This window comes from Prunus avium, chromosome 3 (genome assembly GCF_965620075.1).
Source record: "Prunus avium chromosome 3, drPruAviu1.hap1.1, whole genome shotgun sequence".
NCBI classification, from domain to species: Eukaryota; Viridiplantae; Streptophyta; class Magnoliopsida; order Rosales; family Rosaceae; genus Prunus; species Prunus avium.
The window spans coordinates 34,532,975-34,671,763 of NC_142286.1; the positions used below are offsets into that span (position 1 = coordinate 34,532,975).

At 39.4% G+C, this 138,789-nt stretch overlaps 18 protein-coding genes, 1 long non-coding RNA gene and 1 pseudogene across 27 annotated transcripts; 16 read left to right on the top strand and 4 right to left on the bottom strand.

Annotated features, from left to right (window-relative positions):
* Positions 1-21,191: 21,191 nt before the first annotated feature.
* LOC110754452 (geranylgeranyl transferase type-2 subunit beta 1-like) lies at positions 21,192-24,522 on the top strand. Its single transcript, XM_021955520.2, has 11 exons — positions 21,192-21,313; positions 21,429-21,473; positions 21,701-21,754; positions 21,833-21,983; positions 22,104-22,220; positions 22,453-22,519; positions 22,666-22,814; positions 23,315-23,451; positions 23,542-23,640; positions 23,788-23,863; positions 24,079-24,522. The coding sequence occupies exons 3-11, from the start codon at positions 21,701-21,703 to the stop codon at positions 24,171-24,173; spliced, it is 945 nt and encodes a 314-aa protein (XP_021811212.2). The 5' UTR covers positions 21,192-21,313; positions 21,429-21,473; the 3' UTR covers positions 24,174-24,522.
* A 3,554-nt stretch (positions 24,523-28,076) lies between these two features.
* Positions 28,077-30,724, top strand: XTH9 (xyloglucan endotransglucosylase/hydrolase 9). Its single transcript, XM_021955513.2, has 4 exons — positions 28,077-28,352; positions 28,560-28,660; positions 29,193-29,386; positions 30,091-30,724. The coding sequence occupies exons 1-4, from the start codon at positions 28,178-28,180 to the stop codon at positions 30,509-30,511; spliced, it is 891 nt and encodes a 296-aa protein (XP_021811205.2). The 5' UTR covers positions 28,077-28,177; the 3' UTR covers positions 30,512-30,724.
* A 2,509-nt stretch (positions 30,725-33,233) lies between these two features.
* On the top strand, positions 33,234-35,104 carry LOC110754433 (putative dehydration-responsive element-binding protein 2H). The gene is made up of 2 exons (XM_021955490.2): positions 33,234-33,439; positions 34,300-35,104. The coding sequence occupies exon 2, from the start codon at positions 34,340-34,342 to the stop codon at positions 34,928-34,930; it is 591 nt and encodes a 196-aa protein (XP_021811182.1). The 5' UTR covers positions 33,234-33,439; positions 34,300-34,339; the 3' UTR covers positions 34,931-35,104.
* A 105-nt stretch (positions 35,105-35,209) lies between these two features.
* LOC110754481 (pre-mRNA-processing-splicing factor 8A pseudogene) lies at positions 35,210-42,879 on the top strand (annotated as a pseudogene). Of its 3 annotated transcripts, none has more exons than XR_015834455.1 (2): positions 36,246-36,384; positions 36,476-42,879. The product of XR_015834455.1 is annotated as a pre-mRNA-processing-splicing factor 8A pseudogene, transcript variant X2 (transcript). The 3 variants fall into 3 exon arrangements; XR_015834456.1 differs by lacking the exon at positions 36,246-36,384 and having other exon boundaries at positions 36,497-36,630; positions 36,854-42,879; XR_015834454.1 differs by having other exon boundaries at positions 35,210-42,879.
* Positions 42,880-44,956: 2,077 nt separating this feature from the next.
* LOC110754472 (uncharacterized) lies at positions 44,957-45,659 on the top strand. Its single transcript, XM_021955540.2, has one exon. The coding sequence runs from the start codon at positions 45,078-45,080 to the stop codon at positions 45,435-45,437; it is 360 nt and encodes a 119-aa protein (XP_021811232.1). The 5' UTR covers positions 44,957-45,077; the 3' UTR covers positions 45,438-45,659.
* A 2,030-nt stretch (positions 45,660-47,689) lies between these two features.
* Positions 47,690-48,790, top strand: FLA21 (FASCICLIN-like arabinogalactan protein 21 precursor). The gene has a single exon (XM_021955524.2). The coding sequence runs from the start codon at positions 47,690-47,692 to the stop codon at positions 48,749-48,751; it is 1,062 nt and encodes a 353-aa protein (XP_021811216.1). The 3' UTR covers positions 48,752-48,790.
* LOC110754459 (uncharacterized) lies at positions 48,589-51,623 on the bottom strand. 3 transcript variants are annotated; one of them, XR_015834531.1, is made up of 3 exons: positions 50,793-51,623; positions 48,856-48,959; positions 48,589-48,734 (listed from the first exon to the last, which is right to left on the bottom strand). XR_015834531.1 is itself a non-coding variant. In XM_021955526.2 (2 exons), exon 1 carries the CDS (start codon positions 51,489-51,491, stop codon positions 50,799-50,801), a length of 693 nt encoding a protein of 230 aa, XP_021811218.1. In that variant the 5' UTR covers positions 51,492-51,623; the 3' UTR covers positions 48,634-48,959; positions 50,793-50,798. The 3 variants fall into 3 exon arrangements, 2 of the variants coding, with proteins under 2 accessions (XP_021811218.1, XP_021811217.1); XM_021955526.2 differs by having other exon boundaries at positions 48,634-48,959; XM_021955525.2 differs by having other exon boundaries at positions 48,634-48,985.
* A 79-nt stretch (positions 51,624-51,702) lies between these two features.
* On the top strand, positions 51,703-54,411 carry MEF22 (mitochondrial editing factor 22). The gene has a single exon (XM_021955523.2). The coding sequence runs from the start codon at positions 51,720-51,722 to the stop codon at positions 53,940-53,942; it is 2,223 nt and encodes a 740-aa protein (XP_021811215.1). The 5' UTR covers positions 51,703-51,719; the 3' UTR covers positions 53,943-54,411.
* Positions 54,412-59,050: 4,639 nt separating this feature from the next.
* LOC110754486 (F-box/LRR-repeat protein At3g26922-like) lies at positions 59,051-62,110 on the top strand. The gene is made up of 3 exons (XM_021955559.2): positions 59,051-60,066; positions 61,321-61,494; positions 61,599-62,110. The coding sequence occupies exons 1-3, from the start codon at positions 59,146-59,148 to the stop codon at positions 61,896-61,898; spliced, it is 1,395 nt and encodes a 464-aa protein (XP_021811251.2). The 5' UTR covers positions 59,051-59,145; the 3' UTR covers positions 61,899-62,110.
* Positions 62,111-62,463: 353 nt separating this feature from the next.
* Positions 62,464-65,201, top strand: LOC110754484 (F-box/LRR-repeat protein At4g14103-like). Its single transcript, XM_021955557.2, has 3 exons — positions 62,464-63,501; positions 64,183-64,356; positions 64,472-65,201. Exons 1-3 carry the CDS (start codon positions 62,545-62,547, stop codon positions 64,799-64,801), a joined length of 1,461 nt encoding a protein of 486 aa, XP_021811249.2. The 5' UTR covers positions 62,464-62,544; the 3' UTR covers positions 64,802-65,201.
* A 151-nt stretch (positions 65,202-65,352) lies between these two features.
* LOC110754485 (F-box/LRR-repeat protein At4g14103-like) lies at positions 65,353-68,724 on the top strand. The gene is made up of 3 exons (XM_021955558.2): positions 65,353-66,597; positions 67,977-68,153; positions 68,264-68,724. The coding sequence occupies exons 1-3, from the start codon at positions 65,677-65,679 to the stop codon at positions 68,567-68,569; spliced, it is 1,404 nt and encodes a 467-aa protein (XP_021811250.2). The 5' UTR covers positions 65,353-65,676; the 3' UTR covers positions 68,570-68,724.
* A 5,275-nt stretch (positions 68,725-73,999) lies between these two features.
* LOC148296010 (uncharacterized) lies at positions 74,000-74,422 on the top strand. The gene has a single exon (XM_088250671.1). The coding sequence runs from the start codon at positions 74,000-74,002 to the stop codon at positions 74,420-74,422; it is 423 nt and encodes a 140-aa protein (XP_088106797.1).
* Positions 74,423-91,112: 16,690 nt separating this feature from the next.
* On the top strand, positions 91,113-92,859 carry LOC148296011 (putative F-box/FBD/LRR-repeat protein At4g03220). The gene is made up of 3 exons (XM_088250672.1): positions 91,113-91,968; positions 92,334-92,416; positions 92,542-92,859. Exons 1-3 carry the CDS (start codon positions 91,113-91,115, stop codon positions 92,857-92,859), a joined length of 1,257 nt encoding a protein of 418 aa, XP_088106798.1.
* A 1,084-nt stretch (positions 92,860-93,943) lies between these two features.
* Positions 93,944-96,810, top strand: LOC148296012 (putative F-box/FBD/LRR-repeat protein At4g03220). Its single transcript, XM_088250673.1, has 5 exons — positions 93,944-94,222; positions 94,338-94,709; positions 95,375-95,656; positions 96,089-96,271; positions 96,499-96,810. The coding sequence occupies exons 1-5, from the start codon at positions 93,944-93,946 to the stop codon at positions 96,808-96,810; spliced, it is 1,428 nt and encodes a 475-aa protein (XP_088106799.1).
* A 12,073-nt stretch (positions 96,811-108,883) lies between these two features.
* Positions 108,884-110,787, top strand: LOC110754469 (putative F-box/FBD/LRR-repeat protein At4g03220). The gene is made up of 3 exons (XM_021955537.1): positions 108,884-109,858; positions 110,124-110,309; positions 110,473-110,787. The coding sequence occupies exons 1-3, from the start codon at positions 108,884-108,886 to the stop codon at positions 110,785-110,787; spliced, it is 1,476 nt and encodes a 491-aa protein (XP_021811229.1).
* A 538-nt stretch (positions 110,788-111,325) lies between these two features.
* LOC110754470 (Protein with RNI-like/FBD-like domain) lies at positions 111,326-113,293 on the top strand. Its single transcript, XM_021955538.2, has 3 exons — positions 111,326-112,411; positions 112,675-112,857; positions 112,991-113,293. Exons 1-3 carry the CDS (start codon positions 111,326-111,328, stop codon positions 113,291-113,293), a joined length of 1,572 nt encoding a protein of 523 aa, XP_021811230.2.
* Positions 113,294-115,343: 2,050 nt separating this feature from the next.
* On the bottom strand, positions 115,344-115,983 carry LOC110754473 (calcium-binding protein PBP1). Its single transcript, XM_021955541.2, has one exon. It carries the CDS (start codon positions 115,909-115,911, stop codon positions 115,540-115,542), a length of 372 nt encoding a protein of 123 aa, XP_021811233.1. The 5' UTR covers positions 115,912-115,983; the 3' UTR covers positions 115,344-115,539.
* A 905-nt stretch (positions 115,984-116,888) lies between these two features.
* LOC110754437 (G-type lectin S-receptor-like serine/threonine-protein kinase At4g03230) lies at positions 116,889-120,748 on the bottom strand. Of its 4 annotated transcripts, none has more exons than XM_088250881.1 (8): positions 120,490-120,748; positions 120,283-120,372; positions 118,932-119,034; positions 118,708-118,840; positions 118,363-118,573; positions 117,912-118,149; positions 117,663-117,813; positions 116,889-117,584 (listed from the first exon to the last, which is right to left on the bottom strand). In XM_088250881.1, exons 4-8 carry the CDS (start codon positions 118,816-118,818, stop codon positions 117,273-117,275), a joined length of 1,023 nt encoding a protein of 340 aa, XP_088107007.1. In that variant the 5' UTR covers positions 118,819-118,840; positions 118,932-119,034; positions 120,283-120,372; positions 120,490-120,748; the 3' UTR covers positions 116,889-117,272. The 4 variants fall into 4 exon arrangements, with proteins under 4 accessions (XP_088107007.1, XP_088107005.1, XP_088107006.1 ...); XM_088250879.1 differs by lacking the exon at positions 120,490-120,748 and adding an exon at positions 119,131-120,174 and having other exon boundaries at positions 120,283-120,483; XM_088250880.1 differs by lacking the exon at positions 120,490-120,748 and having other exon boundaries at positions 120,283-120,483.
* Positions 120,749-128,858: 8,110 nt separating this feature from the next.
* On the bottom strand, positions 128,859-132,468 carry LOC110758118 (G-type lectin S-receptor-like serine/threonine-protein kinase At4g27290). Its single transcript, XM_088250877.1, has 7 exons — positions 130,941-132,468; positions 130,714-130,831; positions 130,441-130,606; positions 130,077-130,287; positions 129,641-129,878; positions 129,390-129,540; positions 128,859-129,282 (listed from the first exon to the last, which is right to left on the bottom strand). Exons 1-7 carry the CDS (start codon positions 132,250-132,252, stop codon positions 128,974-128,976), a joined length of 2,505 nt encoding a protein of 834 aa, XP_088107003.1. The 5' UTR covers positions 132,253-132,468; the 3' UTR covers positions 128,859-128,973.
* An 800-nt stretch (positions 132,469-133,268) lies between these two features.
* LOC110756031 (uncharacterized) lies at positions 133,269-133,968 on the top strand. The gene is made up of 3 exons (XR_002526596.2): positions 133,269-133,450; positions 133,574-133,645; positions 133,843-133,968. It is a non-coding gene; the product is annotated as an uncharacterized LOC110756031 (long non-coding RNA).
* Positions 133,969-138,789: the final 4,821 nt, after the last annotated feature.

Here is a 138,789-nt window from a genome sequence, read left to right on the forward strand (position 1 = left end):
TGTATGGAAGGAGAGTACTGGACTGTGAGGATGGGAGCATCACTCGGGCACCCAAAATCGGATTCAAGAAAAAGTAGATTATATCGAAAGTGCTTCCCCAATTACGATTATCTAAGTATAATGAGCATGATTTCATGAAATTGTTACTCTCGGGATGCACAAAACACTATCAACCATGATCAACCAGCCTTTAATTGAACCAACATAACCCAACCTATTCATCATGTTGTTGTAAGTAGCGGGAATATAATTTGGTGGTGCCTTGTTGTGAGTTGTTTTCGGGTGAAGTCGTAGACTTACGAAGCAATGGTCTATCATGGACGAAGGGTGAGAGCATAGCATAAGAAATGGAAATTGGGGAGAAGGAGGGCTGTGCTTGGTGGCAATTGCCACGTCAACAGAGGCTCGCCAAGAGAGGCATACTGCCTTGCATCGTACGTAATCTGATATGGAGAGCCGTTGCAGAATTGATTGCATGATATCCTCTGGGATTTGTTCGGACCACCTGCTGATGTTGTTGTTTTGTTTTCCGAAATCAAGTTTTTGTGTCGCGTAATTTCTCACCCTTCTAGCAAAGATGGCGACCATGTGGCGAAGAAAATCGAGGGTGATCAAGAGCAAAATTCTTGATAGGCGAAAGTATGGAAATATAATTCGAAGCGTTATAACAACCACGGTACCCCATTTGTCCCCATCCTCCCTGCGTTCTCCTCCTCCGCCTCCTCCACATCCATCAGCACTCGCATGGACCACCCATAAGAAAAGTTCAAGCCAAAATGACTACCTCTCGGTTTTCGATACTTAGGTCCCAAGACATCGTTTTGGAACCACAACCCGTAGGGTTAATCAGCATCCGCTATTGTGTCCCTTTGGTATAGTCCACACTCTCTTTCTCCATGATCCATCATCTCGCAAAGGTAGCATGTAATAGGAAGCTTTTCATATATGAGTTGTACTCATTTTACAGTTCCAACAGCATCCGGCAGTCGTACTGCTAGCCAGCGACGTAGAGGTCTGCCAATATCCAGAATCACCCAAATTCGGAGATAGCTCCCAAAATATTCATCTCGCCGACTTTGGTTGGTTACTACATAAGTACCTAGCGCTTCACCAATCAATTTACCCATAGCATGAGTCATGAAAACTAAAGGTAGACTAACTTGAACCCAAAATTCATGCCATCATAACGATATCGACATAAGATCAAGTAGTCCATCCATCGTTGCCAACACCAGTAAGGAATGGTTGAAAGTCCAATGGCCATCACCCAAAATGGTATCGCGCGTCGACTTGTTGTAAAATGAGGAGATGAACTTTTCATCCTCAAGTTCAACAATATGCATTTATGCCTTCGACAATCTGCACTTGTGCCTTCAATGAAAAGAAAAGAAGTATCCAAATTTTAGTATACAAAAACCCAATACTTCAAAAAATGCAAATTACAACGATTGGGCCATTAACCAAAAAAGAAAACTTGTAATTGGGCAAACATTGAAATAATGATAGACATTATGAATTGAAGGACGACCCAAATTCATTTATAGGCTTAAAATCATTTCAGTCGCTGCAATCCCAAAGTCAAATAGTGGCTTTGGTGCTTTGCTTGAAAATTTCCTCTCTAACTATATATAACATTAAGACATAGCAACATGGTGTGAGGAATGTGAATGTGTGATAGCTAAACAAGAATAGAGAAATAGAGAGAATTCACATATTCATTCGTAGACCCAGAGATTTATTGAGAGATGGCAATGGAAAGAGCTGCACATTCTTGCACTTATTTAGAATGTGATGATCTTCATTAGGAGACCCAGGAATTTGTTGAGATGATGAAGATACAAGATGAACTTTCTTGGGGTTCATGCAGAAAGGTATTCGAAGGCCATGAAAGAATGTCATCATCATCTTGCTGATGATGAAGAAGTTGATTTCCACCATTAATTCCCGGAAGCCAACAATCCAAGTGCCCTCTTGTAGAGCATGCACAAACAACTTCACTTTCTACATTGCATCTTCGGTATCAAGAAGCGGGTTCCTAACTTTGATGGTCGTAACACCCAGAAAGTAAATTTCCCGAAGCTCCGCCAGCCATTGATGACAATCATATTTGTGAAGTAGACAATCCAAGTGGCCCCTTGCAGAGCATACACAAACACTTTCTGTTTCAAGATTGCATCTTGGGTATTATCAAGAACTGGGTTCCTACCATCAATATGTTTCAACTCCCAAAACTAAATTCCTAGAAGCTCCGCGAGCCATTGGTGACAATGATTCTGAAGCCAACAATCCAAGTGGACTATTGCAGAGCATACACAAACATTTCATCTTGGATATGAAGAACTGGGTTCCTAACTTTAATGCCCATGACATCAATCTGTTTTAACTCCCAAGAAGTAAATTCTTAGAAACTCTGCGAGCCATTGGTGACAATCCAAGTAGCGTCTTGCAAGGCATGCACAAACAGTTTCAGCTTCAAGATTGCATCTTGCATATCAAGAACTCTAATGCCCCTAACATCAATTTGTTTCCAACATTATTGATTATCAACATCATAGAAGTTGGTTTATTTGTGACGTAGCAACTAGGCTTGAACTAAAAGAACATGGTCATGTTGGTCATGTAAATGCGAAGCAGATGTCGATGATGATTTTGGCAGTTGTGGCCTTCCTGTTATTGAGCTTTTACAATATGTTTTTCTGTGAATAGTGGATGACAAGTAGCGACACAGCAAAATCAACAACAACCAAAACCAGAACAAGACCCTGATGGTAATAATGGACGTTTCTTAAGAATGTTGATGTTGGCTCACCTAGAGATGTGGAAGGATTGAAGGAAATAGACGGTCAAAAGAGTTGCAGTCATTTTAACTGGGCTCTTCCGCTCAAGCTGAAACTATAGGCGCTCGAGTGGCAGATGTACTTCTCGCCCAGACCCAGGTGCTCGAGTGCCAACTCAAGCAGCAGAACTCAGACTCGAGTGAACACCTATGCTTGAGCTGGATGCGCGAATCCAGTGCATATCTGGACATATTTTCTCCTAGTTTTGGGGTGGTTTTAAGTTTTCTATTCCTTGTATAATTGTACTAAAGCCCTATGACACCCATGCTTGAGCTGGATGTGCGAATCCAGTGCATATCCCTGACGAATCTGGACATATTTTCTCCTAGTTTTGGGGTGGTTTTAAGTTTTCTATTCCTTGTATAATTGTACTAAAGCCCTATGACACATAAATAGGCACTTTAGAGTTAGGTTATGACAATGTAAGAAAGCTAAGGCATCAAATTAGGTTTGGGCCAAGGGTGAGATAAAAGAGAGCTAGGGTTTGTGAGAGAGCAAATAGGGTTCTTCATTGTAACCAAATGGGTTTTTTCGTACTAGTGAATTTCTTGAGGATCACTAAGAGAACGTAGGCAAAACGCTAAACCTCAATACATTTTTGTTTTTTTTGTGTGCTTGTTTACTTTCGGTTTGTGTGTGCTTTATCTTTTTGTGGCTTGTGTGTGATAGTTGCGTAGTCCATCAATGACAAGGTCTTGGAGTGTTTTCACACAACAAGTGGTACCAGAGTTGCAGTTGAGGCAGGTATTAGTTTAAGCCCAAGTGCTCTTACAACTTTAAAAGCGTTAGTATGTTGACAACGACAGGCAACAAAGAGGAAGAAAGCTTCGGTACGAAATCACCATATGTGTTGAGTACAAAGATGGAGTTGAAGCAGTTCATCGGCAAGGAGAACTTCACGCTTTGGCAAAGAATGATGAAACATGTCCTTAAGCAATAAGGTCTCAGCAAAGTCTTTGCAGGCAAGGAAAAGAAGTCGATAACCATGATGGATGCGGATTGGGAGGGGCTTGACGAGCTTGCTTAAGGATCCATTGAACAACATCTAACTAACGAGGTGTTGTGTAATGCAACGGAAGACGCCGTGAAGCAGACATGGGAGAAACTCGAAGAGATGTTTGTCGCCAAATCGTTGTCCAACAAGCTCTTCTTGAAGGAGGAGCTTCAGTCTCTAAAGATGAAAAAAGGCGCAAGCGTGATGGAGCACTTGAGCACCTTTAATAGGTGTATTGCTGACTTGCTGAGGATGGATAAGGTTTATAAGTAGGAAGACGAGGTTGTGATGTTATTGACATCCCTGCCACTGTCTTATAAACACTTTCGCACGACCCTTATGTTTGGGAAGGGAACCTTGAAGTATGAAAAGGTCATGCAAGATATCATGACGTGTTACAAAATGGTTCAACGTTCCAGAGGTGTCTCTCAAGGTGAAGGTCTTATAGTATAGTCCACAGAGAGAGGTCGATCGAGCAAGCGCGAAGGCAAGAAGAGCAATAGAGGAAGATCAAAATCCAAGGCAAAAGACGGTTGTTTTGAATGGGGGTCAAAGGATCATTGGAAGAAGAATTCTCCTACATGGAGAGAGAGGAGAAATAAAGGGAAGAAGTTGGAGTCGTGGAGGATAACGATGATGAGCTTTTATTTACTGATATCATTGTTAATACTTATGCACTTGCTATCTCTTCCAAGGTTTCATCTTCTGATTGGATTTTGGATTTTGGATTTTGGATACTCATATCATATGCGTTCAAACAAATCTTGGTTTGACATGTATGAGGTGGACTACATTGCCGAAGTTATGATGGGGGACGACTTGGTTTGTAGAGTTGAAGGAATGGGTACAATCAAGGTGAAGATGCATGACAGCGTGGTTAGGACATTGGGTATGGTTAGGTGCATACCAAAGTTGAAGAAGAATCTCATCTCCCTCAATACTTTTGACAAGAATGATTATTCCTATAGTGGGAATGTCATAATCTCAAAGGGTTCACTTGTGGTTATGAAGTGAGAAATTCAACCTAACTGCATGTATCGACTATGTGGTACAACGGTGAATGATGTAGCAGCTATATCTACCAAGATTAGAGGATGATACTCAGCTTTGGCATTTGAGACTAGGGCATATGTGTCACATCCCGGATCGGCTCTGCCATAGCACGATATTGTCCGCTTTGGGCCCCCCCTCTCTGGCCCTCATGGTTTTGTTTCTGGGAGCTCACTACCAACTTCCCAGTGGGTCACTGTTGTGTAGATTTCAGCTGCACCAAAATGGATTAAGCTGCATCCTCAACTTGTGATACTCGCAAGTGCACGAACCGTTGGTAGTATAGCATATGTAAGTGCGAGGTCGATTCCACAGGGATTGGTGATTGAATGATCCAATTTAGTTTCCCTACACAAAATAGAAACAAAAAAGAAGGGAAATAAATAAAACAAGGAAGAAAGAAATAAGTAACTCAAGCAAATAAGTTCCCAAGTTCAATTTAGATTAATGGATTGATTCTAGCTAAAGTATGATTAAGCCATGGTGTGTGGTCATAACCTTGTGTTCCTAATTCCCTAATTTGATCATTTGTTGTCTAACCTAAAATTAAGCATTAGGAACCCATTAAGCATAGAAGAACATTTTAAACAACCAAGTATGTATCTAATCCCTGTTGTCGAATGTCCATACATACTCTTCCTATTCATAGTTCAATTCGAATTAAAGCATGGTGTATACTCTTAATTCAAACCAAGATAGCTAACATGCAAGCCTAAATGGTGATCAATCATTCAAACTAGCATATTAACTTATAAGCATAATGAATAAGAACAAAAACCATAATTGAAACTTGGAAACTAATTCAACTTGAAAACTTAAGAAAAGAATTTACATTACAAGAAAAATAAATTACAACTAAGAAAACATTAAAGAAAGCTAGAATTGAGAACTAGAAAGCAAAACTAAGAGAATTTGAGGGAGAGAAGGGAAGGGAGCTCTAGAGAAGTGTTTGAGAGCTCCCCCCCTTGGGGTGTGTTTACAAGCTTGGGAAACCTCACTATATATAGGCCTAAGGAAGCTGAAAATCTGAATTAAGTATGGCTAATGCATACAACACTTGTTTTATAAAATCTGAAATGGTTGATGCACTTCACTAATGCATACAACACTTCCATTATAAAATCTGAAATGGTTGATGCACTTCACTAATAAATCCCACCAGCAGCCCTAGCTCATCTTCATGTCACCATGACCAAGCTTCCAACCAGAAATAATAGCTCATCCTGAGGTCAGCATGACCAGCAACTTCAAGGGCTTACGAATTGGGCTTCCCTTAAGCAAATTAAGAATTTAAGCACTCAAACTTGAAGTTCAGAATGTCTTCTTTCCAGCCATATATCATTTGGGTCAATCCAAGGTCGGAGGAGGAAGTTAAGGCCAAAACAAATTGCTAACTCATTTTGCGCGCTGATAAAATCCATCCTGAGCATGGCTCTGTGTTTGCTAGGTAACAGACTCCATATTTATTCAATGGGGCTGAATTTTGGATATGTTATATTACACACCCATTGGAACACCTTTCATGAAGAATGTGGCCTCATCCGAGCTATGTAGGTTGCTGAAACAAAGCTTGCAATATGACCTACGAAACTGAGCTGGCAGGGGACTGTAGCCAAAATTGAGTTTGTCTTTAAGCTCTTCATCCATTCATCCAAATTAGGCCCTAACATGCATGGATTGCATCATTTACTATCCAAAGCCCTCATTATTACCTAAAGCTCAATGAACTGAAAGATAAACACAAAAAGGATTAAAAGCACAAGTTTAACTCAAAAACATAACCAAATCATAAGCTAGAAGGGTACAAAATGATATGTAAATATGCACCGATCAAATACCCCCAAACCTAGATTTTGCTAGTCCTCGAGCAAAACAAAAGGAAAACAAAGATAAAAACAAACAAGAAGTTAACTAGACCACTTTCGTAGGTAACTCGATTGCATTGAGCATATGCAACAAGGCTTTAAACCTCTAGGCATCCCTAGTAGGAGGAGTTGTGTCTCCTGAGGGTTTAACAGATACGATACCCACAAACGTTTTACTGACTTTGTAAAACAAGGTAATTAGAAAACTTAAAAGATTGTTAGTCCTTAAGCAAAATTAAAAACAAAATTAAAAAATAATAATAATTACATTAACAAAAACAAAACAAAACAAAACAAAAAAAATTACAAAAATAAAAAGAACTCAAAACAATCTTTCCGAACATTTTCTGAAGAGAAATGACTCATGCACATGACTCAAAAGTTTTAACAATAAAAGCTCAATTTTAAACATTATTCACAAAGCGGCAAAGTTCAAAACATAATATGCTCAAAGTGTGGTAGTGTGATAGCCAAATGCAACAAATTCCCCAATCTTAGTTTTCACACAATTTCAAAAATCATACAAAGCACAAGTTCAACTTCAAATCTCACCAAAGTTGTCCTCTCACAAATGAATCACTCGGAAGAGGGCTATAATGCAACACTCAGTTATAAACATGAGATTAGAGTTAAACCATAAAGACTTAACTCGAAATAGAAAGATGAAGAACTTGCATTAATATGATCTCAAGAAGGATGCCAAACACTTAAAAGTAGAAAAATGAATGCAATTCAACCACATGACATTTAAGATCAATTTAGGTCTTTAACATAGGTTGTAATGGGGCCAAGGGTGTAAGGTGAGTAAGAAATGAAAGGTATGGATAAAACAAAGTCCAAGGAACTTAAAATATAAGAGCATAAAACAATTGTTTACAAGACTTCGAATCATCACAATGAGAATTTATTTTTCTTTTACATGATCAAAACTCCTTATACCTTCATTTACATTGATTCACTCATTTCCTGAACAACCACCAATTTATTTTGAAGGCCCAAAAATGAAACCCAAAAATGAAATTTCATTCAACCACCACTTAATCACAACTTTTCTCTTTTCTTTCACCAATTGTGTGATATATATATATATTTTTTTCTTTCGAAATGTAACACCCATTCCCTATGAGTTCCTTAGAAAGGTAAATATTTGTTTTTCGGGCTAAGGCGAGGAAATATAATTGGTAAATGAAAGAAAAGGTTTACATGTAGGCTCAATATGGTTAACAATGGAAAATCATGCTTAAGCATGCATAAGGTTAGCTTGAAAGGCACAAACGATCCAAAGAAGGCCTTAATATCACTTCTTAAATGTCGTGAAGTCAAATTGCATAAGAATAAATGACTTTTAAGTGTTCAACCAAATCAATGAATAATGAGATCAAACAACAACTTAGATGACAAGAAATTAAGAGTATGTGTATAACACTCATGAATTGAAGTACAAGGCTCAAAAGCTCACTTTATATGGTTGGTTATATAAGTCTAATTTATGCTTCATACAATTCTTTAGATCATGCAAATCCTTTAATTGGAAAATTATGAAACAAATGGCAAGTGTAAAGAAGGTTTCAAGCATATCATGCTAGAACAATGCCAATTTTTTTTTAATTATTTATTTATATGAAATCCAATTTTCATTTAAGTCATGCAAACATTTATCACAATCTCATCAAATGTGTTCGGAAAGTGACTAAACAAAACAAGATTCAAAACAAGAAAGAAATTTAAATTTTTTTTTTTTTAAATTTTAAGAAAAACCAAGTTTACTTGCTAAACTCCAATACCCCCAAACCTAGAAATGAGCATTGTCCTCAATGTTTAAAAATTAGCCACAAACAATGTCATAACAAGAAATGAAAGGTACTAAAGTAAATATAAATCACAAAACACACTTGAATTAAAATACACAAATAAAATAAAATAAAATAAATAAAAATAAAAATTACAAAACAAACAAACAAACAAATAAATAAATAACGAAACAGTAAAACACTCAAAACAGTAAGCCCTAAACAGACAGTCTTACGCAAACTAAAACCCAAACGTTTGAAAGCCCAACCCCAAAGAAAGTTAACTCACTTTGAAACCAAAACAATGGTGAAAACCCGACCCACAATGAAATCCAAAGCCCACACGTTTTAAAGCCCAACCCCAAAGAAAGTTAACTCACTTTGAAACCTAACAACGGTGAAAACCTAACCCACAATGAAATCTGAAGCCCACACGTTTGTTATTATTATTATTATTATTATTTTTTTTTTTATTAAATAAAATGAAACTTGAATTGGGAGCGCAAAGGCGGGATTTCTGAAAAGAAAGTGTGTGGTCCCTGATGCCTTGGTTCCTGGGAAGTCACGGGTGAAAGGGGTGAGGGACGTGTCGCCGCGCAGAAGCAGCTGTCACATCCCCCAAGCCAGAATTATTGGCTTCTTGGGTGAAGCGGGACGACTTTTTCACTAGAAGGTGGTGAAAGGTGAAAATGCAATTAAGGGGGGTTGGGAAACGGGTGCGGCGACATATAGAGATAAGCCGTAAGGGCCGCACAGAACTCAGAACCGCAGCGGCTAGGGTTTAGCAGACTAAGTCTATAAAAGGTAAAAAGAAAGGGTAAAAAAAAACGCAAACTCAGAAACACACAAAAGAGAAAAGAAAGAAAGAAGAAAAGAGAGTGAGAAATCAAATGGCCTCTAACTACCCATTTTCGTTGGATCTCAACCTCGCTCCACCGACTCAGACACGAGGCCAAGCAGCGGCACCAGTATGGATGCCCTACTTTGCTTCCGCACGGGGGCCTGTGACAGTAACTGACTCAATACTCCTGGACAACGATGTTGCCATTGGAGTGGCTAGAAATTTAGTGACTCCTAAAGATATACGTGTGCTGGGAACAAGGGATGACAACCGGGTCGTGAGCGATGCCCTGGCACTGAGCGTGCAGAGTACGGCAACAGTCGCAAGTTTGGGTCATCGCCTACTTGCGAAGTCCCATGAGGTAGAGGTGCTAAAGGGTCAGTTGGCGGCGGAGCGAAGTATGGTTGAGGAGTGTCAGACTGCTATAAAAAGCTTGAAAAGGGAGAGGTCAAGGATAGTGGAGGTGAATCGACACCAGCTAGAAGTATTGCGGGACGAGAATAAAAACCTATCAAAAATGGTAGAGTTGTACTCTCGCGACATGAGAAAACAGCTGGAGGACTTAGACCGACCGGGTAAACGCAAACAAGCAGATCGCGAGAGTAGTTACACTCAAGCTAAGATTGCGATCTTTGGGAGCTCAAGTGATGAGCCCCAAGAAGCTGTGTGTGAAGCCCTGGAAGAGGACAGCCAGAGGGCCAAACTCAAAGCTCCAATGGTCGAGACACCAAGCACCGAGAAGAAATGATTTCCTACTGTATTATTGTTGTTTTTATTTTATTTTGTTGTTTTTGTATTTTCGTTATTTTGTTTCGGAAATAAAAGAGTAAGGTTGCAGAAAGAAAAAGAAAAAGAAAAAGAAAACAAAGACGACAAACGGAAAAGAAAACACATTTCCCTAACTAAAATAAGATAAAGATGATAGCCGAAAGGGAAAAGCAAAAACACAAAGCTCTAGAAAATGAAAGTAACGGGCAAAAACATTAAACACCAGAAAACACGGAAAAAAGAAAAGAAAAGTAAAAGTAAAGGTGCTCCCCCTTGAAGCGATTAGGTCGAGCATGCCCGGGAAATCCGAAATGGTGTTGGCTCTCTCTCATCATCGTATGTCTATTTAAACCACACCCCTGCAAGCGGATGATACCCAGCATTTCTTCCTGCAAACTCAAGGAAAAACATCAAAAAATTCAGAAGCAAAACAAATGGCATCCTCATGCACTCACCTTGATGATCTCAACCTTGAGCTCTCACTTGCACCACCGAATGCCCAGACAAGGGCTCCTCCAAACACTGTCTTTCCAAACTCTTCATATCATCACGGCACGGCCTCAAACTTTGCTGAGGCAATACCGAACTTTTCTGAGGCACTGTCGAACAGAGCAGTGCTGCTAGGAGGCATGATTAGCAGCAAGCTCACTCCGACAGATCATCTGCATGTGGCACAGAGGTCTGATAAGGCAGCGGTAGAGGAGTCCCACAATTTAACTGTGCTCCACGCGGTCTCCGCTACCAATTTGGGCATGCGATTACTGGCGAGGACAAGGGAGTGTGCCGCGATGAGCGAGGAAATAGCTTCCTTGAAGGCTATGGTGGCGGACTTGCAGAAGCGGCTCTACTGTGCCAATCAGCACGTGGAAGCACTGCAGAGAAGAAATGAGGACCATGTGGAGCTGCTGCAGATTCTACAAGTGCGAGAAAATAGAGGCAAGCCATGATGATGATGGAGATGAAGAAGATGATGAAGATGTTGTTTTTTTATTTTTATTGTTTTTTTTATTATTGTTTTTTTGTTTTTTGTTTTTTTTTGTTTTTTTTATGCAATGTTTGAAATAAAATAAAAAAAAGTTTTAACACTCAGAAATAAACTAACTAACCATGCCACATAAATAAATAAATAAACTAACATAACAAAACAAAAACAGAAACAAAACAAAAACAAAGACTCAACAGAAAAGAAAACAAAGAAAATAAAGAAAACTTAATTTAAAAACATACGAATATACAAGCAACTCACGGATGACCAGTTAAGGGCCTCAGAAAACACAGCCAGGGGATCCGGGAAGGTTGGAGGGGTCACAATGGTCCCGCTTAAAACCCAAACTCCTTAGACACCGAAGGTGTCGCCTATAGAACTCCTAGACACTGTATTGACGGAAGTGCTCACTGGAGTTACCATAAGTCAGCTCATATGAAAAATCTTTTTAAAATTTTTAAGATAAGAAACAAAAACAAATTAAGATAAAATGGAACAACAAACCATAAACGAAAATGAACTAAGTACTCTAAACAAATTCAAACAAACAACATAAATTGTTGTACTAAAAGAAACAAACCAATAAACTAAAGAAAAACACAAACAGCACTTTCTATCACCCGTTTACCACCATTTGGACAGATTCGTTTCTCTGTTTTTCAGCTTCGACCTGTGTTCAGTTTTTAGGCTATAACTTTCCAACCGTAAGTCCAAATTTCACGTTCTTTATATGGTTGGATTCAGCACAGAAAAACAAAGAACTCAACGCGTACCAAAAGGTAAAAACAATGACGGAAATAAACATAATTCAAAGAAGAGAAAGGATTGAAATGCTCCCCCTTGAAGCGATTAGGTCGAATGTGATGCACTTGGAGGTCGCGACTTCTCCCATTGCTCCACACTTCCCATTCTTATGATTGAGGTTGCCATCTCTCTCCATTTTTATTAAGCTATCATAAATTGCTAAAACAAACACACAAACTTGAAATGGAATTAAAAGGATTAGGAAATAAAAACTAAAATGAAAAGGAAAATCAACACACATCCAATTCCATGCTTCAAAGCAACAAGCACCAATGGGTTGTGTAAGCTGGGACTTAAACCCAGTTCTCTTGCTTGTTGGGCAATTGTCCTTTTCTGTTGGACTACAAACACAACTTGTCCATTAACGTCATTAACTTTAAAACTTGAAATTGTCTAGAAAAACATGAAAATGAAAAATAAAAATAAAACAAGTAGGGAAAAGAAATAGAACCAAACTATGTTGCCAATCCCCGGCAACGGCGCCAAAAACTTGTTGTGTAGATTTCAGCTGCACCAAAATGGATTAAGCTGCATCCTCAACTTGTGATACTCGCAAGTGCACGAACCGTTGGTAGTATAGCATATGTAAGTGCGAGGTCGATTCCACAGGGATTGGTGATTGAATGATCCAATTTAGTTTCCCTACACAAAATAGAAACAAAAAAGAAGGGAAATAAATAAAACAAGGAAGAAAGAAATAAGTAACTCAAGCAAATAAGTTCCCAAGTTCAATTTAGATTAATGGATTGATTCTAGCTAAAGTATGATTAAGCCATGGTGTGTGGTCATAACCTTGTGTTCCTAATTCCCTAATTTGATCATTTGTTGTCTAACCTAAAATTAAGCATTAGGAACCCATTAAGCATAGAAGAACATTTTAAACAACCAAGTATGTATCTAATCCCTGTTGTCGAATGTCCATACATACTCTTCCTATTCATAGTTCAATTCGAATTAAAGCATGGTGTATACTCTTAATTCAAACCAAGATAGCTAACATGCAAGCCTAAATGGTGATCAATCATTCAAACTAGCATATTAACTTATAAGCATAATGAATAAGAACAAAAACCATAATTGAAACTTGGAAACTAATTCAACTTGAAAACTTAAGAAAAGAATTTACATTACAAGAAAAATAAATTACAACTAAGAAAACATTAAAGAAAGCTAGAATTGAGAACTAGAAAGCAAAACTAAGAGAATTTGAGGGAGAGAAGGGAAGGGAGCTCTAGAGAAGTGTTTGAGAGCTCCCCCCCTTGGGGTGTGTTTACAAGCTTGGGAAACCTCACTATATATAGGCCTAAGGAAGCTGAAAATCTGAATTAAGTATGGCTAATGCATACAACACTTGTTTTATAAAATCTGAAATGGTTGATGCACTTCACTAATGCATACAACACTTCCATTATAAAATCTGAAATGGTTGATGCACTTCACTAATAAATCCCACCAGCAGCCCTAGCTCATCTTCATGTCACCATGACCAAGCTTCCAACCAGAAATAATAGCTCATCCTGAGGTCAGCATGACCAGCAACTTCAAGGGCTTACGAATTGGGCTTCCCTTAAGCAAATTAAGAATTTAAGCACTCAAACTTGAAGTTCAGAATGTCTTCTTTCCAGCCATATATCATTTGGGTCAATCCAAGGTCGGAGGAGGAAGTTAAGGCCAAAACAAATTGCTAACTCATTTTGCGCGCTGATAAAATCCATCCTGAGCATGGCTCTGTGTTTGCTAGGTAACAGACTCCATATTTATTCAATGGGGCTGAATTTTGGATATGTTATATTACACACCCATTGGAACACCTTTCATGAAGAATGTGGCCTCATCCGAGCTATGTAGGTTGCTGAAACAAAGCTTGCAATATGACCTACGAAACTGAGCTGGCAGGGGACTGTAGCCAAAATTGAGTTTGTCTTTAAGCTCTTCATCCATTCATCCAAATTAGGCCCTAACATGCATGGATTGCATCATTTACTATCCAAAGCCCTCATTATTACCTAAAGCTCAATGAACTGAAAGATAAACACAAAAAGGATTAAAAGCACAAGTTTAACTCAAAAACATAACCAAATCATAAGCTAGAAGGGTACAAAATGATATGTAAATATGCACCGATCAGTCACCCATCCTGGGATTGCTCTAGCCCCCAACTCGCTTAACTTCGGAGTTCCCACGACTCCGAAGCCAGTGAGCTCCCAAAAGGCCTCGTGCTATATGGATGCGGGTGTGTACATATAAGACACATCACCCACTCTCCGTTGGTCGATGTGGGATCTCACAATATGAGTGGGTAAGCAATGCAAGAGTTGCACAAATGGAAGTTTTTAAATGGAGTGCATAGTTGTAAACTTATGTTAAGCAAATATTGCACCATGGGGAAGCAGTCGAAAATGACATTTAAAGAAAAAGAGAATAGGAGCACAAGAGTGCTTGATTATATTTACTCGGATGTGTGGAGGCCCGTAGCGGTCAAATCAATTGGTGGAGCTCGTTACTACGTCACATTCTTGGATGATTTTTCTAGGAAGGTTTGGGTCTATTTCATGAAGAAGAAATCCGAGGTCTTCACCAAATTCAAGGAGTGGAAGGCGGAAGTAGAGAACCTTACGAGAAGGAAGATCAAGATCCTAAAAAGTGACAATAAAGGAGAATATAAAGATAGCAAATTTCTGAAGTTTTGCAAGAGCGAGGGTGTCAAGAGGCATTTTACAATGAAGAAGACGCCCCAATGAAATGGAGCCGCCAAGAGGATGAATAAAACTCTCATAGAGCGTGGATGCAGTGCCTATGGTCTCATACAGAGTGATAAGAGAACCAAGTTGAAACCAAAGTCTCTTGAGTGCATATTCCTCGGCTTTGAGAACGATTAGAAAGATTTCAAGTTATGGGATCTAGTGAACAAGAAGAAAATACTTAGTAGACACGTTGTGTTTGATGAGAATGACATGCCTATGATCAAAGTCAAGCAACCGGAGGCGAAGAAGGATGTTATTGGAACAAAGAGAACCATTACAATTCACCACGTATGGTGTTCGGGGATACTCCAAGTACGCAGCCAATTGAAGGCGTTCATGAAGTAATGGAGTCCGATAGTGAGGTGGAGGAATTTGGGCAACAATAACAAACTCAAGGTGGAGCCGACATCTATAGCTAGGTCCAGGCCCAAGAGAACCATCAAATCTCGTCAATGGTTCGGATAGGAGATGGACGCAGTTCATTATGCTCTAAACATGAGTGAAGGGGATCCAACCACTTTCCAAAAAGTAGTTGAGAGTTCGGAGCATGAATTTTTTATGGGTGCTATGATTGATGAGATGGAATCTCTACACTGGAACTCAGTTTGGGAGTTGGTTCCTAAACCCAAAAACCGGAATGTGATCGGCTGCAAATGGGTGTTTAGGAAGAAGGAATGGATACATGAGAAAGAGCCAACTAGATTCAAAGCTCATCTAGTGGCCAATGACTACTTACACAAGGAATGAGTTGATTATGATTAGATCTTCTCTCTGGTGGTGAAGCATACTTCTATACAATTATTGCTCTCCATAATGGCACAATTAGACATGGAGGTGGAACAAAAGGATGTGAAGACGTCGTTCCTCCATGGAGACTTAAAGGAAGACATCTATATGAGTCAACCTCAAGGATTCGTTGAAGCGAGTAAAGGAAATCTGGTTTGTAGGTTGAAGAAGTCTTTGTATGGGCTCAAGTAATATCTAAGACAGTGGTACAAGCGCTTTGACGCTTATATGTTGCGGATTGGGTATAGAAGATGCGAATCAGATTGTTGTGTGTACTCTCATGTGTTCAAGGATGGGAAGATCATCATGTTGCTACTCTATGTGGATGATATGTTAATCGTGTGTTAAGAGATGTCAAAGGTCCGAGAGTTGAAGATTCTACTTGGGAAGGAGTTTGACATGAAAGATCTTGGTCCCGCACAAAAGATCCTAGGAATGGGAATAAGGAGAGACCGAGATGTGGGCAAACTGTGGCTGTCACAAGGCAAGTATATATCTAAGGTCCTTGAGAGATTCAACATATTGGATTGCAAGCCCGTGTCTTCTCCTTTGACAGAGCACTTTAGACTAAGTGCCCAAGAAAGTCCTTTTAGTAACAAAGAGAAGGATGAAATGAATAAGGTTCCATATGCAAGCGCAGTAGAGTGTCTCATGTACGCAATGGTTTGCAAACGCCTTGGCTTAGCTCATGTTGTGAGTGTAGTTTCAAGATACATGGCAAATCCGGGCAAACAACATTGGAATGCAGTGAAGTGAATTTTTTGGTATTTGAAGGGCACCAAGAAGCTTGAGATTTTGTTTGAAAGACAACAAAGAAAGGCATGTGTGTCGGGTTATGTGGATTCAGATTATGTGGGAGACATATACAAGAGGATATTCACCACGGGGTATGTTTTCACTTGTGGTGGAGGACCGATTAGTTGGAGAGCGATGCTTGATCGGTTCATAATTGTATATTATTTCTTACCCTTCTAGCTTATGATTTGGTTATGTTTTTGAGTTAAACTTGTGCTTTTAATCCTTTTTGTGTTTATCTTTCAGTTAATTGAGCTTTAGGTAACAATGATGGCTTTGGAGAACATAATTCATGCAATTCAAGCATGTTAAGGCCTAATTTGGATGAATTGATGAAGAGTTTAAAGACAAATTCATTATGGCTACAGCCCCCTGCCAGTCCAGTTCCGTAGGTCATATTGCAAGCTTTGTTTCAGCAACCTACATAGCTCGGATGAGGCCACATTCTTCATGAAAGTTGCTCCAATTGGTGTGTACTATAACATATCCAAAATTCAGCCCCATTGGATAAATCTGGAGTCCGTTACCTAGCAAACACAGAACCATGCTCAGGATGGATCTTATCAGCGCGGAAAATGAGTTAGCAATTTGTTTCGGCCTTAACTTCTTCCTCCGACCTTGGATTGGCCCAAATAACATATGGCTGGAAAGAAGACATTCTGAACTTCAATTTAGAGTGCTTAAAGTCCTAATTTGATTAAGAGAAGCCCAAGTTGTAAGCCCTTGAAGTTGCTGGTCATGCTGACCTCAGCATGTGCTGGTTGGATGCTTGGTCATGGTGAGCTAGGTATGAGCTATCATTTCTGGTTGGAAGCTTGGTCATGGTGATATGAAGATGAGCTAGGGCTGCTGGTGGGATTTAGTGGTGAAGTGCATCAACCAATTCAAGATTTTCTAATACAAGTGCATCACCCATTTCAGATTTTCTAATACAAGTGCATCAACCATTTCAGATTTTATAATTCAAGTGTTGTATGCATTAGTCTTATTGAATTCTGATTTTCACTTCCCCTAGGCCTATAAATAGGGAAGTTCTCTAAGCTTGTAAGAACACCCCAAGGGGGGGAGCTCTCAAGCACTTCTCTAGAGCTCCCTTCCCTTCTCTCCCTCAAATTCTCTTAGTTTCCCTTTGTAGTTCTCAATTGTTGTAATGAGATCATTCTACTAAATTTTCTTTCTTCTAAATTCTCAAACACTTCTCCCATCCTTCATCAAATTCTCTAAACTACTCAAACACTTTCTCCTCCCTTCTCCAAATTTCCCAAACACATTTCCCTTCTCTTCCAAACATCTCCATGTCTCAAACACTTCACAAACACCTTTCTTTCCGTTCCAAAGTTCTCAAACATTCTCCAATTTTCCAAACACTTTCTCTTCCAAAATCCACAAAGTTCCCAAACACCACTTTCCTTACTCTTCCAATATTCTCTTCTTCAAGTCTCCATGTTCTTCAAACACTTCTCCACATTCCTTCATCAAATTCTCCAAATTTCTCAAACACATCTCTCTTCTCTTCTTCTAATCCTCAAAGCTCTCAAACACTTTCTTCTCCCTTCTCTTCTTCTAAATTCTCCAAACACTTCTCTATTCTCCTTCAAAGTTCTCCATGCTCTCAAACATGTCCCAAACACTTTCTCTTCCAAATTCCCAATGTTCTCAAACCTTCTCTTCCAAAATCCTCCAAGTTTCCAAACACTTTCTTCATCAAATTCTCCAAACACTTTCTCAAACAATTCTCTACTTCTACTTTCTTCTCCAAAAAGCCTCCATGTCCTTAACCACTTTTCCCAAACACTTCTCCTTTCTTCCTCAAATGCTCTCTTTAATGTTCTCCAAGTTGTAATTTATTTTTCTTAATGTACATTCTTTCTTCTTGTTTTGTTTCTTTTGTTTTCATTTATGTTTTGTAGGAAAACTGAGTTGGATCATTCAATCACCAATCCCTGTGGAATCGACCTCGCACTTACATATGCTAAACTACCAACGGCTCGTGCACTTGCGAGTATCACAAGTTGAGGATGCAACTGAATCCACTTTGGTGCAGCTGTATCTACGCAACAATGCTACAATCACTTACTGACTTGTCTACTACCGAAGCGGAGTATATAGCGCTAACAGAGACTTCTAAGGAAGCGTTATGGTTGACAAGATTGGCTAAAGAGTTCGGGATAGCTCAAGACTTGGTGGTGATACAAAGTGACAGTCAAAGTGCTATATGCTTAGTCAAGAATCAAGTGTTTCACGGAAGGTATAAGCATATTGATGTACGGTACCACCGGATAAGGGATTGGGTGAACAATGGGGACATTGCAATGGAGAAGGTTCATACGGATAAGAATGTTTCAGATTGCTTGACCAAGCCAATCACAGCTGAGAAGTTCAGATATTGTTTGAGCTTGATCAATCTTGTTACATGCTAAAGATTGAGGTGGAGCTCTTGGGAGTTACTAGGACGATTTCTAAGAGGTTTGAAGAGGTTCTAGAGGTCAATGATTTTCACAAGGTATTTAGGCTCGCTAAGGTGGAGATTGTTGATTTTGGCTTACCTAAAGATGTTGAAAGAGTGAAGGAAACAGACAGTCAAAAGGGATGTAGTGGTTTTGACTGGGCTCTGCCGCTCAAGCGGCAATGTGGTACTTCTGGCCCAGACCTAGGCGCTCGAGCACCTACTCGAGTGGCAGAACTCAGAGATGTTGAATGTGATCGATGCATTGATGAATAAACTTTTAAGACTTCAATTCTTTTTGCATTTATGCATGCACCCCAATCTTACAATGTATTGACTGATCTCTAGATTTTCGGTAAGTGGCTCTTTTAGTTATATCAATGCTAACTATCCAAGAAATTAATTAAAGATATTGGTATGTGCATTGGGCAATCCGAGCAAGGGTTGCTGCTGCTGCTTTTACAAATTGCTATGTAAATGGAGAAGATTACTTATATATATTTTCAGCTATTATCAATCAAATTACTTATATATATTTGCAAGAAGATTCCTCATCATAAATATTATGAGTGCTACCACACATCATGCATGAGACTGAGTTAGATTAAAATACGTACTGCCCAAGTACCCAAATCATTGCGTAGTCGAAAACTAGAGATTGTGCTGGTTCTCTAAGCATTCAAGTGTTGGACTTGTAATCTTTGGATTCAGTAGAAAATAGGTGTGAACTAAGAAGACTACCCCTGAGACTCATTGATATCCATGCATTATCAATATATTCTTCAAATGTGTGTGCCTAGTTTGTCGTTGCACCACTTTGCACAAATCAGCCCACTGAGTAGATATATGCAACTCAAAATTACAAATAAGTTGCAATTGATTCTTGCTAAATTACTGAAAACTCCTAAGGAGTTTGTCGATCAAATAGTTAAGAGTATTTACTCATGCACGTTCTAAGTTCGATTCCCTCATTCCCGAATATCGCTTGTATAAAAAAAAAAAACAATAATAATAATAACAATAAAACTAATAATTGAATATATATACACACTCGTGCGTTGTGTGTATGGGTATGATTTTCTAACCTTTCAACAAACAGATGTAAAAAACTCAAGTTGATCCAAAGTACCATAAACATCACAGACATCACTGGGTTTTGTCAACCCTCTCCTGAGATCACCGACTGTCTTGAGTTTCAAAGACCATTCCGGCAGACCCAAAAAAGCTCTCCATCAGTCTGTGTCTCTAGTGAAGCTCAACTTTTTTGCTAAGCCCGTATGCACCCACCACCGCCTAAATAGCATCACTATTAATGAAGCAAATTAAGTACACACACACGTAAGGTTCATCAACTTATAAGTTGGTACTGAATGAGAACCAGCTATATAACTTATAAGTAGTGGGTATAGATTAAAAATACATGCCACTTTAAAATTCTTGGAAAATAGGCCCATCTTATTTCTGGGTTGTAAATTAATTGTCAAAATCATTAATTTTTAGCTTATTTTTCAAGGAATATGCAATAAATAAATAAATAAATTTTGACACCAAAAAAGAAGAAGCTAAATTTGAGAAACATCAAAGCAAAGCAATCATATTTTATTTAATTTGTTTGGTTGAGGTATTTGTCTTCCTTTCTTTTTATTCTTTCATTTTTTGGCCACTAATTTTTTTTTATTAAATAAATTGAGGATATAAACTTTTTTCGAAGCTAATGTCCTCCTACTGTCAAAATCCTCCACATTGCATTTTTTAACAGGAAATTGGATGTAACAAGTAATTTTTACGGGCATGTTCTTAGGGGGACCGGGGGGGGGGGGGGGGGGGGTACTCTATCAGTGGCAAAGTTCATGCTCCTGTGTGCGATTGAGCAGGTAAAGCTACCTAGTTAGACCGACGACTGAGCCCGCATGTGTAGAGAAACTCACCTAAGTCCCGATGACATAACTCGGTTTTTCTACTAGTTGTTTATCCTCATATCAATAATATATTATCGCTATTCCCTATAATAATAATAAATAAAAAAAAAGGAAATTGGATGAAATGATAAAGGATTTTGACGATGGGGCCATTAACTAAAAAAATGTTTGTATTCTTAAATTTTTGTTGTTGAAAAACATGGTGTAAATTGAAAATATGGTACAAATTTAGAGGGTAAATTACTAGTTTAACAAAAGAAGTTTGTATCCTCCATTTCTAATTTTCTTTTTACCAAACATATTACGTTTGTTGCACAGAATTTTAGAACCGCGTAATCAAACATGATTTATCATATTTGATGAATGTTTCAAACAAGTCAAACAATCTAATAAGAAACATGAACTCTTTTTATGGTAAAAAGGAAATAGGAACTCGGATCAGATAGAATAGAGATGGAAAAATAAAAACATAAAACTACCAAAAAGCTGGACAAAATAATGAAGACTGCAGAAAGCCCATTAGCCCACCCCAAAACCCCAGCCTTAGCTACGCCATTAGCCCACCTCCGCCAGCGTTGCACGAAGAAAACAGCACAGCTCCTGTCGTCCCTCCCTAATTTTCTCCCTTCTTCTTCTTCTTCAGTCGAGTGGAGGGAACGTCGTCGCTGAGTCATTCAATATCGCCGTCGGTAAGTCATCTTTCTTTTCCCTCGAATTTTCATTCGATTTGTTTGTTTTCTGATTGGGTTGTGATCGATATGAGTTGTAGTTTCTCTTATCTTAATGGAATGATTTTTGTCTCAGATTGTGAACCAGCAAAAGAAAATCTTGAGAACCAGGTGAAGTGCGGTAATTTTCCTTTTGCTATGCTCACACTTCACATTGTGTATAAAACTTGTCATAACTATAATAGCAGATGCTGATACACAGTTCCAGATTAATGATTTCATTTGATATACTTGTCATCTGTGCTTGAGATAGTTTTGAATTTATTGGTTAGTCTTCTTTTTGAGAGCCACAAACACCTATCTTGCACACATTGCAATAGCTATGCCTAATTTTGGAAATTTTCACAGATGGGGGAGCTGGCAAGTCAGAAACATGTTCAGTTCATTGTATCAGTCGAAAAGGTCTGACTTTAATTCGAATACATTTGTTATGCTTTTGCTTTATACCTAATAGTAATAAGATGGTGATACTGTGCTCAGAAGAAGGATTCTTTTGAGTCAGTGGTGATGGAGCATATAAGAATGAATGGGGCATACTGGGGTTTGACTGCTCTTGATCTTCTTGGGAAGCTGCACGCCGTGGATGTCGAGGAGGTTGTTTCCTGGGTTCTCCAGTGCCAACATGACTCAGGTTTGTACTTTGCGAAAATTCTTAGCCAGCCCAACAACACTAAACTGTATTTTGATCTTCATTGTTTGTATGGTGATTTTGAATCGTAGAGAGAATGATGATACAGCTTTGTTTATGCAGGTGGGTTTGGTGGTAACATTGGGCATGACCCACATGTACTACATACCTTAAGTGCTGTGCAGGTTTTGGCCTTGTTCGACAAGCTTGATGTTCTGGATATTGAAAAGGTTGCAAGTTGTATCCTTTAGCATATCTTTTTGTAAATTGAAATAAATCTTTACCACTTACATATATATTTTTTCCATTGGTTAATGGCATTCAAAATAATTGTTATGCCTTGTGTTGAGAGGCTGCTTATAGCTTCCTAAAATGAGATGTAAACAGAGACAGTCACCTACAAAATTAGACAACTAAATGTGTAAAGAAGATTGAATTTAAGCAAATTTGTGCAACTTAATATAAAACTCAGATGTGGCTGGGCTGCAGAATGAAGATGGATCATTTTCAGGGGACATGTGGGGTGAAATTGATACACGGTAGTCTTTTTTAATTTCCTCTACTTTTGGAATTTTATGATTTGTTGAAGTTGCCATCTCTTTATGTAGAACAACCAAGTAACAAATTCTTTGCTGTTTCTTTTAAAAGAAATTAACAAAACAAAAACACTTTCTTTTGATTTTAGGTTTTCTTATATTGCTATCTCTTGTCTCTCATTACTACATCGTTTGGATAAAATCAATGTGGAGAAGGCCGTGAACTACATTTTAAGTTGTAAGAATCATGATGGCGGATTTGGATGCACACCTGGTGCAGAGTCTCATGCAGGTCAAAGTAAGTTATTTACCCTATAGTGTCTCTAGGATGTTTACTTTTTGATTAGTGCTTCATAAATCAGTTTTGTTATACGTCCATTTTTAAACTTTTTCCCCCTGTATTTTGCTTGTTAAACAAACTCTGTATAGGTTTTGTTCAGGGAATCATGTTTACTTCAGATTCAGTTGTATTTTGATGGAAACTCAATAGATCATCGAAGCTGTTTCCTTTTTGTCCATTCAACGGATGTTAGCAGTTACTCTTGCATTTTACAATCACATAGTTTAAGTTTTTTTAAGCTAAGGCTGTCATTATTTTTATCTTTTTCACTTAAGTTTTTAGCTAAGGTCATGTGACACATCTCTTTTTACATCATTCCAACTGCCAAATCTAGTGAAGTATCCTTAATCTTGCTTAATCCACATGCCTGATCCAGAAATGGCATAATTCAGTTGTATTATCTGTATGTCAAAATTAGTCTAAAAACTACAGCTTTGCTCTGCACATTGTGACTGCAGTTTTCTGTTGTGTGGGTGCTCTTGCCATCACGGGGTCACTACATCATATTGACAGGGACCTTCTTGGATGGTGGCTATGTGAGCGGCAAGATAACAAAACTGGAGGTCTTAATGGTCGACCAGAGAAACTTCCTGATGTAGGGTTTTTTTTTCTTTGAAATTGAAACTGAATTTGTTTCTGTTAACATTCTTGGACTCTTCCTTATGGCATTATTTATTCATTTCAGGTCTGCTACTCATGGTGGGCTCTTTCTAGTTTGATCATGATTGACAGAGTTCATTGGATCAATAAAGACAAGCTTATCAAGTTCATTTTAGACTGCCAGGTTACATTTACCTAATGAGCTATTTGTACATTTGGATTATCCTTTAGGAGTGGACATTCTCCCTGTTTTCGTATTTCCTGAGTGAAATTCCAATCATGTAACTATGGATTTATCTGAGATGCTTTGGCTAATTATTGAAAATTGCAGGATATTGAAAATGGAGGAATTTCTGACAGACCAGATGATGCTGTTGATGTTTACCACACTTACTTTGGTGTAGCTGGTATAATTGCTTTGCCTCTGCTTTGTTTGTTTTCCAAATTTCTTCACATAATAACTTGGCATGTTGAAACCTTTTCTTCACAAGGGTAGCTAGTACCTGCTTTTGAACCGCATATAATGCGAAAATGTTTATATAAGATGATTTGTGTTCTTCGTGTAATTTTCTCTCTACAGTACTCATCACATTACATCTAAAGTTGATGTTTATTGATGCAGGACTCTCCCTTCTCGAATATCCAGGGTTGAAAGCCATAGATCCAGCGTACGCTTTGCCAGTTGATGTTGTAAATAGGATTATTTTAGACAGATAAAGGCCTTGTTTGCAACACTCTGATTTGCTTGAGCTTGCTGCAATTTGACACTTTTGTGGTTCTCTAATAGGTCACAACTCTCAACACCTTACTGCTATGTAGAATATACGTTTTTCACTTTGGATGATCCCTTTGACATTCCAGTGGTAGTTGGATGAAATGAGTAATTAAGTTCACAGCTGTAGCCTGTAGCAGGCCCCACCCCACTCCATGAATGATGGATCTCATTTATGAAGTGTGTTTCGGAGTATGGGAATTGAACTCTGTCTGGACTTAGAAAATTGTGGTCCCTGTTCTTCAACATTCGATGTCATTCTATTCCAACTTCCAAGTCCAAGTTATCATCTCATTTCCTTTTCTATTTGGTTTCTTTGTAGAAAATAGGTAGATTTGATGACTGAACTTTGATACATATCATAATACATTTTCGTCTAATCTAATTGAAACTTGGTAACATTTGCATACATACAAATATGCCATCAAATCAATCAAGGGAAGAAGCCCTACTATCTTTATTAGCATATTTCAGATTGTTCGTCACCTCCGATATTCGGATATTTGATTTGGAACGGCTAATGAAACCCACATTTTATCAATGGTTGGAAATCATCTATGCACATTTGATCTATGGTCATACCTTATCTAGTCACCGAGAAATTCACCACAAAATGACCCGAATCACATAAAACAGGTATCACATCGCATCTCAGTCACGAAATGGTAAATGACAAGAGCCAAAGTGTCTTTAATTGCATCCAGGTTGTGTTGCCACAAGCAATTTGCAAACAATATGATAATGTGTGTGAGAGAGAGAGAGAGAGAGAGCGCGCGAGCTAACGTTTGTTTGCATGTGACCTTGTGTGACAAGATTCAAGATTTGAGCATCAAATTCTTCAACGTGCATTACACATATTACATATATATATATATATTATAAAGTGTACTATCACGTGTGAGTTTGAGGGATCGATTTGGCTCTTCCTTTTGGCTCTCTTCATTTCATTGGAGATTTCGAATGGAAACAGCCGTCCCCTCCACCCAATCCCATCCCTGCCGACCTCTGTATTTCAAACACAATTCACGTGCCCACTTTGCCTCCTCCCTCATTCCTGTGGAAGCTAGACTAAGAGAAGCCTCATATTCTAACCAATCAACAAGACACACGTCACCATTCCTCAAACATTAGCTTTACGTGTACGGATGTGATTGGCCAGAACTTTAGGCCAAGTGGGGGTTGGATTGGGATTTAACATAATAAAATAGGCCAAGTAGGGGTTGGATTGGGATTGAATACAATAAAATAGGGTATTTGTTGGAAGAATAAAAAAAAGAGTGAGAGTTTTGAGAGAGAGTGTGTGGCATTAAAAGGCGTCATGATCGAAAAGACATGTTCATGCCAACATGCGTGCACTCTACCTCCCTCTGTTCTTGCTTAATCTGACACGTGATTTTAAATATTTCACTGTTTCATTTTATTTTATTTTATTCATTTTCTATGTTAAGAAATTTGAATTCCCAGCAGGAGTGAATCATGAATTCCCATTTAAATTGAGTGCAACCAAAATTAGAGTTTGATGTGAATCAATGTGGAGCTTTGGTGAGGTTGCAAGTGAAATTGTACACGTACAACTGTTTTCCCAATAATGGTCATGTTGCCTCATAAGCCTATAGATATGATGGATTCTATAGGCCTGGAAGCCCTCTGTTTGCAAGAAACCATCAATGCAATTACACTTGCTCACCTACTATATTTTTGCATAATTCATTTACTCAAAAATAAAGAAGAATACATTGCCATCGCTTATTATCGATTTTTTAGAATTTATGAGAAATTTATAGAGTATATCGAAAATTCGACTGCCTATAGCTGAAGCAGCTACTTTCAAAGTAACAAAAGAGAGAAAAGCAACAACTGGAATGGGAAAGTAAGAATCGGAAAGTGGATTACTCACTTTCTTCTCTCATTCAAAACCGTGCATAAGCTTTCATCTCGCACGAATCCTAAGTGATAAAAGAAACAAGAGCTAATCTTTTTTTTTATTTATAATTATGACCTTCCTCGCATATGTATAAGACTGAATCCATTCAATTACTAATCGTTAACTTTTTGAGGAATCCATAAGTAATTCTTATCACATATATAACATCTTCGTCACTCATGTAAATCGAACCTAACACCTTCTTTAATCATGTCAAGACAAATCTCACTACACCAAATGCAATAATTTCTTAAAGAAATCATGATATTTTTCAACTCATTATTATTGCCAAAAAAGGACAAAATTCTTAACCATTTTCTTTTATTTTTTGGTTGGTGAATTCTTTGCTCCCGGTCCCATCCAATTGAACGCTGCGGGCCAGCGGCCCTGCCAAGTAATTCAACGGCCGTGTACTACAATGTCTAGAAAATATCTCATGCCATGTGGATCTATGCCATTGGATGATCATAAGCTTTTTCTTTTTCTTTTTTTTTTAATTATCAGAAGCTTTTCCAAAGGCTGTGGACCAATATCCTAAAGCATAATTGCAATAATTTGTTTTTATATAATATATTATATGATGAACAAATACACTGTTACATTGTAAAAGGTTGATTTTATTTTGTATACCAGATACAGTAATAAATAAACCGAACAAAAAACAAAATACTAAATTTAATTTAATATATACATCAATGGTGGACAGCTTCTCTTGCCTCAACCAATCCATAACAGGGATTAAAAAAAACAAAATTATATTCCACATCAATGTATTTAAATGAGTCAACTACTACCTTTTTAATCAAATCCGACATTTCTCTTCCATGATGTCGAATATAAATGCCGCCAATGTTTCAAGGTAGGGAATGCAAAGGCAGCCAATTTAAGGACAATCCAATTGCATTTTGGTTTACAAATCCTATAATTAACCATTTTTATTGGAGTATCAGCTCCTAAAGTTGCTTAGTACTTAAAACCATAACGCGATATGTTTGTATTGGTATGATTTGAATTCTCCATTCGGATGGAAGAATTTCAAATCGATGGATTTAGATGACAGGTAAACTTGTTCGTTTAGATTAGTACAATTCATGTATGTCAAGCTCTGCACAATAAAAAAGTAGAAAATAAATGAATTTCAACTTATTCCTTACTAGTTATTTCAACTACCTCTAGTCTAATGCGGGTCTTATATTTGTAGCAAATTTAGACTTATTCTCAAATACGAATCATTTCTTTTAAATCCCTCCACTTAAACGGGGCTTAACTTTATATTGAATTCGAATCATGTCATATCTTGCATCAAATTATCACCCATGATCTCATTTTTTAATATCCGTACACAATAATGTTCTGACTAAAATAAAAAATAATAATTATAAAAATTCTCCCAAAATATGGCCCTCATCCCAAGAACCCAGAAAACAAAGGTTTTTATTGCCATTATAGCAATGCATAGTGCGATTGCACTGAGCTGGCACTGTCATTACTCAAAGCAAAACAAAAAACAAAGATAAAGTGAGGAAAAAAAAAAAAAAAACCTGCTCCATTCCCCTGCTTTTCCTCCAATACCACCAAGAGATGCTTCATTGACAGCTGGCCTCGTCAGTGAACCAGCTGGACTTTCCTACGTGTCGTGGCCTCATTGGCGGTGGATCTGTACCCCGCTTTAGGGCATGGACATGTCGTACCGAAGGGTAGTAGTGCCCCTCCACAGCCTCACAGCTTTGGCCAGCTAATCAGTGGGAGGGCCTCACAGAGAGCAGAGTAACGGCTACATTTTTAATCTCTGGGGTTGTATTTATCGAAATTTGAAATCATACGTGGCTGGTGATATGGTGACTGGAATTGAGTGACGTGGACAGTGAAATTGGTGAAGGGGCTTGTGAGAGAAGCCAATTCAAACAGGCTATAAAAGGCAGTGTTTTTCGTGTTTCTCTCCAGACTCGGGACTGAGCATTTCAGAGTTGAAGAAGAAAGCTTCATTCTCTCTCTCTCTCTCTCTCTCTAATATCTTCTTTTTCCATGGCAATTCCAGCTTTTAAAATTATGTCTCTGTTTCTGAGTGTGTTTGTGGGTTTTGCATCGGTGGGTCTGGTTAGCTCAGCTAAGTTTGATGAGCTTTTCCAGCCAACCTGGGCTTTCGATCATTTCACCCATGAAGGAGAGCTTCTTCACATGAAACTTGACAACTTTTCTGGTACATATACCATTTTCTTTAGAAAATCAATCGCTACCTCTAACGGTTTCTTTAGAGTTTTTGAAGCAGAGCATCAAGCTCTGTTTTTTACCCAAAAAAAGCTCTGTTATTTTGGTTCATTATGCAAAACAAAAATTGTTGTTTTCTTGAATAATGCTTGCTCTTCCTGTTGCTTGGACTAATGTGATGGTGGGTTTGAAATTTCAGGAGCTGGGTTTCAATCCAAGAACAAGTATTTGTTTGGCAAAGTGAGCCTTCAGATTAAGCTTGTAGAGGGTGACTCTGCTGGAACAGTTACTGCTTTCTATGTGAGTAAACACTACTACCAGTGTGTTTTTCAGAACAAAAAGCAAATCTTTTTTGCTTTATTCCATTAATTTCTGATATTCTGCTTTGAAAAATATTAATTTTTGTAAGTTGAAAACAGCTCAGCTTGTTGTGGTGCCAATTGGGTCCCCTATTTATTTAGACTTGGCTTTATTTGACCCATCATTGTGCTACTACTGATACTACCAGTAGCTCTTACCTACTCTCTTTACTCTCGTGAAGTTTCTATTTTTGTTAATCCTGATTTGATTACTAATTTGTTCTAATCTTATTACTAATTGTTTTCTCATTGCTTAATCCATTTGATAATCAAATCCATAATAGAAAATCTTGTGACTTTGAATTGGCTTTTATGGAACCAACTAACATGTATCAGACTCTGACACTGAAATTCAATTCTCCTTTACTCATTCATTCATATGCACTGACAGATATTAATATCATATCATATGGGTGATCTGAGTTTTAACTAATTCTTCAATCTGTTTTCCTTTTCTTCATTTGTTTGTGTAGATGTCATCGGACGGCCCATCTCACAATGAGTTTGACTTTGAGTTCCTGGGCAACACCACCGGCGAACCTTACTCAGTGCAGACCAACATCTATGTGAATGGTGTCGGCAACAGGGAGCAAAGATTGAACCTTTGGTTCGACCCCACCACGGAGTTTCACTCCTACTCTATATTCTGGAACCAGCGCCAAGTAGTGTAAGCACTTAACCTTCTCTCGTCTCATTTTCTGTGTATATATGCATACATGGTGACTTTGAGCTCGTCTCGTTAATTAGACAAGTTTAAGATATCACTTGTATAATAAATAAAGATTTATGTGTACATGTGTGATAAGTGGTCATTAGTAATTATGATTTCAATGGAGCAGAGGCACCCCGCAGTTCATATTCCAAAAGCCAGCTGCCAGTGTCATGAAGGCAGCGTGTGGCGCTTGTCCGCCCCCACTCTCTGTCTAAGTATAAAGTTGAGAAAGAAAAACAAAAAAACCCCATGGAAAAGGGAACGAATCTTGCATGATGTCTGTAGGGTCGTATTACGTGTAAAATTTACAGAAACACTGTGGGGGCAGATGCCCGTCTGCTCTGTTTTGAGCCACTGTGCAAGCAATAGCTTTGGCATTTTGCTATTTGCCGTACTGCATCATGTCTCATGTGTGAGGTAGTATTGTAAGAGTTTGACAGAGACCCCATTGGGTGAAAAAAAATAATTATCTGATATTCTTCTCAAAGTTCTCATCTTGATGTTGGTAAAAGTTACAAATTATATCTTAATAAAAAATAGGCCTATAAGTTTTTACTTAAGGAGCTCGTGGGTTTAGAATATTTATCCCTGCATCCGAAGTTTTACGTTCGATTTCCCCTTCACTTACATATTCTTGTTCAATTATTGGTTTTGTTCAGGTTCCTAGTGGATGAGACACCAATTAGAGTCCACACCAACATGGAAAACAAAGGGGTGCCCTTCCCCAAGGATCAAGCCATGGGGGTGTACAGTTCAATATGGAATGCAGATGACTGGGCCACACAAGGTGGTAGGGTCAAGACAGATTGGTCCCATGCACCCTTCATTGCAAGCTACAAGGGCTTTGAAATCAATGCCTGTGAGTGCCCAGTTTCTCTTGCAGCAGCAGATAGCGCAAAGAAGTGCAGCAGCAGTGGAGATCAGAAGTATTGGTGGGATGAGCCTACATTGTCAACTCTCAATCTGCACCAGAACCACCAGCTCGTGTGGGTTAAGGCTCACCACATGTTCTATGACTACTGCACTGATTCTGCTAGGTTTCCAGTGACACCTCTTGAGTGTGTTCATCACCACCACTAGGGTTCATGGCCTTGGAAGATTGAAGGAGGAGAAAAAAACAACACTTTGTATAAAAAGAAAGGGCAGAAAAAGGAGGGGGGTGAAAAAGCTATAAACATGTGCTCCATGTTTTTTTTTTTCTTTTGTTCGTTTCTTTTGTTCTCTTTGGTCTTCAGGTTGTATGATAGGCGTGGTAATTTCAATGTGAAATATGAATTTTCTTTTTTCCTTAAATTTTTACTTGTGTGATACTGAGACTTACTACTCACTACCAAACATCGTACAAAATTTCTAGCTTGCATGCGCATGCGTTCACCGTTGCCTGGTATAATTTTTAGGTCACGGGGAGACAATCATGGTTGATAGCAGAGTAGGTAGGGAAAGGGATAAAGTTATGCAACAGGGAAGGAAAATGCATGAAAGAAACAAATAGTGGGCCCCTAAATTCGGGATGTCATTTTTCAAAGTGGGCCAGCCTCTTCAGTCCTCAAGGCAAGTGGTGAAAGGCAATGAAAGGGAAACAAGGGTAAGGCTTGGCTTTTATTTAACAAGCCGAGTGGTTTAGTGTTTCATATCAATGAATAAGTTCATATTTGGGAAATGGAAATCGAACTTAGAATCTCGGATATATGAATCATTAAAGCGATAAATTCATTTTGCATGAAATCACACTTATTATTATGGGCCAAAACATTGGAGGTCATGATTAAAGAGAAGTTAATAAAGAACCGAAAGTCATTGGCCATGTGAATATGTGATGGCATTATTTGGTTTGGTTTCATCTCCCTCGTTAAAGGGGAATGTGGGAACAATGTCATTGTTTGTGCCTTGGTTTTTTCAAAGTGATATGACAATGCTTGACATGCATTTTAGACAGTTTGCGTGGGGAAGAAATCAAATTAAGCAAGCAAGGTCACAAGAATACAGTTTGAAAGCTTCTCTTTAACTTTTCTCGTGAATTCAACCTTTCTTCTTTCAAGGGTTGAAGATTGTTGTTTCCTAATCTCTTCCTATACTGCTGGGCCAGAGCTTTCTTATTACCTCTGCCACAGACATGTGAAACTTGTGGAGAAATTAAAACCCAGCATTATTAGACTAGCTTGCATGATTGAGTTAAGTAGCACCTTGTTTAGATGGGGGACCAATAATTTAATTTTGAGGATCATAGAGGTTCCTTTCTCTACAGGCCAACCTAGCTACTGTAACTTGGGATAACTTTGCTGGTTTTTGGTGGATTCATGACATAATCCAAAGCTCCTAGGTCCCATACAAATGATAGGACATGAAAGGGGGTTGTAAGAAGGTGACGGTTTTCCACTCAGATGAATTAATCTGGTCCAGAGTAAATAATGGAAAAACACAAAAGCTGAAAGGAGCCATTTCACAAGAATCAAATCAAATGAGAAATGACTTACTTGCCGAGGAGAAACACTTGTATGGAACGGAGATAGAATTGTTTTTTTTTATCTTTAACCAATCATAATTTTTTTACTTGATCGGAGATAACAAAACAATTCTATTTCCTGTTGCACATAAATTTTTCTGTTTGAGGAGCGTCCTCTGATGTAGATGGGTTAAATACAACAGTAACTCTGCTTTCTGTTGTGTTTTCTTTTTGGTTAAATACAAAACTTGACTGATTTAACATGTATTCTTTTTCTTTTCTATTGCTATGATGAGATGGAGCTACCACTCATTTAAGAGATACAAGATGAGGGAGGTGGTAGATCAGGAAATAATGAAGGCAATAATAAATTCTCAGAGTAAAACACATCAGGCCCCATTAACACCCACCAATCCTTTTTATGGGTGGAAAAGCTTTGAATTTGATCATTGAGGACAAAAAACAAGTGAAGCATCAAGATCTAGAGAAGACAATGATGGTGGTTGATAGGCATCAAATTTGAGTTCATCATGAACTGAAAGGGCTCAAGGCACTGATGAAAGTGGGAGACAGAGCTAAATGTAAAATAAGCTTAAAGTGGTTTTGTCAACTTGTTGAACAGAAAATGAACATTATATACATATATATATAGCAGCATACATTATAAGATGCTTTAAGAGAATATTCTATATATAATTAGAGGCTAACAAGAACAGACAAAGGAGCTCATATTAATCCCAACAAGTAGAAATCAACCATGTTTAGCTTTGGCATGGAAGAGCTGCTATTGATCATTAATGGAACCACACACAAAAATGTTGATCACATGTCATGGCAGAGAATCCAAAGGAACAAGAAACCAAGATTCTAGCAATGATATTAGAGAAACACTTTCATAATCAATAATAGCAATGAATTTTGAGACACTGAATTCTATTTTATTAAAGTTATTTGGAATAATTCAAAAATATATACAAAAAAGGGGACATAGGCTTAGCCAAGTTGACTAGAGCTAATGTGCTCCTCACTCTGCACTTGAGATCGAATCCCCCTCCCCGTAATTTAGATTAAATTAAAGTAGATCATCATTTGAAAAAAAAAACAGATATATATTTAAGTTACAAAATAAGTACGTATAGAGCTAAAACCCTAGACAATAAAAATAGGAAACCAATATAATTGATCCAAGTATATCAAAGACAAACCAGATCATGTGACATTTGGGTTTTCTAGCCCAAGGATTATTAGGCTTATGGGTTCTCTTTCATCTTGTAGCTTACAATTTGGGCCGGGACTTGGGTTCAAAATTCAAAATTTAAATTATGAAAAAGCTGAAGATGAAGAGCGAGCTGAAGATTACAATTCATTTGGGGGCAAATTGGGGCGGATAGGGCTTTTCTTTTTTCTTCACATTTTCTGCTTTGGTCAGTTGTCACTGTCGACGCCTAGCCCTCTCTTCAGCCCCCTAATTCTCTCATTCTCTTTCCATGAAGCTTTGACCATTTTTCTCTTCTGAGCTCAGACCCCTTGAGACACGAGGGTAGGGGGTCCCGGAGCAAAAGAAGGTAACTTTTTCGCTTCTCCAATTCTTGCTTGTTACTTTTGTTGTCAAATTTGATGAGATCTATGCTTGGTTATTTTCACTGAGTACGTAAATCCAGTCCAGTTTTGAATTTATTTCAAATATAATTTTTGTTTCACAATTTTGCTATTATGATTTTGTGTATAGCGGCAAGCTTGCGGCTCTAGCAAGATTGTCAATTGAGTTAGTTTTTGTTTATTTGTTTGTTGGAAGAGTATAGTCAGTAACAAATGGAAATTCTTAGCTGAATGAATGTTTAGTTTAAATGGTTTGTGCGGGAAAGTGAAAGAGAAATTGATGTCGGTGTTGGAATTGTTTGCCTGAAAAAGTCAAACTAAGTGATCTTTTTGCATCTTCTTATTTTGTGTTCCATGTATCCAAACGCAATATGCCACAATCATGTTTTTGAATTTTGAGTAGATGGAGGACATTTTCCTTATTAAGAAGAGTCCATTGTTTTGTACAAATGATAGAAATATTGGGAGCTTCGAGAGGCCTAACAGTCTTCCTAGCATTGTAGGATCTCTTCTGAATATAATTTATGGTTTCTTTCTTTGTGTTTACTGTCTGCTGTTTTAATCCTGGGAAGACTTAGGTTTAGTGCCTGTATACTGAATGAGTAATCGAAGGATATGTGGTTGCATTGTATGTTGACGGTTTTGCGTGCCCGTATGTTGGTTTCATTATGGGCATTGCGCTAGGTGGTGTTTTGAGGTGTTGCCTTTTATTTTGTTTTTGTCCAAGGTTGGCATAGCCGAAATAAGCAAATTTGGGTAGTAATTAAGTATTGCTTTCGTATAAAGACTATGTCTAAAGACAAAGCCTTCTTTCTAATATTGGCAGGTGATTCATTGTGTTTCCTGTTCAGTACAAAATTAACTGCATGACCAAGTTGGTCAAAACAGATCCAAGACAGGATGGATCTAATCCTGTGGCTGAGACTCTTGCGAAGTGGAAAGCATATAACGACCATCTGGATTCGTGCAACGATGAAAGTAAACCAATTCGTAGAGTACCAGCCAAGGGATCAAAGAAGGGATGCATGAAGGGTAAAGGCGGGCCTGAGAACTCTCGTTGTAACTACAGAGGTGTTAGGCAGAGGACATGGGGCAAGTGGGTTGCAGAAATTCGGGCACCAAACAGGGGAAGTAGGCTCTGGCTGGGTACTTTCCCAACTGCAATTGAAGCTGCACTTGCTTATGATGAAGCTGCAAGGGCCATGTACGGTTCTGCTGCGCGCCTTAACTTTCCTAATATATCAATTTCCAATTTGTCAAAGGATCCTTCTTCTAGGGCAACTCTTTCAGCTGCTTCCTCGTTAGTAACCTCTGCAGGTTCAGAATCCTCAGGAAAATCAGACCACTCGGAGGATTGTGCTGCTCAGGGTAAGGTGAATTATCTTTCCCCTAATGTAGAGAATGAGGATACGACGACGAATCGAGATCAAACAAATGAGGATGGAGAAGATGAATGAAGAGTCGGTCTCTGACCTTCTCGGGCATTATGATGTACATTTTTAGTATACATACTTGGGTGATGGTGGAGGGTGGATTTTCATATTGTACGTGGGAGATGACAGGAATTTTGGTAACTGTAATTGGGAGACAAGCAATTTTTAAATTTTTAGTTTCAATTCCCATTTGGAGTATAGAGCTTCTTACCTTTCCCATGGGCGGTTTCTGACCGTTGATGAGATGCAAGTTTCACGTACATTGAAGATTATCACCAATGTAAGTTCCAGTAATTGGCTGAAGGTCGACCGAAAAAGGAAAAAAAAGGAAAGTAATTGGCTAATGCTTTCCCAACCAGAAGAGGAAAAAAAATTAGAAATTAAATAAAAGCCAAGGCTAATGCTTTCCCAACAAGAAAAGGGAAAAAATAAAAAATTAAAAAAAGGCTAATAATGGTTTTAAAAATAATTTTGTTAGTGGGTTGTCCTGAAGCCCATAGGAATCCTACTACCAAAAGCAAAAGGAGTTCCTGTTAAAGGGTGTAAATCTCTCAAGCGAAATCTATATAAACCGCAAACCAAACCCGACTTCAAGAGCGAAACCAAAACCCCCAACAAAACCTTGGAAATCCCAAACCGCCATTACAGCTCCAGAAAACTTCTTCACGCAGAAACATAGTGCTCGTGAAGATTTTCCCACACCGTAATATTTGGTTTACAATTCGATTTGGTTTCTTCCTCCGTTTCGCAGTAGTATGCAGACCAACGGCGAAATTGCGCCACCTGGCACCGTCGCATCGTCGGTTCTTCCACCGCGGATGGCGGAGCCCGCCCTCTTTGAGAGGGCTCGGACATGGCAGAAGCTCGAATCGAAGAGGTACGGCACTAAGCGAAAGTTCGGCTTTGTCGAGGCGGAGAAGGAGGACATGCCTGCGGAACACGCTAGGAAGGTGCTTAGAGATCACGGAGACATGTCGTCGAAGAGATTTAAACATGATAAGCGAGTGTTTTTGGGAGCGCTTAAGTTTATTCCTCATGCTGTCTACAAGCTGCTCGAGAATATGCCAATGCCATGGGAGCAGACCCGTGAAGTTAAGGTTTTGTACCATGTAAGTGGAGCAATAACTTTCGTGAACGAAGTGCCGTTGGTTGTCGAGCCGATATATTTGGCTCAGTGGGGGACAATGTGGATTATGATGAGGAGGGAGAAGAGGGATCGTCGGCAGTTCAAGAGAATGCGGTTGCCACCATTCGATGACGAGGAGCCTCCGTTAGACTATGCTGATAATCTGTTGGATATTGTTAATCTGCCGGAGCCAATTCAACTGGAGTTGGATGAAGAAGAAGACTCTGCTGTGTGTTCTTGGTTTTATGACCATAAGCCTCTGATGAAGACGAAGCTCATCAACGGTCCAAGTTATCGCAGGTGGCATCTCTCGCTTCCGATTATGGAAACGCTTCACCGGCTTGCAGGGCAGGTACTTTCCGATTTGGTTGACCGCAATTATTTTTACTTGTTTGATAGGGAGTCTTTTTTAACTGCCAAAATTCTTAATATGTGCATACCAGGTGGACCCAAGTTTGAACCTTTGTATAGGGACATGGGGAAAGGGGATGAGGACTGGAATGAGTTTAATGACATAAACAAACTCATTATCCGGTCGCCTCTCCGAACTGAGTACAGAGTCGCATTCCCTCATCTCTACAACAATAGACCCAGGAAGGTAAGGCTTTCTGTTTATCATACTCCCATGGTTATGTACATAAAAACTGAGGATCCTGATCTACCTGCATTTTGTTATGATCCACTGATACACCCAATACTGAGCACTAACACAAAGAAAACTTATGATGATGATGAGGAGAAAGATGATGGTTTTGTTTTGCCGAAAGGGTTGGTACCGTTTTTGAATGATACTCAGCTTTATACTGACACCACAGCTGCAGGAATTTCCTTGTTGTTTGCCCCACGCCCTTTTAACATGAGATCTGGTCGGACGAGAAGGGCAGAAGATATACCTCTTGTGTCTGAATGGTATAAAGAGCATTGCCCTCCCTCGTATCCAGTTAAAGTTCGGGTCAGCTATCAGAAATTGTTGAAAAGTTTTGTGTTGAATGAGCTGCATCATAGACCACCCAAGGTTCATAAGAAGACGCAGCTGTTTAGATCTCTTAAAGCTACCAAATTTTTCCAAACTACAGAACTTGATTGGGTTGAAGCGGGTCTTCAAGTCTGTAAGCAGGGATATAACATGCTAAATCTATTGATCCATAGGAAGAATTTGAATTACCTTCACCTTGATTATAATTTTAATCTGAAGCCTGTGAAAACCCTGACAACAAAAGAGCGTAAGAAATCTCGGTTTGGTAATGCTTTTCATCTATGTCGTGAAATATTGCGGTTGACAAAGCTTGTAGTTGATGCCCATGTCCAGTTCCGTTTGGGTAATGTTGATGCCTTCCAATTGGCTGACGGCCTGCAGTACATATTTTCCCATGTTGGTCAGTTGACTGGCATGTACCGTTACAAGTACAGGTTGATGCGGCAGATTAGAATGTCCAAAGATCTGAAGCACTTGATTTACTACCGGTTCAATACTGGGCCAGTAGGGAGAGGACCCGGATGTGGCTTTTGGGCACCAATGTGGAGGGTGTGGTTGTTCTTCCTTCGTGGCATAGTACCTCTTCTGGAAAGGTGGTTGGGAAATTTACTTGCCCGACAATTTGAAGGGCGCCATTCAAAAGGAGTGGCAAAGACTGTAACTAAGCAGCGTGTTGAAAGCCATTTTGACTTGGAGCTTCGAGCTGCTGTCATGCATGATGTTCTTGATGCCATGCCAGAGGGCATCAAGCAAAATAAGGCCAAGGCTATATTGCAGCATCTCAGTGAGGCATGGCGTTGTTGGAAGGCAAATATTCCTTGGAAGGTTCCTGGTTTGGCAGTTCCCATAGAGAATATGATTCTTCGTTATGTCAAGGCAAAGGCCGATTGGTGGACAAATGTTGCTCATTATAATCGTGAACGTATAAGAAGAGGCGCTACAGTGGATAAGACAGTTTGTCTGAAAAATCTTGGGAGATTGACTCGCCTTTGGCTAAAGGCAGAGCAGGAACGACAACACAATTATCTGAAAGATGGTCCATATATTACACCAGAAGAGGGAGTTGCACTGTACACGACTACTGCGCATTGGTTGGAGTCAAGAAAGTTCATCCACATTAAGTTCCCCCCTTTGTCATACAAGCATGATACAAAGCTACTTATCCTTGCTCTCGACAGGTTGAAGGAATCTTACGCTGTGGCTGTAAGATTGAACCAGCATCAAAGAGAGGAACTAGGTCTCATTGAACAAGCCTATGATAACCCACATGAAGCGTTGTCACGAATAAAGCGCCACTTGCTCAGTCAGCGTTCCTTCAAAGAAGTTGGCATACAGTTCATGGATTTGTACAGCTTCCTCATTCCAGTTTATGAGATTGATCCTCTTGAGAAGATTACAGATGCATATCTTGATCAATATTTATGGTATGAGGCTGACAAAAGGCATCTCTTCCCAAACTGGATCAAGCCTGCAGATTCAGAGCCACCCCCACTCTTGGTTTATAAATGGTGTCAGGGAATAAACAATTTACAGAGTATATGGGACACAAGTGAGGGGCAGTGTGTGGTGATGCTTCAGACTAAGTTTGAGAAGTTCTTTGAAAAGATTGACTTGACAATGCTAAATCGGCTTCTAGGTCTGATTCTTGACAGGTATCTTGCTGATTATATCACTGCGAAAAACAATGTGTTATTGTGTTACAAAGATATGAATCATACAAATTCTTATGGTCTTATACGTGGTCTTCAGTTTGCATCATTTGTGGTGCAATATTATGGGCTTGTTGTGGATCTGTTACTTCTTGGATTAACTCGTGCCAGTGAGATTGCGGGTCCACAGCAGATGCCAAATGAGTTCACTACTTATCAGAACACAAAGGTTGAGACTCGGCATCCTATCAGGCTGTACTCTCGATATATAGACAGGGTGGATATGCTGTTCTGCTTCACTCACGAGGAGGCTAGAGACCTTATCCATAGATATCTGACTGAGCATCCAGATCCCAATAATGAAAATATGGTTGGATATAATAATAAGAAGTGCTGGCCAAGAGATGCCAGAATGAGGCTCATGAAACATGATGTAAATCTTGGGAGGAGTGTTTTCTGGGATATGAAGAACCGTCTTCCTCGAAGCGTCACAACTTTGGAGTGGAAAAACAGCTTTGTTTCTGTTTACAGCAAGGATAATCCAAATTTGCTCTTCAGCTTGTGTGGGTTTGAAATTAGGATACTTCCCAAGATAAGAATGAGTCAGGAAGCATTTAGCAGCACGAGAGATGGAGTTTGGAATTTGCAGAATGAGCAGACAAAGGAGAGGACTGCAGTTGCTTTCTTACGAGTTGATGATGAACACATGAAGATGTTTGAGAATCGTGTGAGGCAGATCCTTATGTCCTCAGGGTCCACAACATTCACAAAAGTAGTCAACAAATGGAATACAGCCCTTATTGGTCTTATGACTTACTTCCGTGAAGCAACTGTGCATACACAAGAGCTGTTGGATTTACTGGTGAAATGTGAAAATAAAATTCAGACTCGTATTAAGATTGGATTGAATTCGAAGATGCCGAGCAGGTTTCCACCTGTCATCTTTTACACGCCAAAAGAAATTGGAGGTCTTGGCATGTTATCTATGGGTCACATACTGATTCCACAAAGTGACCTCAGATACAGTCAGCAGACAGATTTTGGTGTGACGCATTTTAGGAGTGGAATGAGTCATGAAGAGGACCAGCTGATTCCAAATCTTTACCGTTACATACAGCCATGGGAGAGTGAATTTATAGATTCACAGCGTGTTTGGGCAGAATATGCAATGAAAAGGCAGGAAGCTCAGGCACAAAATCGGCGTCTAACCCTTGAAGATTTGGAAGATTCATGGGATAGGGGAGTACCTCGCATAAATACTTTGTTCCAGAAGGACCGTCACACTTTAGCTTACGACAAAGGGTGGAGAGTTCGCACAGAGTTTAAGCAGTACCAGGTCTTGAAGCAGAATCCTTTCTGGTGGACACACCAGAGGCATGATGGAAAATTGTGGAACTTAAACAACTATAGAACCGATGTTATCCAAGCTCTTGGAGGTGTTGAGGGAATACTTGAGCACACCTTATTCAAAGGAACACACTTCCCTACTTGGGAGGGTCTTTTCTGGGAGAAGGTGTCTGGCTTTGAGGAATCTATGAAGTTTAAGAAGTTAACCAATGCACAAAGATCTGGGCTCAACCAAATCCCCAATCGTAGGTTTACCCTTTGGTGGTCACCAACCATAAATCGGGCCAATGTATATGTGGGTTTCCAAGTGCAGCTAGATCTGACAGGAATTTTTATGCATGGGAAGATCCCAACCTTGAAGATATCATTGATTCAGATATTTCGAGCCCACTTGTGGCAGAAGATTCATGAAAGTGTTGTTATGGATCTCTGTCAGGTTCTGGATCAGGAGCTGGATGCTTTGGAAATTGAAACTGTGCAGAAGGAAACTATACATCCGAGGAAGAGTTACAAAATGAACAGCTCATGTGCTGACATTCTTCTCTTTGCTGCCCATAGATGGGCAATGTCAAAACCTAGTCTTGTGGCTGAAACAAAAGATGTGTTCGATCAGAAAGCAAGCAATAAGTACTGGATAGATGTACAACTCCGTTGGGGAGACTACGATTCTCATGATATTGAACGTTACACTCGAGCCAAGTTTATGGATTACACGACTGACAACATGTCTATTTATCCTTCTCCCACAGGGGTGGTGATTGGTATTGACTTGGCTTATAACTTAAATTCTGCGTTTGGTAACTGGTTTGCTGGGTCAAAACCGCTACTTCAACAGGCAATGAACAAGATCATGAAGTCAAATCCAGCTTTGTATGTCTTGAGGGAGCGGATAAGGAAAGGATTGCAGTTGTATTCATCTGAGCCTACAGAACCTTATTTATCTTCCCAAAACTATGGGGAGATCTTCAGCAATCAACTTATTTGGTTTGTTGATGACACTAATGTGTATCGTGTTACAATCCATAAAACATATGAAGGAAATGTGACTACGAAACCCATCAATGGTGCTATTTTCATATTCAATCCAAGGACTGGGCAGCTATTCTTGAAGGTCATTCACACAAGTGTGTGGGCAGGGCAGAAGCGACTTGGTCAGTTGGCTAAGTGGAAAACCGCAGAAGAAGTTGCTGCGCTTGTGCGTTCTCTACCCGTTGAAGAACAGCCAAAGCAAATTATTGTCACTCGTAAGGGAATGCTGGACCCATTGGAGGTTCACTTGCTGGATTTTCCCAACATAGTCATAAAAGGAAGTGAACTGCAGCTTCCTTTCCAGGCTTGCTTGAAGAATGTGAAATTTAATGATCCGGTAGTAAAGGCCACTGAGCCGCAGATGGTTCTTTTCAACATTTATGATGATTGGTTGAAGAATATTTTATCATGCACTGCATTCTCCCGGCTCATTCTGATCCTTCGCGCACTACATGTGAACAGTGTTAAGGCGAATATGTTGTTGAAGCCTGACAGAACGGTAATCACTGAGCCACACCACATCTGGCCTTCTCTTTCTGATGATCAATGGATGAAGGTCGAGGTTGCTCTAAGAGATGTCATACTATCAGATTATGCAACAAAGAACAATGTGAATACATCAGCCCTGACACAGTCTGAGATTCGTGATATTATACTTGGAGCTGAGATTACCCCACCTTCTCAACAGAGGCAACAGATTGCAGAAATTGAGAAACAGGCTAAAGAAGCAAGTCAGCTGACAGCAGTCACGACAAGGACTACAAATGTGCATGGTGATGAACTTATTGTCACCACTACAAGTCCTTATGAGCAAAAAGCATCTGGGTCCAAAACTGATTGGTGTGAGAGAGCAAAGTCTGCTGCAAATCTATTCTTGCGAGTCAATCATTTATACGTGAATTCGGAAGAGATAAAGGAAACGGGTTACACTTATATTATTCCGAAGAACATCTTGAAAAAGTTTATCAGCATTGCAGATCTGAGGACGCAAATTGCTGGTTACTTATACGGTGTAAGCCCTCCTGACAACCCTCAGGTCAAGGAAGTTTGCTGCATTGTCATGCCACCTCAGAAGGGGACCAGCCAGCAGGTTTATCTCTCATCAGTTCTTCCTAAGAATGATTTCCTCAATGATTTGGAGCCTTTGGGATGGATGCACACGCAGCCAAATGAGCATCCTCAGCTTTCTCATCATGATGTCATATCTCATGCGAAGATGTTAGACAGCAACACGCAATGGAATTTGGAGAAGTGCATCATTTTAACCTGCAGTTTCACTCCAGGTTCCTGCTCGTTAACTGCATATAAACTCACTCCACCTGGTTATGAATGGGGACGTCAAGTCAATAAACAAGGCAGCGAAGGCGATATAACTCCACAGGGATACCTTCCAACTCATTATGAGAAGGTTCAGATGCTTCTCAGCGACAGATTTCTTGGTTTCTTCATGATACCAGATATTGGTTCATGGAACTACAATTTCATGGGGACGAAGCTTACGTCTAGTATGAAGTATGACATCAAGCTTGGGATACCCAAGGAGTATTATGACCAGGACCACCGGCCCACCCATTTCCTGCAGTTCAGCAACTTGGAGGAGGGTGACAGAGAAGTCGTTCGGGACGATAACTTCGCATAAATATTTTTTTTTGGGAATGAAGGCCAAAGGTGTACAAGGTTATGTTTTTCCCATCACCATACTCATCATTCTTGTCATAATCACTGTCTGTAGAATAGAAAGTTTAGTATTTTACTGGATAGCGTAAGTAGCCCATTTGAATATATTTGTTCTGTTCATATGTTTGTTGTCTTCCTTATGAGTTTATGTTTTCTAAACTTCTTTACATATGCTTCATCATTAGTTGCTAATGTGCATATATTTAAGCATAAATAGCTGAATAATCAAACTGCCAAATGCTAACCTTTCGAGAATATCTCAATCCCCCCAGAATTTGGATAAGATAGTATGCCATTTAGCCAATGACAAAGGTATCTTAGATATTTAGGACACAAATCTGCAGACAAATTTGTTGCGTCCATGATGCCAGGAGGCAAACATGGGATTCGAATTTAAGGACATGAGAGGCATAGCTCAACTGAAAAACAGAGGCCACACAGGTCATGGGCACAACCTAAGCTCTATGTCTTGACCTTAGGAAACTTAAAGAGTTTTACAAGTCACATATATATTATAAAGACATGAGTGATCCTAGGCCATCAATAAGGAACAGGATTATAGGCCACACAAACTCGCATTCAATTCCAATAAAACATTCATAATATATACTCTACAATTATATCATTCTTATCCTTGCGTAGTTGCAGTTCAAGATATTACAAATTCACATGAAAAAGAATCCTCCTCATCAACCATGTGTTTGAGAGAGAGAGTCAACTAGTGTAGCAGACACACGTGTCATTGGCTTTTCATGGGATATCTGAAATGCAAAAGATTGTGAGGCATCTCTTTAGGCTTTTGAGCTCTTTGGACTTTGGCCAGTTTGGTGGAGACAGTTCACACCTCACACAGTTTGCTTTTAACCCCCACGACGATGGTTCGTTTTGGTAAATCTTAATGCAGCCAGCAGCTCATTAGCTAAAAGCCATCTTAAACAACCGACCAGTGCTCAATAAAGTAAAAATCCTTGGATTAGTAAAGTCTTAATTATCACTTATCTGAGCATCTACAACTGTCCATCATGGTAATTACCATGAGAGAGTAATCTTTTATTCTTTTTCTTTGGGATGACATAATGCAATGGCATCCTTTTTAATTTGTCATCTTGCTCTTTAATTATAAGGGTTGACCGTTGACCAAAGTTCACCTAACCAAGTCACATGAGTGTTAGGGTAAAGGAAGCATGAAAAAAAGGCAGGCAAAAAGAAAAAAAAACACAAAAAAACAAAAGAAGGTTGTTGGTTCATAAGATCATGAGTTCATATCATGAAGTGTCAAGACTGAAGAGCCTAACTGGAAATGTTAACAATATATATATTTATATATGGACGAACTTGCAACCTGCTATTTTTCCAGCTGTAACACCAGCTGTGCCCTGTTGATCCCAAACTAAAAGGGGGAATAAGAAAAGGAAAAAAAGAGACCCTCTAACCACTCTTAAATCACTTGCAAATTGAGCCCTCCAAGGAGCTGGCCAGCAAGCAATGAAATCGAAATCAATAAAACCGGAGAAAGCGACACCGTTTCATGACTGCAACCACTCTCTTCCCTGGACCCGTAAGGCTTTATGAAACGGAGAATCACTCGTGTTTACCATAACTTAAGCAGTAAAAATGCACAATACTCATATGTAGCGCTAGTGATTAAAAATAAATGTCCTAAACATGCGAAGAGCTAGTATATTTTAAATACGAACAATATCATAAGAATGTAAAATCGAACATAAAATCTCAGAAAATATGATTTTCGAGAAAAGCTGAAAAATTATAAATTCCTCCAAATTAATTTTGTAACACTCCTTCCTTCCGCATGACATGTGATATATCAGATGCTTAATAGTTTTGAGAGAAAACCCTCCTTCCACATTGTTTTGGGAAGTTTCTTCCCAAAGCGAAAAGTCCTCTCCATCCCCATTTCTTTCCAACTTTTTGTCCTCCCAAACAAGCACTACGCATCTCGAGCCCTGAAGTGCGCTGCACAGTGTATCCAGTTGTTGTTGCATGTCGTTTTGTACTTCCACAGATGTCTCTCTCTAACGCTTTCACCTGCCTGCCTGCCGCCTAGATTCTCTTCCGCGTATCAAAACTTTCCGGATCCTAACTCCCTCTCTACTCCACCACACCACAATAAAACTTTTACCACACATGGGGCCCACTACCCAACAAAACCAAACTCAACCTCCTCCCCTGATCAACTAAGCTTCAAACCACACGTCCATCCTTCCGCATCCATCTAAGCCATCCATTCCTCTCTATATAAACCCCCCAACCCAACCTCATTCCAATCTCAATCTCCCCAAAACCCAACCAAAGAAAGAAACAATCTTTAAACAAGTCTTTTAGCAATAGCCTCATTTTCTAAACCCAATGGCTAGACTTGGTCTGATTTGCTTAGCTCTAGCTGGGTTCATGGTGATTCAAGCCACCATGGCTGATAAATCCCAGGATTTGGAGCTGAATCCATTTGAGGAAGTGAAGTTCCAAGATGGGGTTTTTGTCAGAGAAGCAGAACACTCTGTTTCTGTTGCTGCAGAGCCATCATCTGAGAGTATGCAGGAAGCCGAAGGGGCTGAAGCTCCAACTAGCAGGCGTTTGGGACCAGGAAAGCATCACTCTGATAAGTCTGTGGCTGGAGGAGGTGTCATCATTGGTGGCCTCGTCACTACCATTTTTGCAGCTGTTTTCTGCTACATCAGGGTTACTAGAAGACGGGGTGGTGTTCATTAAGCTCCTTGTTGCATTTATATATATATATATATATGAGAGGATAAGTGAGTGTAAAGGAGTGATTTTGATCAACACAGATACAAAATGATATCAGAATTAGATGATTTAGAGTAGTCAGAGATTTATCTTATTATTATTATGAATATTAGTGAGTGTGAATATTAGATTGAGATTGAGATTGAGATTGAGATTTCTTTGAAGAATATGCTTTATTTTTGTGCATTTGCTCTGGTTAATTGCTTTCGTCTTCCTTGATCTTTTTCTATTTTCTTAAGTCTAAGCTGAGATATGGCCTGGTTTATGGTCTGCAACAACATGCCTTATTTTCTTTCCCTGGAAGCAGCAGAATGTAGGATTTCCCAGAGAAGTATTTTCTATTTTAAATCATTTGGTTTGGTCTGCCAAAAAATTCTAAAGCTGATTATGTCAAGGGTTCCAAAAGAGAGAGAGCAAAATTATAGTGTTTGCATCATGGACACACAAAATTTGAGTGCTCCAAGAAAGTAGGATTTGCCAAGCACATGATTTTTCATATAAAAATAAGAGGCAGGTCGGTGCCTCTGTCATGCTGCAACCACCCTACAATATTGATTTTTATGTGCATGAAGTTTTCCATCTTGTGGAGGTTTTATCATAAATGAACGCGGAATCATATATATATATTATAATGAATATTCACCTGACTTGTTTGTAAAAAGGAAAGAGTCAACTGGAAGAAGACAAATCTTCCAGGCTTTCACATGCGAAGCAAGCACTAGACCAAAATCTTTCTTTTGGAACTACATTCCCCTGCGTTTTCATTTCAGTCACTCACTCTATTGTTTTTCTGTTTATAGTATTCAATTAAAATGCAATTAAACAAAGAAGTTCAATTCAACGTCCACCAGCCCACCAACCCAGCATTTGTAATTGGCTCCTCCAGGCATTCATGACTCTGCCGGTGGATGCGACTCCTTTTCCTAAATGGGGCTTTTTAATTTATAAATACGACTTCTTCCCTCCTTGTTATGTTATTATGTAAGTAGAAGTTCTTATATTTTTGTCCGTAACATTGGACATGTGTGCAGAAGTTTTGTGTGTGTATTTTTTATGAATTATTTTTGCATGTATTTATCTATGATTCGCAGGAAGGAGAAGTATCTTTTACAAGGAAGAAGGCAGAAGTTGTACATTGGACGGTAAATTGGATACGGAAGTTGAACATTCAGCAAAAGATTGAACCGGGAAAGGTTGGCCATTCCTGTATGGAACTATGACTATAGAGCCTCTTTTAGAGTTCACATATCTCTTGGGGTTGACCAACTTTATCAAAATAACTCAAACATGCTCTCATCTAATTGGACTGCTAGCAAACAGATCAAGGGTCTTCTAGTCAAGTTGCAATTTAGTGAAGAAAAGTATCCCTATTTATTGTGGTTGTAGAGGGAGAGGCATCATGTGTCTTCAAAATGCTTGGATGGTCGGTCGTTGTCACTACTTTGTTGATATCTACAATTTAGCTTCTTCAATGAACCAAAAGTTACATGATTAAAAACAAAAACAGAACCAAAAATTGAATGCAGTGGCAGCTATGCAGAACACCAAATTGAAGTTTAGGTGAGAGAAAGCACCATGTCCATGTGTTAGCTTAGAGAAATCGTTAATAATGCATAATGATTTAATGTCATAAAATAGTGGGCTTGTTGGCAATGAGGATGTTAGGAAACTCATCCTTGCCATTGAGGAGCCGAACAGTGTTTAAAAGTGAATACATAGTTACCAAATCTTTCTATAAATTGTCATGAGAAAGAGCTAATCGATTAAGGATACAACAAATTATGGGTTACTATATATAGACTTCCCCAGCAATGTAGGTCAGTTGGTAAGGCACTGTGCCGGTCTCCTTGCACCCGAGTTTAAACCCTTACCCGTACATTAGAATAATCCCAATCCCCACCCATCCCAAATAAGATGGGGAAGAAAAGAAAAGAAAATACTTGGGCTAATCTAAGCCTTGATTGAGGACTTGAAGTAAGCCCATCTGAAATTCTTATGCGTTGGGCCAAGCCTTTAGCCCTTGTATGAAAATAGACCCATTAGCTTTTTGGGGTGTCTTTGCCATCGACAGTTAGTCAGTTACATTCAACTATAACTGCCCTCTGTTTTTCCCTCCAGATTAACAAACTCAACTCACAAATCACAAAGAATACCACTTTCTCTCTCTCTCTCTCTCTCTCTGAAGAAAGAAAGAAGCAGACTTGAATCCAACACCAATGGCTTGTTGCACTCGTTGGCATGCAGCAGTCTACTTCACCATGGCTGTAATATTGGCCTTCATAGCAATCTCCATGACACTGCGTTCAGAAGCCAACGATGAAACTTCACAAACCAAACCCATCAGCCACATCGTCTCACTCAACGCCTCAAGAACTCTGAGAAGAGCCGGCTTCAACATCATGGCCACTCTCCTCCAAGTCTCACCAGAACTCTTCTTTTCCTCTGCAAACGCAACCCTCTTTGCTGTCAAAGACTCTGCCATCTCCAACGCCACTCTCCCTCCCCGCCTCTTGAAAAACCTCCTCCAATACCACACCTCCCCTCTCCAGCTTTCAATGGAAGACCTTCTGAGCAAGCCTCAAGGTGCTTGTTTGCCTACCCTTTATCAGCAAAAGAGCATTGCAATCACCAAAGTTGATGAGAAAGAAAGATCGGTTGAGATCAATAATGTGTTGGTTTCACACCCAAATCTGTTTCTTGAAGGACCCATTTCAATTCATGGTGTTCTTGGGCCATTCTCTGCTTTGGATCCTCGAGATGTTTATCAGGGTTGGGATATTATTCAGTCACCTGCCTGTGACTCCAATTCAAATATGATTTCTGATGTTCCTCCTGATTTGAAGAACATGGTTGAATGGTCCCGGATCATCCGATTGCTGAACTCAAATGGGTTCGTTTCGTTTGCCATTGGGCTGCACTCTGTTCTTGATGGGATTCTTGGAGATCATAAGGGTTTGAAGTCTTTGACAATTTTTGTTCCACCAAGCTTGGAGCTTGAAGCATATCCTACTCCTTTGCTTGAGAAAATTGTGAGGTTTCATGTCCTGCCTCAGAAGTTTACAAACAGAGAGCTCGAATCGTTGGCTCCAAGAACATTGCTCAGGACCCTGCTTCATGGTCAGCCTCTTGAGGTCACTGGGGCTGTGGATTTCATGAAAGGATTGGTCATTAGTGGAGTGAACATTGTGGCCCCTGATATGTTTTCTTCCAGCAAGTTCATTGTCCATGGGATTTCCCGAGCTTTGGAGCTGGACGATCTACCTAATACAGCAAGATAAGGTGGTTTCATTTCAACTGGTGCTGGGTAACAATCTCAATGCCTCTTTTCCCTCAGCCAATGGATATTGAAGTCATGCAAAATCGAAAGGCAAAGGCACATCACCTTGCAATCCTTCTGTTTTTGTTTTGGATACATTGGTGTACGTGGTTTTTGCAACACAGGATGATTTTTGTTTAGGATAGAAGGGCAAGTTTCTTTTGCTGCATCTGAACAAGGCATTGTCAAGCAACATCTGACAAGAAATGTACATTCTCAAATGATTCAATTTGTAGTTGAATGAATAAGTGACTGAATAAGAAGTTTAAGACTGTAAGTTGCAATGACATAGGACTCTCATATATAGTTTTCAGTTTATGTGTTAGATGAATGCTACTAGTAATTCATGAATGATAGGCACAGAACACAATCTGAAACCTGCTAAAAGCACGAGTTCTGCACATCATTCGGTCAAATTAACAAAAGCCGGAATTAAGGCTTTGAGAGAGTAAAGGTTGGGGGGGGAAAGAAAAATTTCTGTCAATCAATCAGTTGGCTACTACACAATCTGAGTATTCCACTATGCCTGAATTCTTTTCTCCTCAACAAGGTTATAAAAACCTCTAAACTACAAAAGGCTACACCTTGGACACAATCATTTGTCCTCTAAATTCCTTTCTGATCATTCAAAACTTGATTTGAAAATCTTCAGGCCATTACAGAACAGCAGGTGAAGATCCAGGGATTAGAGTGTGAAACAACAGGGAAGGAAACCAATTCAATAAGCATTTTATGAATCATCAACTTCAGATGTAACACATTGCGAAACTCAGTCCAGGACCAAATTCTCAAATCCAATGCTCCAAGACTGATAACTTAAGAGCCTCTAACTAAGACGACCAAAGAAAACCAGATATTGATATGAATGATATGCAGCCTTAGGCATTGATCATTATCAAGCCACCAAACAAGATGTTATCATCAATGTTCTTCTGGCCAATTCACATTCAGCCACGCATGTCTGTTTTGAAAAGTTATTAACACATTCAGTTCAGATAAGAGGAAAGCTTGGAGTTTGTGATTTCAATTCAACTAGACAAAGAAATTGCTGGATAACTAATTGTGTTCAGTCAAAACAGAGATTTGAATCCTAAATTTTGCATTAGAGTAACAAAAGATTAAATGAGTAAAAACAAGACAGACAAACCTGACTGCTTAGGTCCATGAATCAACTAAACAATACATTGCAAGGATGAGAGGAAAACAAAACATACCAAGAAACTTGAGAGTGAAACCATTCACTCAATCCCATACTCTTTACAACACTTCTAAAGTTAATCCAGTTCCATTCAAGTTCTTACCCATTCAAGTTAATTCAGATGTACCAAACTGTGAAACTCTTTCCAGGTCCGAATCCTCAAATCCAACGCTTCAAGACTGATAACTCACGAGCCTATAACTAAGTCGACAAAAGAAAACCGTCTGCTGATTTGGATGATACGCAGCCTTCAGCATGGATCATTATCATCCCACCAAAGAAGATGTTATTATCAATGTTCTTAGGCCAATTCACATTCAGCTACACATGTCTGTTTTGAAATGTCCAAGCTAGTTGCAAGTAGGATATCCTAAACTTATGTAATTCATTAACACATTCAGATAAGAAGAAAGCTTGGCGTTTGTGATTTCAACTTGACAAAGATTGTGTTCAATCTAAACAGAGGTTCGAACTTCGAATCCAAAATTTTCCATTAGACAACAACAAAAGATTAAATGTGTTAAAATAAGACACACAAACCTGGCTCTTTGGTGCATGAATCAACTGAGAAATACAGTTCAGGGATGGGAGAAAAACAAAAAATACCATGACACTTGAGAGTGAAACCATTCACTCGATCCCATACTTAATCCAGATCCATTCAAGTTCTTACCCATTTTGCTTAATTCGATTTCATAAGTTTTTTAAATCCCAAATTCAGATTATAAGTAACACACTATCCAATCTATAAACCATCACCATAATCACACACAAACAATTTGGAACGAAAAAAGAGAAGAATTACCAAAAATCAAGGTAAATGCTGAACTTTCATAATAATCCTTGTCATTCTCAATCCAGTCAAAGTAACATTAAGCGCACCAAGAAAGCTTGAATTCGTAAACAAATCTATAATCTCCCTAACCTCCTCATCCCCACATTCGTCAACAACCACCACACAAACCCCACCGGCCCTCACAGTCCTCTCCATCTCCGACACAAACCGGTTCGGAAACAAAGCCTTTGCGAAATGAGCACTAAAACCCAAATCAAACACATCGTCAAAGAAGGGCAAGTTGTGGGGATCGGCCCGGCTCACCAGAGGAGGCGAATCGAGGAGCTCAATTCCGGTGACGTCGGAGACGCCCAACTGGTTCAGGGCCATGACCTCGTGTCCGGCACCCGCGGAGACGCAGAGGACCTTGGAGTCGTTGTGCAGGAGACCCATTTGATAACATGCGCGAAAGAAGTTGGAGAAGGACTGGACTTTGTTCTGCCAGGTCTTGGTGGACCAGAGCCGCTTGTTCTTCTTGTGCAGAGGGAGGAGCTCGCGAGGCGATGAGTCGCAGGAGGATTTGGGGAAGCGGAGATGGGGCTTTGGGGGCGAATCTGGTGCGACGCAGGTGTCTGGAGTTTTGAGCAAGAGGAGGATGAAGGTGATTGTGCCTATGGTTATGGAGACGTACGAGAGCCTCTTCAAAAACATCTGTATGTGCCTCTCCATAACAGAGACCAGAAAAAGCTTTGTATCAATGGAGTTATCCACTAGAAAAAACTTGGGTCTTCTTCATTCATGGACCTCGCTACACATGTCGAATTTTCAGCCGCTTGAATTTTCTCAAAAGCCCTCGACTTTTAATCTAATTACACAAATCTCTCCGCCATTAAATTAAAACCACGGTTTTTCCCCCAGCGCCTTTGAGCTTTCAACAACTTCGTCCCTTCCACTGTGATGGCTGTGACTCTCATTAGGAGAGTCTCTCTGCTTCCCCTTCCCGCCAAATTCCGAACGCCGGCTCCGAAAACGGCGACGTTTTCCGAATTTGAAATTCCGGTGTCTTTTTCATTCACTTTCCTCAGTCACTATTTTTCGTCTGCTCTCCGTTTACACCCGTGTTACTATGGCGACCAACAACTCCACTACAGCTACGATTCTGACTCCTTTTTCGCGTCTCTGATTGATGGTTCGACCCAAAAGAGCCACTTGGGTCAAATCCACGCCCAGTTACTTGTATTGGGGCTGCAAGACAGTGGCTTTCTAATCACCAAATTGGTGAATGCAAGCTCGAATCTTGGGTTTGTAGCATATGCCCGTCGGGTGTTTGATGAATTTACTGACCCGGATGTGTTTTTGTGGAACGCAATCATTAGGTGTTATTCTAGGCACATTGTGTTTGTTGATGCTTTAGAAATGTATGCTAGGATGCAAGCAATGGGTGTCAGTCCAGATGGTTTTACTTTTCCTCATGTGCTTAAAGCTTGTAGTGGCTTGCCGGACCTTGAAATGGGTCGCCGGGTTCATGGACAGGTACTCAGGCATGGGTTTGAATCAGACGCGTTTGTGCAGAATGGTCTTGTGGCTTTGTATGCCAAATGTGGCCGAATAGAGCGTGCTAGGGCTGTGTTTGATTGTTTAGGTGAGAGGACGATTGTTTCGTGGACTTCGATCATTTCGGGGTATGCCCAGAATGGCCAGCCTTTGGAAGCTTTGAGGATCTTTGGCCTTATGAGAAAATTGAATGTGAAACTAGATTGGATCGTTCTAGTTAGTGTTCTCAAAGCTTATACTGATGTAGAGGACTTGGGACAGGGGACATCAGTTCATGGTTGCTTAATTAAGATGGGTCTTGAATTTGAACCGGACTTGCTCATTGCACTCACAGCCATGTATGCAAAAAGTGGACAGGTGATGGCAGCCAGATCATTTTTTGATAAGATGGAAACACCAAATTTAATATTGTGGAATGCTATGATTTCTGGGTATGCGAAGAATAGTTATGCTGAGGAAGCTGTAGAGCTATTCCGTGAGATGATCAGTAAAAGTATAAGGCCAGATTCAATCACCATGAGGTCTGCTATCTTAGCATGCGCCCAGATGGGTTCTGTTGGCTTAGCAAGATGGATGGATGATTATATCAGTAAAACTGAGTACATAAATCATGTTTTTGTTAACACAGCCCTGATTGATATGTATGCAAAATGTGGAAGTGTAGATTATGCTCGGATGGTTTTTGATAGAACACCTAATAAAGATGTTGTTGTCTGGAGTGCGATGATTGTGGGCTATGGATTACATGGCCGAGGACGAGAAGCCATTGATCTTTACCATTCTATGCAGCAGGCTGGGGTGCCGCCGAATGATGTGACCTTCCTAGGGCTCCTCACTGCATGCAACCACTCAGGCCTTGTGGAAGAGGGATGGGACCTTTTCCACAGCATGAAACACTACAGGATTGAGCCTGGCAACCAACATTATTCATGTGTGGTTGATCTTCTTGGACGTGCAGGCCACTTGGATCAGGCTTACGATTTTATCATGAAAATGCCAATTGAACCTGGCATAAGTGTGTGGGGAGCACTTTTGAGTTCATCCAAGATTTATCGTCGCGTGACTTTAGGAGAATATGCTGCAGAACAGCTTTTCTCATTGGATCCATATAATACAGGACATTATGTTCAACTCTCAAATCTCTATGCTTCAGCCCGTTTATGGGACCGTGTCGCAAAGGTACGAGTACTGATGAGGGAGAAAGGACTGACTAAGGACCTTGGACATAGCTTGATTGAGATCAATGGGAAGCTTCAGGCATTCCATGTGGGAGACAAGTCTCATCCAAGATCTAAGGAAATCTATGAAGAGCTTGAGAGTCTAGAGAGGAGGTTGAAGGAGGCTGGATTTATCCCACATACAGAATCTGTTCTGCATGACTTGAACCAGGAAGAGACAGAGGAGACACTTTGTAATCACAGTGAGAGGCTGGCAATTGCTTATGGTCTCATTAGCTCTGCTCCTGGGACTACACTTCGGATAACCAAAAATCTTCGAGCCTGTGTAAACTGTCATTCAGCAACCAAGCTAATATCTAAGCTTGTCAACAGGGAGATAGTTGTTAGGGATGCGAAGCGTTTCCATCATTTCAAGGATGGGCGTTGTTCCTGTGGAGATTATTGGTGAAAGAAAGGGAAGGCAAGCAGTAAATTTCTTTTTGTGTTCTGTTTCAGCTTCACACAAGAACACAAGTTAGTTCTCCGTCCGTCTAAACCAGAATTCGATTCTTCGAAGTTGGATGTCTGCCGCGGAATCAGTTGGCCTTGTAGAACTAACACAGATGATCGCGTGAAGCAATTTGCATGGAAGCAATGCAAATTAAGGGGCACATGAGGCAATGCTCGAAATCTTGAGCTGCAAAGAAAATGTTAAAGGTTTTGAACAGAATCATATCAACCCAAACAGAAGCTGGTTTTGGCCAACACTGGGGTAATGGTAAAATCGAAAGGAAGCATATTAAGCAAGACTGTTGTAGGGGTTGCTTGAAGTAGCTTGGTGATGCTGTAAATTATCACTTCACTCGTGAGTTATTCATCCTTAAATCAGTTTGGAATAATTGGAAACAGAATGCACATATTTTTTCACATGGCAAAAAATATTTAGTCTAAGCAATAACAAAAATTGTTGCTTCCATGTTCCATCTTTCATCTTTTGATCCCGCTAGAATAGCTCTCCAAGTTTAAAGAGCTTTAAGTAGCCCTTAACTAACGAGGATAATATCCATGGTCAACTTATTGATCTTTTGAAATTAAAGAAAAACCATCCGAAACCCAAATGTGAGAGGCATGAACAATAGCATAGTCTTCAAAAAAAATTGCGGCCTAAACCGAACACAGGGAAAAAAAAAAAAGAGAGCAACAAATCGAAAACTAAAGGAAAGAAGTTAAAAAAACAAATACACATGGGCTAAGTCATTTATTTAACAAAGTCTTTAAAAGTCATTAACATTTTGAATACCTCAAAACTTTTAAATACTATTTAAAACTCCCAATTGAATACTGTTTGTACCAAAAATCGAATTTTTGCCTAAAATGGAAGATAATTTTCCCATGAACATCAAAATGGCCAAAATATGGCTAGAGGGGCATTGCTGCAGTCAGATGGGGTGAGCTCAAAATTCAACTTCCACCGCTCAAATCAATTTTCGTTCTTCATGAGAGATGTTCATCTCTATGTCTACTGCACCATATCCAAATTTGGGTTTATTTGGATAAATTTGGAATCCTAAGAGCTGAAAACACCAGAAGGATACCAGCAACAGCGAAAGCTGAAAACAGTGGCAATTCTGGCCTAATTATGACCTAATTCTGGCCAGCGTCCAGTCCTCAAATGAACATTCGTCCTTCATGAAAGTTGTTCATTTGGATGTCTACTACGACATATCCGAATTTGGAGTCATTTGGATAAATGTGGGATCCTCGCGACATCAAATATCAGAAGCATACCAGCAACAGCGAAAGCTGAAAACAGTGGCAATTCTGGCCTAATTATGGCCCAATTCTGGCCCGCTTCCGGTCCTCAAATGAACATTCATCCTTCATGAAAGTTGTTCATTTGGATGTCTACTACGACATATCCGAATTTGGCATCATTTACACAAGTATTGAATCTTCAGAGTATTAATCATGATTTCTGTTCGTGACAGCAGTCTGTGACGACCAGTCAGTTGCTAAATCAGATTCTCTATTGCTCAAATAGAATTAAGTTCTTCATGAATGTTGTTCCTACTTACATGGAGATCAAAATATCCGAAATTTGCAGCATTGGATCAATCTAGCATCCCCAGTTTATTATGCACCAAGACATGTTCAGAGGAGAAACTCAATGGCTGCAAATAAAGTTTCACTTCATCAATTGAGAGACTTCATCACAAGTGAGTTGATTGAAAGAAGAATTAAATAATGGTGGGGTGGATGGAAACCGTTTAATATTCTTTGTGATGAAGAATATTAAAACAAAGCCAAAGTTCAATATGCACGTGAAGAGTCTACACCAAAATTGAAAGAAGAATAAAATAACATGCAAGTGGGCTTAAGGAATGAATAAAAAAAGAAGTAGAGATGGTGGTCATTATCTCATCATTTCTTTTGGACAGCTAGTCACTACTTTTGGCTGACACTCACCAAAGAAGAGGGTATGTTTCCCATGCCCACGTGAAGAAAAGCTGGGAGAAAGCAGAGAGAGATTCCAGAAAACAGGGAATAATGGGCAAAAGGATGGACAGACGGTAGTGATCATTATGGCAATACAAAATTAATGAATAAACAAGTTGCCATGACTCGACAAACTAAGGTGGACATACGGAAGCTGGGAGAATTGGCAAATCAAAGGCTGGATTGAGAGCATTGGTTATAAATACAAGACAACCGGACACTAAGAAAACTCTCTCCAACACACTCAACCAACCAATTCAACAAAAATGGCTTGACGCCACAAATATTCAAACAGACCCAGAGTCTGAAACATTGCAATCTCAAAAGCTTCACGACAAACTTGCAGAATCATACTTCTTTTTCCCAGCAAAGACAGTTAGAACACAACTTCTAATTCGAATCCCAGTTCACAAACCAGCAAAACAAGACATCCCTCTCATTACAAATTTGGTTCAGCTCATAGCCAGATCAGACATAACTCTGTCCATTCTCCAGCACAGCTAGCAAGAAAAGCTCATAGTCCCTATCTTGAGTCTCAGTCAAGCAGAACAGCTACCTTGGTGTAATTCCAGATCGCCAATCACTGATCCAGCTACTTGAAGCTCGGTCAAGGCTGAGAAAACGGCAATTTTGCCCGAACAGCGAAGCCTCCCAGGAGCCAGAACAGGTTTAAAGCTCTGTCAATACCAACATTGACATCGATTGCCAACTGAAGAAACCTCTCAGTTGAAGATACTGACGTGCCATTCCAGTATACATATTAAATCCGGACTTGGCAGTTCTTTTCCTCGTTTTCATTGTTGTAGACATATTTCTGTTTTCAGCAGTTTTAATTCCCGGCTTGAATTCCCAAAATTTTGTACTGTGATAAATTGTTAAAGTCCTCACCAGTCTGAGGCATAGAAAAGAACTTTACTTGGGAAGACATTCCTCACCCAACTTCACAATCACTTGATTAAAGTCAGTAACTTAGGGCGCAAATCAACTATTTTCTCAAGTCTGTTAGGGTTTTACACTGGTAACAGTGGCACGCGCAAAAGAAAGTTGACCAGTTGACCACAAATGGTTTCCAGGCCAATGAGGATTTTTACCTTACCGTCACAGGAACACAGCAAAAACGGGTGAAACAAATACAACTAAACTTTTAAAGACTATTTAAAAGTCACAATTGAATACCTTCAAACTTTTAAACTCATTAAAAGTTAGAATTGGATACACCCCCCTTAATGAACCCAAAAAAAAAACTAGCAAACCAACAAAACAAACTGATATGGTTTTGTAGATCGCGCCAAATCGCCAGTAACTGCTCAATTGTCACAACTGCTCTGGCAAAGGCTATTCAACAGGAAAACACCAAAATTGCGATGGAAACATATTAGAAAAGTAGGTCACCCTATAGACTTCTGCCTGAAAAAGAAACCAACCATCTATGTGTGTGAAACAACAAAAAGACATATTCGACAATATAATTGTGAGAGCAAGTCCAGCAGCACGGTTTGGGGGGAGGGTGGGGGGCGGGCAGGGGTTTGGGCCAAAAACACTTTTCCAATAGCAAAGGCTGGCTTGGGCAGGAGGTGGGGGCCACAAGACTGGGTTGGCCCGAAGGGGAGTTCAGCCTGAGTTCAAGCCCAGGTTTGTTGACGTCAGCAACAAAAAAATTTAAAAAAATCTAAAAAAAATACAAAAAAATTCAGATTTTTAAAAAATAAATACTTAATCATATTTTTCACTTCCTACACCAAAACTCTACACAAATTTATCTCCTCATATCTCATGTGAATAGTTGTTGCCATGGCAATTGGTGGAAACACCACAACCTTTTGCAAAGGCAATCACTATTCACATGAATAGTAGCTGCCCTAGCCCCCCTGCCATGGCGCTGGAAGTGCTCTGAAACACTACCTACGCTGCTTTGTGAGAGCATTTCCAGCAGTTGCCTTTTGCCATGGCAAGGGGGGGGCTAGGGTAGCCACTATTCACGTGAATAGTGGCTGCCATTGTAAAAAGCAATGTTGGTTTCCAGCAGTTGCCCAAGTTTAGGGCAAACACTATTCATTTTTTTGTTTTTTTTTTCACATATTTGTTTATCTAAACAATTAATTTGGATAATATTTTTTAAAAAGATTTTTGGTGTGGGAAGTGAAAAATATGACTAAATATTTATTTTTAAAAAAATATGAATTTTTTTGTTTTTTTTTTCGATTTTTAAATTTTTTTTGTTGTTGCTGATGTTAGCACCCCAAGTTTTGGATCTGGGGCTGGACCTGCCTGACTTCGTGGCCCCCACAAGTAACTCGGGCTAACCCTTGCTGTTGGAGGGCCTTTTTCTCCCAAACCCCCCCTAGCCTCAGTCCAAAATCCACTGCTGGACTTGCTCTGAGGGACCAAGTAAGAAAGAAAACCAACAAACAAATTAAAAGACATAAAAGCAGGCCCCAATGACTAACAACGAAGTTTCTGTGAAACACAAGCGTAAAAGATGGGAAAGAAATAATAGGAGAGTTAGGCACATAAAGAAATCATACTAAAAAAATTAAAGAGGTCTATCTCGACAAATTTTTGTCAATTATAGAAAAAATTTGACGCATTATTGTTGTCATAGAAAGGACCAATTTCATCATTGACTAAGGTTGAATGACTCATTTTGCCCCTTGCTGTCAACTTCATTCAAAAATCTATTAACTTTGATGATGTGGTAGGAATGTTTTTATAATTTTGTACATATGGATTAGTATTCACCAATTAGGTGAGTGATGTGGTAAGTGGAGCCACCTCCAACCCCCAAAGTCAATCAGCACCAACCGATCACTTGCACCCCCACCCCGAGAATTATTGAGCCACCCAAACAACCACCGCTGTTCAGCCGCTAGATTTACTCAGCCCACCCAAAACAAAATTCTACAAGGTTGGGTAGTCTTTTGGTTAAATTTTAGATTATCATCGTTTAAGAAAAATTTCAAAACACAAAATAATTTCGCTTAAAGAGACAAATTCGTAAATTAATAGTTATTTAAATAAACATAAAAAATAAAACGAAAATAAGAGAATAATGTGCCATTAAATTCTCCAGAGATTTAAAAAAAAGGCAAAAAAAAACCTACTGTGTTGTAACGAATCGGAAATCACTCCAAGAAAAAAACAGAAAAAAGAAGCAAGACGCTCTAGAATCGAAGAACATGGAAGAAGCAAGCAATCAAAACATAAATGATCTCCCAGAGGAGCTCCTCCTCCGCATCCTCACCTTCCTTCCCACATTAGATTCCATCCAAACCTCTCTCATATCCCAGAAATGGCGACCACTCTGGTCTCGTGTTCCCTCCTTGAACTTACCTTTCGAGCTCTTCCCTTCATACGAGCCACCCTTGGATACCCGCCAATTCTTCGCCGAATTCATCGATCGCGTTCTCATTCTTCGATCCAATTCTCCCATCCACACTTTCCGCCTCTCCTTCATCTATCATGATCACTACGGCTCCCATGTTGACTCCTGGGTTCGCTCCGCCATAACCCACCTCCACGCCCGTGAGCTCCATCTCGACTTCTTCATCCACAAAGACTTTCATGACGAGGAAACCCTAAATCACAAGTATGATTTCCCTTTCTCTGTTCTGAGAAATGGGTATGTTGAAAACTTATGCGTTACGCGATGTGATCTTACATTGCCGGCCAAAATGTCCACTATGCGTTTTTGCTCGATTGGGTCCATGTATCTCGATCAGGTTTATTTGACGGACCAGATAATGAGTGATTTGATTTTGGGTTGCCCCAATTTGGAGGCTTTGGAGCTTCAAAACTGTTGGGGGCATCATCATTTGAAGATATGTAGCACAAGGCTTCAGAAGCTAGTACTTGGGTATTTTTATGATTCTGAACTCCAAGAGACGCTTGTGATTGATTGCCCAAACCTTTTTTCAATCAGTTTTGATTGCTGTGCCTTTGACAAGTTTGTACTTAAGAATGCGTCGTCCCTGGTTGAGTTTCATGTTGATATTGTGCACCTAATCGATGGGTCCTATTGTTATTGGAGCAAGGTTGTGAGGCTACTACTACAAGCACCTAATGTTAAGCATCTTAATGTGCAAAATTGGTGGTTTAAGGTAATTTTCTTGACCTGTGTTCTGGTCAATCATTGTTTACTGTATGATGATTTTGTTTGACTTTTAAGTTTTTTCATTATTTTTTGTACGTGGGAATTATGCCAGAAGTTTGAGGAATATGCAACAATGTGATTAGGGTTCTGATTATGTGATTTAGGGATATGCAGAAGTCTGGTCCTTTAAATTATCAATCTTGTAGATATAGCTGTGTGTATTTTTGAATGATACTGTATTTTCTAGTAGTTGAAATAGCTAACAACATGAGAGAAAGTAAGGCTTTTCAGCTTTTCATTGAAGTTGAAAGCTTGTCATTGAGTCTTGTAGTCGAAAGAAAGATGGGGAAAGGATAATTAGCTGTTGAGGTCTGCTCATTTTTTCAAGCCTTAGGCTTAGACAGAGGAAATGATCAGTGCCTAGTTTATACACATTGGTCATCGATTGGTCTCCCAGGAAAGAAGTGGTCGAGGGACTGAATAGTAAAGGAAAATAGCATAGTTGCTTGTGGACTGTAGTATGTTCGATCACTAACCATGGGGACAATTTAGTGCAAAAATGCATTTCCTGTGCCAATATTTTTGTTTTGTTTTGTTTTTCAAATAAAGGAAGGCTAGTATTCAGTAAGGATTAAAACTGGATATACTGCATTTTACATAGCTGCAGCTTGCTTGTAGTGCAATAAGTTGCTAAACTTTCATAATCGGTAGATTTCTCATTCAGACAGGTATAAATGCGATCTTGTAACTTAATGACATTTTACAAAATTGTTTTGAGAAAATCAGCTAACCAAGAAAAAGTCATGTCTGTTTTTTCTTATCTGAAAAGACAAAAACAAGTTCTTCCTTGATGATCTCTCGTTCTAAGAAGCAGGATTAATTGATGATTAACCATGCCATTGTGCTGACTTGTCTCACCTTGATGTTGTGGCTTCAAGGGTATCCCTGAGAGCTCTTATCATAGAAGAGTCTCACTGGAAATGAAATCTGGTAGCGTGTCTCAGTGACCAGCCATGTGTGTCTGTGCTAGACACGCTTTCACTTCCTAACTCTGTCAAACTCAGTGATATGCAACATTTTATTCATAGATGGCCAATCTCTTTGGCTTAACCTCTGCGAACTCAGAGATTTTCAAATTTGACATTTTACTTGTCAACCTTTTTTTGCTTTTTTCACTTTGTATGAGCACTGGTTTCTAGAGGTATTATGTAATTGAACATCTTCTAATATTGATAGTTGTTTTCTGTGCATATGCCCTCAGTTTCTGACCTCAAAGGATCCTTTCCCCAAAAGTTTTATGCTCCACAATCTCAACCTCCTAGAGTTGAGAACCGGATTTACGCAATATGATCTGGTTGGCATGGCTGCATTGCTTAAACTTTGTCCCAATCTCGAGACAATGATACTACAATACCTTTTCAAGATAGGGGAAGATGTGAGTACTACATACATTCTCTTATGTTTCCGCATTACTTTATATTTATCATTCTCTTTCATATTCCATGCTGCATATTTAAAATTTGATCTTCTAATTTCCAGGATAGGTTATCAGAAGAGTTACTAAATAAACCAGTTGACTTGAGCATGCCAAGTCTCAAGCAAGTTAAAATGAAAGCGTATACCGCAACAGAAGATGAACTTAATTTTTTGAAAATCTTGATTGGGCAAGGAGTTGCCCTACAAAAGATTGTGCTTGCTCGCACCCAAGTTGGCGAGGAGGGACAAATTGGTGAGAGGTCGTTTCCTTTAGTGGTTCTATATAGAGAGGGTTCACAAGGTTGGAAGTGCTCATGGGCCCTGCACTCCGCAACACCGCATGGTATAGACTCTGAGCTTTAGATGGGGAATCCATTGGCGCTCATTCCAAGGTTTCTTGTTTTTTGTTTTTCTGAAAATGGGTTTAAAATTAGATGATTGTTGCAGATATGTTTGGATTTGTTTTACGGATTATCTTCCGTCCTATTTCTTCATTAAAAACACTGCATGTTTAGTAGAGTAGAATGTTTCTTCTTGTGTTACAGAGGGGCGGAAAGGCCCAAAACTTACATCCTTGTCTTGTTAGGAAATTAACTCCCAATACTTCTATTCATATAAAACAAAACAAAATTCAATGATTGATACTCATATTTTTTTAAATTTAAACTCAAGTGTTATTTTATATGGGCTTGCGGACCGGGTTTTTATAGGTGGGCGGGCTAGGCTTTAGAAACCTAAGCCCAAGCTTAGCACACTGAAAAATGGGCCAGGCCGACCTATCAGCTCGCGAACCCGTGGGCCCAATACGACCCATATTTTTTTAGCAAGCACAATGGTTGGGCTCTAAAAAGAGTGGATAGAGCCCAGGTGGGATTCAAAATTTTATCCCCAGTGGTTGAGTGTAAAAATCAGCTCCCTTTACTTTTTTTTTCCCAAACTTCATATTTTTTTGATCAGGATGCTTCTTCATTTATGTCCTAGACATCCAAACAAACCCAAGCCCTAGAATATGGAGGAAATGGAAGAGGCAAGCAACCAAAACCCAAGCGCCACCGTTACCAATCGAAACCTAAACGATCTCCCAGAGGAGCTCCTCCTCCACATCCTCACCTGTCTTCCCATATTAGAATCGGTCCAAACCTCCCTCATATCCCAGAAATGGAGACCCCTCTGGTCTCGTGTTCCCTCCTTGAACTTCCTCTTCGAACTCTTCCCGCCATACGAGCCACCCTTAGATACTCGCCAGTTCTTCGCCGAGTTCATTGACCGCGTTCTTATTCTTCGCTCCAATTCTCCCATCCACACTTTTCGCCTCTCTTTCATCTACCATAGTCACTACCGCTCTCATGTCGACTCTTGGGTTCGATCCGCCATAACCCGCCTTCGCACACGTGAGCTCTATCTCGACTTCTTCATCCACAAAGATTTTCATAACGAAGAAACTCATAATCACAGGTATGATTTCCCTTTCTCTGTTCTGAGAAATGGGTGCGTAGCAATCTTAGGCCTTAAGCGATGTGATCTTACGTTGCCGGCTAAAATGTCCACGCTGCGTTTTTGCTCGATTGGGTCCATGTTTCTCAATGAGGTTTATTTGACGGACCAGGCAATGTGGGATTTGATTTCGGGTTGCCCCAATTTGGAGGCTTTGGATCTTGAGGACTGTTTGGCGCATCATCATATGAAGATATGTAGCACTAAGCTTAAGAGGCTAGCACTTAGGTATTTTTATGATTCTGAACTCAAAGAGACCATTTTGGTTGATTGCCCAAACCTTTGTTCGATCAGTTTTAATTGTTGTGCCTTTGACAAATTTGTACTTAAGAATGCGTCGTCCCTGGTTGAGTTTCATGTCGATATTTTGCACAAAATCGATCGGTCCTATCGTTATTGGAACAAGGTTGTGAGGCTACTAGGACAAGCACCTAATGTTAAGCATCTTAATGTGCAGAATTGGTGGTTTAAGGTAATTTTCTGATTTTTGTTCCGGTCAGTTATCGTATTTCTGTTTCGATTTTGGTTAATTTCTGAATTGGTGATTTTGTTCTTTTTTGTATGTGGAAAGTATGCCAAAAAGTTTGAGGAATATGTAGTAATGTGGTTGGTATTCTAATTATGTGGATGGCTTCTCATAGATAGGGTGTATTTTGGACTTGGTGATATAGCCGTGTATGTTTCAATGGGACTTTGTCTTCTTGGAATTGAAAGAGATGAGAACATGAAAGAATTTTTAGCTTGTCATTTAATCTTGGAGTCGAAAGAAAGATGGAAAGGGTAATTAGTTGTTGAGGTCTGCTCATTATTGCAGGGTTTAGTCTAGCCAGATGGAAAGGGTAGGAAGCAGAGTATCCCTGGGAACTCTTATCGTAAAAGAGTCTCACTGGAAATGAAATCTGGTAGCATGTCTCACTGATCAGCCATTGTGATTCTGTTCCAGACATGCTTTATTCCCTTTCTAACTCTGTCCACTTCATTGATGAGCAACATTTCATTCATAGATGGCCAACGTCTTTGGCTTAACCTCTCTGAAATTTTTCATTTTTTGCTTTGGAATTTTTCCCTACGTATGACCACTGCTTTCTGAGAGCATTATGTTGTTGGACCTCTTGTATATTCTTAATTGTTTTCTGTGCATATGTGCCCTCAGTTTCTGACATCAAAGGATTCTTTCCCCAAAAGTTTTATGATCCACAATCTCAACCACTTAGAGCTACGGACGGGGTTTACCCAATATGATCTGGTTGGCATGGCTGCACTGCTTAAGCTTTGTCCCAATCTTGAGACAATGATGCTGGACTTCCTTTTCAAGATAGAGGAAGATGTGAGTACTTTTACATACATAATTACAGCAATTCTAGATGTTTCTATACTAATGTTTTGTCTTTGTTTTTTCTGTTCCGAGCTCCATATCTAAAATTTGATCTTATAATCTCTAGGAGACTTTATCAGAAGAGTTCTCAAGTAAACCAGTTGAATTGAGCATGCCAAGTCTCAAGCAAGTTACGGTGACATCTTATACTGGAACAGAAGATGAAGTTAATTTTATGAAAATCTTGAGTACGCAAGGAGTTGCCCTAGAAAAGATTATACTTGTCCTTGGCCATGTTGGCGCAAAGTCGCGTCTTCAAATGGTTCTATATAGGAATGCTTCACAAAGTTGGAAGTGCTACTCACCAGATCTCGCCTCCACGACACTGAATTATATAGACGCTGAGCTTTTTAAACAGGGAATCAATTGGCTCATTGAAAGTTGTCTTGTTTTTTGAATGTTGGAAGTCTGCCATGAAATCATTTGGCCCTGTAGAATTTACATGGAATCATTTGGTCAGGTGGTAAATTCACTTCACGGGGATATCACTGTTTTGCAATCCCGGCCAATAACACTATGATACGCGTGATAACATTTCCGCGTGGCATAACATTATTTGCCGGGATAATCTGTTTGCAACTAAGTTGTTTTTTTCAAAGGAGCTACACTGTAAAAATGTCAGGTTTGTACTAGACTTGGCAGCTGTAGATTCTGTAGGGCACCATCCCTCGCCACCAACTTTTTTCCTATTTTGATTGTGGTTCTTTGAGCTCTGTACAAGTCAGCATTTTGGTGTAAGTATGTTCACATATCAGCATCTGTGAATTTTTTTAAAAGCAAATCTTCCTTTTTCCTTATTTTGTCCTTGCATGGGAGTTCTTTCTTTTGTTAAGTTTCTTGATTGGAATTGAACTTGAAATCTCTTCTAATATTAGAGTTGATTGACATATTCCCCAAACCATGAACTCCTTTCTCACACCTGCATCGGTGAATACCGTTAAGCATTTTCTTTAAGGTATGTACAATAGTGTAATTTTAAAATTTTTTAAAACACAATTATTTTATCTTAAAGCGATAAACATGGGTTGAACTAGTTGGCCTGAGACTCCTATGTGCTTTCAAGTTTGAATCCTTCGTCTCTAAATGAGTTTAATTTAGAATACATTATCGTTTGTATATAAAAGAAAAGAGATAAACACCTATATTAAAGAATAAAACGAATATATGAATTTAATGTTGCAATAAAAATTCTCTAGAGATAAAACAATATAACCAACCAGTCCAAGGAAAAAAGGGAACAAAAAAGAAGCAAGACCTCTAGAATCGAAGAACATGGACGAGGCAAGCAATGAAAACCTAAACGATCTCCCAGAGGAGCTCCTCCTCCACATCCTCACCTTCCTCCCCACATTAGACTCCATCCAAACCTCTCTCATATCCCAGAAATGGCGACCCATCTGGTCTCGTGTTCCCTCCTTGAACTTCCCCTTCGAACTCTTCCCTTCATACGAGCCACCTTTCGATACCCGCCAATTCTTCGCCGAGTTCATCGATCGCGTTCTCATTCTTCGCTCCCATTCTCCCATCCACACTTTCCGCCTGTCCTTCATCTACCATGATCAGTACGGCTCCCATGTCGACTCTTGGGTTCGCTCCGCCATAACCCACCTCCACGCTCGTGAGCTCCATCTCGACTTCTTCATCCACAAAGATTTTCATGACGAGGAAACTTTTAATAACCGGTATGATTTCCCTTTCTCTGTTCTGAGAAATGGGTTTGTTGAAAAATTGGGCCTTACGGGATGTGATCTTACATTGCCGGCTAAAATGTCCACTATGCGTTTCTGCTCGATTGGGTCCATGTATCTCGATCGGGTTTATTTGACGGACCAGATAATGAGTGATTTGATTTTGGATTGCCCCAATTTAGAGGCTTTGGAGCTTCAGAACTGTTGGGGGCATCATCATTTGAAGATATGTAGCACAAGGCTTAAGAAGCTGGTACTTGGGTATTTTTATGATTCTGAAATCCAAGAGACGCTTGTGATTGATTGCCCAAACCTCTTCTCGATCAGTTTTGATTGCTGTGCATTTGACAAGTTTATACTAAAGAATGCGTCGTCCCTGGTTGAGTTTCATGTTGATATGGTGCACCTAATTTATCGGTCCTATCGTTATTGGAGCAAGGTTGTGAGGCTACTCTTACAAGCACCTAATGTTAAGCATCTTAATGTGCAAAATTGGTGGTTTAAGGTAATTTTCTTGACCTGTGTTCTGATCAATCATTGTTTTCTGTATGATGATTTTGTTTAACTTTAAGTCGTATCATTATTTTTTGTATAGTGGGAATTATACCAGAAGTTTGAGGAATATGCAACAATGTGATTAGTGTTCTGGTCATGTGGAAGGCTTCTCCCAGATTTGCTAAATTTGGTCTATCAATCTTGTAGATTTAGCTGTGTACTTTTGAACGAGACTGTATTTTCTAGTAATTGAATTTGATAATAAAATGAGAGAAAGTAAGGCTTTTTAGCTTGTCATTGAAGTCAAAAGCTTGTCTTTGAGTCTTGGAGTCAAAAGAAAGACGGGAAAGGGTAATTAGTTGTTGAGGTCTGCTCATTTTTCAAGCATCAGCCTAGATAGAGGAAATGATCAGTGCCTAATTTATACAAATTGGTCATGGATTGGTGTCCCAGGAAAGAAGTGGTCGAGGGAGAGGAAAATAACATGGTTGTTTGTGGACTCTAGTATGTACGATCACTAACCAACTAGATTTGGGGACAATTCAATGCAACAAACCTTTGGGAGTCAGATAATACAGCTTAGCATTTACTGTGCCAATATCGTTTTTGTTTTTTTCTTTATGAAAAGAAGGTTAGTATTCAGTAAGGATTACATTTATGTCGTTAACTTGCAATGTTTATTAAAACTAGATATCCTGCATTTACAGTTTTTTAGCTGGCATACTGACATGATATGATAGGTGAATTTGTCAAGAAAAGTAAAGTTCCATTTGTTCTTTTTATTGTACCACATTTCTTGTGCGGCAATAAGTTATTAAACTTTCATAACAGGTATGGAGTTCTATTGAGAATGGTATAAATGCCAATATTGTAACTTAAAGACATTGTACAAAATTGTGTAGAGAAAACCAGCTACCAAAAAAGGGTCCTGTCTGTTGTTTCTGATTTGAAAAGTTAAAAACAGGTTCTGCCTTGATGATCACTCGTTCTAAGAAGCAGGATTAATTGATGATTAACCATGTCATTGTGCAGAGTTAGTTGTCTCTCCTTGATGTTGTAGCTTCAAGGGTATCCCTGGGAACTCCTATCATAAAAAAGCCTCAGTGGAAGTAAAATCTTAGCATGTTGTAACCAGCCATGTGATTCTGTGCTAGACATGCTTTAGTCACTTTCTAACTCTGTCCAGCTCATTGATGTACATCATTTCATTCATAGAAGGCCAATCACTTTGGCTTAACCTCTGCGAACTTGGGGATTTTTCAAATTTCACTTTTTACTGATTAACCTCTTTTGGCTTTTTTCCCTATGTATGACCACTGGTTTCCAGAGATATTATGTTATTGAAGATCATCTAATATTAATAACTGTTTCTTATTCATATGCCCTTAGTTTCTGACATCAAAGGAGGATTCTTTCCCCAAAAGTTTTATGCTCCACAATCTCAACCTCTTAGAGCTGCGAACAGGATTTACCCAATATGATCTCGTTGGCATGGCTGCACTGCTTAAACTTTGTCCCAATCTCGAGACAATGATTCTAGAATACCTTTTCAAGAAAAGGTCCGATGTGAGTACCACATAATAATAGCAATTCTTCATGTTTCTGTATTACTTGTGTTTATCATTCTTTTTGTTGTTCCAGGCTGCATATCTAACATTTGATCCTCTAATTTCCAGGAGAGTTTATCAGAAGAGTTGCTAAATAAACCAGTTGAATTGAGCTTGCCAAGTCTTAAGCAAGTTACAATCAACGCGTATACTGGAACAGAACATGAATTCAATTTTATGAAAATGTTGATTGGGCAAGGAGTTGTCCTAGAAAAGATTGTGTTTGTTCCCATTCAAGTTGAGAACGGAAAAGTTGTTGAGAGGTCGCTTCCTCCAGTGGTTCTATATAGAAAGGGTTCACAAGGTTGGAAGTGCTCACCGGACCTCTCCTTCTCAGTACGGAATATTATAGAGTCTGAGCTAAATGGGGATTAGGGTTTAAAATTACATGTCCATTGGCTCATTCCAAAGTTTATTGTTTTTCTGAAATTGGGTTTAAAATTAGATGATTATTACGAATATCAATATTATGTTTGGAGTTTGTTTACGGATTATCATCCGTCTTATTTCTTCATTAACAAAAATTGCATGTGTGTGAGGGGCCGAAAGGCCCAAAACTTCTCTATCCTTGTCCTGTTAGGAAAGTGACTTCCAATTCCTAGTTGATCCAAAAAAAAAAAAAAAAAAAAAAATCTTTCCTAAAGCAGAAAGGAAATATAAAAAGAAGTTGCCGTCTTTATATATATATATATATATATATATATATATATATAATATAGAGAGCTTTCATTGAGGGATCCCTCAAACAAGTTTATTTGAGGGACATCCCTTGTAGGCCCCATTCCGGATTGTATTTAACTAATCCAAACCGTCTATTTTGTAGATACTCATTCAAAGATTATCTCTACAAAAAATCACTTGAATCAGATATCATTTGACCACTCAATTGTGTAATTGAAATTTGAGTACTTTATTGATGCACCGTTGTTCGTTGATTTTGTAGGACACAATTGGATATCGAAACGGTTTCCGATTTATCTAATTTTTTGTGAGGATGATTTATGAATGAAGATCTAAAAAATAGATGGTTTGGATCATTGAGAAAAAAATTATAGGGTATCCTAAATGGCGTCCCTCAATAGAAGGGACTATATATATATCAGGTCTCTTCGTATGCTATTCTAACACCTTACCCAAACCATGGAAACCAGAGCTGCAAAGAAGAGAAGGCTTGTTATGGAGCAAGAAAATAAACGCAATGTGAAAATCAAGGACAGGCTCAGTGATCTTCCAGATGATGTCTTGCACCACACACTCTCCTTCTTACCCATTAAATCTGCTGCACATACAAGTACTTTATCTAAAAGGTGGAGAAAACTGTGGGATTCCTGTCCAATTCTTGACTTCTCCAAAGCTTGTCGTCCGACGGGGCTGCGATTTGAAAAAAAACCAGCTACGGTTGGGGAAGTTTATGACCGGCATAGCAAAGTAGTTAATGGCATTTCCAAAGTATTGTCTGGCCGCCATGAAAACTCTAATATAGAGGTTTTTGAGTACGCTGGTTATATGAACCCTGCTAAAATATGAATACGGGTTTGAATATGTTCAGATGATTTATTCTTCTCCATAAGGAGGTATATATAAGAGTTTACAAGAGTGCTATACAAGGAATTAGATACAGGAAAGTATCTCCTAATTATACAAAGATTTATCAATTATATAAAATAGGAAAGTAAATCCCTTAATTAATCAAGGAAATAAATCTCCTTGATTAATTAGGAGACTCACGTCAACACTCCTCCTCAAGTTGGTGCATATACGTCACCAATGCCCAACTTGGTAAGTGAGTCATGAAATACTCTTCCACAAACAGCTTTGGTTAAGATATCTGCCAATTGATCTTCTGATTTTACGAATGGTAGGCGAATGATCTTCTTCTCAATTTTTTCCTTGATAAAATGTCTATCCACCTCAACATGTTTAGTTCGATCATGTTGAACTGGATTATAGGCAATATCGATGGCTGACTTGTTATCACAATGTAACTCCATTGGTTTTTCTGGCTTGAAACCCAATTTTGTCAACAATCTTCTGATCCATAGTAATTCACAAACTCCGTGAGCCATTCCTCGATACTCTGCTTCAGCACTAGACCGAGAAACTACATTTTGTTTCTTACTCCGCCAAGTGACTAGGTTACCTCCCACAAACGTGAAGTAACCTGAAGTAGAGCGCCTATCAGTAATAGAGCCAGCCCAATCAGCATCTGTATATCCCACAACTTCGAGATCTCTATTTTTTGAGAACATTAATCCTTTCCCAGGTGCTGACTTTAAGTATCTTAAGATCCGATCAACTGCATTCATATGTGACACACTGGGTGAATGCATAAACTGACTAACCACACTCACAGCATATGCAATATCTGGTCTTGTGTGGGCTAAATATATCAACCTTCCAACAAGGCGTTGGTGCTGTTCCTTATTAGTTGGTTCTTGATCCATATCTTCACATAACTTGTGATTCATCTCGATGGGTGTATCAGCAGGTTTGCATCCAAGCATTCCTATTTCAGTGAGTAGATCTAATACATACTTCCTTTGAGACAGACATATACCAGTTGTGGATCTGGCTACTTCAATTCCTAGAAAATACTTCAAATCACCTAAATCCTTCATCTCAAATTCCTGAGACAAATACTTCTGCAGTTTTATTTGCTCTCCTGTGTCGTTTCCAGTTACGACTATATCATCCACATACACAATTAATGCAGTAAGGTTTCTTCCATCACGCTTCAAGAATAAGGTGTGATCTGCATTACTCTGTATATATCCAAAATTCTTCATGAATTTAGTGAATCTGCCAAATCATGCTCTGGGGGATTGCTTCAACCCATACAGTGACTTTCTGAGTTTGCAAACTTGATTCTCCTTGTCACGGGCTAAGTTACATCCTGGTGGTAAGTCCATATATACTTCTTCTTCCAAGTCTCCATGTAAGAATGCATTTTTTACATCAAACTGATGTAATGGCCAATCGAGATTTGCTGCTAGAGACAGAAGGACTTTGATAGTTTTGATCTTGGCTACTGGGGCAAAGGTCTCTTGGTAGTCTATCCCATATCTCTGTGTGTATCCCTTCGCCACCAATCTAGCTTTATATCTTTCAATGGATCCATCTGCTTTGAGTTTCACAGTATAAATCCACCGGCATCCCACTGTCTTCTTTCCATGGGGTAATGGCCCGAGTTCCCATGTGCCATTCTTCTGGAGAGCTCGCATTTCTTCATTCATGGCTTCTTTCCATTTTGGGTCTTCTAGTGCTTCGGTTACACTGTTGGGAACAGGTATGTCGGCTAACTGCTTCACAAAGTGTACCCGTGACTCAGATAATCTGGTGAAGGATACATAATTGTTGATGGGATATTTCCCATTTGCATTAAGATCTGCTTCGTAGTGAACTGGGGGTTTACCACGATTCTTCCTTTTTGGAATCTGATATGTAGGCTCTGCGCCTTCTGAAATGCAATCAGTTATTTCATTAATGTTATCAGTTTCAGGTAGAGAAGTTACCTGAATGACGTCCTCAGCAGGTGATTGGTGTGGTACTGGAGCTGAAGAATTCTCCGGAGCAGGCACAAACTCTTCAATTCTCTCTTCCTGAGTGTGATGGCTGGGATCGAACTGAAGCGGAACAATTTCAGAAAAAACTGGGGGGAGCGACCGATCGTTAAGGTCAGGCGATCGGTCGCTTTCAGGCAGAGTCGTTGATGTGCGTGGAGACCGGTCGTTAGAGACATGCGACCGGTCGCTTTCAGGCAGAGTCGTTTGCGACCGGTCGTTTTCGTCGGGCGACCGGTCGCTAGAGGTCTGCGACCGGTTGTTCTGAGTCTGGAACGAATCTGGAAAAACAGCTGAAGGGAAAAATTCTGAAATTGGAGAAGTGTCCTCCTGTGCATCTGAAATTGGAGAAGTGTCCTCCTGTGCATCTGAAAAATAGATCTCGTGTTCCCGGAACACAACATCCATCGAAGTATAAACCTTCTGACTAGGAGGATGATAACACCTGTAACCTTTCTGATGAGGTGCATAACCAATGGGCGAAGAGAGAAGGATGGACGACTACGCCAATAGGCAGATCGACGGGCGCCGAGCAGGTCAAGCAGGCATGAGCAGACAAGGAGAGGGACAACAACGTGATCAGCTCGCCAACATGTCACAAGCATCTGCAAGCCACACCCAGAGCCCACGACTCCACGTCCGCGACCGCCTAGGCACGCAGAGGAGTGCTCCTCGAGGGCTAGGCTCCCAGAGAGATCAGCCTGACGACCATCGCAATGAGGATCGTGAAGAAAGGCACTCTGCTGTTCACTCGTCGAGGAACATTCTTCAAAGGCTAGGCTCCCAGAGAGATCAACCTGACAACCTTCACGGTGAGAACCGCGAGGAAAGGCGCTCCGCTGCTCACTCTCGAAGGACCGATTCTCGTCGACAAGCTGCGGAAAATCACTCGCAAGCGCAGTCCACCAACACGCCGCCTAGGCAACACAGCCAAGAAGCTCGAACCTTGCGGATCAATGAGGAGGTCAATCAGCGTTGTCCAAATCGCGAGGGTCGCCGACGTGTCCAACCAGCAATGCGTGCAGAGGACATCAAGAAACTTGTGAGTGACCAACTACGAGACTTGAAAACCGGCGGGAACTTCGAAGATGCCCTGCGCAAGGAGATGGACCAGGCTAACTCCACGCCTTTCACTGTCGAAATTGAGCAGGTGGCTCCCCCGAAGCGATTCTCGACGCCTTCGTTTACACCTTTCAAGGGAGACTCCGATCCCGAGAGCCACCTAAAACACTTCAAAAGTGTCATGATCCTCCACAAAGCCGACGACGCGTTAATGTGCAAGGTGTTTGTGATGACCCTGCGGGGAGCAGCTCAGGACTGGTTCCACACCCTACCATCTGGGTCGATCAGCAGCTTCAAGGAGTTGGCATACGTCTTCGCGAAAGAATACACGTCTTACCGGACAATCAAGAAGAACCCCGACCACCTGTTCAACCTACGCAAGAAGTCTGACGAATCCCTTCGAGATTACATCAAGAGATTCAAAGCAGAAAAGGCCAACATCGTAGGATGTGACGACCGGATCGCGTCCTCTGCTTTTAAGAAAGGCCTTCCAGCTGAACACGACTTATACCGCGAGCTGACTATCGCTCCCAACCAGACTCTGGCAGAGGTCTTCGCAACCGCGGAACGTTATGCGCTCTGGGATGACGATCGAATCGCCGCAAAGAAGTCTACTAAGCAGGAAGATCAACCAACCAAGAGGGCAGGCCAAAAGAACGATGGGTTCAGCAACAGAAACAAGGACAAGCGCAGGTCACACCCAAAAGAGGACGTGACGGCAGGAGAGAATTACACCAAATTCTCCATCCCCATACACCAAATCTTAGCCCAAGTGAAGGACAAACCTTGGGTAAGAAGGCTGCCACCCTTGAAGGGAGATCCGGACAAAAGGGATACCAGAAAATACTGCGCCTTCCATGGGGCACACGGGCACACCACAAACAACTGCTTTGCTTGGAAAACGCACCTTGAAGAACTCGTGAGAGAAGGACACTGCACGGAATTCATTGCGAAGCAGGCCATCCAGCGGATTGAGGATCGCGACATCGCCAAGGAGCCACCTCAGAAAGTCATAAGGATTAACACGATCCTAGCCGACTCCGAAGAGTCTGGGCTGACAAGCAAAGAGAAGAAGAGGAAGATCAAGTAGGCCACGGTGGTCTCCCAAGTCTCGACCGACCTTCCACCGGCGGAAGACGACCCAGTGATCGGCTTCCAGAAGAAAGATTTGATCGGCCTCGACATGCCACACAACGACGCCCTTGTCGTCAGCATTCAAATCGCTCAAGCCATGGTCGACCGAATCCATGTGGACGAAGGCAGCGCAGCCAATATCCTGCAGTTGACTGTCATCCAACAGATGGGCTTGGAAGCAAAGATCAACAAATCAGCCAGGTCGCTGACTGGCTTCAATGGCGCAACGACGGTTACCGTGGGCACCATAGATCTCGACGTCTACTCCCCACCTGTAATCAGCTCACAAACATTCATGATCATTGACGAAGTCTCACCCTACAATGGCATCCTGGGCAGACCATGGATTGGTAAGATCAACGCCATCACCTCCGCCACTCATCAAAAAATCCGTACCCAATTCCTGGGGGCGGTGTCGGCCAGATCAACAGCGACCAGGCAATGGCGAGGAAATGCTCAGCTCAAGGGCTGAAGAAAAGCAAGCCAACACAGTTCCTCCCTGTGAATCAAGCAGACCTGGAGGGAGCAGAACAGCCAGACCCCGTTCCTAGCAACCGAGCAAGCCAAAAGGGGAAGGGGATAGCTATCCCCTTATAGCAATCAAAGCATCAGGACCAAGTCGAGGAAATCCGTCCGGAGGTCTCCCCTGAAGAAGGATGGAAACCCGAAGAGGACGTCGAGCTAATACCCTTGGATCCTGACCAGCCAGATAAAAAAGCGCGGATCGGCTCGCGCCTAAGCCCAGACGAGAAGGTGGAGCTGACCACCTTCCTCCAGAACAACAAGGACATGTTCGCATGGTCGCCGTCAGACATGCCAGGCATCGACCCAAACATCATCTGTCATCGCTTCCACGTCAACCATGCCAGCAAGCCAGTGGCGCAGAAGAGACGCAACTTCGCTCCAGAGCGGGTCGCAATCATTGAAGCCGAGATCGACAAGCTTCTAGCAGCCGGCTTCATTGAAGAGGTCTCCTACTCGGAGTGGTTGGCCAACGTTGTTCTGGTAGTGAAACAAGAAAAGGGCAAATGGAGAGTTTGCGTCGACTACACTGACCTCAACAAGGCATGTCCAAAAGACAACTTCCCATTGCCGAGAATCGACCAACTCGTGGATTCCACCTCCGGCAATCAGCTGCTCAGTTTCATGGACGCCTACTCCGGCTACAATCAAATCATGATGCACGAGGATGACAAGGCGAAAACCTCTTTCATCATCGAGAGAGGGACCTACTGCTACAAGGTCATGCCATTTGGGCTAAAGAACGCCGGAGCAACATACCAAAGGCTCGTGAATAAAATCTTCAAGGAGCAGATCGGCAAGACTATGGAAGTCTACGTGGACGACATGCTGGTCAAAGCCCCAAAACGTGCAGATCACATCAAAAACCTCACCGAGGCATTCAGCTTGCTACGCCAGTACCGCATGAAGTTGAACCCAAGTAAATGCACGTTTGGTGTATCCTCCGGTCGATTCTTGGGATACCTAGTCACACAACGAGGTATCGAGGCACACCCACGACAAATCAAGGCCATTCTCGAGATGAAGTCACCTTCCACAATGAAGGAAATACAAAGTCTGACGGGCAGAGCAGCAGCCCTCAACCGATTCCTCTCGAGATCTACCGACAAGTGCAGACCATTTTTCAAAGTTTTGAAAAAAGGACAAAGAGACAAGTGGGATGAGGAGTGCGAAGTAGCTTTTCAGAATTTGAAGACTTACCTCACTTCACCTCCCCTGCTCTCAAAACCAGTCCCAGGCGAGGACTTGTTCGTATACCTGGCAGTGTCCAACTCGGCCGTTAGCTCAGCTCTCATTCGAGAAGAACTAGGGGCCCAACATCCGGTATTCTACACGTCAAAAGCTCTCCTCGATGCAGAGACTCGCTACCCGAAATTGGAAAAGCTTATTTTGGCCCATGTAGTTTCCGCGAGAAAGTTACGACCCTACTACCAAGCTCACCGAGTCATCGTCATGACCGACTTTCCTTTGAGATCAATACTTCACAGCCCTGACGCTTCCCAGCGACTCATGAAATGGGCTATAGAACTAAGCCAGTACGACCTCCTCTACCGGCCAAAAACTGCAATAAAAGCCCAAGCTCTAGCAGACTTTGTGGCAGAATTCACCTCACCAGCCGAAGAAGAGAAGTTGGTCAACAATAAGAAGGAAAGTTCAAAAACAGACGGCACCTCCGATGAACCTGACGAACCCACAGACATGTGGCAACTGCGCGTAGACGGAGCGTCGAACCAAAAAGGAGCGGGAGCAGGCGTCGTCATCATCACCCCGGATGGGACCCTATTAGAGCAAGCCATCACGCTCGGCTTCCCAGCCTCGAACAACGAAGCAGAATACGAGGCATTGCTCGCTGGCCTGCGCTTGGCAAATGAGTTAGCAATAAAGAAGCTAGCCGTCTACTCAGATTCCCAGTTGATCACAAATCAAGCGTCAGGTGAATACATGGCGAAGCACCCAAGGATGATCTTGTACCTTGACAAAGTCCAAGAGCTATTGAAGGCGTTTCCTACATTCACCATCCAACAGGTGCCTCGAGCAGAGAACGCACATGCAGATGCCCTGGCAAGCCTAGGGTCCGCGCTAGATACCCAATTCAGATGCTCCATCCCGGTCGAACACCTAGACCGACCAAGCATTGAAGAAATAGAGCCAATCGACGCAATGCAGATTGACGAGGACCCCAGCTGGCAGGACCCCATCATCGACTACCTGAGGAATGGAAATCTACCAAAGGACAAGTCCGAAGCCAGAAAAGTCCAGCAGAAAGCCGTGAGATACTACATGCACGGCAACAAGCTCATCCGCAGATCATACTCCGGCCCTCATCTTACCTGCATAAAGTACCCTCAAACACTCGAGGTCCTTTGCAAAATTCATGACGGCGAGTGTGGCAACCACTCTGGGGGTAGATCACTAGCCCAGAAGGCTCTAAACGTAGGCTACTTCTGGCCTACCATGCGCCACGACTCCACTGAACATGTCAAGAAATGTGATCGCTGCCAGCGATACAAGCCAATTCCTAGCTTGCCTGCCGAAGTCTACCATCCACAAAACAGTCCATGGCCATTCATGCAATGGGCCATCGACCTAGTGGGTCCTCTGCCACCAGCACCCTCCAAAAAAGACATGATGATCGTTGCCACCGACTACTTTACTAAATGGATCGAGGCCGAAGCACTATCCTCTACTAAAGAAGCCGATGTGGAGCGATTCGTCTGGAGAAACATCATCTGCCAGTTCGGCTGTCCACAATCACTGGTGACCGACAATGGCTCACAATTCATCGGCAAGCACATCACCGCCTTCTTCGCAAAATACAAGATTAAGCAACACCTGTCCACCCCGAGATATCCGCAAGGAAATGGACAGGCCGAGGCATCCAACAAAGTCATATTGGACTGCTTGAAGAAAAGGCTAGAAGGCGCCGAAGGGAAATGGGTGGATGAACTCCCCGGAGTACTATGGGCTTATCGCACCACCAAACGAAGATCGACTGGCGAAACCCCATTTTCCCTCGCCTATGGGACGGAATCGATCATCCCTCCTCACATCACTGTCCCCACCATAAGCCTCGAGGTAGGCAGTGTTGAGCAGAACTCAGAGCAGATGAGGCTCAACCTCGACTTGCTTGAGGGCGAACGAGAGAAGTCTATCGTCCGAGTCGCCTCCTATCAACAACAGTTGAAGTCTTACTACGACAAAAGAGCCAAGGTCAGACAGTTTCAGCCAGGCGATCTCGTGCTCAGAAAGGCTTTCATCACTGCACCAAGGCAAGGGTCCAAAAAGATGAATCCTCACTGGGAAGGCCCTTATGTAGTCAGCCGGTCCGGGGGCAGGGGGAGCTACACCCTAGACACCATGGAAGGGAAGGAAATTCCACGACAGTGGAACGCTTACCATCTCCGAAAGTATTATCCATGACATTTCCTCCTCAGTCCCAAGCAGATGACTGAGCCATGCACACCTCTGAAGAAGAGAAGCAACTGCTAGAAGCTTCTGGTTTTTGTATCCAGTTATTTCCATTCTCGAATAAAGCACTGTAACCTTATAAACATCAATATAAGTTCAGTTTCTCATTCTAGAATGTCTTATCTGCGTACTCATTCCAGAACATCTCCATATAAGTTGCCCATAAGCAGCGTCCTTCGGGAGACGCAGGGCGACGACCAAAGCGTCCTTCGGGAGACGCAGCCCATAAGAAGCGTCCTAAGGGAGACGCAGGGTGCGCCAGGAATTTCCTAAGGGAGGTATCCAGGTTCCTATCAGTTTCCTAAGGGAGGCAGGATAGTCACATAGTTGCCCATAAGCAGCGTCCTTCGGGAGACGCAGGGCGACGACCAAAGCGTCCTCCGGGAGACGCAGCCCATAAGACGCGTCCTAAGGGAGACGCAGGGTGCGCCAGGAATTTCCTAAGGGGGGTATCCAGGTTCCTATCCGTTTCCTAAGGGAGGCAGGATAGTCACACAGTCGCCCATAAGCAGCGTCCTTCGGGAGACGCAGGGCGACGACCAAAGCGTCCTTCGGGAGACGCAGCCCATAAGAAGCGTCCTAAGGGAGACGTAGGGTTCGCCAGGAATTTCCTAAGGGAGGTATCCAGGTTCCTATCCGTTTCCTAAGGGGGGCAGGATAGTCACACAGTTGCCCATAAGCAGTGTCCTTCGGGAGACGCAGGGCGACGACCAAAGCGTCCTTCGGGAGACGCAGCCCATAAGAAACGTCCTAAGGGAGACGCAGGGTTCGCCAGGAATTTACCTACAACGTATGCAGACCGCACCCGGAGTCCCTTAAGGGGGACCCTGGCAACTATGAATCTCCAAAATAAGATGCCCAATCAAGATACAGGCTGGTTACTCAAGCAGTTCACAAGTCAATATGCAAATTGAAGTTGAAAAAATAACTGAAATTTCCATAGCAAGCTGACCAACCGGCCAAGTTCAACAAAAGGGAGATGGTCAGACGAGACCAATTATTCTAAACAAGAAAGCAGACTACAAAAGCTAAAAATAAATAAAGAAGTCTTCATCTACTCCGAGACGCCGGTAGGAGGCCCTTGATCTGCAGTCTCTTCTGCATCCGCCTGATCAACCATGCCTTCAGCAGCTTCCCCTGCTTGCTTTGCGACATCTGCCATCATCTCATCCTCCTCGGCCCTATCCGCTCCAACTGCCTGCTCTTCAGCTTCCCCTTGCACACGGAATATGTCAGGACAGAGTGTCTCAATGTCTGCATCTTCAATTGCATACAAGGAAGCAGTCCCATCCGCACAGTGCATATAGCCCAACTTGTACGCATCAATGGTGGCTTCAGACTTGGATTTTTTAGCAGACTCGTGGTGAGCGCGAAACCTAGCCAGGAGCTTTTCATAGCTGTGGGAGATGTCTGCATTCTTGCGCTCAAGACGAAAGAAGGCATCTTTTCGGCTAACCAAATCAGCAGCAGAAGAGCTGAGCTCGGAATCCTTCTCAGCAAGAGAGCTTTTCAACTCCAATATCGTCGCCCTCAAATCAGACGTCTCGGAAACCTTCTCAGAAAGAGAGCTTTTTAGCTCTGATATCATGGCCCTCAAGTCAGACGTCTTCTTCTCACAACGGGCCTGCTCGGCAGAAAGCTTACTGGCAAGTTCAACATTCTTCTTCTCCAGCTCGCTGAGCTGGACAGAAGAGGGGGCAACATCAGATGAGTTCCGAACAGTCTGAGCAGCAAAAATCAGTCCCTTTTGAATTAGGTGAAATGCCGCTTCCCTCTGATTTTCCAAGGAAAGACTCGAAAAGGTGCCCAGATCCCCAGCCTGACGGATATGATCAACCAGCTCAACACAGGAGGACGAGTTTGACAAGAAGTTCGTCTTGAGCAGATCAGACACACGTGCATCCCCTGCAGGACTAGACTTGTTCACCTTGAGATCAACCGCCGATACCGAAGAAGAACCTTTGGCCCGGGCAGACGACTCTCTCATCTTCTTAGCCTCTGCCAACCTCGCCTGCAAAGAGGTCAATGATGTAGAACCAATTACACGCTTGGCTGCCCGTGTCTCAACAACTGGGTCACGAGCAGATCTCCCGCTTCGATCCCCATCCTTCGACTGGTGCGGACGACTTGAACTTCGAAGAGGGATATCTACATCTCTCTGACGCTCGGTAGAACGGGATCGGGCACGAACTACCTCACGAAGCAGATCATGATTTTCACCAACTTTCCTGCCATCTGCGCCCGCGGGATGTGTGGCCCTGGTGGATGACGAGGGAGCAGACCCTGCTTGAGTCTTCTCAACCTTGGTAGATGACGATGGGACAGACCTTGCTTGAGTCTTCTCAGCAAAAGGGAGCCTTGGCTTCTTCCTCAAAGGAGACACATCATCCTTCGCCTGTGAAGAAGTAGCTTCATGTCTTGCGGACGTAGCAGCAACCTTCCTTTTTGAAAGGGATTCGGCAGAGCACTCTTCTTGTCCGACAAGCAGATCATCAGGGTCAGGACCGCTCTCTTTCCATCTCTCGACATCCTTGGCAGGGGGCAGCCCACCGTCTTCCTCCCGGTACTCGCTCAACAGCCAGCGCCACTCACGAAACTTGGGGGGAATGCTCAAAGCACGACGAACCTTAGCCATGTCAGGTCCAAGCTTCAGTTGCTTGCTGATGCTACTCGCTACAAGAAGAAGACAAGAGTTAGTCAGCCATGCTTTAAGAAATTCAAATAAAGAGCAGATCAAGAATCACATAAAGGCATACCGTTGCAGTAGGTGATGGGGACAAGCAGGCCATTGATCGGTGCATATTTACATATCATTTTGTACCCTTCTAGCTTATGATTTGGTTATGTTTTTGAGTTAAACTTGTGCTTTTAATCCTTTTTGTGTTTATCTTTCAGTTCATTGAGCTTTAGGTAATAATGAGGGCTTTGGATAGTAAATGATGCAATCCATGCATGTTAGGGCCTAATTTGGATGAATGGATGAAGAGCTTAAAGACAAACTCATTTTGGCTACAGCCCCCTGCCAGTCCAGTTCCGTAGGTCATATTGCAAGCTTTGTTTCAACAACCTACATAGCTCGAATGAGGCCACATTCTTCATGAAAGTTATTCCAATTGGTGTGTACTATAACATATCCAAAATTCAGCCCCATTGGATAAATCTGGAGTCCGTTACCTAGCAAACACAGAACCATGCTCAGGATGGATCTTATCAGCGCGGAAAATGAGTTAGCAATTTGTTTCGGCCTTAACTTCTTCCTCCGACCTTGGATTGGCCCAAATAACATATGGCTGGAAAGAAGACATTCTGAACTTCAATTTAGAGTGCTTAAAGTCCTAATTTGATTAAGAGAAGCCCAAGTTGTAAGCCCTTGAAGTTTCTGGTCATGCTGACCTCAGCATGTGCTGGTTGGATGCTTGGTCATGGTGAGCTAGGTATGAGCTATCATTTCTGGTTGGAAGCTTGGTCATGGTGACATGAAGATGAGCTAGGGCTGCTGGTGGGATCTATTGGTGAAGTGCATCAACCAATTCAAGATTTTATAATGCAAGTGTTGTATGCATTAGTGAAGTGCATCAACCATTTCAGATTTTATAAAACAAGTGTTGTATGCATTAGCCATACTTAATTCAGATTTTCAGCTTCCTTAGGCCTATATATAGTGAGGTTTCCCAAGCTTGTAAACACACCCCAAGGGGGGGAGCTCTCAAACACTTCTCTAGAGCTCCCTTCCCTTCTCTCCCTCAAATTCTCTTAGTTTTGCTTTCTAGTTCTCAATTCTAGCTTTCTTTAATGTTTTCTTAGTTGTAATTTATTTTTCTTGTAATGTACATTCTTTCTTAAGTATTCAAGTTTGATTAGTTTCCAAGTTTCAATTATGATTTTTGTTCTTATTCATTATGCTTATAAGTTAATATGCTAGTTTGAATGATTGATCACCATTTAGGCTTGCATGTTAGCTATCTTGGTTTGAATTAAGAGTAGACACCATGCTTTAATTCGAATTGAACTATGAATAGGAAGAGTATGTATGGACATTCGACAACAGGGATTAGATACATGCTTGGTTGTTTAAATTGTTCTTCTATGCTTAATGGGTTCCTAATGCTTAATTTTAGGTTAGACAACAAATGATCAAATTAGGGAATTAGGAACACAAGGTTATGACCAAACACCATGGCTTAATCATACTTTAGCTAGAATCAATCCGTTAATCTAATTGAACTTGGGAACTTATCTGCTTGAGTTAGTTATTTCTTTCTTCCTTGTTTTATTTATTTCCTTTCTTTTTCATTTCTGTTTTGTGTAGGGAAAATGAATTGAATCATTCAATCACCAATCCTCGTGGGATCGACCTCGCACTTACATATGCTATACTACCGAACGGCTCGTGCACTTGCGAGTATCACAAGTTGAGGATGCAGCTTAATCCATTTTGGTGCAGCTGTATCTAAGCAACAGCCATCACCGACATCGCCCTCCCACCGTCCGCTGACTTCCAACACATCATCATGCCACGCATGATCTCCCTGACTCAGACTGTCGAACAGCTTGGCCTTGTAGATGCGAACTTGGGCATAGTCCTCGAAACGCCTCACTTGAAAAAAATAGAAGAATTCTCGCACTGTCAGCTCCAGCGTGAAGAAGCGACTCAGGTTCTCAAAACACTTGATCGCCCGGTAGACATTCGGGGTACACTGACTTGGAGCACACTCCATGGCGCAGAACACCTCCTTGAAAAGCCTTGACAATGGGAAGGTGAAGCCCAAGGAAAAATAAAAAGGACGGAAGGTGATGATCCTAGCAGTTGGGTCACTCACATCTGCACGAGGCGTGTTGTCAGCCCGAGACTTCACTAGTTTGACCTGCACGTCATCTGGAATGGCAGAAGCGTAAGCAGCCCGCCACTTTTGGAATTGAGCTTCAGTCGTCACACGGTGCAGGTTAGCCACAAACCTCTTGTTGTGCACTAAGGAGCCTCCCCACAAATACAGAGGCGCTTGAGAGCTTGGAACTTTGCCATCATCTCCAGAAGACATAGTCAACGGGCAACTACAAGCGGAAAAGAAAATTCTATGAGTTAGAATACAAAAAAAAAAGAAAAAAAAACAACAACAAGACAGCAAAAAAAAAAAAAAAAAAAAAAAGAGCAGCGGCAAGACAAAAAATGTTGGAGCATGTTTTGGAGCAGCCCAGCCTGCCTCTTCTCCAATCCAGCCAGCGCGCAGCCCACCAGAGCAGGCCCAAGTCGCGCCAACGCGCAACCCGCCAGCACAGGCCCACATCGCACGCTGGCCCAGCGCCTACTCGCCCCAGCTCGAGCCCACACAGCGCGCACAGGCTTGGACCAGCCAGCCCCCCCATTCCACATCTCCAAGCCCACTCCGCGCGAAGGCCCAGCGCACGCCAGCTCCAGCGCCTCCTTGCTCCAGCCCCTGACTTGGCCCCTTCTCGCCTTGGCTCATGCCCAAGTCACACGCCAACCAGCACCTCAACGCCACAATTTGAACCCAGTGCACGTAGGCTCCAGCTTGTCTACCCGTGGGCATGCGCAACCTTCCAAACCTCCAATCAAGCTCCAGCCATGCTCCAGTCTATGAATATGCACACTGCTGTCAAAAGTTGGAAACACAAAAAAATTTCCATGCCAATTACCTCGGAAGGGCAACGAAGACAAAGGACTCTAGCGGGTTGAAAGAATTCTCCAATGCTTTCTCTCTCTCACTCACGTAGTTGAAGGGATGGATTTCTGATATGAAGGACAGATTGGAGGAGCCCTACATTTATAAGGATAAAAAATTCCTTGACCTACAAGGAATCGATAAAATTGGCAAGTCAAACACCTCCTCTACTCAGGAGCCCAGGTCCACGCAGGAAGCCCAGTTACAGCTGGACAGCCCAACAGATGATTTACATCTCCTACATGCCACCACGCGCCATGCAGAAGCTGGGGGGCATTTGTGGGAACCTAATTAATTCACAAACCTAGGTCAAATAATTCCTTCCATTTGGGGATTATTTGATCTAATCAGGAATTATTCAATTTAATTGGGGGTTACTCAATTAAATAGAATGATTCCTAATTAGGTTGAGGATTGATTTAAATTCCTACGAATATTCTCAATTAATGGAGGAGTTACCTAATCAAATTAGGTATTGATCTGATTGCTATCCTGATTAGGGATTTGATTTAAATCAATAAATCAAATCCCTAATTAAGTAAAATCTCGCCAAATTGGGGAGGAATAATTCCCTTCCATCTACGGAATTATTCCTCTGAAACCCTAGCTCCCGAGACTCCTATAAATACCTAGCTACACACAAGGGTTGAGGTACGTCTAAACTCCTACTGAAATTCTGCAGAAATTATCTCTCAGAAACCCTAGCCACCTCCTTTCTCTCCCTCTTTTACATAAGGCTCCGGCCGCCCGGTTTACCCCATAAACACATATAACTCCGTACCCTATTTTAGCTATCGTTTCTCTTCAGATCGATTGAACTGACTTAGGCATCGGAGGGCCTTTGGCCAACACCCCCCGGGTGTGGTCCTCTTATTGTTATTCGTTTTGCAGGGAGAAAGAGAGGCGGAGAAGACGAAGGAATCTTTAGGCGAATATTCCCGTGGGAGGAAATTGGCTCCCACAAGTGCTATACAAGGAATTAGATACAGGAAAGAATTAGGAAAGTATCTCCTAATTATACAAAGATTTATCAATTATATAAAATAGGAAAGTAAATCCCTTAATTAATCAAGGAAATAAATCTCCTTGATTAATTAGGAGACTCACGTCAACAAACCCTAGTTGGTTGCTTGATTGGGTTCCTTGTCTGGTGAAGCATAGGGTTGAAAAACTAGTTCTCGATGTCTGGTTGGTTCACTCGCTTGACTTGCCTTGCTCTCTATTTGAGTGTAACTCACTGAGGAGCCTCACATTGGAAGCCACTCGTTCTGAACATTGCCTCCTAATTAACAATCCCGACACCCGGTTTTGGCTTCCATCTTCTTGTGCACGGGCTACTAGAGGCCTTCGCTCTCTGTCTTTAACCGGAGTGGATTTCGCAGGCAACGTGTTATTTTCAGATCCTTCTTTGTTCCCTTCCCTTGAGAAATTGACCGTAGATCATTGTAGAAGAATCAGCCATCTAAAAATATGCTGTGCCAACCTCAAATGCTTAGAAGTTTGCAGTATGGATATAAAAAGCCTGGACATATCTGGAATGAAACTAGAGAAGTTGACAGTCAAACTCTGTTTCAACGGATGTGGCAAGGGAAGCAGTGTTAAGATTTTGGCTCCCAATCTACAAACTTTTCGTTGGAACGATAACGACTTTGCTGAGAAGTGTTTGATTCAGAGCTTTCCAAAGCTCATGGAAGGTGAGATTAGTTCTTGTGTGCTACAAGCCAACGTTAGCAAAGTGAAGGCTCAAAGCGCAGCCAATCTTCTTTCCTCACTGTCCCAAGTTGGGAGCCTTTGTTTGTCCTATCGCATTCTTGAGATTTTGTCGAAAATATATCTTGAATTCGGTGGTCTACCATATTCATTTATGAACCTCAAGACCTTGCAAATTTATACTGATTTGAGAAAAGCTGATATCCCCGGTATAGCTTGCATATTCAGGAGCTCTCATGCAGTCCGAAGTCTCACAATTACGATAACCGCTGGCTGTGATATCCATAGCCCACCCGCTGGCTGGGAAAATCAAGCTCAAAGTTTGAGTTCCTTCCTATGTCACCTGAAGGTGGTGAATATTGTGGTTTGGACAAATACGATACATGAAAATGTGATTAACGTAGTGAGGTTTTTACTTCAACATGGAAGAGGCTTGCAAAAATTTGTCATTTCTTCGTGGCACTCCAAGGTCCATGATCAACTTGCTACGTTATTTCCCCGGGCATCCACTCATCTCGAAGGGTCATGGTTCTACACTAATTTTATAAACACATAGACATAGATGATCATTACGGATACCACATATTGAGTTGTATATGTTGTTGATTTGGGATATTATAAATTCATTAATCTGGCGTTCAGAATTGCAGAATTTTGCTTAAACTTGCTAGCAAACTTCAATCTTTCATTCAAAACTTCTCTTTATATTTGTCAAATTCATCCAAACTCCCGTTTACTTGAGTGTGATTCTCTGACGACATGTTTGATTTGATTTGCCTCGTGGCGTATTTGAGTGTGATTCTCTGAGGAGCCTCACATTGAAACGCAGTTTTATATATCAACCCAAAGCCCCAAGAAATGCAGACCCATTGCTTCGGTTTTCATCTTCTTATATTAGGGCCATTAGCGGTCTCCGCAAGCTTCACACTTTGTCTCTAACTGACGTGGATTTTTCGGACAAAAAAGTAAATTTCTTCAGAAGCCATTTTGTAATGAAGATAGATAAGATTGACAATGTTTAACTATGCCAAATCAAGTTTGTAATGAAGATAGAATTACAAAACACGAAATAGTTGAAGAGCTCAATGTGAATGTTTAGTTCACTGATTTAGTTAATCATCCGCTCAAATCCTAAACTGACTACTAGCAATTATATGTCCTCAATGTGAGTTGGATAGGTGGGTTCCATTAGCAGCTTCATCCGAATTGTAAGCATTATTCATATTTATGAAGGTATACATGTGTATGGATAATCATGTGATGAGGAGTTTGTTGATATTGGTAAAAGTGGAAGAACTACAAAGGAGAAGCTTAAGTGTACCTTATCATGATTATGAAGGTATACATGTGTATAGATATGTACTTGACTTGTAGGATAATCATGTAGGTTTATTCCTGTAATTAGGCATGCATCTAGCCGCCTTAGAATACTTTCATTTTTCTATATTTTATTTTGTTTTATTGTACTTTTGAATATTAATAAGCAATTGATAAAGTTTTTTTTTTTTTTCCTGATTCGAGACTTGGATTTCATGTTTGGAGGCTAAAATCAATTTTTGGAATACTAAAATAGTTTTTACAATATTTTTGGGTACTTAAAAGAATTTTCCAGGATTTTTAAATAATAGAAATTATTTTAAAAATAGTTTTTCAAGTCAATAAAAGAATTCAAAAGAATTAAATACTATTTATTAATTATTTTCTAAAATTAATTAAAATATTTAAATACTAATTATTCACTAAAGAAATAATAACTAAAAACGAATTACTAATTAAAGTAATTAAATGAGACTAAGATATTATTAATTACAAATATTAAACTAAAAAAACTAATTTGTACGAATGTTTTTTTCTTTCTAAAAGTCCAAAAATAATTTAAAATAATTAATTACTATATATTGAATAATTTATGACAATAATTAAAATATTAAAATAATAATTATTCACTAAATAAATAATAATTGAAATATAATTTGTAATTAAAGTAATTAACTAAGGCTAAGAAATTTCTTAATTACAAATTTTATACTAAATTAAAAAAAAAAGGGATATTCGAATAAATAAAAAATATTTAAATATTTGACTATATTAAAAGCGTATAGCCGATGGGCTGTACTATTTAAATATTTGAATATATCTAAAGCGTATAGCCGCACGGCTATACTATTTAAATATTCGAATAAAGTTAACGAGTGCAGCCGCCCGGCTATACTATTTAAATATTCAAATAAATTAAAAGAGTATAGACGCGCGGCTGTACTATTTAAATATTCGAATAAATTTAACTAGTATAGCCGCTCGGCCGTACTATTTAAATATTCTAATATATTAAAAGTGTATAGCCGCACGGCTATGCTATTTAAATATTCGAATAAATTTAAAGTATAGCCGCTCGGCTATACGATTTAAATATTTGAATCCCTGTATAGCCGGCCGGCTGGACGTTTTAAATATGGAATATAAGAGAAACTGATTGGTACCGTGGCCTTCAGGAGTAGGAAAAATCTGAAACAAGATAAGTGGGAAAAAATTTGAAACAAGTTACAGAACAAAAATAACAATTATTAAACTAATATATCCTAAACAAATTACAAAACGTAATTGGAGCATACTTATCAGGAAAATTTAAATCTCCACATAGATCCTGTTACAGTCCAAGAAAACCTGAAGATTTCTCCAAGACTCAAAAGATGCAAAACGGGCCAAGATATTACGCAGGAACAAATACATGAAAATTTAAAACATGACAATTAATCTATCCTATCTTTGCAAAGCATCTAGAACAAATGTACACATCTAGAATAGAGGAAAGATTCAGGAACATCATGGTAACCAGGTGTTGTTAACTACAGCGCAAATCAAGATAAAAACCTGAAGAACTTATTACCTGAACATTTTCTGAAAGTGTATCATGTGAATAACGGTACGGAAGACTTTTCAAGTGCTGCCATAGAGAATGAGTTCCAGTAAGCATTGCCTAAATAAATAAACATCCATCGAAACTGAGATATACATAAGCAAATGACCATATGGGTTTCTCCAGGTGCAATGAACATCAAAGTGGATAACGAGGAAATTGCTGCTTGTTGTTCAAATGAATTAGAGCTGGACAACCACATTGGTCCCAGTAGGGTCTGCACATGATAACCACTAACTGGCGTGGATTTCTCGGAATGGTGATTTATTTTTGGATTCTTCATTCCCTTTCCTTGAGAATTTGACTATACACTTGAAATTTGTTGTCCAAACCTCAAAGATCTACAAGTTTGCAGCATCAAGATGAATAGCGTAGACATATCAGGAATGAGACTAGAGACCTTCGAATTCACCCAGTGTTTCAGGGAATGCCATTTTAACATTTTTGCTCCCAATCTACAAAGTTTTTATTGGGCAAGCAACAGCTTTGCTGGGAAATGTTTGTTCCAGAGCTTTCCGATCCTCCGGAAAGCTGACATATATTATCAGGAGAATAGTTTTGCCCTTCTCATTTACCACTCAGAATTGGTACACCGTCCGTCCTCTATTGAATGAGAACAATTGACCCTCTCCACGCCCGCAACAACATCGTCCCTCAACGGAGAGGCCAAAATGTATTGAATTGAACTACAAACGCAAACATTGAGCTTATTATTTGGTTTCACAAGTTATATGAAGGAATTTTCATGGGTCCTCAACATATAATTTGGATCAAAACTAGAAAAGCTATGAAGGCATTTCCGATGATTGCAGCAAGTCTGCAGTATACCACTACAAAAAAAAAGTGGCAACAGTCACTCCAGCAAATGTCACCAAATAATGGTGACTGCTGCCATTTTTTTATTTTTTGGTAGTGTACCCACATGGACATGGATCTCTTCAATCATCAATATTTAAACAACCCAGAAACTGCTCCTATTGAAGAACAAATTAAAACCAATTTCCAGAGGAAGGTTACAGAACATTTTGGCCCCTGAAGAGCAAATCAAGACGATATAAGCCATTTGAATAACAAAATTAAATGAGATTTACCAATACCCGATGACCACGACGCCAATATAATGGTGATGTATCGATGAGGTGTTGCTGTGATGGTCGAGAAACCGGTGGTTAGACGACGGTGTTAGTCTGATGGTGGAGGAGACGATGTTATGAAAGAGGCGTTGCTATGTCCGGACAATGTCGGGGATGTAGGCATCATTGGAGACAAAGATCCAATTATGTGGTTAATGGAATGGTAAATTCTTAAGCCCAAAAAAAAATTATTGGGGTGGCAGTTGACATGTATTGCCACGTTGATACGCCACATCAGTTGGTAACTAAAAGTTGGGATTTGAGTTGGTGCGCCACATCAGTTGGTAACTAAAAGTTGGGATTTGAGTTGGTGCCTGTAGCTGTACTGTTTTATGTAAAACTACAGTGCAAAGTTAATTAAACACAAAAAAAAAAAAAGAACGAATGGATAAATTTGAATGGTGAGAAATATTCTGCAATATGCCAAATTACGACGTAACTCATTCTATTCATATTTGAGTTTTGCATTCGACGTTTCCTTTTGGAGATGCTAATGTCTTAAAAGTTGAGAGATCAAATCCAATATTGGAAATTTCTTCAGAAGCCATTTTGAAATATGCAGTTCATGTTATAAGATCTGTTATGTGTTAATGACAATTTTTTTTGTTCCTAAGAAGAAAATAAATTTTCACGAGTGGGGTGTTAGTTGGATTGGCCCAGGTCTTTGGCTTGCTTTCAAGTGGTTCTGGATTCAAAACCCCATCTACCTTCGTGTGTGTGAATTTCTCCCCCCTTTCCTTCCTAACTTTGGCAAAAAAATAGGGTTTTTATCACAAATGGTCCTTGAGGTTGGCGAAATTATCACATTTGGTCAACATTATTGGTCATTTATGTTACACCTCACACATCAATTTGGTCATGTCGTTAGGTTCCTTCAAAATTTCTGTTAAATTGATGATGTGGCACATCATAATGCCACGTGGCTTTAAATACAATATATATGATATATTTTAAAACTTAAAATCCTTTTTAAAAAGAAAATTAAGTCTTTTTATAAATAAAAAAGATTAAAACTGAAACAAAAACAAAAATACATGTCAGCATCACCCTTCCCCCTCGGGGGTAGATCCGCTCTTTGCCTCTCTCTCCCTCCTCTTCCTCTTCTTCCCTTCTCTCCCTGTGTTTTCTCTCTCTCTCTCTCTCTCTCTCTCTCTCATTTAAATTTTGGTTAATTTCGTCCTTTCTCAGGTGGGGCTAGAGAAAAAGAGAGGGTGAGAGACAGAAGGGGAATGAGGGGAAGGGACGGAGGGGGAGAGTTGCAAAGTTGCAGTTTTAATTTTTTATTTAAGTTTTCTAATTTTTTTAGATTTTAAATGTTAAACCTAAAAAATATTTTTTTATTTAGATCCACATGTCATTATCTCATTGGATATGTGGGCACCACATACGTGACACGTCATCAATTTAATAGAAATTTTGACAAAACCTAAAAGGCAGGACCAAATTGATGTGTGAGGTGTAACATAGAGGACCAATAATGTCAGAAAAAAAACATAAAGGACCAAAGGTGATAATTTCGCCAACCTCAGGAACCATTTGTGATAAAACCCAAAAAAAATAATTTAAAGAAAAAGAATAAGAAAAATAATTTTCGTTCAAACTGACCCAAGGGCCCAAAACTTCGTCTATTCTTGTGGTATAAGAAAGAACTTCCAATAAAATTTCTTTGGTAAAGCAAAAGGTAAACAAAATAAAGAGGAAGCTGCCGCTTATCAGGTCTTACCCTAAATCATGGAAACTAGAGCTGCAAAGAAGAGAAGGCTGATGGAGGAAGGAAAAAAACGCAATATTGGAGGAGGCAGGGACAGGTTGAGCGATCTCCCAGATGATATAGCGCACCGCATACTCTCCTTCTTACCTACCACATCCGTTGCAAGAACGAGTGTTTTATCTAAAAGGTGGAGATATTTATGGGCTTGTTTTCCTATCCTCTACTTCTCCCAGGTTTCTGATCCTTGGATGACAGACAGTATGTTGACAGAGGATATAATATCTGCAGTACTGTCTCGCCGCCATGAAAACTCTAATATAAAGTTTTTTGGTTTTAAAGGTTATCTGAAAGCTCAGTGGTTGCATGATTGGATTCCTTGGCTGGTGAAGCATAAGGTTGAAGAACTTGTGCTCCATATCTTGTCCGGTATTGGCATGCTTGATTTTCCTCGTCCCTTATTGCAGTGTGATTCACTAAGGAGTTTCACATTGAAAGGCAAAAGCCCTTTCCTTCAGTTTTCATCTTCTTATGTTAAGGCCACCAGCGGTCTCCGCAACCTTCACACTTTGTCTCTAACTGACGTGGAATTCCCGGATGATGATTTATTTTCAGATTCTTCATTCCCTTTCCTTGAGAAATTGACTATAGACGATTGTGTTGGAATAATTCATCTCAAAATATGTTGCCCGAAGCTCAAAGATCTACAACTTTACAGAATCAGGAGGATGAATAGCCTGGACATATCTGGAGTGAGTCTAGAGACTTTGAAAATCAACAATTGTTTCAAAGATATGCGTTTCAATGAATCGTGTGTTAATATTTTTGCTCCCAATCTACAAAGTTTTTGTTGGGTAGGTAGCAACTTTGCTGTGAAAGGTTTGATTCAGAGCTTTCCGATCCTCCGGACAGCTCAAATAAATTATCACTTCCCATTCACTAGAATGAAGACTCAGTGTGCAGTCAATCTTTTTTCCGCATTCTCCCAAGTTCAAAACCTTAGTCTATACCTTCAGATTTTTAAGGTGAGTTTAGCTTCTGTTTTCTTTAACTACTTGTTTGGAGAAACAATAATTTCAATTTTTTTTAAAGATCAATATGTGGTAAAATATATATTTATGCTGCTTACTTATGTGTGCAGATTTTATCAAATATATATTTTGAACTCGGAGGTCTACCATGTTCATTCAAGAACCTCACGACCTTATATATTAGTACCAGTTTGAGCAAATCTGATATCCCAGGTATTGCATGCTTATTCAAGAGCTCCCCGGTCGTCCACAAACTCGGAATTCGGATAAACCGTTCTCGTGGACCAGACGGTGATGTAAGTTTTGGCATATTTCTTATTTTATGTTGTTCAAACTTCTTAACTAGTACCTACGAATATTTACTTTATATATATATAGGTGTATAATCTGACTCACAAACATATTGTAAATTTTAATTCAGAAATGGGACAATTATTTGTTGAATGGCCACTACACTGAAGAGCAATTCTGGCAAGCTCAAGCTCAAACTCTGAATCCCCTCCTATGTCACCTAAAGGTAGTGAAAATTTGGGTTCCCACCAGAGACATTGACCACGAGCGTGTGATTAACATAGTAAGGTTCTTGCTTGAACATGGAAAGAACTTGCAAGAAATGATTATTGCTCCGGAATATCCCCAAGCCTACTGTGTACCTGGTTGGAAGGATAAAATTATTGTTGTAATAGAGGGACTCCCTCGGGGATCGGCTAATGTCAAAATCTCATGCGTAAAATGCTGATTAGGTTTTGAAGTAATGTATGTCACCACTATCTTTTTGCTTTACTCTCAGAAGAGAAAGAAGTTAAACAAACCAACTTATCTCAAGCGATGCATATATTTGATATTTTCCTTTAACAATATACTTGCAAGTTGTAGGATTGTTAAAACTAAAATAGGTTGCTGGCTTTATCTAAAAAGTGGAGAGCAATTCTGGGAAGCTCAAGCTCAAAGTCTGAGTCCCCTTCCTATGTCACCTAAAGGTGGTGAAAATTCAGAATCTCAAAGATATGAAGCATGAGGGTGTGATTAACATAGCAAGGTTTCTGCTGGAACCATGGAAAGGACTTGCAAGAAATGATTTTTGTTCTACAAAAATACAAAGACTACTATATTCCAGTTGATATACCAGCTGCTTGGACGAAGGATGACATTGGTATAATAGAGGGACTCCCTCGGGATTGACTAATGTCAAATTCTCATACTTAATTGCTAATTAGGTTATCTCAAGCTGCCAAATCTCAAACAAGGAAAGCGATGCATATTTGGTTTTCCTTTTACAATAATTGCAAGTAGTAGAATTTTCAAACTAAAGTTGGGAATGTTTCTGGTTTGTGTAAAGGGGCCGAATCATTCTTGTTGTGTAAGAAAAGTATTAACTTCCAATAACATAGAGGAAATTTGACAATGACATTATGAATTCATAAAATCTGGCGTTCAGATTGTAGAATTTTCGCTTAAACGTTTTTCAAACTCCACTCTTTTATTCAAAGTCTCACCGTATTCAAATTTGACGTTTCCTTTTGGAGATGCTAATGCTAACTCTTAAAGTTGAGAGATCAAATCCAACGGAAATTTATTCAGAATCCATTGTGAAGATGCAGTTCATGCTATAAGATCTGGTATGTTTTGTTTGGTTGATAACAATTTTTTTTCCTTCCTAAAAAAAATCGTTACAAAGGGACCCAAAAGGCCCAAAACTATAGTTACACCGAAGGCCCCAAACTTCGTTCATTCTCATACTTCCAATAAAATTTATTTGGTAAAGCAAAGGGTAAATAAAATAAAGAAGAAGTAGCCGTCTCTTTACAGGGTTGCCCTAAGCCATGGAAACCAGAGCTGCAAAGAAAAGAAGGCTGATTGAGGAAGAAAACAAACGCAACGGACGAGGCAGGGACAGGTTGAGCGACCTTCCAGATGATATAGCGCACCACATACTCTCCTTCTTACCTACCAAATCTGTTGCAAGAACAAGTGCTTTATCTCAAAAGTGGAGATATCTATGGGCTTCTTTTCCTATCCTCGACTTCTCCGAGCTTTCTCATGGTTGGATGATCAAGGACTCTAAGGCGAGGGAAGATTATGATGAACAAGTTAAAAGAACAGTATCTTCAGTATTAATTGTCTCATCGCCATGAAAACTCTAGTATAAAGTTTTTACGTTTGGAGGGTTATCTGAAAACTCAATGGTTTCATTATTGGATCCCTTTGCTGGTGAAGCATAGGGTTCAAGAACTTGTTCTCCATATTTGGTTCTGTCCCGACGCGTTTGATTTGCCTTCCTTATTGGAGTGTGATTCACTGAGGAGTCTCACATTGACAGGCAGTTTTAGATATGAACCCAAACCCCCAAGAAATCAAGACCGATGGCAGCATCCGGTTTGGTTTTCTTATGTTAAGGGTACCAGCGGTCTCCGCAAGCTTCACACTTTGTCTCTAACTGGCGTGGATTTCTCGGATGGTGATTTATTTTCAGATTCTTCATTCCCTTTCCTTGAGAAATTGACTATACGCTCTTGTGTTGGAAAGCCTCATCTCGAAATTTGTTGTCCAAACCTTAAGGGCACTTCCAGCAATCAAACCCTTGCCATGGCAAGGGGGGCCTAAGGCTGACACTATTCACGTGAATAGTATTTGCCCTTGTAAAAAGTAAGTTCCACTTCCAGCCTTTGCCCGGGCAAAGGGCAAGCACTAATCAATTTTTTGTTTTTTTCACAAATTTGTTTACCTAAACAATTAATTTGGACAATATTTTCGGATAAAATTTTTGGGTTCGTACTTGTACTTGAGTAAAAAGTGAATAATAGTAGAATTAGAAGAAAATATATGAGGATTTGGTGTTGAAAGTGAAGAGTTTTGGTAGGTATTTATAGAAAAAAAAAATTACATAATTTTTGGATATTTTTTTAAAAAAATTTCGATTTTTTTTCATTTTTTTATTGCACAAAAATTGGCTGCCGTTGGATTGGAGGAAAAATTCTGATCGGAGAGCCCAGAACGCAACACTTGGCAGAGAGCTGTTGGCGGCACTGTAGTGGAGCACTGTAGAATCACTGTAGCGGAGCACTGTAGCGCCACTGTAGTGGATGACATCAGCAGCGCCTTCGGGCCAGCCCAGGCTGGTGGACCCCAGCAGTTGCCCGGGCTAGCTTTTGTTGCTGGAAATGGGTTTTGGCCTTTTACCCCCCCCCCCAGCCCTTGCCCTAGGGGGCTGCTGGAAATGGCCTAAAGATCTACAAGTTTTCGGTGTCTTGAAGATGAATAGCGTGGACATATCTGGAATGAGACTAGAGACTTTGAAATTCACCCAGTGTTTCGGAGAATGCTGTGTTAACATTTTTGCTCCCAATCTACAAACTTTTTATTGGGCAAGTAACAACTTTTCTGGGAAATGTTTGATCCAGAGCTTTCCGATCCTCCGGAAAGCTGACATATATTATCCGTTCACTGTCGAAGGAATTAAGATTCATAGTACAGTAAATCTTTTTTCCTCAGTATCCCAAGTTCAAAACCTTCGGCTATCCTTTGAAATTTTTGAGGTGAGTTTACCTATCTGTTTTCTTTAATCTACTAGCTTGTTTTGGATACACATAATCTTAACTTGTTAAAGATCAATATTAATAACACACCTCAATGATTACTGAACACACCTATGTTTATCTTGAGAGTGATCAGCACACCCAGCACCAATCTGGCAGCAGCTTAGCAAGCATCTTTGACAAAGGATAAAGAATATACTTTGCCCTAGGATTTCTTTGACTGTATATAAAAGCATTAGCAGCCGCACATTTTGTAACAATTCTTACATTGTCTGAAACTTTCTTCTTTCATGAAACTTATCAAATATGTGGTAAAAGTTTATGATTTTGCCTAGCTATGCTAGATATACGATTTATAATCGACATGTATATTGTACTGGGAACTTCCAAAAATGTGTTCTGTAGATTTATGCTGCTTATTTATCTATGCAGATTTTATCAGAAAGATATTTTGAATTCGGTGGTCTGCCATGTTCATTTATAAACCTCAAGAGCTTACAAATTGATACAAGTTGGAGCAAATCTCACATCCCAGGTATAGCATGCTTATTCAAGAGCTCTCCAGTAGTCCACACTCTTGGAATTGAGATAAAGTCTTATTGTGCGCCAGGCAATGTAAGTTTTGGCATATCTGTTCTTTTATATATGTTGTTTACACTTCTTAATTAGGCCCTACACATATTTACACGTCTTTTATATCTCTGAGTGAATATCTACAAAATAGACAGTTTGGATTAGTGAAATACAATGCAAAGTGGGTCCTACAAGGGTGTCCCTTAATAAAAGCTCTCTGTATATATATATCTGACTCATAGACATATTAATTGTAAATTGTAATTCAGAAATGGAACAACAATTTGTTGGACAATGGCCACTGCACTGAAGAGCAATTCTGGGATGCTCAAGCTCAAACCCTGAGTCCCTTCCTATGCCACCTGAAGGTGGTGAAGATTAGGGTTTTCCAAAATATGGGGCATGAGGGTGTGATTAGCATAGCAAGGTTCTTGCTTGAACATGGAAAAAACTTGCAGGAAATGATAATTACTACTCTGCGGTACTACGAAGCCTCTGATGTAGCAGCTTGGAAGGATAAGATTGGTATAATAGAGGGACTTTCTCGGGGATCGACTGATGTCAAAACTGCTGATATGTAGTTTTGATGTTCTATGTATGTTGCTTAATATCTTTTTGCTTACTCTCAGAAGAGAAACTCTGAAGAGCAGTTAAATGAACCAATTTATCTCAAGCTCTGCGAAATCTCAAACAAGGGAAACGATGCGTATTTGGTATTTCCTTTTACAATACTTGCAAGGTGTAGATTTTTAAAACTAAAATCAGTTGCTCCTAAAGTGTTGGGTGAAAGCCCTTCCTTCCCATCTTATTATTTATTCATAAAAATTGCATGACTGCTGGAAGGTTTCTCGTTTGTGTTGCAAGGGGCCGAAATTACAAAAACTTCAACATTCATATTTTGTAAGAAAATTAACTTTCAACAATAGAGAGGGAATGTGGCAAAGATGTTATCAATTATAAATTTTGGAAAGGTTTTTTTTTTAGTTTTTATTTTTTATAATACAAGTGATAGTCTAAATTATAAGGGAAGGGCCCGTTGGACTTCATAGGTGATCAAACCCGCTCTGATAACATGAAGGAAGGCAATGGGGGAGTAGCCCTACTCCTTATAAACTCATGATAAGTCCCTTAACTTTTTTTATTTTTATTTTTATGAAAAGTCCCTTAACTTTTCAATGTGGGACAATACCAACAATTTCCACAGGCATGGACTCGTAAATCTCAACACAAATTAAGTTTTAATTTTTGTTAAGCACCTTAACTAATTAAGTTTTATTTCCTAGGTCCCACATGGTGTTGTCATTTTGCACATATTATCGATTCATAAATTTGGCGTTCCCTTTATATTTGTTAAGGGTATGTTTACTAATTAGGATTTGGGATAAGCAATAATTGGAGTAATTAGGAATCGGAGTCGTGCATTCCAATTAAGTTGTTTACTAACGGTCAAGAAATAGAATGAAAATAAAATGGATTCCCATTAAAACCGTATACTAATGTCAATAATTGAAATCAAAACCAATTTGATTACGAAAATGCCCTTACACAAAACAAATTTATTTTGTTCAACTAGCAACATAATTTTTCTAATGAATTTAATTTAATTTTTATAAAAAATAATCAAATTTTATAGGTTTAATTATTTATTTTCAATATGTCTAAATACATAAAATTATAGACAAAAGGTAAAATTCAATATAATAATTTGTTGCATGCAACATTCTATAGCAAAAAAGGAAAGAAAAAAAAAAGATTTGTAATAGAAGAAGAATATGGCCATGAGAGAGAGATGGAGGGCCTGCAGATGGTGATGTGAGAGAGAGAAGGGGGTATTTTTGTGTTATCATAAAAAAATATGAGAGTAGTTTTGGTATGAAAAGTTGATTCCTGTTCACACTTCTCCAATACCACATCCCTCATCAGTAATCTCATTCCTCCAAAATCAGTAATCACATTACTAATTTTATGTGGGGTCCATGCGGTCTTTGATTCCTATAGGGTGTTAGTAAACAAAATCAGTAATCACATTACTAATTTTATGTGGGGTCCATGTTGTCTTTGATTCCTAGAGTGTTAGTAAACAAGGGACTGACCTGAAATGGAAATCACTCCCTTTTCTCCCATTTCTATTCTCCTTTCGTAAGCAAGTAATTTAGAGTGCTGCTAAACAAGCTATTTATTAAATTATTAATTTCCCCTAATATAAAATAACCAAAACGGTTATAAACTCACAATTTGCATTGTATCCAATACTTTTGAAATAAAAATAAATAAATAATGTCTCATCAAACATAAACACCCTTCCGACCCAACCTCCTTACCCATTGCCAACCAGCCATGTGGTTCTATCTCTCTCTCTCTCTGAATTTTGGATGATGGACTCTCAACAAGGCCTACGAATTGAAGTCCTCCATCATTAGGAATCTCTCCTAACTCCAAAACAACCCTCTAGTGATAATCCAATTCCGATTTCTATGAAATAAAGCTTACCAATTCTGTAATAGGGAATAACTTTATCAAATTCTAATCACTAATAATTCGCCACAAGTACTGTAATTGGTTATCAACTGTAGGAACTAATGAGGAAGGTCTGTGTGAGATAAGAAAAGAGAGTGAGGGGCGGGGCCCATGGCTGATAGTGGAGATAGTGAGTGGCGGCAGCGATGGCTGGCAGTGAGGAGGCTGGGTAGGGAAGGAGGTAGTTATTACTGGAACATTTAAATTTTTTTATTTTTTATTTCATAAGTATTGGCTAAGAAGGTGCAAATGATAGATGAGTTTTAGATTAATAAAATTATGGTGACGTGGACTTATTAGAATTTATTAGATTAATTTAATGGTTAGTATTTGTTTAAAAGGGTGTTGTGTGATAGTGTATTAGGGTGTAACAGGGGTATTTTTGGTAATTAAATAGGGTGTACTTAGTTAATTTTACATTTTAATTAAAATATTAGAGTATACTCAATTAATTTTAGAGTTCCTTTAGCAGCACTCTTTTTTTCATTGTCTAAAATTCACTCTAAGGGGGGTGTATATTCAATTAAGATTTTAAAAGAGTTTAAAAGAGTTTAAAAATTTGGGTGTATTCAATTCAGATTTCAATTGATATTAAAAAAATACATCAAAATCTAGGTGTATTCAATTATGACTTTTTAAAAGTCAAACGAAATTTAGGTGTATTCAAAAAGTAATTTATTTTGAAGGAATTAATAAGTTGCTCGATTTCGTTAGAAAATAAAGTGGTAAGTATAAATACAAAAGGCTTTGACAAATCTTATGTGAACCCTAGAAACTTTGAACGTGCTCTACGCTTTCCAGTCCTTGAATGTGTGTGCTTGTCAAGTGGAGGTAAAAAATCTCTTCTCTTTTTCTACGCTTTCCAGTGCTTGAATAATTGATGTTGCTATACATAATCATATATCCAAGCAATTGCTATTGCTTGTATTCGACACACATCATGTATGAATAGTTGAATAGTTATTGTTGCCGTCATATATCCAAGCAATTGCTGTTTCTACTTTTCCTTTTTTTTTTTTTTGGTTTCTGTGTTTTTTTTTTGTTTATGTACTTTTTCTACATCATCCTTTTTTGTTGTTGTTGCTGTTCATCAAATGTCGATACCTTCTTCATCTACAATCATCCTTTTTTTTTTGTTCTGCGTTTCCCTTCTTTATCAATGTACTATATATATATATATATATATATTTCCTTATGAACTAATTAAAGATTGCATGTATTATCTAGTAACATTATTAATGGAGATGGAAGAAGTAGATGAAGTACTATGGAATGAAGAAATCGAGGAAGAACATTATTATTCTATTTTATCATATATAGGGTTTAGGATTGCTGTTATTATTTTTTTTTTTTGTTGCTGTTAATGTATATATATATATTTTGCCATTCTTTTTCTTGTTTTGTACAATATCTATATATATCTAGTCTATGCCAAAATAAAAAAGAAAAAATTATCTTCATATATAATTTTTTTCCTGTGAACTAATAAAGATTGCATGTATTATCTAGTAACATTATAAAGAAGAAGAGGAAATGGACGACGAAAAATTAGAGAGACATGATAAATAGCCCCCAAAAAAAAGAAAAAGAAAACATTTTAGAACTCTAATAAACTCTTTTAAAATCTATGATAAAACTATAATGAACACCATTAAAATCAATCTAGGAATTCAATCAAACTCTATGTGGAGTTTATAGAAATCAATTGAAATATATTGAACTCTATAAACTTAATAACTCCATTTAACTCTTTTAAAATCTTAATTGAATACACCCCCTAAACTTCCCAAATACACGACTTTATATATTTCCTTCAATAACTTTGATTATACTCAAACTTTCTTAAACTCCTTCATCCTGCAGACTTCTTAAAATCCACAACCCTAATTGAATGCTCCCCTAAATAAAAAAGAGTTGCCGTCTCACGTTTCTCAGGTCCCAAACCATGGAAACCAGAGCTGCAAAGAAGAGAAGGCTGATAGAGGAAGAAAACAAACGCAATGGGCGACGCAGGGACAGATAGTGATCTTCCAGATGAAATATCGCACCACATACTCTCCTTCTTACCCATGAAATCCATCGCACAAGTAAGTGCTACATCGAAAAGGTGGAGATCTCTATGGGCTTCCTTTCCTATTCTTGACTTCTCCGAGGTCTGTCCTCTCACCTTCCCGTTCTTTCAAAACAAAAGCGTTGGCCAAATTTATGATCAACAACTTAAAGTAGTGAGATTTATATCCTCAGTATTGTCTCGCCGCCATGAAAACTCTAATATAAGGTTTTTTGCTTTGGCGGGTTATGTGATTTATGCTTGGTTGCATGATTGGATGCCTTGGCTGTTGAAATATAGGGTTGAAAAACTAGTTCTCAAAGTCTGGTCGAGGCGGATGTGTGATTTTACTATACCTCAGTGTTTGTTTGAGTGTGATTCACTGAAAAGTCTCACATTGGAAAGTACTAATTTTCCAGGTCACCCACCCCCAAAACCCCAAACAACTTCAGAAGAACAATCTAGGTTTTCTTCTTATTATTATGTTAGGGATACGGGCGGTCTCCGCTCACTTAGAACTTTGTCCCTAACTAAGGTGAATTTCTCAAATGTGGATGGTGATTTCTTTTCAGATTCTTCATTTCCTTTGCTTGAGGAACTAACTATAAATTCTTGTAGAAGAACGAATCCTCTCAAAATTTGCCTTGCAAACCTCAAGGATCTACAAGTTTGCAAAATTCTAGTAAACCTTGACATATCTGGAATGAAACTAGAGAGTTTGATTGTCTAACTTTGTTTTAGACTCAGTGAAAACAGTGAAAATTTGGTTAATATTGTCGCTCCCAATCTACTAACTTTTCATTGGGAGCATAATGACATTGCTGAGAAAAGTTTGATCCAAAACTTTCCAAACCTCAGAAAAGGCATCATACATCAACGGTTACTAGTCCAATTTCACAAAGTGAAGACTCATGCTGCAGTCAATTTTCTTTCCGCCTTATCCCAAGTTCAAAACCTTAGTGTGTCCTTTCACATTCTTGAGGTCAGTTCTATTTTCTCATATACTTCTTTGTGCCAAATATAGTGTAATTGAGAGAGTTGAGAATGTATAACAAGATAGGTTTTGCAGAGAATTCAAATCTGCCAATTGAGTTTCTTACTTAGTGAAGGGTTAGATATACAAGTATACAAGGTGATTATTAGTTACAAACAATGCACAAGACATGGAGGGAAACATGGAGAGTTTCCATCCCTAAAACAAGGAATATGAAAACAAGGAAAAGTAACAAGGTGGTAGACAAGCCATTTAGGGATGTCTATGTTTTGTCTTTGACTTTACTAACACTCCCCCTCAAGTTGGTGCAAAGATATCACGCATGCCCAACTTGTCCAGTGAGTCATGGAAAACTTTACTTGATACGGCCTTCGTCAAGATGTCAGCAAGTTGGTTTTCCGAGTTTACAAATGGAAACTTGATTATACCCCTTTCTAGTTTCTCTTTGATGAAGTGTCGGTCGACTTCCACATGTTTGGTACGGTCGTGTTGTACTGGGTTATGTGCTATCTCGATAGCTGATTTATTGTCGCAGTACAAGTTTGTAGCTTTCAATGGTTTAATTCCCAGATCCTTCAGTAATTTCCGTAACCAGAGCAATTCACAAACTCCTTGAGCCATTCCCCTAAATTCTGCTTCAGCACTTGATCTAGCCACAACTTTTTGCTTCTTACTTCTCCAAGTGACTAAGTTGCCCCCCACAAATGTAAAGTATCCAGAAGTAGAACGTCTATCTGTGATGGATCCTGCCCAATCCGCATCTGTGTATCCTTCTGGGTTCATATGTGTATGTTTGGAGAATATCAACCCTTTGGCAGGGGCAGCCTTCAAGTACCTCATGATCCGAGTTACTGCATTCATGTGTGCCTCACTTGGTTGATGCATAAACTGACTCACCATACTCACAGCATAAGCTATGTCGGGGCGTGTGTGTGATAGATAAATCAGTCGCCCAACCAATCTTTGATACCTTTCTTTGTCAGTGGGTGCTTGGTCTGGATACATCCCTAACTTGTGGTTCTGCTCAATAGGTGTGTCAGCTGGCTTACAATCAAGCATTCCAGTTTCTGTTAACAAGTCTAACACATATTTTCGTTGGGATAGAAATATGCCATGTGTTGATCTAGCAACTTCTATGCCAAGAAAATATTGTAACTCACCTAATTCCTTCATCTCAAATTTACTAGCAAGGAGCTTCTGCAGATTCTTCATTTCTTCATTGTCATTACCGGTAACCACCATATCATCAACATAGATGATAAGGGCCGTAAGTTTGTCACCACGACGCTTTAAGAATAAAGTGTGATCCGAGTGGCTCTGAGTGTACCCAAAGCGCTTCATAGAATCTGTGAATTTTCCAAACCAGGCTCGTGGTGACTGCTTTAGCCCGTATAATGATTTTCTCAGCTTGCACACGGTGTTGGGACCAAGTGCCATGGAGATCCCTGGTGGTGGTTCCATATACACTTCTTCTTGCAATTCCCCGTGAAGAAATGCATTCTTTACATCATACTGCAAAAGTGGCCAATCAAGGTTTGCAGCCAATGACATGAGAACACGTACGGTATTGATCTTGGCAACAGGTGCAAATGTCTCTTGGTAGTCAATTCCATATGTTTGTGTATACCCTTTGGCCACTAATCGAGCTTTGTATCGATCTATGGATCCATCAGCTTTGTATTTAATGGTGTATATCCACCGACATCCAACTGGTTTCTTCCCTTGTGGCAACTGGACCATTTCCCATGTAGAATTCTTTTCCAGAGCTTCCATTTCAATCGCCATTGCTTCAGCCCATCTGGAATCTGTTATAGCATCCTGCCACTTATTTGGAACACATACAGTAGATAATTGATTGACAAATGATGCATATGACTTTGACAATCTATGAGTTGAAACATGGTTATTAATGGGATATTTAGATTTGGCAGTAAGGTCAGGACAATATTGAGGCTTGGGTTTTCCTCTAGTGGTCCTAGGTGGGAGAGTGTATGGTATAGCATTAGGTGCTTCGGGAATTACCTCAAGTGTTTCCTCATCACGAGACGACTGGTCCGATGGTTGAGAAGAAGGGGTTGTATTTTGTTGTTGATCGCAGCAACCATTTGAATTGTCTCCTCCGGGATCTTCACCAAATAAGAACGACAATTTTCCAATACCTTCATCGATGTCCAAATTTTGAAGTTCACTGGTGCTTGGCGACCGGTCGCTGGATTCTGTGCGACCGGTCGTTTTGTCACGACGACCGGTCGCTTCTGGATTACGACCGGTCGTTTTGTCACAGAGTCGATCTTCATCATCGCTGGAGCAAGGCGACCGGTCGTGGTCAGTGCGACCGGTCGTTTCAGGAAAGCGACCGGTCGCTTCTGGGTTGCGACCGGTCGTTTTGTCACAGAGTCGATCTTCATCATCGCTGGAGCAATGCGACCGGTCGCTGTGGTCAGTGCGACCGGTCGTTTCAGGAAAGCGACCGATCGCTTCTGGGTTGCGACCGGTCGTTTTGTCACAGACTTGGATATTTTCTTCCTTTTCTTCCTTCTCTTCATTCCTTCTCTCCCCCTGAAGAGAAGGGGGCATAGCAGCTTTAAAGTAGGATAAATCTTCATGAAATGTGGCATCCATAGTGACAAAGAGCTTACGAGTAGGAGGATGGTAACACTTGTATCCCTTTTGAGTTGATCCATACCCAACGAACACACATCGAATGGCACAAGGGTCCAGCTTACTTCTTTGATGAGATGGAACATGAGCATATACAACACAACCAAATATGCGAGGAGGCAGCTTGAGGACTGTAGGAAGAGAGACATGACGAGCCAAGGTGTTCAGTGGAGTTTCAAACTTCAAAACACTACTCGGCACTCGATTAATTACATATACTGCAGAAAGAAGGGCATGTCCCCATAAGTAGTGAGGGACCGATTTATCCAGCATGTAAGCACGAGTAACCTCAAGTAATTGTCGATTCTTTCGCTCTGCGACACCATTTTGTTGCGGAGTGAAAGATGTGGAGGTTTGATGAATGATGCCTTGGTCTCGAAAGAAATGTGCCAAGACATTGTTCACATATTCCCCACCATTATCAGACCGGAATACTTTGATGGAAGCTTGGAACTGTGTGGTAATCATAGCATGAAATTCACGGATTGCAGCGGAAACGTCACTTTTATGAGCTAGTAAATATACCCAAGTCATGCGAGTACAATCATCAATAAATGTAATAAACCATCTTTTGCCATTGGAAGAAACTTTAGCAGGACCCCAAACATCAGAGTGAACCAAATCAAAAGGGAATTCCGTTTTATTATCACTTAAGGGAAAAACAGTTCGATGGCTTTTGGCCAATACACAGGTTTCACACTGAAACTGAGAATGATCTAGGCCACGAAACAAAGACGGAAACAAACGTTGAAGATAGCCAAAGGATGGATGTCCTAGACGACGATGCCAAAGCCAAATCTGATGTTGATTGCGAGCTTGTGAGCTGGAACCTTGAGTATGAGCTGCCCTTGGTGGTGAAGAGACCGTCAAGGAATACAACCCCCCTCTTCGTTTACCATGCCCAATCGTCGCGTGAGTCGTGAGGTCCTGAAAAAGACAATGGGAAGGATAGAATGTGGCATAACAGTTATGTGAGTCAAGTAATTTTCCAACAGACAGCAAATTGCAATTGATGGAGGGAACAAGTAGTGTATGAGATAAAGATAAGGAAGGGGAAAGTGATATAGTTCCTTCACCAGCAACATTAGAGGGGACTCCATTGGCACTAGTGATGTAAGGATGACGAGACTTAGAAGATATTGTGGAAAACATAGTAGAGTCAAAAGTCATATGATCAGTGGCACCTGTGTCAATTATCCATGTAGTGGGTTGTGTACCTGATTCGGAGTCGGAGAGTAGGGTGGAAGATGGAGAGGCATCGGTAGTTATAACACATGCTGCCTTGGGTGTTTTGTTGCGGGATTTGAAAGCATCCCACCACTCAGGATAACCATGAAGCTTGAAGCACTTCTCAACAAGATGATCACCACCACAATGAGTGCACTTCTCAGTTCCCTTTGCATTGTCAGTTTTGGGACCCCGGGGGGGAAGTCCGGAGGACGTACGGTGTGGTGGCCGATATGGCTTGACCGCCATTGCACTCCCACCGCCAAGCATGGAAGATTGGCGATTATCTTCTTCTACCACTAGTGCATAAGCTTCAATGACTGCTGGAAGCGGATTCATGGCAAGAATCCGACTACGAACGGAATCAAAGTTGGGATCGAGTCCTCCCAAAAAATCGTACACACGTTCCACCTCAAGTGCTTGTTGGTGAAGAGCCACATCATCGGGATTGGTATGTTTGCAGGGACGGAGGCTGTCAATTTCCTGCCATATTATGTGTAATTTTTCGTAGAATACATTCACAGGTTCACCACTTTGAGAGGTGGTGACTGACTGACGACGGAGTTGGTACAACTTGGAGCTATTCTGTGTGACAGTATATGTCTTCCGAGCTGCGTCCCACACCGCATAAGCCGTTGAGCAGTGATCAAATAAGGCACGTACATTTTTGGTCATGGAGTTGAGGAGCCATGACTGCACCAAACAGTTGTCTTCATCCCAAGCTTCATAGCTAGGATCATCAATGGCAGGGGCAATCTTTTTACCATTAATGAAACCAGCCATACGACGAGCAGTGATGGCCAAGCGAACACTACGAGACCATGCAGGATAGTTGGACCCATCCAACTTATCAGGAGTAATTGGAGAGTAGTCATGAGAGGACCGGGGTGGTGGTGGTGTTGTGGAGTCGATCTTGGTGGAGTCGATTTTAGAGGAGTCGTCCGTGGAGTCGTTGATGGAGTCGTTGGTGTCACCCATGAGGTAAGTATATAAAAGGATGTAGAGGAAGAAATAGCTTAAAACTTCAGCAAACAAGAGCACAAAAAGGGCTTGTGATCAAGACCAATTTTGAGGCAAGGCAAAGTATGAGGTAGGAATAATATAACAGCAAATTATGGGCAAGGATAGGTAGAGATTTAGGCAAGAACAAGGTTATGCAGAGGCAACCAAAATCGATTGCTCTGATACCATGCCAAATATAGTGTAATTGAGAGAGTTGAGAATGTATAACAAGATAGGTTTTGCAGAGAATTCAAATCTGCCAATTGAGTTTCTTACTTAGTGAAGGGTTAGATATACAAGTATACAAGGTGATTATTAGTTACAAACAATGCACAAGACATGGAGGGAAACATGGAGAGTTTCCATCCCTAAAACAAGGAATATGAAAACAAGGAAAAGTAACAAGGTGGTAGACAAGCCATTTAGGGATGTCTATGTTTTGTCTTTGACTTTACTAACACTTTGGAGGCATAATCATTTTGAATTTACGAGCTCTCTTGGATGCTTTAACAATAGATGAAGTAAGTTGCAAAGTAGTCATATCTTGTTACTGGTGTTGCATCTATTTATCCTGTTACTGAATATACATATATAATGCCCCCAAATTGAAAGTGGGACATAGCCTTTGTTTTAAGATCTATCTGTGGTAACAATGGATCTGTATAGCTATGGGGTGATATGTAATATAACCTACATGTATATGGTACTGAAAATTTTCATAAATATGTTCTCTGGATTTATATCGCTTATAAATTATCTATGCAGATTTTATCGAAAATATATTTTGAAGGTGGTCTACCATATTCATTTATGAACCTCAAGACTTAGGAAGTTGTTACTAGTTTGAACAAATCTGATGTTCCGGGTATAGCATGCTTATTCAAGAGCTCTCCCGTTGTCCAAACACTCAATATGGCGATAACTTCTATTCATAGATTAGCAAATGATGTAAGTTAATTTTTTCATAATTCTACTTTTATGTTTTTCACACTTCTTAATTACCTCTCCATAACATAGCATGTTATCTGACTTACAACATATTACAAAATTAAATTCAGAGATGGAACAACATCTTGTTGGACAGAGCCGGCTGCAGTGAAGAGCAATTCTGGGAATCTCAAGCTCAAACTTTGAGCCCCTTCCTTTGTCACCTAAAGCTGGCGAATCTTCGAGTTGCAGATCCAGTGCATGTGGTTGACGTTGCAAGGTTTTTGCTTAAACATGGAAGAGAATTGCAAGAAATGGTTATTAGTGTGAACAAAGCCTATACCCTACCCGCTTGGGACTTTTGTAATAAAATCAGTATAATAGAGGGACTCCCGCGGTCATCGGATGTCAAACTCTCATGCTTAATCAACTAAGCACACCTTTGTGACAAAATGTACAAATCAGACAAGCTTGTTTCATTAATGCTGTTGGTTTCGTTCTGGACAATATTAATTTCAACTCCATTTGGCATGACTAATTAGCTCAATGCATCTCACATACAATGCGAAGATGAAACTAGAGCTTACTTATAGGCTTTTAAGCCATAAGGAAGAAAGAGTCCAAGTATCCCATATTAACTTCAACCAAAAATAAAATTTGAGTTTTATGATTGGTGGCAATGCCTATCCAATCCTACCTATTTTTCATTCCGACCAACAAAAAAAAACTAATAGAGGTAGAATATTATCATTAGGTTCAAAATTAAATTTATATCTATAGATAGATAACAAATAACTGAACTTTATATTTGCTTCAATACTTGAACTTTTGTAGACTCCTTGTTCATGCAAACTTATTTAGAATCCTAATTAAATACAACCCTAACTCCTTTAGAATCTATATATATAAAGCAAAATGCAGAGAATGGTGAAACATTCAAAATACCAGAAAATGCCCTTGGTTAATGCAAATATTAAGAATTGAAATTATTAATTAAATGAGGATAATATGGTAAATTCACACTTTTTCATATTAAAAAAATTAAAATGAAAAGAAAAATCAGATAATGAATCCTATATTAATGGAACACAACTACCCATTATCTTTTTTAATTCTAAAATAAATTTAAAAAAAAATTATATAAAAAAAAAAGCCTCTCACAGGTGCGGAAGTGCGTGCGGAGAGGTTAGTCCTAATTAAATACAACCCTAACTCCTTTAAAAATCCCAATTGAATCAAAAAGAGTTGCCGTCTTCGTCTATCTGCGGCTCGCACCATGGAAACCAAAGCTGCAAAGAAGAGAAGGCTGATAGAGGAAGAAAACGAACGCAATGGGCGAGGCAGGGACAGATTCAGTGATCTTCCAAATGAAATATCGAACCACATATTCTCCTTCTTACCCATGAAATCCATCGCACAAGTAAGTTTTACATCGAAAAGATGGAGATCGCTGTGGGATTCCTTTCCTATTCTCGACTTCTCCGAGGTCTGTCCTTTCACATCCCAGGTATTTCAAAAGAAAAGCGTTGGCCAAATTTTTGATCACCAAATGAGCGCAATGAGGTTTATATCCTCAGTATTGTCTGGCCGCCATGAAAACTGTGATATAAAGTCTTTTGCTTTTTCGGGTTATTGGAATTCTGTTCGTTTGCATGACTGGATTCCTTGGTTGGTGAAACATAGGGTTGAAAACCTAGTTCTAAAGTTCTGTTCGAATAACGTGTTTTGTGGTCCAGGTCCGCCACCTTCAACAAGTTTAGGACTAGAACTTGGGTTTTCGTCTTCTCATGTGAGAGATGCGGGCGGTCTCCGCTCACTTCGAACTTTGTCCCTAACTAACGTGAATTTATCCGATGTGTATGGTGATTTATTCTCAGATTTTTCATTTCCTTTGCTTGAGAAACTGACTATAGAGTCTTGTAGAAGCATGAATCAGCTCAGAATTTTCTGTGAAAACCTCAAGGATCTACAAGTTTGCGGAATGGAAATAATTTGCCTGGACATATCTGGAATGGGACTAGAGAGATTGCTTTTCAAACTTCATTTAACAAGTGTCATCAGCAATAGCTGCGTAAAAATTTTCGCTCCCAATCTACAAACTTTTCAATGGGGGGCTGATGAGGTTGCTGAGAAAGGTTTGGTACACTTCTGGCTTCCAGTCAATGATGCCAAATTGAAGACTCATACTGTAGTCATTCTTTCCGCATTATCCCAAGCTGAAAAACTTACTATATCCTTTCAGTTTCTTGAGGTCAGTTTACATATTCTATTTTATTATCTACTTGTTTGGAGACATGATCATTTTGATAGCTCTCTTGGATGCTTTAACAATAGATGAGGTTAGTTCATATCTTGTTAAACCAAATGTACTTATAGCATATTTTCTGCCAGCTATCGTAATTCCAAATATTTGTTGTAAAAAATTAGTATCTGCCTCGTTTATCTGTATATAAATCTGTTTTGTGGTCTACCATTTTTGCTTATAAATTTATGTCGCTTATAAATTATGTAAGCAGATTTTATCGAAAAAATATTTCGAAGGTGGTCTACCATTTTCATTTGTGAACCTCAAGACTTTGGAAATTATTACTGCTGGTTTGAGAAAATCGGATTTCCCGGGTATAGCATGCTTATTCAAGAGCTCTCCCATAGTCGAAAGGCTCAAAATTGTGATAAGTCCTATTCATAGACCACAGGATGATGTAAGTTACTTTCGGCATAATTCTACGTTTTTCGATTTTTTACACTTCTTATCTCTCCATAAGATAACAACAAATGCCGCTCTTGTAATCACTGGCTTGACACTACGCACATTTACTCTTAAAATACATCCGGCTTACAACATATTATAAAATTATATTTCAGAAATGGAACGACATCTTGTTGGACAATGCCCTCTGGAGTGAAGAGCAATTCTGGGAATCTCAAGCTCAAACTTTGAACTCCTTCCTTTGTCACATTAAGGAGGTGGACTTTTCCGTTGTTACGGGCATAGATGAGACTGTGATAAGTGTTGCTAGGTTTTTACTTAAACATGGAATAGGCTTGCAAGAAATGAACATTTGTCCGCAGAACTGGAAAGCCTATCAACAAAATCAACCTGGATGGCAGGCTAAATTCAAGATAATAGAGGAACTGCCGCGGGCATCGGAGGATGTTCAAATCGTATGGTTATTCTAGTGGTTAAGTTTTGATGTTCTGCCTTGAGGGGAATGTATATTTATTATTAGTTTGCACTTTAGGTGCCATGTATTTGTGATCAAATGTGAAAATTGGACAAGCTTATTTTTATTAATGCAACTGTGTTGGTTTCTTTTTGGACTAATTCGAGCTCAAAGCATCACACGACAATGCGACGATGAGCTTACTTGGTATCTTATATACCGGTAGGCGTTTTAAAGCCATAACCAAGAAAGAGGCCAAGTATATATCCCATATTAATTTCAACCAAAATTGAAACTTGGGCCTTATCAATAATTATTTTTCATTTTTTATGAATAACTAACTAACTATAAGGTAGAATTATCACTAGCTTGGATTAAAAATTTATCAAAATTAATTAAAAATACTGCAATCGTACTTGGAAACAAACTCAAACGCTGTTCCCGTTCTCACCTCACTTCATACCTTTGAACCATTCAAACCCTAAAGTACGTAACTCAATCTCTCAACCCAAAGACCAGTAAAAACCAGATCAAACCCCAACAAAATCATCAAAATGGAAACAAGATCCGCTGCCAAGAAAAGAAAGCTCCTCATTTTCTACAACCAGAAGGATCAAGTTGACGACGATGACGAAAGCGAGAAGAGCAACAGAAGCAGAAGCATTGACCGCATCAGTGACCTCCCAGATGCCGTTCTCCACCACATCCTCTTCCTCCTACCCATCAAAACCGTCGCCCAAACCAGCGTCTTATCAAAACGGTGGCGTTCTATCTGGTCCTCATTCCCGGACCTCGACTTCACCACCCTCACTCGAGCCCCAACAAAGCCACATTCTTCTTCATCATCAAAATCGCTCTCTCAGAATTCCAAAGAAACAGACTTCATCACGCAAGTCCTGACTCTCCGCGATAAGCACTCCGATATTCGAATCCTTCGGTTCGGTTCCCGGTTGAGCTTCTCCCGTCTCAATGGCCTGATCCGCCTGGCCATCCGGCGCAATGTGCAGGAACTGGACGTGGAGGTTGCCACAGAGGATTATTTCAACTTCCCTAGATGCGTCATCGCCAGCGACTCTCTCCGCATTTTCAAGTTGAAATCGCGCTACCCGGGCTTCAGATTGCCCCCTTCATCTGTGATGACGAGCGGATTCAAATCCCTCCACTCTTTGTCACTTTCACGCATTGTCCTATACAACCAGCCTTCTCTCTTCGACATGTTCGGAGAGTCTGCTTTCCCTATGCTCAAGAAACTGAGCCTAGACGCTTGTTTCGGGTTGAAGTACCTACGGATTGGGTGCAGGGCGCTTGAGGATTTGACCCTGGAGAACTGCTTTCAGTTACAAGGGTTGGATGTTTTGGGTGGGAAATTGGAGAGGTTGAGAATTGTGAGGTGTTTTGATGCTTATGCTGATAAGAGTTGGGTGAAGATTGATGGTCCAAGACTTAGAATTATTCTTTGGGAAAACAATGCTATTACTGATAGCTCTTCTCTGGACAATTTGAGCTCTCTGCAAGAGGCCTCCATTGGTTTCTTTTTGCTCCAGGAAGATATTAGTGTGGCCAAGCTTCAGAGTGTGTCCAACCTTTTTATGGGACTCTATCATGCCCATTGCTTGACACTCGATACGCAATGTATTGAGGTACTTCAATTTAAGTAATATGAACCATTGATCATGTTAATTTAAGTAATGTATTGAGATACACAGCCTAGCAAAAGAAATTTAATCTACTACTGGACTATGAATCTGAACCATTGATCATGTTAAATTTTTATCTGAATGCATGATTTAGATTCATAGTTTGACAAGAGAGTATTGTCATTAATTTTATATGGTCACTCTTATGTATATGTAACATTTCAGTGATGAGCACGACTTATATGTATAGCTTTTTGTTGTTGCAGATTCTGTCAAACAGTAATTATTTTGCGGTTTATCTGCATCCATTCAACAATCTCAAGTCTTTGGAGTTGCATACGGGTTTCAACAGGAGCAATGTCCCTGGATTGGCTTGCATATTCAGGAGCTCTCCCATGCTTCACACTCTGACCCTCAATATTATTAACGATTACAAGATTGAAAGGAGAGTAAGTATTATAACTGAGATTAATTTGGTTAATACATTCATTGTATTCTTAATCTACACGTAAACTGACTGATTAGTATCAATTTCAACAGCTAACTAATTTGGTTTCTCATTTTGATGCATAAATATACTAGCAATGGAATAAGGATTTGTGGGAAATGTCCAATTCTGAGGAAGAAAAATTCTGGGAATCGCAAACGCAAGCCTTGAAGTCGTTTTTACAAAACCTTACGGTAGTAAAGATCCAGGGGTTTTTAGAGTGCGAGAATGAAGTGAGTCTAGCAAAGTTCTTGCTGAAGCATGGGAAGGCCTTGCAGGAAATGATTCTGTGCACTGGACACTGCAAAGCTAGATATTCTCTCCAGCGACAAAAGATTAGGTCACAGATGATGGGATTCTCTTGGGCTTCTTCTAATGCTAAAATTGCATTTCACTAAGCTTGTACTGCAAACGTTCTCTTTGACTTCCTCTTCTTTTTCTTTATATGCGCATTTTCCTGGCTAATTGGATGGAGTATATATGCTCATCATATGAATTTATGTAGAGCCCAAACAATTTGGTAAGCATAAGCAGATTTGTATGTTGAAAAATCAAATTCAAGAAGAAGCTATTATAAAGTGAATTGAGTTTGGAAAGGACAGAGGAGAGAGAATACAAAACATTAAGTATCACAACCATTGAATGTGCTTTAATCTAACAGTCTACAACGTGTGTACGTAATACTGTGTGTCAAAAATGTGTGTCCCCCAGTCCTAACCTTATATGTATAATATTTAAAATGCGGTGATTCGTAATGTTACACATCCTAGCTACATAGATGGATGGAAAACTCGTGTCAACAAAGGGTAGAAAAGTACAGAAAAATATTTATTATATTTGACACCTAACTAGTTTCTCTTTGTGTGCTAGTTCTGGATTGGCCTAGGCCTTTGGTGTGCTCATAAGTGGTCATGGGTTCAAACCCACATTGTAACCTATGTGTGTGCATGAATTTTCCCCTTTTCTGTTCCTAATTTTGACCCAAAAAAAATGGCAATATTATTAAGTACTACTTTGGAAACGCACAAAATATTTTTAAATTCAATCGCAGAAGGTTGTGGATATGGCGACGTTCCTCCAAATTTCCTCAGTGTCAGTGAATTTGCCTCTTGGTGCATGCAATCAAGTAACAATGGATCCAACGTGACAACCAGGGTTGAAGTCTAGATGAAGTGCTTGTATATTGGATTCATTGAATGACTATATAGTACAGGATATATATATATTTTTCTAAAGTACTCGTTGCCTCCGCGAAGATACGTATATATATGTAAATGGATATGATATCAATAAGATGTTACATATATTTATTATATTATATATGCAAGTTCTGACCAAATATATTTATTATTTCTTTGGTACAACTGGCCAAATATATATATATATATATATATAATTATTTAATGGAAGTTTCTTGATCTTACTACCTATCTCCTCATACTAATAGTTTACGGGTTGGGAGACGTCTCAAGTCATTCTTCTTTACCAGAAAACATGACTTTCTTACTCAATATTTATTTAGAATCGTACCAAAAAAGAACAAACTTATTGGAAAAAAATAACAAAATGCCTTGAACAAATTTTAATTTTTGAACCATCACCGGCCACAGAAACATGGCACCGTCGTGAAACTTTTAATTTTTAACTGGTCCACATCATTATCATATATAACAGACAAATGTTAAAGTATTTTAGTCAGCAAATCCAACGCAGCGGCAGCCTGCAGTGCTCTTCATGCTCCTCGTGCAAATAAATATTTTATGCATTCTTTAATAAAGAAAAATACCGTGAACGAGTCTAGTTTGTTGAAAAAGGGCTTATGAGCAGTGGTGGACTTGTGCAGGCGCAAGGAGGTGCACTTGCACCTTCGGTCTCTGGAAAACTCCATTACAGCTGCTGGAGTTGCACCTCTGCTCACGCACTGAACCTGTTCGATGAAATGCGCAAGTGAACTTGCGCTGCTAGGCTGCTGGGCTGCTGCGCGCAGCACGCGACCTCTTTTTTTTAATGAAGTATGAACAAAACGATGTCGTTTTGGACCAGGGTTTAAAAAAAAAAAAAAAAAACTGAAACAACTGGGCTATTTCGTGGGCTTCTATAGGGTTTTAGTTGGGTATTTATTATTCCTTGCTGAATTGGGTTTTTGTATTCCAATTAAAACCCAATTAAGTTTTCTTTATTTAATTGGGTTTTGGGAATTCCTTATTTAAGTGGGACTGAGAATTCTCTTTATAAAGGACCAATTTAACATCACCCAATTCCTTAGAAATGCAAATTTAATGCGACGTTTTCATGATATGAAACCTCGTCAGCAACAATTGTAGGTTAATTGTAATGTTATTTTTTTTTTAATTAATTATGAATACCATTAGTATTGTTTAAATTATAAGGATGTTTAGTTGTCTCTTTTTTTTTTGAGCTCTTAACTTTTAAAATTTGCACCTTCGCTGAAAAATTCCTAGGTCCGCCGCTTTGAGAAAAGTTCTTGGAGGAACGAATAAGAAAATGTACCAACAAGTAATATTACAACCAAAAGAAGGTGTTTGTTATTTCTCCCTAAACCCTAAACCCTAAACCCTTTTTCAACCAGACTATTTCAGTTCCAAAATGAATAAAGGATGGAAGTAAAATACAAATCAAACGATCAAGACTGACGTCTCTTATTATCTTGCTCCTCCTGCATCGCGTGTTCAAGCCAAATCCAAGACTCCTCCATCAGCTCAGGGCTGAGTCTGAACATCAGAACGCAAAACTCCATCTGGTTGAGAGCTCCATCGCCATCCATGTCACCTTCCCTCATCATGCTCACAAGCTCATCGTCTCTCAAATTCTGCAGACCAAGAAGAGCAGAGTTGCTCCTCAAGCTCTCCAATGTAATGACCCCTTTGTCCTTGTCCATCAGCAGCTGGAACCCATTGCACAGCTCTGTGATCAGGCCCTCCCCGCCAAGCTTATCAGCCATCTCTGGCAGCAGGTCCTCAAAATCATCAACAGCCCTCTTGCCGACTCCTGCCATTGATTGTAATTAGCTCTTGTTTCTTTAGATGTATTGGGTTTTTGGGTTTGTGAGGGAAACATTGAATGAGAGTGAATGAATTTATACCATGTGAAGGAAGGGGGAAGGAGGGTGGAAATTGGAAGGGGGTTCTTGGAAAGAGGAAGGTTATGGTCTCCCCGTGTGGATGACAGCAATGGAACAGTGTGTTAATTACTGTCGGCTTTGATTCTTTACACCTGCAAGGGCCAGCAGCAATTTTATTTGCCTCCTGTGTTTCTCAGAAACTTGTAAAGGATATTTTTGTCATTACATGTAAATAATGAAAATTGGTCCTATTAGGGGCACTGATGTGTTTGGAATTTGCCTCCTATTTGACTTTCAACGCTAGTGTCGAAGGGGGTACTATTGTCATTTCAGATTATCTTAAGACTTCAGATACGGTTTTCCCTTTTGACTTTGGCAGTTTTAGCAGTTGGGTGGGTGGAATTCGGCGTATATAAGGTAAGTGTTCACATGAAATGAAGAAGAAAATGTGGTCAAAAGCACAAAGCCTATTTTCTAGTTGGGTTTTTGGGTCGGCTGTCATGTTTCCCAGAAAAAATGGAGCAACTCTTCTATGAAATTCTTTAGAAATGTAGGGCCGATTAAAGTTGTTAGCATTTGCGACCATTGGATTGAACTAAATACAACTAGAGCATTGTTTTAAGCATTCAGAGACTTTTGCTCAAATGCCTAGTTAGTAAATCCGCATATTACACGTGGAATGATGTATTTTTTTAAAAAAATACTTCTATTTTTCGTACACTTTTCAAAAACATAGAAATATACGAGATTTTTCAAAAATGAAATTGTATTATTCGTTTATTACGGTAATTTGCACAAATAATACAGATTTTTCGGCAATTTTTGTTAAAAAGACACGTTTTATTCCTGCATTTTATCCGTATTATGGAAACAATGACTACAAATAATGAACTTTAAATAAATAAAATTAATTTTTATATACTGGACGAATTTTAAATTATACGTTTTAAAGAAAATTATCAAATAATACACGTAATATTTTATACACATTATACTCGTCCCGTATTTTACTATGCTAAGATGAGATAGTTTGTGCAAAAAAGAATAAAAAGAATGCTAGGTTCGGGTTGGCCCATCTACACCAGCTATGCGTTCTCCGAGCTTGGGGTTATGAACGCACCTGACTTGGGCCAATTTGAATTCTGAAGCCCAATGAAGGACGTTGGCCCATCAAAAGATATTGGTCCAACTCTCTGCATTGCAGATTGTCAACACTTGTCACAGTGTCTTCCATTTTCCTTCATAAATCAAACTTCAAGTGTGTTGAAGCAATGAAACATTATTGAATTGAACGTCTATCGACCTTCTGGGATACTCATGGTGATTACATTGTTGGAGAAACTGGTAACTGTTAGGATACCGACAGCAGCGCGGGGGTAGTTCCTATGCATTGAAAAAGCAGGTTCTTTGGAGAGTGGAAGTGATGCAGCTTCATTTCCTTGCAGCATAAGAATAACTGAAGACATTGTTGGCCGATCAGCTGGATCTTCTTGAACACACAAAAACCCTACATGCATACACTTTAGAGCTTCATGAGGCACACATGCTTCCCTTACTGATTCATCAATCACCTCCATTCCTCTGCCTTCTTTCCACAACTCCCATGCCTAATTGAGATTCAACGTCAAAACCCATCAATCTTGTTCAAAAAGGAACAAAAAAGAACTATAGTTTCTAATACTTACCCATCCCGCAAGAGTTCGGGAATTTTCGAAACGATAAAAAGAAGCATTCTTCTTTCCACTTACAATCTCCAACAGCAACACTCCAAAGCTGAATACATCCAGTTTCTCAGAGAAATGGCCATAGAGTGCATACTCGGGGGACATGTAGCCGCTGCTCATGAATTAACAGTAGAGGTAGAGAAGTAAGCAATAACAATGACTAATATTTGCATCAGGTTTTGTACATGGAAGGAAAACATGTGTTCTTACTATGTCCCAACAACCCTGTTGGTATTTGCTTCAGTTTGGTTCATCTCAAAAATCCTTGCCATTCCAAAGTCTGAGATTTTGGGGTTCATTGATCCATCCAACAGAATATTACTTGCTTTAAGGTCCCTGTGAATGATTTTCAGTCTAGAGTACTTGTGGATATAAAGTAGTCCCTGAGCAATACCTTCTATAATTCGAAAGCGTTTACCCCAATCTAATTCAGTTTTTTCCAATGGATCTGATTCAACAAACCATGGAGAATAATCAGCTAGGTGAATAGTTTTCCGTTTTGTTTTGAAACAAAATCTTTGACATAGAGAAAGATACTGCATTACACCACTTCTGAAAACATGGGAAAAGATCTTGGAAAAAGGTAATCGGATTTGACGTCACATGAATTAACAATATCAAAGAATTAATTTTAGCAGTGATCACTGATGAGCATATATACCAAACAAAAATTTGTCCAAACTTCGATTCGGCATGTACTCATAAATCAGTATCATTTCCTCCTTTTCAATACAGCAACCCAAGAGCCTAACAAGATTGGTGTGTTGGAGTTTGGCTATAAGCTTCAACTCATTCATGAACTCCTGAAGTCCTTGCCCTGACTTCTTTGACAGCCTTTTTATGGCTACTTCTTGGAGTTCAGGCAAAATCCCCTGTAGTGGAAGAAAAATCCGACACACATTAAGACAATTACAACCTTACCAGATGAGAAGTAATGAGTGAAATTATTAAGAAATGTAAAAAAGAAACTATCATATTTATAGCTCAATAGGACTGAAAGTGTTACCTTATAAACAGGGCCAAATCCTCCCTCTCCCAGTTTATTAGCTTCAGAGAAGTTGTTTGTTGCAGCTAATATTCTCCTTAAACGATAGAGTGGAAATTCTGTGTCATTCATTCCACCTCCAGCACCATATTTCCTGTTCAGTCTTATTGTTAAAGCATCCTTTGTTTGGATTACTAGACTCCGTATCGCTGAACATATGAAAGATAGACAGAGTGGTAAAGTACCTTCCCTTTCCCCAAATCTTCTTCCATAAGAAATAACAAAAAATTATTGTAAGCAATCCTGCTGTTGCTGAGACTGTTGCAATTACTAGGGAGCGCTTATGACCTGCAAAGAAAACAAAAAGATCCAGTTGAGAAATTAAAAATGATGGCTCCAAGTAATGATCACTCCCCACAACACCAATAACCAGTTCCTTATTACTTTTGGGATTCTTAAACTCAGAAGCTGCAAGTCTGATGTATAAAGTCCTTCCATCACCGTCATCTGATGCAAGTTGCTTTAGACCAAATAGATCTCCAGTCCAAATTGAACATCCAGCAGTGCTGTCGTCAGCATAAGCAATGCAAGAGCAGTTACTTAAGCAGATTGATCTACATGTTACACTATAGTGTTTATCCTCAACATTGGCAGGCAATGACATGCTAGGCATTTCTAGAAACCCATCTTCTGTCCCATTAACACCGGCAGCATTCCCACATTGCAGGCTGGTTTTTCTTGAGCACCCACCTGAATAATCCTGCAAACTCCAATCCCTACGTGACTCTGGCTCAAACCCCATCAAACAACTACATAAAGGCAAGGATTTCTCATTGTAACTACTGAATGGTCCGCAAAAGGCATAAACTTTTGGTTTAGACCAAAACAAATTCCATTGCCTTTTGCTGGTAGTCTCCAACCATGTTAGTTGCTGAATCTGCCCTGAGGTATTCATCACGTATTGAGATATTCTCTTAGGATCATAAAGAGAATAGGTAAAATAACTTTCATTTTCGTTTGTAACATAGCTGTAATTGAAAACCTTATTAAGCGTCATCTCAGGATCCAATCTGAAAGTATCTGAATTTTCATCCCATGATCCACTAGTCCAATACTGTAGAGACATATTCCACAGTATGATAAATGATCCATTTGGGTCAAGCCCAAGAGAGAAAAGACCTGGTGCAGGATCCTCTGAATTCTTCCATGAAGTGAGAATCTGGTGGCGTTGTTTGGTAATTTTGTTGAATCGGATTCTACTTCCTGGTAGCCATGTATCGGCTGGATGATCAAAACTTTGCCATAAAGGCTCTGATTTAGTACTAGCACTAGATCCATCAGCTCTTAAGACAAGGTTACCATTGTCTAAAAGAACTGCTTCTACAGAACCTGAGGCTGAGATAGTGGTGGTGGAGGTCGCACTTGTGGACCAAACTGAACCTTTGGACTCACTGAAGAGAAGTAAATTACCATCTGATATTTTCAACACTGAAGAAAATCTATCAGAGATTGGCTGTTCCCTATTTGCCACCCACACTACGGTCCTAACAGAAACTTTCTTGTACCAGATGCCTATGTAGTAGTTTGAAGAATTACCTGGTTTGAAGAAACCCAGCTCAAAAGCCCCACCTGCAGAGACAATGGTGTGATCTCCAGAGAGAGGTTGGTTTGCAGTGATGGTGTCAGCTGCAAGGCAAACATGGTTTTTCATATACAGGCATAAAAAAATAACAGACATTAAAAACTTTTGGTTGGTTTTGTTGTCCATGGCTGCACAAAAGCAAAATTGGCAAACAAGCTTACCTGATAAACCAGATCATTCCAAGTCAGCCAAGTCAACTCGTGAAGGGTCTGTGTCATACATAAACCCTTAATTCACTTCAACGATGTTACATAAACCTTAATTCACTTCAACCCTTAATTTACGGAAGGGAAGATTCGCATTTGGTGTAAAGGAATTAAATTGAAAATTGTCGCCATAAAATTTTATTTTCTTTTTTTGGTAAAAAATTTGGGGAGAATTTTCGGATGAAGGAGATGCGGAAGACAATGGCAACGCTTGTAATTCAATTGAAAATTGTTGCCATCATATTTGTCCATCTGGCATCATGTTTTGGAAAATGGTACTTAATTTACAATGCAATTACCAAATCAAGGAAAAGTCCAAGGCTCTTCATTAATTTCTATAATAATCTTACATACAAATAATCAATGAGGTCTCTCATTAACGATAGACAAACCAACCAAAACAGGAATTTTGAAAATACTAAGAATCAAGAAAGAGAGAGGATTTGCTTTGTTTGTGGAAGAACCAATCATGTGGGCTAAGGACTATTTTCACAAGAAGACTGAGGTGGATCAAAGTCAAATCATATTGGTTCAAGAGCTCAAGTGCATATGCTGGTGGAGCAAGAGCCCTCCCAAACAAATTTTAAGTATGATTCTTTTGTCAATTTTACTTATCAAAATAAGGACTTGTGGTTAGATTCTGGAGCTAATATACATGTTTGTTTTGATCGTGGTTTTTTCAAAAACTACCAAAAATCAAATGGAGAAAATGTAACTCTAGGAAATGACACAGTCGCACAAGTGCTTGGATTTGGAGATATAGAACTAAAGATGACATCTGGAAAGGTCTTAATATTGAAGGAAGTGTGACATGTACCTGATGTTAGAAGAAATTTAATTAGTGGATCTTCTTAAGTACAGCAAGGCTACAAACTTGTATTGGAATCAAATAATGTTGTAATAACCAAAAATAATGTATTTATTGGTAAAGGTTTTATTAGTGAAGGATTGTTCAAGTTATATGTATCTTCAAAGGTTATTCATCCTAAAGTTTTCAATATGGAATCTAGTAATGTTTGGCATGGAAGGTTGGGACACATAAACTTGATGAAAATAAAAAAGATGATGGATTTAGACTTAGTTCCGAAGTCAGCCTTGAACCTCAAACACAAGTGTGAAATTTGTGTACAAGCTAAACAACCTAAAAAACCCTTTAAGTCTGTTGAGAGGAATACCCAACTTTTGGAGCTTATACACAGTGATGTTTGCGATTCAAATAGGCCACCTACTAGAGTTGGAAATAAGTATTTTGTGACATTTATAAATGATTGTTCGAAGTACTGTTATATTTATTTGATAAAGACCAAGGATGAAGTATTTAACAAATTCAAAGTTTACAAGACTGAAGTAGAAAATCAATTAGAAAGGAGAATTAAGAGATTTAGGTCTAATAGAGGTGGTGAATATACTCTTAATGATCTCAGTGTGTTTTGTGAATAGCATGGTATCAAGTGACATCACCTTACTCTCCACAATCTAATGGAGTTGCAGAAAGGAAGAATAGGGCTTTATTGGACATGATGAATGCAATGTTATTGAGTACTGAATTACCTGACAATTTGTGGGGGGAAGCAATTTTGACTGCATATGTTTCATATTAAATAAAGTTATTGCTAAAGACAACACCACTACTCCATATGAAGTTTGGAAGAAGAGAGCTCTTAATCTTCAAGTCTTGAAAGTGTGGGGGTGTTTGGCTAAAGTTGCAATCCCTGAACCTAAGAGGAAGAAGATAGGACCAAAAACTGTGGATTCTGTTTTCTTAGGTTATGCTCATAATAGTAGTGCCAATAGGTTTCTAGTCATAAATTCTGAAATAAGTGAAATTTCTAATAATACAATATTGGAGTCAAGGGATGCAACTTACTTTGAGGACATATCTCCTTTCAAGACTAGAATTCATAAGCAAGTAGTAGATAGATCTAATAATGGTTCTGATAAAGCCTCAACTAGTACTAGTCTCCCAGTTGTAAATGAAGCAAAGCCTCAAGCAGAACCTAGAAGGAGTAAGAGACCTAGAGTAGAAAAGAGTTTTGGAGATGATTTTTATACATTCTTGGTTGAGGGAGAACCTACAACTTATAAAGAAGCTATGATCTCAATAGATGCTCCGTTTTGGAAAGAGATGATAAATAGTGAGGTTGAATCTATTTTACAAAATAACACTTGGGAATTAACAGATTTACCACCTGGGACTACACCAATTGGTTGTAAATGGATGTTTGGAAAAAAATTGAAGCCAGATGGAAGCATAGACAAATACAAGGCTAGATTAGTAGTCAAGGGATTCACTGAAAAGAAAGGAATTGATTATTTTGACACTTAGGATCACTACTATTCAGACCCTTATAGCATTAGCCTCCATACATAACGTAGTAGTTCATCAAATGGATGTTAAAATAGCGTTCTTGAATGGAGACTTAGACGAAGAAATCTATATGGAGCAACTTGAGGGATTTATTGTGAAAGGTCAGGAGCATAAGGTATGTAAGTTGGTTAAATCCTTATATGGACTTAAGCAAGCTCCTAAGCAGTGGCATGAAAAGTTTGACAAAGTCATTTTAGAATATGATTTTAAGATAAATGAGCATGATAAGTGTGTTTACTACAAGGAGTGTGATGGAGATTGTGTTATATTGTGTCTTTACGTTAATGATATATATCATTATTTTGGAACAAATTTGAAAATTGTGAAAGATGTTAAGTCTTATCTATCAAGGAAGTTTGATATGAAAGATCTAGGAGAAGCCTACATTATTTTTGAAATGAAGTTAGAAAGAACACAAGCTGGCTTTACTTTGGATCAATCTAGTTCAATTGAGAAAATGCTCAAAAAGTTCAACTATTTTACTATAGCAATCCGATTTCAACACCCTATGATCCTAGTGTGAGCTTAAAGATAAATAATGGTGAGCCTGTGTCTCAACTTAAGTATTCACAAATGATTGGATCTTTGATGTATATTGCAAATAAAAAGAGGGCAGATATAGCTAATGTTGTAGGAAGATTGAGCAGATATACGCATAAACCCAAGTAAAGGTCATTGGAATGCATTAGAGTGAGTGTTCAAGTATTTGAGAGGAACTTTGGATTACTCATATGTTATAAAGGTTTTCCTTGTGTAGTAGAAGGGTATAGTGACGCCAATTGGATTACAGGTAATTCTGATGTAAAGTCTACTTCAGGATATGTATTTTTGTCAGGAGGAGCAGCTATATCTTGGGCATCCAAGAAACAAACAATAATTTCAAGGAGTACAATGGAGTCAGAACTTATAGCTCTTGATACTGCATGCATTGAGGCTAAATGGATTAAGAATTTTTTGCTTGAGATACCCCTTGTGAACAAACCCATACCAGCTTTTTCTATTCATTGTGACAATAAGGCTGTCATAGATTTAGTAAGACAAGCTCATAAAAATAAGAAAATGAACATTCAAGTTAGATAAGTATGTGAGAAGCCTATTAAATAAGGAAGTTGTATCCTTGGATTTTATGAAGTTTGAAAAGAATATTGTTGATCCGTTGACCAAAAATGAGTTTCAAGGCAAGGATACTCTCGCAGGGTACGAGTCACATGTATTGTTGGAGGACTCACCTAAGTGAGAGTAGTCAAGAGGCCGCAACTGTGAGAACTGGGTTGTTCTCTAATAACTTTCATGAGAATGAAGATTAAGCGCATGGCCATTAATAGCGCTAACCTGCACCAAGTTTATGGATCGATACCATATGTGTAACATGTTGTAATTTGAATCAAAGGGGTCTAGTTCAAGACATAGTTCACTATGATTCCTTCAGATGAAAGCTGTTCACACTAAGTGTAGGTTCAAGTCCGGAAGACACCTACACCCATTGCACGGTATACAAATTGCCCAAGTTCCTCATCTTTACTTGTTTTTCATTTTGGCTATTCCTTTTGAAGTTTTGAATCTTGTGGGGGATTGTTAGTTATTTATTATTTTGTTTTATTTTATTAAAATTCAAAACTTATTATTATTGTTATATATTTAATAGTAATGATTATTTATTTTAAGAGTCATATTTGTTGACCCAATAGACGTGACTTTATTAAAAAGGTTTGTGGAGTCTTATAAATAAAGAACTCCTTAGACATAATAGGGAACGAACAATTCTCTGTTACTCTCATGCTCTATATTTGAATCACACTCATCATTCTCCATCTCCTACAATTCTCTTTATCTATTTCCTGGGCAATCGATCAACACTTGGCATACTCGTCTGCCGTTGGCGTGCATAACAGACTAGAGATCCTATGAGGCTTTTGGGTTGTATCTTGGAGTTGTAGGCACCGCCATAACCTACACGTATGAAGGCGTCTACGGCTTTAAGACAACATTTATCGTGCCTCTCTTAGGTTCACAGGCCAGACTTTCTTTGTCCTTTAATCTACTTATTGTTAATTGTGATTGTTTTAATTGAACGTATTTAATCCGTTTTATATTTACACAAATATGCATTAAGTTGAATTTGATCGAGTATGTCATTAAGTTTGTCATTAAGTTGATCGAGTATGTCATTAAGTTTGTTGATCGAGTATGTCATTAAGTTTGTTGATTTAAAGAAACTATATAGCTTTGAGTACAATGACATGCATTCTGTTATCTTTGAGTACCTATGTATTAATAATTGTATTTAGTGTATTTATGGGTTGTGATTATGTATGCGCCAAAGATGAATGATATTGAAGTTGATAAAACAAATTCTCTTGTCTTTCTCTCTACAATCTTTTATTCATATATATCAGTCCCCTTTTATTGAGGAATCCATCAAATAATTTTATATTTGAGGAACGCTCTTTAGGGTACCTTACAATTTTTTTTTTCCAATGATCCAAACCAGTTTTCAAGTTTTTATTCATATATCATCCTTAAAAAATTAGACAAATTGGAAACTATTTAGACATCTAATTGCGTCCTACAAAATCAATGAACACATTGCTTCAAGAAAGTAGTAAAATTTCAAAAATTTAATTGAGTGGTCAAATATATATATATATATATATATATATATATATATATATATACAGTCCCTTTATATTGATAGATCCCTAAAATAATTTTATTTGAGGGACACCCTTTAGGGTACCCTATGAATTTTTTTCCAACAATCCAAACCATCCATTTTTTAAATCTACATTCATAGATCATCATTGCAAAAAATTAGACAAATCGGAAACCCTTTTGACAATCCAATTGTATCCTACAAAATCAATGAACACGGTGCTTCAAAAAAGTACTAAAATTTCAATAACACAATTGAGTGGTCAAATGATATCGGATTCAAGTGATTTTTTTTGTAGAGATGATCTTTGAATGATTATCTAAAACATAGACGGTTTGTATTAGTGAAATACAATGCGGAGTGGGCCCTACAAGGGTGTCCCTCAAACAAACTTATTTGAGGGACACCCTTGTAGGGCCCACTCCGCATTGTATTTCAGTGAATGCCTTAATGATTTTGTCGGTCTCAATTATAGATGCCTTAATGATTCGCAATTTGCATGATTTTTTTGAGGATGATCTCAGAATGAAGATGTGAAAAATAGATGGTTCGGATCGTTGAAAAACATATATAATATGGTGCAAGATCAATGGCACCAATTTTTTTACACAACTTATGACACAAGTTTTTAACCCTTAGATTAATGGTTTAGAATAACCAAATTAGTGGATCAGTTTTAAATAATTATATTAGTTTTTCCTCCTTATTTCTCTCTCCTCAATAATGTTTTTCACGTCTCCTTGTTTTCCAGTGTCGCTCATGTCCACCCATGAAGGCTAAGGCAAGGCAAGGGCTGCCACTATTCACATGAATAGTGTCAGCCTTGCCTTAGTTGGTTCCACCTTTGGAAGGCTAGGGCAAGGGCAAGAAAAAAAGAAGATTATGCAACAAAATATAAACAATTTAGAAAGTGAATAAAATTGTTATGTATTTATAGGGAAAATATCTATAATTTTTTGGTATTTTTTATAAAAAAAAAAATTGAAAATTTTTTGGATTTTTTTGAATTTTTTTTATTCGCTGACGTCAACGTAACATCAGCGCCTTCGGGCTGCAGCCCAGGCAAGATCTGCCCGTGGGCTTGCCCAGTTTGATGGGACCCACCATTTGCCCGGGCCATTTCTCTCCCGCTGGAGCTCTCTTGGGTTGCCTTAGGGGGCCTTTTGCCCAGTCTTGGCTCAAGGCTGGACATGCTCTAAGGACTTAAAAATGAGGTCATGTTTTAGTAAAGACCATTGGATTAATCCAACAGCACATATAATTACTAGTTTAAACCCTCACTCATGCTCCTTGTTTCACCCAAACAATTCTTTTAACCAGCAAATGCAAATAAAACTAAAAACAAAGAAAGTAGGGTTACACGTTGTCTTCATCCCAGCCACCATCTACCCCTCATCCCCTTTCTCTCTTCCTCTTCCTCGTTCTTCCCCCTCAGTCATCTTCATCCCCTCATCTTCTCCGTAGTTCATGAAATTAAAGGATGAGTGTTAAAATCATTCGCCTTTATAAATCAAGGAAAGTTTAATCTCATTGGGACATTACTGTTAGATTTACAATTATGTTAGTTTAATCTCATGAGTCACATTCTAATCCAGTTTTCGTTTTCAAACAACATCGATTAAACTCAACGAGTAACCCTAATTTTTCAAGAATGAGGAAGAGGAAGAGAGAGAGGGGATGAGGGGGTGATGGTGGCTGGGATGAAGGAAAACATATTCAACGAGTAACCCTAATTTTTTTTTTTTTTTTAATTTTTTTGCTAGGTAGAATAATTAAAATAGTTGTTTGAGTAAAACAAGGGCCATGAGTGAGGGTTTAAACTAGTAATTATATGTGTCATTAGATTAATCCAATGATCTTTATTAGGTCATTAGGTGAGCGGGACTGCCCTATTTTCTTGGTTTCCCTTTGCCTTCTTGGTCAATTAATCCCTTCTCCTTTCCTCCTCCTCCCTCCTCCCTCCTCCCTCCTCATCCTCCTCTTACATCTCCATATTTTAAGGGGTTGATCAAGAAATCTATCCAATATTATGAAGGAAATTTGAAACAAATTGAAATCTATCCAAAAAATCACTTGAATCCGATATCATTTTATCATTCAATTAAATTATCACTACAAAAAATGAAAGCAATAGTCACATTTTTTTAAGTAACTAATTATTTTGGTGACAATTATGGTTGGTCAATGCTCTTAACCAAATTAATCACCATTATTTGTATCTAATGATTTAAATATAATAAATTTTGTTGTAGCTGACACATGAATAGTAATAATGTAATAAAATATAAGAGGATAATCTTTCCCAGAATAAAATATTTACAATGGCAATTTAATAAAAATATGTAGATGGAATCTTTCTCACTAACCAAGGCTCTTTTCCCTTCCCTCTGTATAATTAGTACTCTAAATAATAAATATTATAAAATAAAAAAAGTGAGAGCATTGCATTTGCATTCAGATGCGCCCATATTTATGTATGGGCTGTCATTTTGTCTTTTTAGATTTTTCGTTTGTTAATTAAGTTATGGATTATACTTGTGTTTGATTTGGATTATGCTTTGGTTTTTCTGTTTTAGATGATGAAGATGATGAAGATGATGAGGACCGACAACACTCAAGATGCCATAAGACTAAATTGTAATTAATCAATTAGAGAATTGTAATGAATTTTTTTGGTTGAAAATTGTAATGGAATTGCAATCAAATGATATAATTTTTGAATTGTTTCTTTGCTTTTTTTGGTCTGGGAATTGTTTCTTTGTGTATTGAATGGTAGTGATTGTACGTATATATATACTATTCAACTACTGTATATTTATTAGTCAATTATTGAAAAATGAAAAGGAAGAGATACACCAAATAAAAAAGAAAAAGAAATATATCAAATAGAAATTTAATACACAAAAAAATATTTAAGTAAAACTTTAGATATATTAAAATATAAGGCTAAAGTTGATTTGACGGGTTGTGGGCCCCATGCACTTCAGAGGCAGTTGACAGTAAACTAAAATTTGTCATGAAGCTGTTGAATTCGTGACAAAACACCTTTAGTTACGGCTTCACGAAGCAATTGGTAACTATTGCTGACTTTTTTTGTAGTGTATTGAAATTTAAACACTTTCTTGAAGCATTGTGTTCATTGATTTTGTTGGTCTCAATTAGATGCCTTAATGATTTTCAATTTGTCTGATTTTTTTGTAAGGATGATCTATGAATGAAGACTTGAAAAATAAATTATTTGGATCGTTGAAAAAAAAATTGTGGAGTACTCTGAAGGGTGTCCCTCAATGGAAGGGGACTATATATATATAAACAAAAATAGTATTGCTGAGTTCTTGCAATTGTCACAATGTTTAGCTTTTTAGTTTATATACCTAACATTAAATGTGTTGAGGGACGGAAACAAATATTGGAACCTCTATCGACCTGCTGGCAAACTGATGGTGACTCCATTGTTGGAAAAAACGGCAGGTAATTGAGAAGAACCAACAACAGGTACGGAATTCCTGTTAGTTGAAAAGGCAGGTTCCTTGGAGGGTGGAAGTGATGTGGCTTCATTGCTCAACATACGAATTACAGAAGCCATTGTTGGTCGATCAGCTGGAGCTTCTTGAACACACAAAAACCCTACATGGATACACTTCAAAGCTTCATCAGGGGGGCACGTTTCCCTTACTGATGCATCAATCACCTCCATTCCTCTACCTTCTTTCCACAATTCCCATGCCTAATTAAGATTTAACATACTTAAACTTGTATTTTACAGTTAATCGCAAATTTACTGGGCATAAAAACAGAAAGGAGAGTATATAGTTCAGAATTATTAATACTTACCCATCCAGCAAGAGTTGGTGAATGTTCAAAGCGATAAAAAGCAGCATTCCTCTTTCCACTTACAATCTCCAACAACAACACTCCAAAACTAAACACATCTACTTTCTCAGAGAAATGGCCATATCTTGCATACTCTGGAGACATGTATCCGCTGCATGAATTGATGGTAAAGAAGTAAGCAATACCAGTGATTGCATAAGGTTTAGCAGAACTGAATGAAAAACATGCCCTATATATATATAAATACTTACTATGTGCCAACAACCCTGTTGGTATTTGCTTCAGTTTGATTTGTCTCAAAAATCTTAGCCATCCCAAAGTCTGATATTTTTGGGTGCATTGCTCCATCCAACAGAACATTACTTGCTTTCAGGTCCCTGTGTATGATTTTCAATCTAGAGTACTTGTGGATATAAAGTACTCCCTGAGCAATACCCTCTATAATTCGAAAGCGTTTTCCCCAATCTAATTCTGCATTTTCAGATGGATCTGATAGGATAAACCATGAAGAAAATTGAGCCAAGTGTTTTTATTTTTATTTTAGATGAAATGCTGGACAAATGGAAAAAGATCTTGCATTACACAACTTTTGCGCATTCAAAAGGATCTTGCTAAAAGGTAATCAAATTTGAGGTCCCAGAAATCAACAATATCAAAGAATCAATCTTAGGAGGAATGAGGATATACCAAACAAAAGTTTGTCCAAACTTCGATTGGGCATGAAATCATAGATCAAGATCAGTTCCTCCTCCTCAATACAGCAACCTAAGAGCCTAACAAGATTGGTATGCTGGAGCTTGGCTATAAGATTTAACTCATTCATGAACTCCTCATGTCCTTGCCCTGACATTTTTGACAGTCTTTTTATGGCTACTTCTTGATTTTCAGGCAAAATCCCCTGCAGTGGAAGGAAAATCAAACACAAAGTGAACCACAATTCCACCAACCAAACTTAATTAGGAAAAAGGTTATTCAGAGAACCAAAAAGTATAAATATTTATGTAAGAACAACTAATATACTTTAATTACCAATACAAAGTGGAAGAGTCACCTTATAAACAGGGCCAAATCCTCCCTCTCCCAGTTTATTAGCTTCAGAGAAGTTGTTTGTTGCATCTAATATACTCTTTAAACCGAAGAGTGGTAGTTCTGTATCATTCTTTCCACCTCCGGCACCATAATTTATTTTAGTCACACCATACTTCCTCCCCTGCTTCCTGTTTCAGTCTTTGTTAGAGCATGGATCATTTGTTTAGAGAATCCGTGTGAATGCACGAGTGCATGTGTGTGTGAGAGAGAAAGAGAGACAGAGTGGTTGCAACACCTTTGCTTCCCCAATCTTTTCTTCCATAGGAAGTAGCAAAAAATTATCGTAAGCAACTCTGCTGCTGCTGAGACCATTGCAATTTTAAGGGAGCGCTTATCCGCATCACCCTTGCCATCTGCAAAAAAAAAAAAAAAAAAAAAAAAAAAAATTAAATGTTCAGGTTGACCAATTAAAAGGATGGCTATGATCTTTCATAACAACACCAACAATCATTCCCTTATTACATTTAAGATACATAAGCTCAGAAGCTGCAAGTCTGATGTATAAAGTTCTTCCACCAGCGTCATCTGCCGCAAGTTCTTGCACACCCAGGAGATCTCCAATCCAAATTGAACATGCGGTACTGCTTTCATAAGCATAAGCAGTGCAAGCGCAGTTATTTAAGCAGATTGATTCACATTTCTTAGCACTCCCAACCGTAACATGCAGTTCATTTTCAGGCATTGACATGCTATGCATTTCTAGAAACTGGTCTTTCGTCCCAATAACACTAGTTGAATTCCCACACTGCAAATTGGTTTTTCTTTGACACCCACCAGAGTAATCCTGCAAAACCCAATCCCGTGGCGACTTCTGCTCAAAACCCATCAAACAATTACACAAGACCCCGGATTTTTCATTGCAGCTCCCGAATGCCCCGCAAATCGCATGAACAGCACATTGCTGTCTTGGTCGAGACGTTAACAATTTCGGTGGCAGGGAAGGCGTAAACCAAATTAGTTGCTGAATCTGCCCCGATGCTGACATCATGAATGGAGATACTTTCTTTGGATCATAAAGCGAATAGGTGAAATAACTTCCGTTTTCATTTGAAACAAAGCTGTAGTTGTAGACGTAATTAAGCCTCATCTCAGGAAACAAGCTGAAAATATTTGAACTTGCATTCCATGATCCACTGGTCCAATACTGTTTAGACCTATTCCACTGTAAGATATATGAATTGCTTCCATTCGGGTCTAGCTTACAAGAGTAAAGACCTGGTGCAGGATCCCGTGAGTTCTTCCATGAAGTGAGAATTTGGGTTTGTTTGGTAATATTGTTGAATCCAATCTTGGCTCCTGGTAGCCATGCATGGGTTGGATGATCAAAGCTTTGCCATAAAAACTCAGATGAACTGGAATGAGCTCTTAAGACAAGATTTCCACTATCTAAAAGAACTGCTTGCACAGAAGCAGAGGTGGTGGTGGAGGTCAACTGTGTGGACCAAACTGGAGTTTTGGCCTCATTAAAGAGAACTAAATTGCCATCTGAGATATTCAACACTGATGAAAATCTATCAGAGATTGGTTTTTCCCTATTTGCCACCCAAACTATGGTACTCGCAGATACCACTCGGTAGGAACACCAGGTACCTATGTAGTGGCGGCCATCTAATTCGAAGAACCCCAGTTCAAAATCCCCGGAGACGATTGTCTGGTCACCGGAGAGAGATTGGTTTGCAGTGATGGTGTCAGCTGCAAAGGAGATACGGGACTCGCGAAATAGGCACAATAAAACAACTATAAACACCAACATTGGGTTGGTTTTGGTATCCATGGCTCCACTAAGAATTTGCACACAAGAAAGATAATGTCTTGCTACTTAATCCAAATCAACCATTGAAGGGTCAAGTCATGCGTGCTGCATATTTTATTGATAGCATTGCTTTCAAACTTTTTATAAATTTGTCACTATACTTTCGTGAATGCCAATTACTTTGAATTTCTTATCATTTATGTTTTTTGTGAATTTGTGGTGGGTGTCTCTGGAAGTAAAATAATTTATTTTTTTGTCATACATGTATCTAGGGGATACTCAATTCAAAATACTTCACGTATTAGCTCTACTTGGAGGACGGTCTCAAAAACTCTATTTGAGGGGGTGGAAAGGTAAATCCAATTTAAGAATATTCAACTATTTGGTTCTATTTCAATGGGTGTAGGTCTGGTAACTTCTCTAATAAAGGTGGAGCCCATCAATAAAATGTAAGGGAAACATGGGTTTTGACATACAGGCATAACAAAAGAACTGAAAGTAAAAGCACCAACCTTTGTTTGGTTCTGGTATCCATGGCTGCACAAAACATATTTGCAGACAAATTTACTAGAAGCACACTGCTCACTCAACGTCTTCATCGTTGTTTATCACTTTCCTTACTGAGTTCCAGTTGGAGGAGACGGTCCTCTTCGTTTTTCGTTTTCATCTCCCTCCTCCTCTGTCAATCCTGTGAGCTGAAATCTCAGCCAATTAAGAAAAATCATTGTTTTGGTTCTATTTAAATGGGTTTCATCAGTTGAAAGGATTTGCAGAAATGAGAAAATGTGAGAGGATACAACTTGGCTTTTTATCACAAAACGTCCTTGACGTTTGCGAAACTATCAGATTGCATCCTTAAAGTTTTTTTGTATCACTTATGGTCCCTAACGTTAATATAGGTGCTCTTAAATAGTCCCTCTGTCAAAAAAACTGTTAAATCCAGGGATATAATCGTCAAATCAATTCAAAATTATAAAAATAAAAATAAAATTTATTTCCTTCCCTTCTCTCTTTCTTTTCTTCTTCTTCTTCTTTCTCTCCGCCAGATTCCTTATAGCAAACACAGCCAAATTTCTCTCTGCTCCATAAACCACAAAGGTTACGAACTTTACCTTCTCTAGTTGAGTTTTTGAATTGGGTGATTTTTTTTTCTGCGTAGGGTGGGAATGTGCCTTTGTCTGAAATGTTGGGTACATTTGCTCTATCTGTTGGTGCTGCTGTAAGTTCACTGACTGCTTCTCAATTGGGGAAACTTAATTAAATTGAATTGATTTTGAAGTTTTTTTTTTCTTTACACTAAAAACTGCTGAATTGATTTAGATTTTATATATGTAAATTTTAGGTGGGAATGGAGTTTTGGGCAAGATGGGCTCATAAAGCTCTCTGGCACGCTTCTTTATGGCATATGCACGAGGTTTGCTTCGAATTTTGCTACTTTTTGTTACCTCTTTGATGCCAACAAAATTTTGAGTTTGGAATTTTGTTTCTTTTCGTTCACTGGGAAACCAGCAATGAAAGAAACATGACAAGCTTGAGTTTTTATATTGTTTTTCCATTCAGTTTCTTAGCAACCAATCAGTGTTTGATATTTGATATGAACTTTAATTGCAGTCTCACCACCGACCCAGAAAAGGTCCATTCGAGCTTAACGATGAACTGAAACAGAGAGAGAAGAGATAATGAATCTGGAGGAGAGAAAGAAGAAGAAGAAAAGAAAGAGAGAAAGAAAGAGAGAAGGGAAGGAAATAAAAAATATATGTATTTTATAATTTTGGATTGATTTGACGATTATATCCTCAGATTTAACAATTTTTTTGACAAAAGGACTATTTAAGAGCACCTATATTAACGTTAGGGACCATGAGTGATACAAATTTTTTTTAAGGATGCAATCTGATAGTTTCGCAAACGTCAAGGACGTTTTGTGATAAAAAGCCATACAACTTTGTATGAGAGGCTGATGAGATGAGATAATAGTTTTTGTTTTGTTTCTTTTACAAGTTTTAATAATTTATTAATATTTATAATTGAGCTAATAAAAATACTCTTGAAAATGCATTCATGTGTCCAATTATTTTGCCAATAATAATATTCTTGAAAAAGTGAGTTAAATTAAAATTCAGGACACAAGTAAAAATTAAAAGAGAAGAAGCGATATTTTTCTTAAATGGGAGGACCCAGGATCACATTTCTTTCTTTTTCTTCTTTTTCTTAGGATGTGACAACTGAACCAAAAGAACACCAAATCTCTATGAGTTTCCACAACAAACTCAAATGCTGGGATCTCTGGACATCAAAAAATTATTGAAGCAGATTTGAGTTGTATCCATTTTGGCCTTAACTGAACATCCAGTTTTGCATGCAATGTAAATGTAATTGAAATATAAATTTAGGAGAATATGTTAAATAAGTTTCATTTTTAGTTTGAAGAAAACGAGTTCGAAAATCCCACCTGCAGAGGCAAAGGCAATGGTCTGATCACCAAATAGAGACAATGGTTTGCAGTGAGGTCCATGGCTGCACAAAAAATAAAAATAAGACAAAAAAGAAAAAAAAATTTGCTCACTATAGCAAAGATAAAGTTCAATTTAAGAAACCCACCACATAAGTCAAGAACTAGATTTTGAGTTGATGGGATTTGAAGAAAATGATACGAGATCCCCAATTTCGGAGGAGTGAGTTTATTGCATTTTTTTTCTTTTCCAAGTTTTATTCATGAGTTAATATTTGTGATTTCTAATAAATATACTCTTAAAAATGATAAGTATAGTAATATGATGGGACTATTCCATTCCCAATTTTTTTTTTTCAAAGCCACTTAAACTACAACTCGCCAATGCGTGCATGTGTGTGAGAAACCCCCCTCCTCCTTATAGTTTAGACTATTTGTAAGAGTTTGAATTCAAGTTGTATTCCTTTGTGTAAATATTACAATATTTATAATTGCACAATAAAGATATAAACGGTAAAAGCCTTGAATGGCAGTAAATACAAAATATTTGGAGAGCAAGTCAACTATTGTGATTAAGAAGAATCCGTTTCAGATTCTTCTTCCTTGATGAGTGCGTGTGGTTTAACACCCCCCCGCAAATTGAGCTGCCTTGGACGAACAAGTTTGGAACATAAGAGATGGTGTTGTGGCTTGTGAAGTGGCTTAGTGAGAAGATTCGCAGGTTGATCAACATAGGGGATGAAGCAGACTTGATGACTCCCGAGGGCCACCTTCTCGCGAATAAAGTGGTAGTTAAGTTCAATGTGACGAGTACGAGCATGGAATACCAAGTTTGCTGCCATATAATTGTGCTGAGATTGTCACAATGCATGAGAACCAGAAAAGGCAGACGAACGCCCAGTTCATGTAACAGAGAATAGAGCCAAGAAGATTCGGCGCAAGCATGAGCAAGAGAATAGTACTCAGATTCCGCATTGGAGCGCGAAACTGTTGGCTGCTTTTTGGAGCACCAGGAAATAAGATTGGAGCTCAAGTAGATGAGGTAGCCAGTCGTCGAACGGCGGGAGTCTGGGCACCTAGCCCAATCGGCATTTGAGTAAACGGTGAGATGAGTGGAAGGACCTTGGGGTGTAAAATGGAGGCCAAAGTCAATGGTGCCCTTAACATAGCGGAGAATCCTTTTGACGGCAACCATGTGAGGAGAGCGAGGAGAGCTCATAAACTGGGCCACAGTGTTGACGGCAAAGGAAATATCTGGGCGGGTAAGGGTGTGTTGGTTTTAAAACATTTTTAAGAAGTTGATTTGAACATTAAACATACAAATTAATCAAATTAATTGCAGCGGAAGAATATGGTGGTTGTTTAAATTCAAAAACAAAACTTCTTCCAAGTATCTTAAGCCATGAACATTGATATGTTTTTCATAAATGAAAATTCAAGAGAAAGGATAAGATCTAATTACCCTTGAAGCAATTATATGAACCAAGTTGTGTTTTGGTCTTCTCTTGATGATTTTCCTTTGTTGATCTCCTCTTGATCTTTCTCCTCCTTGTGAGCCACAAAAGTATATGGCCTCTAAGTCTCCACACCAATGGAACCTTGAGATGAGAAGAGGTATCTTGAGAATACAAGGATGCTAGTACAAGATTCTCAAGATTAGTTTCAATCTAAACCACTTTGAAAGAAGATTGTGTTTCACTCTTGAAAACTCACAACTATCTCTCTTTGATCTCCCAAAACTCTTTTGTTGATGTTGGATTGTGTTTGTTGTCTTAATGAGCTTATGGAAACAATTCCCATACACATGCACTTAACCATTTTCGGCCAAACCCCATTGGGCTTCCAAAATTGGGCCTTATGACACTTAAACCATAATATTTAGGTGTCTTAAGCCCTTGGGCTTGATACCCAACCATTTGGGCTTCCCTCTAACTATTATCGAGGCCCAAATATATTTTTACACGTAGTAAATCATCCACATCAAATCAATCAAATTGATTTCCTCATTCTCATTTGTATTACTCAAAGTTAACCATTTAAGGTGTGCGATCCATTAGGTTCTAATTTAGCAAGGCAGTGGGAAAACATTAGAACTCTTTCTAACCAACTGGAATTAAAACCCCTTTTTAATTCTTCCTTTATTTGGATCGATCACAATCAATCCTAGGACTTCCACAAGCCAAGAGTGACATCTAGCAATATATCATGGCTACCCAAGCTAATTAGAATAGATGAAGAACCTATTCAGTTGGAATTGCAATGCAATACGGTCCTTCTCTTATACAATGTTTCCAATCATATTGTTAGGGTACGGATTGATAATGTCAAACCCCTAATATGATTAAACTCATATGATTCAATAGAACACAATTAAAAACCACTTTCTAAATCATGTTCAAGTACTTCGGCCGAAGATTCACTGAATCATATCTTGAAACATTCTCCTTTCTTTATCAAGGTAGAGATTCCTTATTGTACATTCACATGCCTCTATGATGAATTAAGAGATCCCAATAACACATAAGGAAAATCTTTTACGACTTGCCTTTGTGAGCTATCAAAGATCAATAACGCATCACAAGACAACCATGATGCCTCAGGTCTAAGGACTAATTTGCATTATTGCAACTATGAGTTCTCGTTTGACATATAGATAAATACTCCATACGAGAACTCCGGTTGATCGCGCTCAGTGTACTCATTCACTAATGAGCACCCACATACTTGTATTAGTGTCAACTACACAAATGGTTTGAGACCAACCATCCTCATCATTGAGCATACATAGTATGTGCCAATCTTGACGGTTTATCAATGCCCATTTGATAACCTTATGATTAGGAACATTTTGGGATACTACAGTTAGAGATTAAAGGTCTCCCGAATCTAAACTTCTTTAGATTACTTTATCTCTTATTTAGTACACCCTGGACTTTTGTTTCTTTACACGACATAAAAGATAACAAAATAATATTGCCCTTTATTTATCATATATGAAATGTATTCTAAGGAGATTACATCAAATGTACTGGCTCTTAGGGCACATTTCTAACAATCTCCCACTTGCACTAGAGCCATTTAGCCATGTATCTAATACCCATTTTCTCTGTATGTCTATCCAGTTGTGACTGTGACATAGGCTTAGTGAGTGGATCTGCTACGTTGTCTGCTGATGCAACCTTTAGGATGCACACATCACCATTCGAAATGAGTTCTCGAATCTTGTGGAATTTTCTTTCAATGTGTTTGGATCTCTGATGAGACCTTGGTTCCTTGGCTTGAGCTATCGCCCCATTATTGTCACAGTACAAAGGCACTGGTGACATTATGGTTGGAACCACATTTAGTTCGGTAATGAACTTTTTCATCCAAACAGCTTCCTTTGCCGCTTCTGAGGCAGCAATGTACTCAGCTTCAGTGGTGGAGTCAGCCGTAACACTTTGTTTACAGCTTCTCCAACTAACATCGCCTCCATTCAGAATGAAGACATACCCAGATGTGGATTTACGATCATCAACATCAGATGCGAAATCAGAATCGGTAAACGCTTCCACTTGTAACTATGATGTTCCTCCATAAATAAGGAACATATCCTTAGTTCTTCGTAAGTATTTAAGGATACACTTAACGGCTCCCCAATGATCTAATCCTGGGTTTGACTGATATCTACTTGTTATACTAACAGCATAACTGATATCCGGTCTTGTACAAACCATGGCATACATGAGACTCCCTATTGCTGATGCATAAGGGATTTTACTCATCTGCTGTATATCTTCAGGAGTTTTCGGACACATGTTCTTAGAAAGGTGAAGTCCATGTCAAACTGGAAGTAACCCTTTCTTAGATTGTTCCATATGAAATCTCTTTAGCACCTTATCTATATACAAGGATTGAGATAATCCAATTATTCTCTGAGATCTATCACGATAAATCTTTATACCCAGTATATAAGATGCCTCTCCTAAATCTTTCATTGCGAATGATTTAGTGAGCCACAGCTTCACTGAAGATAGCATTCCTATATCGTTTCCAATAATCAGTATGTCATCTACATACAACACTAGGAATACTACCGAACTCCCACTGACCTTTTTGTACACACA

What these genes read in the sequence shown, in the direction of transcription:
- LOC110754452 (XM_021955520.2), top strand. Translation starts at nt 21,701, where the DNA reads ATGGGGGAGCTGGCAAGTCAGAAACATGTTCAGTTCATTGTATCAGTC. An exon ending in AGAGTCTCATGCAGGTCAAA is followed by an intron (nt 22,815 to 23,314) that starts GTAAGTTATTTA and finishes TTGTGACTGCAG; the next exon opens with TTTTCTGTTGTGTGGGTGCT. An exon ending in CACTTACTTTGGTGTAGCTG is followed by an intron (nt 23,864 to 24,078) that starts GTATAATTGCTT and finishes TTATTGATGCAG; the next exon opens with GACTCTCCCTTCTCGAATAT.
- XTH9 (XM_021955513.2), top strand. Translation starts at nt 28,178, where the DNA reads ATGGCAATTCCAGCTTTTAAAATTATGTCTCTGTTTCTGAGTGTGTTT. An exon ending in GAACAGTTACTGCTTTCTAT is followed by an intron (nt 28,661 to 29,192) that starts GTGAGTAAACAC and finishes TTGTTTGTGTAG; the next exon opens with ATGTCATCGGACGGCCCATC. An exon ending in TGGAACCAGCGCCAAGTAGT is followed by an intron (nt 29,387 to 30,090) that starts GTAAGCACTTAA and finishes GGTTTTGTTCAG; the next exon opens with GTTCCTAGTGGATGAGACAC.
- LOC110754433 (XM_021955490.2), top strand. Translation starts at nt 34,340, where the DNA reads ATGACCAAGTTGGTCAAAACAGATCCAAGACAGGATGGATCTAATCCT.
- LOC110754472 (XM_021955540.2), top strand. Translation starts at nt 45,078, where the DNA reads ATGGCTAGACTTGGTCTGATTTGCTTAGCTCTAGCTGGGTTCATGGTG.
- FLA21 (XM_021955524.2), top strand. Translation starts at nt 47,690, where the DNA reads ATGGCTTGTTGCACTCGTTGGCATGCAGCAGTCTACTTCACCATGGCT.
- LOC110754459 (XM_021955526.2), bottom strand. Translation starts at nt 51,491, where the DNA reads ATGGAGAGGCACATACAGATGTTTTTGAAGAGGCTCTCGTACGTCTCC.
- MEF22 (XM_021955523.2), top strand. Translation starts at nt 51,720, where the DNA reads ATGGCTGTGACTCTCATTAGGAGAGTCTCTCTGCTTCCCCTTCCCGCC.
- LOC110754486 (XM_021955559.2), top strand. Translation starts at nt 59,146, where the DNA reads ATGGAAGAAGCAAGCAATCAAAACATAAATGATCTCCCAGAGGAGCTC. An exon ending in TGCAAAATTGGTGGTTTAAG is followed by an intron (nt 60,067 to 61,320) that starts GTAATTTTCTTG and finishes ATATGCCCTCAG; the next exon opens with TTTCTGACCTCAAAGGATCC. An exon ending in TTTTCAAGATAGGGGAAGAT is followed by an intron (nt 61,495 to 61,598) that starts GTGAGTACTACA and finishes TCTAATTTCCAG; the next exon opens with GATAGGTTATCAGAAGAGTT.
- LOC110754484 (XM_021955557.2), top strand. Translation starts at nt 62,545, where the DNA reads ATGGAGGAAATGGAAGAGGCAAGCAACCAAAACCCAAGCGCCACCGTT. An exon ending in TGCAGAATTGGTGGTTTAAG is followed by an intron (nt 63,502 to 64,182) that starts GTAATTTTCTGA and finishes ATGTGCCCTCAG; the next exon opens with TTTCTGACATCAAAGGATTC. An exon ending in TTTTCAAGATAGAGGAAGAT is followed by an intron (nt 64,357 to 64,471) that starts GTGAGTACTTTT and finishes TATAATCTCTAG; the next exon opens with GAGACTTTATCAGAAGAGTT.
- LOC110754485 (XM_021955558.2), top strand. Translation starts at nt 65,677, where the DNA reads ATGGACGAGGCAAGCAATGAAAACCTAAACGATCTCCCAGAGGAGCTC. An exon ending in TGCAAAATTGGTGGTTTAAG is followed by an intron (nt 66,598 to 67,976) that starts GTAATTTTCTTG and finishes ATATGCCCTTAG; the next exon opens with TTTCTGACATCAAAGGAGGA. An exon ending in TTTTCAAGAAAAGGTCCGAT is followed by an intron (nt 68,154 to 68,263) that starts GTGAGTACCACA and finishes TCTAATTTCCAG; the next exon opens with GAGAGTTTATCAGAAGAGTT.
- LOC148296010 (XM_088250671.1), top strand. Translation starts at nt 74,000, where the DNA reads ATGCCACACAACGACGCCCTTGTCGTCAGCATTCAAATCGCTCAAGCC.
- LOC148296011 (XM_088250672.1), top strand. Translation starts at nt 91,113, where the DNA reads ATGGAAACTAGAGCTGCAAAGAAGAGAAGGCTGATGGAGGAAGGAAAA. An exon ending in TAGCAACTTTGCTGTGAAAG is followed by an intron (nt 91,969 to 92,333) that starts GTTTGATTCAGA and finishes CTGATATCCCAG; the next exon opens with GTATTGCATGCTTATTCAAG. An exon ending in CTCGTGGACCAGACGGTGAT is followed by an intron (nt 92,417 to 92,541) that starts GTAAGTTTTGGC and finishes ATTTTAATTCAG; the next exon opens with AAATGGGACAATTATTTGTT.
- LOC148296012 (XM_088250673.1), top strand. Translation starts at nt 93,944, where the DNA reads ATGGAAACCAGAGCTGCAAAGAAAAGAAGGCTGATTGAGGAAGAAAAC. An exon ending in GCAATCAAACCCTTGCCATG is followed by an intron (nt 94,710 to 95,374) that starts GCAAGGGGGGCC and finishes GGTGTCTTGAAG; the next exon opens with ATGAATAGCGTGGACATATC. An exon ending in TATCCTTTGAAATTTTTGAG is followed by an intron (nt 95,657 to 96,088) that starts GTGAGTTTACCT and finishes TTATCTATGCAG; the next exon opens with ATTTTATCAGAAAGATATTT.
- LOC110754469 (XM_021955537.1), top strand. Translation starts at nt 108,884, where the DNA reads ATGGAAACCAAAGCTGCAAAGAAGAGAAGGCTGATAGAGGAAGAAAAC. An exon ending in TATCCTTTCAGTTTCTTGAG is followed by an intron (nt 109,859 to 110,123) that starts GTCAGTTTACAT and finishes TTATGTAAGCAG; the next exon opens with ATTTTATCGAAAAAATATTT. An exon ending in TTCATAGACCACAGGATGAT is followed by an intron (nt 110,310 to 110,472) that starts GTAAGTTACTTT and finishes ATTATATTTCAG; the next exon opens with AAATGGAACGACATCTTGTT.
- LOC110754470 (XM_021955538.2), top strand. Translation starts at nt 111,326, where the DNA reads ATGGAAACAAGATCCGCTGCCAAGAAAAGAAAGCTCCTCATTTTCTAC. An exon ending in TCGATACGCAATGTATTGAG is followed by an intron (nt 112,412 to 112,674) that starts GTACTTCAATTT and finishes TTGTTGTTGCAG; the next exon opens with ATTCTGTCAAACAGTAATTA. An exon ending in ATTACAAGATTGAAAGGAGA is followed by an intron (nt 112,858 to 112,990) that starts GTAAGTATTATA and finishes TAAATATACTAG; the next exon opens with CAATGGAATAAGGATTTGTG.
- LOC110754473 (XM_021955541.2), bottom strand. Translation starts at nt 115,911, where the DNA reads ATGGCAGGAGTCGGCAAGAGGGCTGTTGATGATTTTGAGGACCTGCTG.
- LOC110754437 (XM_088250878.1), bottom strand. Translation starts at nt 120,454, where the DNA reads ATGGACAACAAAACCAACCAAAAGTTTTTAATGTCTGTTATTTTTTTA. An exon ending in AAGATTTGGGGAAAGGGAAG is followed by an intron (nt 118,841 to 118,931) that starts GTACTTTACCAC and finishes AAGACTGAACAG; the next exon opens with GAAATATGGTGCTGGAGGTG. An exon ending in GATTTGGCCCTGTTTATAAG is followed by an intron (nt 118,574 to 118,707) that starts GTAACACTTTCA and finishes CTTCCACTACAG; the next exon opens with GGGATTTTGCCTGAACTCCA.
- LOC110758118 (XM_088250877.1), bottom strand. Translation starts at nt 132,252, where the DNA reads ATGGATACCAAAACCAACCCAATGTTGGTGTTTATAGTTGTTTTATTG. An exon ending in TTTGGACAAACTTTTGTTTG is followed by an intron (nt 129,879 to 130,076) that starts GTATATCCTCAT and finishes TTATCCTATCAG; the next exon opens with ATCCATCTGAAAATGCAGAA. An exon ending in AACAGGGTTGTTGGCACATA is followed by an intron (nt 129,541 to 129,640) that starts GTAAGTATTTAT and finishes CAATTCATGCAG; the next exon opens with CGGATACATGTCTCCAGAGT.